This window comes from Bombina bombina, chromosome 7 (assembly GCF_027579735.1).
Source record: "Bombina bombina isolate aBomBom1 chromosome 7, aBomBom1.pri, whole genome shotgun sequence".
NCBI classification, from domain to species: domain Eukaryota; kingdom Metazoa; phylum Chordata; class Amphibia; order Anura; family Bombinatoridae; genus Bombina; species Bombina bombina.
This window is the reverse complement of record NC_069505.1, coordinates 28715433-28859611: the sequence shown is the minus strand read 5'-3', so window position 1 is coordinate 28859611 and position 144179 is coordinate 28715433.

Sequence of the window (144179 nt, the reverse complement as noted above, 5' to 3'; positions counted from 1 at the left end):
CTATGTTATTCTATGTAACTGATTCACTAAAGCTCCCTCCAGCCTCTCCAGCTTCACCAGTTCCTATGTTATTCTATGTAATTGATTCACTAAAGCTCCCTCCAGCCTCTCCAGCTTCACCAGTTCCTAAGTTATTCTATGTAACTGATTCACTAAAGCTCCATCCAGCCTCTCCAGCTTCATCAGTTCCTATGTTATTCTATGTAACTGATTCACTAAAGCTCCTTCCAGCCTCTCCAGCTTCACCAGTCCCAATGTTTTTCTATGCAACTGATTCACTAAAGCTCCTTCCAGACTCTCCAGCTTCACCAGTTCCTATGTTATTCTATGTAACTGATTCACTAAAGCTCCCTCCAGCCTCTCCAGCTTCACCAGTCCCAATATTGTTTTATGCAACTGATTCACTAAAGCTCTCTCCAGTCTCTCCAGCTTCACCATTTCCTATGTTATTCTATGTAACTGATTCACTAAAGTTCTCTACTGCTTCACCAGCTTCACCAGTTCCTATGTTATTCTATGTAACTGATTCACTAAAGCTCCCTCCAGCCTCTCCAGCTTTACCAGTTGCTATGTTTTTCTATGTAACTGATTCACTAAAGCTCACTCCAGCCTCTCCAGCTTCACCAGTTCCTATGTTATTCTATGTAACTGATTCACTAAAGCTCACTCCAGCCTCTCCAGCTTCACCAATTCCTATGTTATTCTATGTTACTGATTCACTAAAGCTCCCTCCAGCCTCTCCAGCTTCACCAGTCCCAATATTTTTTTATGCAACTGATTCACTAAAGCTTCCTCCAGTCTCTCCAGCTTCACCATTTCCTATGTTATTCTATGTAACTGATTCACTAAAATTCTCAACTGCCTCACCAGCTTCACCAGTTTCTATGTTATTCTATGTAACTGATTCACTAAACCTCCCTCCAGCCTCTCCAGCTTCACCAGTTCCTATGTTATTCTATGTAACTGATTCCCTAAAGCTCCCTCCAGCCTCTCCAGCTTCACTAGTTCCTATGTAATTCTATGTAACTGATTCACTAAAGCTCCCTCCAGCCTCTCCAGCTTCACCAGTTCCTATGTTATTCTATGTAACTGATTCACTAAAGCTCCCTCCAGCCTCTCCAGCTTCACCAGTTCCTATGTTATTTTATGTAACTGATTCACTAAAGCTCTCTCCAGCCTCTTCAGCTTCACCAGTTCCTATGTTTCTCTATGCAACTGATTCACTAAAGCTCCCTCCAGCCTCTCCAAGCCTAACCAGTTCCTATGTTTCTCTATGCAACTGATTCACTAAAGCTCCCTCCAGTCTCTCCAGCTTCACCAGTTCCTATGTTATTCTATGTAACTGATTCACTAAAGCTCCCTACAGCCTCTTCAGCTTCACCAGTTCCTATGTTATTTTATGTAACTGATTAACTAAAGCTCCCTACAGCCTCTTCAGCTTCACCTGTTCCTATGTTATTCTTTGTAACTGATTCACTAAAGCTCCCTCCAGCCTCTCCAGCTTCACCAGTTCCTATGTTATTCTATGTAACTGATTCCCTAAATCTCCCTCCAGCCTCTCCAGCTTCACCAGTTCCTATGTTATTCTCTGTAACTGATTCACTAAAGCTCCCTCCAGCCACTCCAGCTTCACCAGTCCCAATATTTTTCTATGCAACTGATTCACTAAAGCTCCCTCCAGTCTTTCCAGCTTCACCAGTTCCTATGTTATTCTATGTAACTGATTCACTAAAGCTCTCTACTGCCTCACCAGCTTCACCAGTTCCTATGTTATTCTATGTAACTGATTCACTAAAGCTCCCTCCAGCCTCTCCAGCTTCACCAGTTGCTATGTTATTCTATGTACCTGATTCCCTAAAGCTCACTCCAGCCTCTCCAGCTTCACCAGTTCCTATGTTATTCTATGTAATTGATTCACTAAAGCTCACTCTAGCCTCTCCAGCTTCACCAGTTCCCATGTTATTCTATGTAACTGATTCACTAAAGCTCCCTCCAGCCTCTCCAGCTTCACCAGTTCCTATGTTATTCTATGTAACTGATTCACTAAAGCTCCCTCCAGTCTCTCCAGCTTTACCAGTTCCTATGTTATTCTATGTAACTGATTCACTAAAGCTCCCTCCAGCCTCTCCAGCTTCACCAGTCCTAATGTTTTTTTTATGCAACTGATTCACTAAAGCTCCCTCCAGTCTCTCCAGCTTCACCAGTTCCTATGTTATTCTATGTAACTGATTCACTAAAGCTTTCTCCAGCCTCTCCAGCTTTACCAGTTCCTATGTTATTCTATGTAACTGATTCACTAAACCTCCCTCCAGCCTGTCCAGCTTCACCAGTTCCTATGTTATTCTATGTAACTGATTCACTAAAGCTCACTCCAGCCTCTCCAGCTTCACCAGTTCCTATGTTATTCTATGTTACTGATTCACTAAAGCTCCCTCCAGCCTCTCCAGCTTCACCAGTTCCTATGTTATTCTATGCAACTGATTCACTAAAGCTCCCTACAGCCTCTCCAGCTTCACCAGTTCCTATGTTATTCTATGTAACTGATTCACTAAAGCTCCCTCCAGCCTCTCCAGCTTCACCAGTCCCAATATTTTTTTATGCAACTGATTCACTAAAGCTTCCTCCAGTCTCTCCAGCTTCACCATTTCCTATGTTATTCTATGTAACTGATTCCCTAAAGCTCCCTCCAGCCTCTCCAGCTTCACCAGTTCCTATGTTTTCTATGCAACTGATTCACTAAAGCTCCCTCCAGCCTCTCCAGCTTAACCAGTTCCTATGTTTCTCTATGCAACTGATTCACTAAAGCTCCCTCCAGTCTCTCCAGCTTCACCAGTTCCTATGTTATTCTATGTAACTGATTCACTAAAGCTCCCTACAGCCTCTTCAGCTTCACCAGTTCCTATTTTATTCTATGTAACTGATTCCCTAAATCTCCCTCCAGCCTCTCCAGCTTCACCAGTTCCTATGTTATTCTCTGTAACTGATTCACTAAACCTCCCTCCAACCTCTCCAGCTTCACCAGTTGCTATGTTATTCTATGTAACTGATTCACTAAAGCTCCCTCCAACCTCTCCAGTCTCACCAGTTCCTATGTTATTCTATGTAACTGATTCACTAAAGCTCCCTCCATTCTTTCCAGCTTCACCAGTTCCTATGTTATTCTATGTAACTGATTCACTAAAGCTCCCTCCAGCCTCACCAGCTTCACCAGTTCCTATGTTATTCTATGTAACTGATTCACTAAAGCTCCCTCCATTCTCTCCAGCTTCACCAGTTGCTATGTTATTCTATGTACCTGATTCCCTAAAGCTCCCTCCAGCCTCTCCAGTTTCACCAGTTCCTATGTTATTCTATGTAACTGATTCACTAAAGCTCACTCTAGCCTCTCCAGCTTCACCAGTTCCCATGTTATTCTATGTAACTGATTCACTAAAGCTCCCTCCAGCCTCTCCAGCTTCACCAGTCCTAATGTTTTTTTTTATGCAACTGATTCACTAAAGCTCCCTCCAGTCTCTCCAGCTTCACCAGTTCCTATGTTATTCTATGTAACTGATTCACTAACGTTCTCTACTGCTTCACCAGCTTCACCAGTTCCTATGTTATTCTATGTAACTTATTCACTAAAGCTCCATCCAGCCTCTCCAGCTTCACCATTTGCTATGTTATTCTATGTAACTGATTCACTAAAGCTCACTCCAGCCTCTCCAGCTTCATCAGTCCCTATGTTAATCTATGTAACTAATTCACTAAAGCTCCCTCCAGCCTCTCCAGCTTCACCAGTTCCTATGTTATTCTATGTAACTGATTCACTAAAGTTCTCTACAGCCTCACCAGCTTCACCAGTTCCTATGTTATTCTATGTAACTGATTCACTAAAGTTCTCTACAGCCTCTCCAGCTTCACCAGTTCCTATGTTATTCTATCTAACTGATTCACTAAAGCTCCCTCCAGCCTCTCCAGCTTCACTGACCTTACCAATATTGTATATCCTATCATGCATGCAAGATTATCATTAAAAAAACTAATTACAGATAAAGAATAAATGCATTATATTAATGAATGTACAGTTGATTCTTTTTTGCCAAATAAAGCCAGGAGTCAACAAACCTATAAGTCAGAATGCGTTTTTTGGATGGATATATATATATATATATATATATATATATATATATATATATATATAGTATTCCAGTCTTCAGACCAACCCACCAAATGCCAGATGCCTGGGTGCAAAAATGTAATAGGCTAAAAAAACAAACAATTGCACTAACAGGACTTTCACAACTTATCAAAGAAATTTATTGGAATGTTTCCCCTTCATCAGCATAACACAACAAGTTTGTCACCAAAATGGTTACCGTGATAGTAAACTTTAACTAATGGGATGGGTACCACAAACCGGGAGTGCTATTTCTTAAACCATAAACTTCTAACCAATAGGCATGATACATGGGCCATGTGGGGTTTAGGTACCCTCTTGGCAGTAGTGTGGGCTCCACACGCACCCATTGTTTGGAGGTGGCTAACAAGAAGGGTCACTCTGATTTGTACCCAGGATATTCCTAATATTGGTTGGACTTAAGTCTCTATCAGCATCATATATTTAGCAGTACACATGTATCTTTAGACAAGTAACTATCTATGTATGTCTAGAATTGCCTGTAGGGCTATGCTATAAGACACAATGCCAGGATAATATGATACATGTAATTAGCTTTGCTGGTTGTTATACTATAGACAAAATGTCATTATAAGTCAAATTTTTGGGGTCACACATAAATCTTACTTGGGTCCCTCACATACATCTGTACCTCTATTAAGTGATACTCTTATTAGGTTCAGGGAAACAAACACATAGATATTGGTATGCCAAAATTGGCAAATGGATGACAAAAGGCAATAGGGTCTTTGTGTACATTTTTTTGTTAAGTGTTGTTGTTTTTAAGCTTTTTTTGTGTGCAAGCAACATTGTACCGAGATTTTAGACTTACTGTATATACTGTAGTCATACTTTGGAATGTGTGTGCTATGTTAGGATGCAGTTTTACCACTGGAATATGATGTCACACTGTGTCATCTGATGGAATAAGATTTAGCACAACAATTTAAGATACTTGGCACTGGCACATACAATAGAGAAGGGATCGGAATAATGACTTACACTTGGCATAGCACCAACATTTCCTCCAAGTTATGTTTGTCAATGTGTAATCCAGATCGTCCGGATATGGTGTCTGGTATTAGATTTCTGGTGTATGCCATTCTGAAAGTCACTATACATAGTGTTTGTGCACATTGATATAAGGGGCGGACACAATTTTTCCTATCTCTGTAAATTAGTGATACATATTTAACCCTTTGGTGCACAGCTTAGGAACAGGTGAAATCTCCAATTGTGGGCAGTAACCATGGTTACGCTATAATCAGAAGGGGGCACGCATAGCGAGTTGCACTTCAGTTAATCACCCAGAGCTGGACACAGAATGGGTAAATGTTACACTGATAGGATCCTCCAGATTAAGGTATTATTCAGAAACTGATAAACACGCATAGGGGTATAATTTGTAAAACATTGCAATTAAGATGTATTACACATAGATTTGTGGTACACTGCCGGAAGTGACAGATTCACACTTCCGGTAACACAAGACAGCGCAAAGCAGGCTTGCGTTCCCACACATTAGTTTGTTGCAACTAAGAGGGAGATATGAATTTTGCTTTTTTTAAATCACTATAAAGGTGTGCTTTTCACTTGTTGTGTTATGCTGATGAAGGGGAGTATATCCTTGAAAACGTTCCAATAAATTTCTTTGATGAGTTGTGAAAGTCCTGTGAGTGTACTCATTTGTTTTTGTACATATATATATATATATATATATATATATATATATATATATATATATATATATATATATTTATATAATGACTTTAAGGTACCTTTTTATGGATATGGAAGCACTAAACATATCAATACATTGATTACAAATCTTAAGGGCTAGATTACAAGTGGTGTGTTATCGGTAGTTTGCGCAATGATGAAATATCGCACCAGTGTTATCTACTGCTGATATAACAAATTGAAAGTCAATGCAAAAGCGTGAGCACAATTGCATTTTTTGCTCGTCGGGTTACATGCGACTGAAGACCTCACATAAAGGATAAGGAGTTAAAATAAGTTTCATTAAACACAACGTAAACACAATAATTTACATGAATATTATTAAAAAAATTTTTTATAAAAGTTCAAAGGTATATGGCACTATATATGACAAGGTGTTTGACTGGAAAGGGCTATTTACATACATATACGTGTCTACATATGTATGCATATATATATGTTTAAAGCAAGATGTGAAACCAGCGCTCAATTGGATCCCTATTTGGGTAAATAACTGGACTCAAAATATATGTATATGTTACAAAAACTTAATAGGTCTGTATATATATATATTCCTGAGTTAAGTGGAAGTATTGTGCAGCATGAACCAATGATTCAGTGTACCCTTAAAACTGTAGGTAATGTTGAAAGCAAGAGAATTATTCAAAGTATATTCAGCGCAACTAAATACAATATGCAGATACAAATAAATAAATGATCAAGTCTTTAAATTGTTCTATTTTCAAGTCCTTAATGCAAACAAGGACAGTAATAGTGATGAGGTAAATGAGTAGATGTCTCCTTACCAGAAATTACCTCAATCTTATGAGGTAATGTATGATCACACACGTTGTCCGTTCCCCTCTTTAGTCTGTGGTTTATTCACATCAGGACTATGTTCTTGAGATTGGGAATTTCTGTCTTTCAATGCGATCTTGTGTATGGCACTTGTCTTTTTAAAACTTCCAGGATCTTTATACTGGTGCCTTGGTGTCTCCCTGGAGTATGGTACTTCTGCCGTATATACTCTGGTCTCTAATTTCTCAGGAAAGTACGGTGAAAGAAAAAAGAGAGTACTTAGCTTAATACTGTTAATACTAATAAAGAAATGCACTCACATGTAATACCCTCAATCCTTGATGAGGTAAGCATTAACACATAAATATATTTGAACACTTTGATGGTAAGTAACACCGGTGAATTCAGTCAGACTGTAGGTTAAGTAGGAGTTGTTGACTTCAAACGGGTATAAACAAACTTCAAAGTGCGTTTCGAAGTTTAATCGTACTTTTTCGTCAGAGGCAGAGGAATCAATGGGAGTCTGACAGCAGCGAAAGCTCATGTGCGCTGCTGCCCGATATCGCATTGATTTCTATGGGAGATGTCTGCACCTAACACCCTAACATGTACCCCGAGCCTAAACACCCCTAATCTGCCCCCCCTACACCGCTGCCACCAATATTAAAGTTATTAACCCCTATCCTGCGGATCCCGGACCCCGCCGCAACTAAATTAAATGTTTAACCCCTAAACCGCCGTTCCCGGACCCCACCGCAACTAAATTAAATGTTTAACCCCTAAACCGCCGCTTTAGTTGTGGCGGGGTCCGGGAGCTGCGGTTTAGGGGTTAAACATTTAATTTAGTTGCAGCAGGGTCTGGGAGCAGTGGTTTAGGGGTTAAAACAATTTATTTAGTTGTGGCGGGGTACGGGATCCGCACTTTAACTTTAATATAGGTGGTGGCGGTATATGGGGCGGCAGATTAGGGGTTAATAGGTATAAAGTAGGTGGCTCTTTATCCGCAAGTGAATTTCAAGAGCTGGAGAAAAAGATTGAGGAGAAAGTGGCAAGTGAACAAAAGGCCATCAAAGAAACCAAAAGGATCAAATTCCAGCGTGATGAAGAGGACTATCGCCTTGGAAATGTTTACAAATGGCGACAAGGTAACCAGGGTAACCAAACACCAGGGAGATTCACAACACGGAGAAGAGCCAATCAGAGGCGAAATTGGAGACCACGTGATACAACCGTCATTTTGCATAAGCAATACTATATTAAGGAAATAAAGGAACAATTATATCACCCTTTTACATATAGAAAAATTGCTAATAATCCAGTATTGAAAATCCAAAAAGAAATCAAACACATTTTAACACTGTCTGTTGAACATGAGATTATAGACAAGAAATTAGCTGAATATCTGTATATAGAGAATCCGAGAAATCCAATCTTTTACACTGTACCATAAATTCATAAAGACCCCACTAGACCACCAGGAAGGCCTATTGTTTCTTGCATAGAATCGATCTACACTAACATCTCTAAGTATTTGGATAAATTGTTACAGCCTGAAGTAGTAAATATGGCCAGTTATTTGAAAGACACAGGCCATTGTTTGACTAAAGTTAGAGAATTGTAACTTCCATCTAATAGATACCTGCTGTTCACCATGGACGTTAAGAGTCTGTATACATCTATTAAACATGACTCTGGCATAGCCATAATAAATAAAACGTTCATGGTGAGCGGCAGGTATACTATAGCACAATGTCAATTGTTTGAAAAACTACTGAGCTTAATCCTGTATTGGAATTTCTTCCTTTTTCAAGAAGAATGGTTTATGCAAATCAAGGGTACAGCAATGGTTCCAACGTCGCCCCATCATACACCAACTTGTATATGAATGAGTTTGAAGAAAAATTTGTCTATGAAAATGAATTATTTAAAACCTATGGCGTTGTATGTGGTGGGGTAACGTTGGAACCCTAAACAAATTTGTTAATGAGCTAAATTCCATGGTAAGAGGCTTACAATTTACTGCGACACACAGTGCAGAGGCAGTCACATTCCTAGATACTAGGGTCTCTAAAGGTCCTAATGGACTGAATATAGACCTTTATACAAAAGAAACTGACAAAAATACACTCCTTCAATTTGTTAGCTTTCACCAAAAAAAATTAATAGAATCATTACCAAAAAGCCAATTTATTAGAGTACAAAGGATAGTGAATAATGAAACCCAAAGAGAAATAAGACTAAATAAAATGGCTAATAAATTCATGAACAGAGGCTATCCAGAAGCATTGGTTAAAAAGAAGGTACAAGAGGTAAAGAACCCTAAGTTGGGGGGAAATAAAAAGGACAGTGGTAATAAATTAGTATTTGTGTCACAATACAGTTCATATAGTAACATCATCAGTAAGGCCATAAGGAGAAACTGGCATGTACTTAAACATTGCAACCATAGATCAATTTAAGGAGCCACCTTTGATGGCCTATAGGAGAGTGAGGAATCTAAGGGACCATCTAGATAGATCAGACATAGGCCCATGCAGTGGGGATAAACAGACATACATAGGTACAAAAAGGGAAGGTAATTACCCATGTTTAAATTGTGCTAGTTGCAATTCAATTATTAGAGGTTCAACATTTTACCATCCACATAGCGGGAAGCGCTATAGCATTAGGGGTTACCATACATGTAATAGTACCCATGTAGTATACTTAATAAAGTGTCCATGCTCCCTGATATATCTAGGTGAAACAACTCAAAAAGTCAGAGAAAGACTCAGCCAGCATAGGTCCAATATTAGAAAGAAAAATCTAGAGGCCCCATTATCCAAACATTTCTTAGAAAGTGGCCATGCTATAATCCAGTTAAGATGACAGATAATAGAACAAGTTCAAATGCCCAGGAATGGAATGAATAGGGAACACCTACTAAATCAACGAGAAATGTAGTGGATAAATACGTTTGACACGCTCACACCAAAGGTTCTCAATAGAGATTTTGATTTATCATGCTTTTTATAGTTTATCTATAATGATGTACATAGCAAGGTAATTAACTTCAATAAAATAGGAGATACAATAGAAGACATAGAAACATTGTATTAGATTAAATTAATATGAACAGTATTGTCAGGAATAGGATGTATAAGACTGTGGCAAAAAGACATGTAACAATGTAGCAAAATGATATGTTAAATAAAGTGGTGTTTCCTAATGTTTTTAATTGATTTCTGTACACTTATGAAAGTACTAAAGATGACCAGTAGGTGGCGACATAGGACCGTGAGAGGTCAGTTTGGCGCCAAGTATAGAGTATAAATAAGCACAGAGTGTATATATCAATAGCATGATTAAGGGGTTAAAACCCCGAAACGTTGCTGTTTTTTAGATTCCTAAATAAAGATATTGAACAGTGCTGGAGACTTCACATTTGTTGCTATAATGTTGGTGGCGGCGAGGTCCGGGAGCGGCGGTTTAGGGGTTCATATATTTATTATAGTTGCGGCGGGGTCCAGGAGCGGCAGTTTAGGGGGTAATAACTTTATTTAGGTGCTGGGGGCTCCAGGAGCGGCGGTTTAGGGGTTAATACATATAATGTAGGTGGCGGCGGGGTCCAGGAGCAACGGATTAGGGGGTAATAACTTTATTTAGGTGCATGGGGCTCCGGGAGTGGCGGTTTAGGGGGTAACACAGTATAGTTTAGTGTGGGTGCTTAGTGACAGGCTAGCAAGAAAGCTGCGAAGAAGCCGATGAGCAGCGAGTTCGATGACTGTCAGTTAACAACAGTCCGCTGCTCATCGCTCCGTACTTGGTGCGCAGCTTCTTGACAGCTTTCTTGATAACTTTGCCGAACGTATTCAGGTCCGCGGCGGCGATGGTAGGCAAGCTTAGGCGAGCGTATTGGGCCGGCGAATGCAGGTAAGTAGATGGCTTGATACATAGAGGCCTATATATATTATTTTGTTATATGTTTTATAACCTGTTTAATTGATGGATTGATTTATGTTCTAAATAATAAATTGTGTATTCCTGACTGTTTTTCTGATGCACCTTATTGTTAAAGCAAACTGGATAAGCAGAAGTTAATTGTTTGATGTACATATGTTTAGTCACATGATCAGCGGCTACCCAATAGAATGACAGCAACAGGTATATATTTTAAATAGTTTTTAACCAATGGAGTGTCTATGATTAAGGCCATACGGCTGAAACATGTCAGACAGATTTTTCTGTTTCATGCTGTCTGTAGCTTTTTAACTTTGTTATGAAATAAAGGTTTTCTATTTTTTAAGAAGATTGTGCTGGCTGAATTTAACTTCACCTTTTGGATATATATATATATGTGTGTGTGTATATATACATGTGTATGTATGTATTTATATGTAAATACATAAATATATACACATATAAACACATATACACGTTTATATAAACATGTATACATATATACACACTTTGCATCCCTTTCAACTCAAATACCTGAAGAAAATGAAAAGCATTTTATTTGTTATTAATATCTAATAATCAGGTAGATTACGAGTTATGTGTTCGCGTTTTAACGCTGAAAAAAATGGCCATTTCAGGGTTAAAACAGCAACGCAGCTATTACGAGTCTTGTTGTTATAGCTGTACCGCAAGTCTTTTAGGCCCCTAGTTATCAAGCAGTCAACCTCAAATACGCGTGAATTCTGCAGCGTATTTGTGGCGAGGCTGATTCGCCTTAGTTATCAAGCCCTGCTGCCCGGCAAAAGTAGAATATAGTGAGGTAAGCTTCGATCCGCCGGACACAGTCCGACACAGATCGATTGTTACGTCACTCCAGATGTTCCGAATGCAAGTTCGGCACAATCTGACTACTTTTGCTAGTTATCAAATGACTAGCAGGTACGCTCGGCACTTTTCCGGCCCAGAGTACCTGGTTTTCAATCCGCCGTCCTGGAGGCGGCGGATCCCATAGGAATCAGTGGGAGTCTGACCATAGCGAAAGTTCATGTTCGCTGCTGCCCGATATCCCATTGATTCCTATGGGAGATGTCTGCACCTAACACCCTAACATGTACCCCGAGTCTAAACACCCCTAATCTGTCCCCCCTACCCCGCCGCAACTAAATAAATGTATTACCCCCTAAACCGCCGCTCTCGGAGTCCACCGCCACTCTAATAAACTGATTAACCCCTAAACCGCCACTCCCGGACCCCGCCACCACTATAATAAATATGTTAACCCCTAAACCGCCGCTCCTGGACCCCGCCACAACTATAATAAATATGTTAACCCCTAAACCGCCACTCCCGGACCCCGCCGCAACTATAATAAAATTATTAACCCCTAAACCTAAGTCTAACCCTAACCCTAACACACACCTAACTTAAATATTAATTAAATACATCTAAATAAATATTATTCTTATTAACTAAATTAATCCTATTTAAAACTAAATACTTACCTATAAAATAAACCCTAATATAGCTACAATATAACTAATAATTATATTGTAGCTATTTTAGGATTTATTTTTATTTTACAGGCAAATTTCAATTTATTTTAGCTAGGTACAATAGCTATTAAATAGTTATTAACTATTTAATAGCTACCTAGTTAAAATAAAGACAAATTTACCTGTAAAATAAAAACTAACCTAAGTTTCAAAAACTAACCTAAGTTTCAATTCTATTGGCTGATCGGAACAGCCAATAGAATGCGAGCTCAATCTGATTGGCTGATTGGATCAGCCAATAGGATTGAGCTTCAATCTGATTGGCTGATTCAATCAGCCAATCAGATTTTTCCTACCTTAATTCCGATTGGCTGATAGAATCCTATCAGCCAATCGGAATTTGAGGGACGCCATCTTGGATGACGTCACTTAAAGGAACCGTCATTCGTCGGGAAGTCGTCGGTGGAAGAAGATGGCTCCGTGTCGGCTTGTCTGAAGATGGCTCCGCTCCGGATGGATGAAGATTGAAGACGTCGCCTGGATGAAGACTTCAATCGGATGGAAGACTTCTTCAGCGCCCCTTGGATGATGACTTCAATCGGATGGAAGACTTCTTCAGCGCCCCTTGGATGATGACTTCGGCCGCTGCGGATGTCCTCTTCTGTTCCATCGGTGGTCGGCTGGCTCAAGACGGCTAAAGGTAGGATGATCTTCAGGGGGGAAGTGTTAGGTTTATTTAAGGGGGGTTTGGGTTAGAGTAGGGGTATGTGGGTGGTGGGTTTTAATGTTGGGGGGGGTTGTATTTTTTTTTTACAGGCAAAAGAGCTGAATACTTTGGGGCATGCCCCGCAAAAGGCCCTTTTAAGGGCTGGTAAGGTAATAGAGCTGTTAACATTCGTAATTTAGAATAGGGTAGGGCATTTTTTTATTTGGGGGGGCTTTGTTATTTTATTAGGGGGCTTAGATTAGGTGTAAGTAGCTTAAAATTGTTGTAATATTTTTTAAATGTTTGTAACTTTTTTTTTTTTGTAACTTATTTATTTTTTATTTTTTGTACTTTAGTTAGTTTATTTAATTGTATTTAATTGTAGTTATTTGTAGCTAATTTATTTAATTAATTTAATGATAGTGTAGTGTTAGGTTTAATTGTAACTTAGGTTAGGATTTATTTTACAGGTCATTTTGTATTTCTTTTAGCTAGGTAGTTATTAAATAGTTAATTACTATTTAATAACTATTCTAACTAGCTAAAATAAATACAAAGTTACCTGTAAAATAAATATAAATCCTAAAATAGCTACAATGTAATTATTAATTACATTGTAGCTATCTTAGGGTTTATTTTACAGGTAAGTATTTAGTTTTAAATTGGAATAATTTATTTAATGATAGTGTAGTGTTAGGTGTAATTGTAACTTAGGTAAGGATTTATTTTACAGGTAAATTTGTTTTTATTTTAACTAGGTAGCTATTAAATAGTTAATAACTATTTAAGGGGGGTTTGGGTTAGAGTAGGGGTATGTGGGTGGTGGGTTTTAATGTTGGGGGGGGTTGTATTTTTTTAGTTAATAACTAGTTAATAACTATTTAATAGCTATTGTACCTAGTTAAAATAAATTGAAATTTGCCTGTAAAATAAAAATAAATCCTAAAATAGCTACAATATAATTATTAGTTATATTGTAGCTATAATAGGGTTTATTTTAAAGGTAATTATTTAGTTTTAAATAGGATTAATTTAGTTAATAAGAGTTATAATATTTAGATGTATTTAATTAATATTTATGTTAGGGGGGTGTTAGGGTTAGACTTAGGTTTACTGGTTAATCATTTTATTATAGGTGGCGATGGTGTAGGGGGGGCCGATTAGGGGTTAATAAGTTTAATATAGGTGGCGGCGGGGTCCAGGAGCGGCGGTTTAGGGGTTAAACAATTTATTTAGTTGCGGCGGGGTCCGGGTTCGGCAGGATAGGGGTCAATAAATTTATTATAGGTGGCGGTGGTATGGGGGGCAGGATAGGGGTTACTAGGTATATTGTAGGTGGCAGCGGGGTCTGGGAGCGGTGGTTTAGGGGTTAATCAGTTTATGAGTGGCGGTGGCCTCCGGGAGCAGCGGTTTAGGGGTTAATAACTTTATTTAGTTGCGGGGGGCTCAGGGGGTGCCGGTATAGGGGGTAGAACAGTGTAGTTTAGTGTGGGTGCCTAGTGACATGGGTATCAATAAAGCTGGGAAAAAGCCGAAGAGCAGCGAGATCGGATGAGTGATAACTATCACAGTCCGCTGCTCATCGCCCCGTACTTGGTGCGCAGCTTTTTAACAGCTTTATTGATAACTTTGATGAGCGTATTCAGGTCCGCGGCGGCAATGTGAGGCGAGTTTAGGTGGGCGTATTGGGGCTGGCGATGGCAGGTAAGTAGACACGTTGATAATTAGAGGCCTGTGTCTGTAACGCAACGTCAGTCCCGCACTCGAGAAAAATAATGTTTTTTCATGGGACTTTCATAGCACTGCCATTACGAGTTTTGCAGTGAGGATAAAAAGCTTGCGTTACAGCCTATAACGACAAGATCCGTACCGCAATCTGAGAGCAGTAGTTATGAGTTTTACGCAACAAAACTGTTACATAAAACTCATAACTAAACTGTTACAAAGTACACTAACACACATAAACTACCTAATAACCTCTAAACTGAGGACCTCCCTCATCGTAAACACTATTTTAAAGTTATTAACCCCTAATCTGCTGCTCCCAACATCACCGCCACTAATAACATTTATTAACCTCTATTCCGCCGCTCCCCAACATTGTTGCAACTAAATAAAGTTATTAACCCCCTTAACCTCTGGCCTCTCACATCACTGCCACTAAATAAACCTATTAACCCCTAAACCGCCAGCCCCCCACATCGCTAAAAACTAAATTAAACTATTAACCCCTAAACCTAACCCCTCCACTAACTTTATATTAAAATTACAAGATCCCTATCTTAAAATAAATAAAAACCTACCTGTGAAATTAAAAAAAAACTAAATTTAAACTATAAATTAATCTAACATAACTATTAGACTAAAATTAAACTAACTACAAATTAAATAAACTAAATCACAAATTAAATAAACTAAATTACAAATTGAAAAAACCTAACCCTACTTAAAACTTAAATCTACAATTACAAAAAATACAAAATACAAAATTACAAAAAATAAAAAAAATTCTAAAGTACAAAATAAACAAACACTAAATTGAGAGCTACTGAAATACTATTGGCTGATTTGAATAGCCAATAGAATTTCAGTAGCTCTCATCCTATTGGCTGATTTGAACAGCCAATAGGATTTTAGCAGCTCTAATTCCTATTGGCTGATCAAAAATTTAAGCCAATGGAATGCAATGGTACCCCCAGTATAAAAGGGGTACCTTGCATTTGAATCCTCAATGTGCGGCAAACGATTGCATGAAGAGGACCTCCACATCAGATCGATGGACCTCCATCTGGACCTCCGCCTTGGACCTCCGCCTCCACAGGGATCAAGAAGATGCCGGTCCCGCGATGGATGAAGATGGAGCCGCCGGGATGAAGATCATTCAAGCGGGACTTCAGCAACTGTGAGTACTTAAAGGGGGGGTTAGTGTTAGGTTTTTTGAAAGGTTTTTTTGGAGTGGGTTTCTTTTTTAGATTAGGGTTTGGGCATTTCATAAAAGAGCTGAATGCTCTTTTAAGGGCAGTAAAAAGAACTGAATGCCCTTTTAATGACAATGCCCATACAAATGCCCTTTTCAGGGCAATGGGTAGATTAGGTTTTTTTGGTTAGTTTTTTTTTATTTTGTGGATTTGGGGGGGTTAATGTTAGGGGGTTGTGACGGATAACCCGGCTACCCCGACTGTGTAGCTCCGCCAAATGGGTCCTGCTTCCTCCCTGCCGACTGCAGCTATGTAGCTGGCAAGTGACCACAACCTGTAGCCTGACAGCACCAGTACTCAGGGTCCCACCCTGTGGCAGACTCCAGCTACCCAGACTAGGTAGCTCTGCCAGAGTGTCCTTCCTCTGCCTGGAACAGGCTGCTATGCAGCCCAGGAAAGTGATTTCTATGTAGCCCAGGAAAGTGATTCTAGCAGGAGCCCACCTAAATGACTAGACAGACTAGCATTCAGGTGAAATAAGAACTGATTTTATTGAAAACACAGACTCTTTTTATACAGACAGCTCATCTTTATAAGAACAGAAGACAATGCCACAGTTTTCCCACCATTCCCGCCCCTCCAGACAGCCCGGCACCTCCATAGCAGCCACAGTCATCTCACATAATCCCAATACCTAGGGGTGGCGGTTTCGGGGTGATCCCGGTGGAGCGGCAGCACGGTTCATTGCTGGGGACCGTAAAGGTCCGTTGAAGTTATGGGGTTAGGGGTGTCCAAAACCCCCAGTTCCCAAAGGAGCTCCCCTCTGATGATTGCCACAGCTCTTGTCCTCCCTAGGGGCTACCAATCCCCAAAAGAGCAGAGCTCTGGGGCAAAGGGCTGCTGGAGCGACCAGGGGTAAAGTTAGTGGGTGTCCTGCTGTCCTGTGGCTGACCGGGAGTACCAGGTGCCCGGCCAGCCTGAGAGGAGTTAAACGGGTGTCATTTTGTCATTTATTATAGATTAGGATTCTTTTATTTTGGGGGGGGGGTTAAACGGGGTATTAGAATAGGAATATTTTTTATTATTTTGGATAATTCGCTTGTTATTTTGTGTAATGTTTTTTTTTTGGTTTTTTTTTAGAATAGCCTTTTTTTTTTAATAGGCAGCAAAAGAGCTGAATGCCCTTTTAAGGGCAATGCCCATACAAATGCCCTTTTCAGGGCAATAGGTAGATTAGGTTTTACATTATTTTTATTTCGTGGGTTTGGGGGGTGAGGGTTTGTATACTGTTAAGGGGTGTTTGTTTTTCTTTTGTAGAAAAAGAGCTGATTTCTTTAGTGCAATGCCCTACAAAAGGTCCTTGGTAGTTTATTATAGATTTAGGTTTTATATTTTGCGGTGTTTTTTTTTTTAAAAACATGGCATTAGAATAGGAATATTTTTTATTGTTTTGGATAATTTTCGGCTAGATTACGAGTTTTGCGTTATGAGCTGTGCGGTGCTAACTTGCAGTTTTTTCTCACTGCTCACTTACCTGCAGCGCTGGTATTACAGGTTTTTACAAACCCAGCGTTAAAAGGCAAGAAGTGAGCGTAGAACAAAATTGAGCTCCATAGCGCACTCCAATACCAGCGCTGCTTAAGTCAGCGGTGAGCTGGTGTAACGTGCTCATGCACATTTTCCCCATAGACATCAATGGGGAGAGCCGGCTGAGAAAAAGTCTAACACCTGCCAAAAAGCAGCGTTAAGCTCCGTAACGCAGCCCCATTGATTCCTATGGGGAAACTAAAGTTATGTTTACACCTAACACCCTAACATAAACCCTGAGTCTAAACACCCCTAATCTTACACTTATTAACCCCTAATCTGCCGTCCCCGACACCGCCAACACCTGCATTAAACTTATTAACCCCTAATCTGCCGCCCTTAATGTCGCCGCAACCTACCTACACTTATTAACCCCTAATCTGCCACCCCCAACGTCCCCGCCACTATTCTAAATTTATTAACCCCTAAACCTAAGTCTAACCCTAACACCCCCTAATTTAAATATAATTTAAATAAATCTAAATAAAATTCCTATCATTACCTAAATAATTCCTATTTAAATCTAAATACTTACCAATAAAATAAACCCTAAACTAGCTACAATATAACTAATAATTACATTGTATCTAGCTTAGGGTTTATTTTTATTTTACAGGCAAGTTTGTATTTATTTTAACTAGGTACAATCATTAGTAAATAGTTATTAACTATCTAATAGCTACCTAGCTAAAATAAATTCTGCCAGTCTGGAGGACCACTTCTGCCGTCTGGAGTACACTTCTGCCGCTTCGTTGAGGACATCTTGCAGCTTGGATTAAGACTTCTCCCAGTAAGTGAATCTTCGGGGGTTAGTGTTAGGATTTTTTAAGGGTGTATTGGGTGGGTTTTATTTTTATGTGAGGGCTTTGGGCAGCAATAGAGCTAAATGCCCTCTTCAGGGCAATGGGGAGCTTAGGTTTTTTTAGTTAGGGTTTTATTTGGGGGGGTTGGTTGTGTGGGTGGTGGGTTTTACTGTTGGGGGGGTTGTTTATATTTTTTTTACAGGTAAAAGCTGATTTCTTTGGGGCAATGCCCTGCAAAAGGCCCTGTTAAGGGATATTGATTGTTTAGTTTAGGCTAGGTTTTTTTATTTGGGGGAAGGGGGGCTTTTTTATTTTGATAGGGCTATAAGATTAGGTGTAATTAGTTTAAAGATCTTGTAATTTGTTTTTTATTTTCTGTAATTCAGTGTTTGTTTGTTTTTGTGATTTAGCTAATTTAATTTATTTAATTATATTTAATTTAGTTAATTTATTTAATTGTAGTGTAGTGTTAGGTGGAATTGTAACTTAGGTTAGGATTTATTTTACAGGTCAATTTGTATTTATTTTAGCTAGGTAGTTATTAAATAGTTAATAACTATTTAATAACTATTCTACCTAGTTAAAATAAATACAAACTTCCCTGTAAAATAAAAATACACCCTAAGCTAGCTACAATGTAGCTTTTAGTTATATTGTAGCTAGCTTAGGGTTTATTTTACAGGTAAGTATTTAGTTTTAAATAGGAATTATTTAGGTAATAATTGTAGGTTTTATTTATATTTATTTTAATTATATTTAAGTTAGGGGGAGTTAGGGTTAGACTTAGGTTTAGGGGTTAATAAATTTAGTATAGTGGCTGCGACGTTGGGGACGGCAGATTAAGGGTTAATAACTGTAGGTAGGTGGCGGCGATGTTAGGGGCGGCAGATTAGGGGTTAATAATATTTAACTAGTGTTTGCGAGGCGGGAGTGCGGTGGTTTAGGGGTTAATATGTTTATTATAGTGGCGGCGATGGCATTAAAAAGCAGTGTTAGGACCTGTTAACGCTGCTTTTCAAGCTTACCGGAAAACTCATAATCTAGCCGTATTTTTGTTATTATTTGTAATGGTAGTTTTTTTATTTTTTGTAATTTTAGTCGGCTAGATTACGAGTTTTGCGTTAAGCTGAAAAAGCAGCGTTAACAGGTCCTAACACTGCTTTTGCACTACCGCTGCTATTACGAGTCTTGCAGGTTTAGGGGCACCGCACACTTTTTTGGCCTTACCGCAAAACGATTTACATAAACTTCGTAAACCCTTTTTTTCTATGGGACTTCCATAGCGCCGGTATTACGAGTCTGTCCTAGGAGGCCAAAAAGTGAGCAGTACAGCCTCTACCAACAAGATCCGTAACGCATTCTAAAGTCAGTAGTTATGAGTTTTTCACTACAATGCTGTAGCATAAAACTCATAACTAAAGCTCTAAAAAGTACATTAACCCCCATAAACTACCTATTAACCCCTAAACCGAGGCCCTCCCGCATCGCAAACACTATAATAAAAATTGTAACCCCTAATCTGCTGCTCCGGACATTGACCGCCACTAGAATAAACATATTAACCCCTAAACCGCTGCCCTCCCACTTCGCAAACACTGGTTAAATATTATTAACCCCTAATCTACCTCCCTTGACATCGCCGCCACCTACATTATACTTATTAACCCCTAATCTGCCGTCCCCAACGTTGCAGCCACCACTATATTAAATGTTTTAACCCCTAAATCTAACCCTAACCCTAATACCCACTAACTTAAATATAATTTAAATAAATCAAAAGAAAATTACTATAATTAACTAAATTATTCCTATTTAAAACTAAATGTTTACCTATAAAATAAACCCTAAACTAGATACAATATAACTAATAGTTACATTGTAGCTAGCTTAGGGTTTATCTTTATTTTACAGGCAAGTTTGTATTTATTTTAACTAGGTACAATAGTTATTAAATAGTTATTAACTATTTAATAACTACCTAGCTAAAATAAATACAAATTGACCTGTAAAATAAAACCTTACCTAAGTTACAATAACACTTAACACTACACTACAGTTAAATAAATTAACTAAATTAAATACAATTAAATAAATTAAATTAGCTAAATCACAAAAACAAACAAACACAAAATTACAGAAAATTAAAAACAAATTACAGATATTTAAACTAATTACACCTTGTTACGGTACCAACAGGATACCAAGGTTAATACCAGATGAACAATGTCCTGCATAGGGAATCAGCAATTCACAACCAAGCCAGTTTTCAGGTTTAAAACAGAATGACATTTATTAAAGGCTAGATGCCTAGTATTTATACAGGTTTGACACCCCCCCCCCCCAGATGGGGGTTGAAAGACTGTTGTACATTACATGGAGGGAACAAGCCCTTTGACATGATACAATAGAATTATATTACTTAAACACTTGAACTACAAGACACTCTTGGCCCTTCTTATCACTTAGGCGTTTTCTCTCTGGAGGTGATCAAACAATAGAATGCTTAGCACTAATTAGATTATAGCTGGAGCCAGCAACTCTGTCTTTAGAAATTAGTTTCTTAGCTAAACACAATTAACTCCTTCAGTCCTGACAGAAGGGTCTGTCACATATCTCCCCCGTTGTGGAACACTCCGGCAGACCCGGCTTGACCCTTTGGCGGGTCAACCTGGGGATGACCGGACTAGGAGGTGGTAGGCATGTCAGTTTGCCAGGACAATCCATCTGTATTCCCGTTATGAGAGAGAATTCCTGTCCATACAAAGAAGGGTTCAACTTCCTCAGTGCCCAGACTAGGGCTAAACAGTCCTTCAAAATCCCATCAGCTTCTTTACGAGTTTTCTGTACCTGCTCTTTATAGGTATCCACAATCCCTTCATAATGACATAGGGTGCCCTTGAGTTGCTGCACCTCACTATGAGCCAGCGTCAGCTTCTCCTCAAGTGTCGCTAAGTTTGTCTTTAAGGTTTCATGTCCCACTCTCAAGCTGGTGTTTTCTGCAGTTTGTCGGTGCAGCTTGTCTAGCAGAGATTCCTGTTCTAAACGTGCTTTTTCCTCTGCGCTCCTCTTCTCCTTCATCAGCGCATTGTAACGGGACCTCCACATATCAATAGCGGATAGAGATTTACTGAGCTCAGCGTCCTGGGGCTTAGCAGCAGGTGGGTCAGTCTCTGCTGCACGGATCTGGGCACGGGTAGTCACAGAGTTAACATCAGCGGGACCCATAGGAGCGTAGGCAGAAACAAGGGGGGCCAAGTCATTTCCAAGAAGAACATCAGCAGGTAAGTCCTTCTTGACCCCCACATTCACAGGTCTAGCGCCCACTCCCCAATCCAAATGTACCCTGGCAACAGGTAGGCTGAACACATCGCCCCCTGCTACCCTCACAGCCACAGTGTCTCCAGTGTACTGTTTCTCAGACACCAAGTTCTTTTTAAGCAAGGTCATGGTAGCACCAGTATCCCGTAGACCACTGACCTTCTTCCCATTCACTTTCACCAGTTGCCGGTTATTCCGGTGGGCAGCTTGCACAAGGTCTGCCTCATGTAGGATGCTCCAGCATTCTTGCGCCTCTACGTAGCGGGCCGCAGGCTGAGGATTACGTGGGATTCCGCCGGCGGGTCTTCTCCAGGACTGTGCTTGGTTCGCTGCGTTTAGGGGACACTCTGGTCTTTTGTGCCCTAGTTGCTTACATCTAAAGCACCGAATAGGTTGTGTGTAGCCCCGCGAATTGAACAGGGCTCTCTGAGGGTAGTTCGTGGCCGGAGGCCGTGTGGTATAGCGGTGCGCCGGGGTTTGGTAACTGGCAGCTGCTGGGGTGACTGGGGGTCTGTACTCCACTCTAGCAGGGGGCTTAGTGGTAGCAATGTCCAGTTTGCGGGCATCCGTATACTCATCTGCCAAGCGAGCCGCTTCCTGCAGGGTGGAGGGTTTACGGTCCCGAACCCACTCTCGAACTCCTGCGGGTAATTTGTCGAAGCAATGTTCCAACAGGAATAGCTGCAGCACCTCTTCCCCAGATATGGCTTGGCACCCCGCTATCCAGTGAGCTGCTGTGCGGTGCACCTTACATGCCCACTCAAGGTAGGAATCTCCAGCTAATTTAACAGTGTCTCTGAACCGTCTCCGGTATGCCTCCGGTGTAACCGCATACCTGGAGAGCAGAGCCTCTTTTACAGTATTATAATCCCTGACTTCCTCATCTGGAATGGCCCGAAAAGCCTCTCTGGCCCGGCCGGATAATTTTCCAGATAATATCGTGACCCAGTCCTCTGCGGGTACCTTGTGTAGTGCACATTGCCTCTCAAAATCCGCAAGGTACCCATCAATCTCTCCTTCTGTTTCCAGGAAGTTTTTAAAAGCTGCAAAATTTACTTTTCTCTTTTCCATCTTAGTCAGTATTGTAATAATCCCCCTCTTCCTGAGGTTACTGGCTTGTGTAGTTGCTCTTCTGGGCGATAAGGTTCATTCCGTCGCTGCCACCAATGTTACGGTACCAACAGTGTACCAAGGGTTAATACCAGGGAACAACGTCCTGCATAGGGAATCAGCAATTCACAACCAAGCCAGTTTTCAGGTTTAAAACAGAATGACATTTATTAAAGGCTAGATGCCTAGTATTTGTTCATCTGGTATTAACCTTGGTATCCTGTTGGTACCGTAACACACCTAATCTAATAGCCCTATCAAAATAAAAAAGCCCCCCGAAATAAAAAAAACCTAGCCTAAACTAAACTATCAATAGCCCTTAAAAGGGCCTTTTGCGGGGCATTGCCCCAAAGTAATCAGCTCTTTTACCTGTAAAAAAAAAAATACAAACAACCCCCAACAGTAAAACCCACCACCCACACAACCAACTCCCCAAATAAAATACTAACTAAAAAAACCTAAACTCCCCATTGCCCTCAAAAGGGCATTTGGATGGGCATTGCCCTTAAAAGGGCATTTAGCTCTTTTGCAGGCCCAAAGCCCTAACCTAAAAAATAAACTGACCCAATACACTCTTAAAAAAATCCTAACACTAACCCCCGAAGATTCACTTACTGGGAGAAGTCTTCATCCAAGCGGCAAGATATCCTCAATGAAGCCGGCAGAAGTGGTCCTCCAGATGGGCAGAAGTGGTCCTCCAGACAGGCAGAAGTCTTCATCCAGACGGCATCTTCTATCTTCATCCTTCCGGCGAGGAGCGGGTCCATCTTCAAAACATCTGACGCGGAGCATCCTCTTCAAACGAATAGAATAGAATTCGATCAGCCAATCGAAATTAAGGTAGAAAAAATCTTATTGGCTGATTGGATCAGCCAATAGGATTGAACTTCAATCCTATTGGCTTATCCAATCAGCTAATAGGATTGAGCTTGCATTCTATTGGCTGATTGGAATAGCCAATAGAATGCCAGCTCAATCCTATTGGCTGATTGCATCAGCCAATAGGATTTTCTCTACCATAATTCCAATTGGCTGATAGAATTCTATCAGCCAATTGGAATCTAAGGGACGCCATCTTGGATGACGTCACTTAAAGAGATATTCATTACAAAGAAGCCGTCGTTTGAAGAGGATGCTCCGCGTCAGATGTCTTGAAGATGTATCCGCTCCGCGCCGGAAGGATGAAGATAGAAGATGCCGTCTGGATGAAGACTTCTGCCTGTCTGGAGGACCACTTCTGTCCGTCTGGAGGACTACTTCTGCCGGCTTCGTTGAGGACATCTTGCCGCTTGGATGAAGACTTCTCCCTGTAAGTGAATCTTCGGGGGTTAGTGTTAGAATTTTTTAAGAGTTTGTTTTGGGTGGGTTTATTTTTTAGTTAGGGCTTTGGGCCTGTAAAAGAGCTAAATGCCATTTTAAGGGCAATGCCCATCTAAATTACCTTTTTCAGGGCAATGGGGAGCTTAGGTTTTTTTAGTTAGTATTTTATTTGGGGGTTGGTTGTGTGGGTGGTGGGTTTTACTGTTGGGGGGTTGTTTGTATTTTTTTTACAGGTAAAAGAGCTGATTACTTTGGGGCAATGACCCGCAAAAGGCCCTTTTAAGGGCTATTGATAGTTTAGTTTAGGCTAGGGTTTTTTTTTAATTTTGGGGGGGCTTTTTTATTTTGATAGGGCTATTAATTTAGGTGTAATTAGTTTAAAGGTCTGTAATTTGTTTTTTTTTCTGTAATTTAGTGTTTTTTTGTGTGATTTATCTAATTTAATTTATTTAATTGTATTTAATTTAGTTAATTTATTTAATTGTAGTGTAGTGTTAGGTGTTATTGTAACTTAGGTTAGGTTTTATTTTACAGGTCAATTTGTATTTATTTTAGCTAGGTACTTATTAAATAGTTAATAACTATTTAATAATTATTCTGCCGAGTTAAAATAAATACAAACTTGTCTGTAAAGTAAAAATAAACCAAAAGCTAGCTACAATGTAACTATTAGTTATATTGTAGCTATCTTAGGGTTTATTTTATAGGTAAGTATTTAGTTTTAAATAGGAATAATGTAGTTAATGATAGAAATTTTATTTAGATTTATTTTAATTATATTTCAATTAGGGGTTTTTAGGGTAAGGGTTAGACTTAGGTTTAGGGGTTAATACATTTAATATAGTGGCTTCGGCGTTGGGGGCGGCAGGTTGGGGTTAATAAGTGTAGGTAGGTTGCGGCGACATTGGGGGCGGCAGATTAGGGGTTAATACATATAATGTAGGTGTCGGCGATGTTGGGGCAGCAGATTATGGGTTAATAAGTATAATGTAGGTGGCGACGGTGTCCGGAGCAGCAGATTAGGGGTTAATAAGAATAATGTAGGTGTTGGCGATGTCGGGGGCGGCAGATTAGGGGTTAATAAGTGTAAAATTAGGGGTTAATAAGTATAATGCAGGTGTCGGCGATGTCGGGGGCAGCAGATTAGGGGTTAATAAGTGTAAAATTAGGGGTGTTTAGACTCAGGGTTCATGTTAGGGTGTTAGGTGTAAACATAAAATGTGTTTCCCCATAGGAATCAATGGGTCTGCGTTACTGAGTTTTAAGATGCTTTTTGGCAGGTGTTAGACTTTTTCTCAGCCGGCTCTACCTACGACTCATCGCTGACTTAAGCAGCACTGGTATTGGAGTGCGATATGGAGCACAATTTTGCTCTATGCTCACTTCTTGTCTTTTAACGCCGGGTTTATAAAAACCTGTAATACCAGCACTGCAGGTAAGTGAGCGGTGAGAAAAAAAGACCAGCACTGCAGGTAAGTGAGCAGTGAGAAAAAACTGCTCGTTAGCACCGCATAACTCCTAACACAAAACTTGTAATCTCGCCAAGTGTTTTTTATTTTTTGTAATGTTAGTTGTTTTTTTGTAATGTTAGGTTTTAGTGTAAGGCAGCTTAGGTTTAATTTTTATTTCACAGGTAAGTTTGTATTTATTTTAACTAGGTAGTTAGTAAATAGTTAATAACTATTTACTAACTAGTCTACCTAGTTAAAGTAAATACAAACTTACCTGTGAAATAAAAATCTAAGCTAGCTACAATATAACTATTAGTTATATTGTAGCTAGCATAGGTTTTATTTTTATTTCACAGGTAAGTATGTATTTAGTTTTAAATAGGTATTATTTAGTTAATATTTGTAATTTTAATTTAGCAGTCTATTTTAATTATGTTAAAGTTAGGGGGTGTTAGGGTTAGGCTTAGAGTTAGGTTTAGGGTTACGGTTATGGTTAAGTTTAGGGGTTAATAGGTTTATTTGTGGCGGTGATGTGGGAGGCCAGATGTTTAGGGGTTAATAACTTTATTTAGTGGCGCGATGTAGAGGAGCAGTGGAATAGGGGTTAATAGATTTAATCTAGTGTGGGAGATGTTGGGGTGCAGGGGATTAGGGGTTAATAACTTAAGTATAGTGTTCGGGTTTTTTGTAACATTTTCTCCCCATTGATGTCTATTGAGAAAGCATGCACAAGCACGTCAAAACAAGTGCTTGTATTTTGAGTGGTATGGAGCTCAACTTAACCATATCGCACGCACAAGACGGCTTTTCAAAACTTGTAATGGCAGCTCTATGAAGGGTGAAATGACGCAACTTTTGTTGCGTTCGTTAACTATTCTCTATAGCGCACAACTCGTATTCTACCTGAATGTTTTTTGGTGTGTATGTACTGTAAACATTTTATATTTCAATGTTTTTTCACATAGGGGTATATGTTCGAAGTATTTTTAAATAGATATTCCTATGTATATCTGTAAATGTCTTTACCTGTACAGGGAGTGCAGAATTATTAGGCAAATGAGTATTTTGACCACATCATCCTCTTTATGCATGTTGTCTTACTCCAAGCTGTATAGGCTCGAAAGCCTACTACCAATTAAGCATATTAGGTGATGTGCATCTCTGTAATGAGAAGGGGTGTGGTCTAATGACATCAACACCCTATATCAGGTGTGCATAATTATTAGGCAACTTCCTTTCCTTTGGCAAAATGGGTCAAAAGAAGGACTTGACAGGCTCAGAAAAGTCAAAAATAGTGAGATATCTTGCAGAGGGATGCAGCACTCTTAAAATTGCAAAGCTTCTGAAGCGTGATCATCGAACAATCAAGCGTTTCATTCAAAATAGTCAACAGGGTCGCAAGAAGCGTGTGGAAAAACCAAGGTGCAAAATAACTGCCCATGAACTGAGAAAAGTCAAGCGTGCAGCTGCCAAGATGCCACTTGCCACCAGTTTGGCCATATTTCAGAGCTGCAACATCACTGGAGTGCCCAAAAGCACAAGGTGTGCAATACTCAGAGACATGGCCAAGGTAAGAAAGGCTGAAAGACGACCACCACTGAACAAGACACACAAGCTGAAACGTCAAGACTAGGCCAAGAAATATCTCAAGACTGATTTTTCTAAGGTTTTATGGACTGATGAAATGAGAGTGAGTCTTGATGGGCCAGATGGATGGGCCCGTGGCTGGATTGGTAAAGGGCAGAGAGCTCCAGTCCGACTCAGACTCCAGCAAGGTGGAGGTGGAGTACTGGTTTGGGCTGGTATCATCAAAGATGAGCTTGTGGGGCCTTTTCGGGTTGAGGATGGAGTCAAGCTCAACTCCCAGTCCTACTGCCAGTTTCTGGAAGACACCTTCTTCAAGCAGTGGTACAGGAAGAAGTCTGCATCCTTCAAGAAAAACATGATTTTCATGCAGGACAATGCTCCATCACACGCGTCCAAGTACTCCACAGCGTGGCTGGTAAGAAAGGGTATAAAAGAAGAAAATCTAATGACATGGCCTCCTTGTTCACCTTATCTGAACCCCATTGAGAACCTGTGGTCCATCATCAAATGTGAGATTTACAAGGAGGGAAAACAGTACACCTCTCTTAACAGTGTCTGGGAGGCTGTGGTTGCTGCTGCACGCAATGTTGATGGTGAACAGATCAAAACACTGACAGAATCCATGGATGGCAGGCTTTTGAGTGTCCTTGCAAAGAAAGGTGGCTATATTGGTCACTGATTTGTTTTTGTTTTGTTTTTGAATGTCAGAAATGTATATTTGTGAATGTTGAGATGTTATATTGGTTTCACTGGTAAAAATAAATAATTGAAATGTGTATATATTTGTTTTTTGTTAAGTTGCCTAATAATTATGCACAGTAATAGTCACCTGCACACACAGATATCCCCCTAAAATAGCTATAACTAAAAACAAACTAAAAACTACTTCCAAAACTATTCAGCTTTGATATTAATGAGTTTTTTGGGTTCATTGAGAACATGGTTGTTCAATAATAAAATTAATCCTCAAAAATACAACTTGCCTAATAATTCTGCACTCCCTGTATATACATGTATGTGGTATAGATATATATTTTACAAAAAATGCATCAGACATATAGAAATATCTATTTAAAAATAAAAAGAAGTTCTTGTATGTGAAGGACATTGCAATGTAAAATATTCATAACTCATGTTGGATACAATGCACTTGGTTAACCACGGTCGGGTTAGCGTGCAATCTATATGGGTTTTTTAACTTCACAGATCTGTTAGAGTCTATGGGGAGAAGAATTTAGTGCAGTTGCAATATCTGAAGTCCTGAAGTTAGCACTTGCCCAGCTAAATAGCACAACACTTGTAATCTAGCTGCAATTTAGCAGTTTATTGTAACTGGATCCTGTCTGTACTACTGGCAGGACGGAGTTAAGTCATTATTAACTCTTTCGTGCCAGTAGTACACACATTTCTTACTCTCTTTCTGGCACAACTGTCATTATTAACTCCTTCCTGCCAGTAGTACACACATTTCTTACTCTTCTTCTGGCACAACTGAGCCATTATTAACTCCTTCCTGCCAGTAGTACACACATTTTTTACTCTCCTTCTGCCACAACTGAGACATTATTAACTCCTTCCTGCCAGTAATGCACACATTTCTTACTCTCCTTATACCACAACTGAGTCACTATTAACTCTTTCCTGCCAGTAATGCACACATTTCTTACTCTCCTTCTGCCACAACTGAGTCACTATTAACTCTTTCCTGCCAGTAGAACACACATTTCTTATTCTCCTTCTGCCACAACTGTCATTATTAACTCTTTCCTGCCAGTAGAACACACATTTCTTATTTTCCTTCTGCCACAACTGAGTCATTATTAACTCCTTCCTGCCAGTAGTACACACATTTCTTATTTTCCTTCTGCCACAACTGAGTCACTATTAACTCTTTCCTGCCAGTAGTACACACATTTCTTACTCTCCTTCTGCCACAACTGTCATTATTAACTCTTTCCTGCCAGTAGTACACACATTTCTTACTCTCCTTCTGCCACAACTGAGTCATTATTAACTCCTTCCTGCCAGTAGTACACACATTTCTTACTTTCCTTCTGCCACAACTGAGTCATTATTAACTCCTTCCTGCCATTATTACACACATTTCTTACTCTCCTTCTGCCACAACTGTCATTATTAACTCCTTCCTGCCAGTAGTACACACATTTCTTACTCTCCTCCCACAACTGAGTCATTATTAACTCCTTCCTGCCAGTAGTACACACATTTCTTACTCTCCTTCTGCCACAACTGAGTCATTATTAACTCCTTCCTGCCAGTAATGCACACATTTCTTACTCTCCTTCTTCCACAACTGAGACATTATTAACTCCTTCCTGCCAGTAGAACACACATTTCTTATTCTCCTTCTGCCACAACTGAGTCACTATTAACTCTTTCCTGCCAGTAGAACACACATTTCTTATTTTCCTTCTGCCACAACTGAGTCATTATTAACTCCTTCCTGCCAGTAGTACACACATTTCTTATTTTCCTTCTGCCACAACTGAGTCATTATTAACTCCTTCCTGCCAGTAGTACACACATTTCTTATTTTCCTTCTGCCACAACTGAGTCACTATTAACTCTTTCCTGCCAGTAGAACACACATTTCTTATTTTCCTTCTGCCACAACCGAGTCACTATTAACTCCTTCTGGCCAGTAGTACACACATTTCTTACTCTCCTTCTGCCACAACTGAGTCACTTAGAAACAAAAGTTGTTCCAGCTGGTGCAAAAAAAGACTTTTATTGTGCAAATTTTGCACAATAAAAGTCTTTTTTTGCACCAGCTGGAACAACTTTTGTTTCTATGTATCAATACTGGGTCTGGTGAACCTGTTCCTGGCTGTGCAGTGAGTGCTGTGTTTCATGATACATTGTTACAACTGAGTCATTATTAACTCCTTCTGGCCAGTAGTACACACATTTCTTATTCTCCTTCTGCCACAACTGAGTCATTATTAACTCCTTCCTGCCAGTAGTACACACATTTCTTACTCTCCTTCTGCCATAGCTGAGTCATTATTAACATCTCCCCCTACCCACATACCTCATCACTATCTTAGGTACCGGCAGAGAGTTTGCCAGTATGTACTTTAGGGCTTTTTTTAAAATTATTTTATTACTTTAATATAGTAAATAATAAAAAATACTATATAGTAATATGTTTATTTTTTACATATATTTATATTATAATTTCTTTTAAAAAAAACGTTTCAATGTCTAAAAAAGAGAAATAAATTTATATTGAATTTATTTTTTCCTTGCTAGGAATAAAGCTCAAAAAACATCTTCCATGTGTATATTTTTAGCTTGTACTTTAGCTTACATGTTTGTAGGCAGATGATGAGTCACAGTCCCCAGACCATTAGCTGAACCCTTTATATATAAGATATATCATACAAGATGTGGCTTGTGTGCTGGTATATATTGTATTATGGAACATATATCTGCTAATGTGAAGGCCTTGTATTATCACTCTGAGATCCTTTGAAATTATATTAAACACAAAATGAATATAAAGATTAATTATACATTTTGAAAAATATTTGCAATTTCGTTATTTATTTTAACTGCGTTTCCTTTTATTTAAATCTGAAAATTGCTATTTATTGACGTTAAGGTCTGACTGCGCAACATGCTACTGAGATCTAATTGAACAGAATGGCTTTGAATCTTAATGAAAGGAGCATGAACTGTGGATTAGTGTCTGATTAAATTACAGTAGTTCAGGGGTAGGTAATCATCATCCATGATATTCAGATGGTCATAGACGTGTCGCTAGAGAGAGAGATCAAAACACGATAGATTTGGCCCCATGAGAGATCTGCAAAGCTGAGTTATAATGAAAGCAAACTGTTATATGTTTATATCTTTCAAAATAGTTAACTAAATACTACAGATGTGCAGGAACGAACATTTCATTTCTGATTAAATTTTCTTTCTGAATATTCGAGGAAATTAGATTCCCCAAATTTTCGTTCCCTGAGCAATTCGTTTTTCGTTTAGTTTAAAATAAAACAAAAATCAAATTTTAGTTAAACATTTATGTGCGTTTTTGTTATAAAACTAATGTAAATGTTTCAAAGCTACAAGTGAAAAGTTTACCTGTAGCTACAATACTTACCCTAATGTGCTCTGCAGATAGCGCTAACCTGATCTTCTTCTTGCCAGAGCCCCAGCCGCTCTATAACGGAGGATAAGCGTGTTGAGCTCCCTGGACCTGTACTAAAGTCTCCAGAGTGTGTTAAGGAAATTATTAATGAAGTATTTGTAAGTGTTTTTTCATTTTCGTTACATTTCATTGGTGAATGCACATTCGTATGGAAAAATCAGATTACTACTAAATAGTCAAAGTTGTGCTCTTGTGCGACTTCTGAGGGTACAACTGGTAAGCCAATCAGATGCAGATATTCATGTGTATGCTCTAGTCACGGTTTGTATTCTCATATGGATCAGAATGGCTGGGGGGTTCCAGGAGTTGGCAAGATTCAGCGAGACTCATTAGTCTACAAAACAGCCTTGTCAAAAAAAACAAGATTTTCTTTGAAACTATTTGAGACGCGTTTCACGTATATTTTCTAGCCGATTTCCAGTGGCCAATCCTAAGGTTAATATCTATATTGTGCTAAATGGAACAATATATAATATCTGGCACTAAAAACATGAATCACAAGCAACACATTTTGGAACCACGTTTAATTTTCTTAACCTATGGTGGACTGTTTTATACAGAGGGTTGTTTTTATTATTTTGTTTTTGTATTGTTTGTTTTTTAATGACTTTAAAACATTTTCTTGATATCTGTATCTTTGACAGCGAAACACATTCTATGTGGCGGGAAGTTAACGTATGCTCTGAAACGTGATGGGGACATGTATATATCATTAGGAATTTCAAAAATATTTAGCAGAAAAATGTAGGTACTTTGTTTTAAGGTAGATGTTAAAGGAACAGTCTACACCAGAATTTTTGTTGTTTAAAAAAATAGATAATCCCTGTATTACCCATTCCCCGTTTTTCATAACCAACACAGTTATAATAATACACTTTTTACTTCTGTGATTACCTTGTATCTAAACCTCTGCAGACTGCCCCCTTATTTCATTTTTTTTTACATATTTGCATTTTAGCCAATCAGTGCTGACTCCTAGGTAACTTCATGTGCATGAGCTCAATATTATCTTTATGACAAACATGAACTGATGCCCTCTAGTGGTGAAAAACTGTCAAAATGCATTCACATTAGAAGCGGACTTCAAGGTCTAAGAAATTAGCATATGAGCCTCCTAGATTAGCTTTCAATTAAGAATACCAAGAAAACAAAGCAAATATTTGTAATAAAAAAAGAGTTTTTATCGAGTCTGCATCAATGTTTTTAGTCCTTCCTGGAGGAGCTAAAGGGATAGTAAAGTCTAAATTAAACAGACAGAGAATGTACTTTTAAGACACTTTTAAATTCATTTCTATTTTCAAATGTGCTTTGTTTTCTTGGTATTCTTTGTTGAAAAAGAATACACACATATCCTACACTAGTAAGAGCTGCTGCTGATTGGTGCCTGCAGACATTTGTCTCATGTAATTGGCTAACTAGATGTGTTCATCTTGCTGCCAGTAGTGCAGATGTTCTGTCTAAATTACAAAAGAACATTTTTCAGTTTCATATCCCCTTAAACACACAGAGAAAATAACATTCTCCCAGTCTTTACTTTTTACACAAGACTGACCATTTAAAGTAGGGGACAAAAATATAATAATTCTCAGTTGGAGATTTTGAGGCCCATTTATCAAGCTCCGAACGGAGAGCTGCTGGTGCAATGCTGAATACGGACAGCGTATTGCTCTCCGCATTCAGCGGTTTGTTGGACCTGATCCGCAATGTTGGATCAGGTCCGACAGACATTTGATAAATAGACCTCTTTGTACTAACGGAAGGAAAATTGCCTGTTAAACACCTTATTTTTTACATTTATTTCTTGTAAAAACTGTATTTTATTTTAAATGCATGATGGGGAAAGTGACATTTATTTTCCTTTTACAGTGACGGTTGTCCTTTTATACTGAGATAAGCTTTTAGAAATTGGCTCACTATCTGTTATCCTTTAAAAAAAAGATTTTGAAACATTTTCTTCCTAAAATACAACATTGTATAAATTCTCTACTTAAAAAGTCAGCTCAATAAACATACAAGCGGCTTGTTACATATATTTTCAGCTTTTATGCTTTTGCTAATTTAGCAGTGAATAAATATTTTGATTATTCATGTCATTTGCAATGCTGGTTTAATTAGATAATCTAGTACAGTCTGAAATAATGTTTCATTAGGGCTTAGTAAGAAAACAAGTACTGATGGCAAAGGGGCAGAGACACAGAATTTACCTACAGCGGTGCAACTCAACACACATTATGGACTAGATTACAAGTGGAGCACTAAATTATCATGTGCCCGTAAATGGGCAATTAATCAGCCATTACAGGGCTTATAAAATTAACCAGAGATCAGATCTTTGGTTAATTGTATAAAGCTGCCCCAAATTCCCCCTAAATACTGTGTAGTGTATTTTATTAAGAAATAAAGATGGCAGCGTCTTTATTTTTTAATAAAATTACTGCACTAGGCAGTATTTTGGGGCTAAAGTTGGTGGGAGTGGGGTGCTAGAAAATAAAAACGGCACTGAAAATAAGATATTTGGTGCCATCGCTGCACTACTTACCCCCTTCGCTGTGCTGAAGTTCTGGAGCCTATGAAAGTGCACTCTCGTGAGCACAATGTTTCCCAGCAATGTGAAATTGAGGTCATGTTTGCATTGCTGACAACTTGTAATACCAGCGCACATTAGCGTGCACTGGTGTTACAAAGTGAAGCGCAAATATCATTTTTATGAAAGCAATATTTGGCTCTCCACTTATAATCTGGCCCTATATTGGCTCAATTCATTAAGTTAGGAGAGATTTTGCGGTAATAGATTGGATTCCTTACATCTTTGTTGCCTTCATTTGAATTCATTAAAACCAAATGGTCCTTAGAAAGAGCCTGAAAGATTAGTTGATTTAAGTAGAACTTCTTTTTTCCCACCAGTGGCAAATCTAAGGGGTCTTTGCAGTTTACAAATATGTGTTAACATGTGAGATATGATTGCTAATTTCCTAGATCGAAAGGAAAGTATGATGACCATCTAGTTGGTCTATTAAGACATAGGCCTCTAGTTATGAAGCTGTCTACTTACCTGCATTCGCCGTCCCAATACCCTCGCCTAAGCTCGCCTACCATCGCCGCCGCGGACCTGAATACGTCCGCCAAAGTTATCAAAAAAGCTGTCAAGAAGCCGCGCACCAAGTATGGTGCGATGAGCAGCGGACTGTTGTTAACTAACAGTCATCGATCTCGCTGCTCATCGGCTTCTTCGCAGCTTTCTTGATAGCCTGTCACTAAGCACCCACACTAAACTACACTGTTTTACCCCCTAAACCACCGCTCCTGGAGCCCCACGCACCTAAATAAAGTTATTACCCCCAAACCGCCGCTCCCGGACCCCGCCGCCACCTACATTATACCTATTAACCCCTATCCTGCCCCACACTACACCGTTAATAACTATTTAATAACTACCTAGCTAAAATACTTACAAAATTACCCGTAAAATAAATCCTAACCTAAGTTACAATTAAACCTAACACTACACTATCATTAAATTAATTAAATAAATTAACTACAATTACCTACAATTAAATTAAATTAAATAAACTAAACTATAGTACAAAAAAACAAACACTAAATTACAGAAAATAAAAAAGAATTACAAGAAGTTTAAACTAATTACACCTAATCTAAGCCCCCTAATAAAATAATAAAGCCCCCCAAAATAAAAAAAAATGCCCTACCCTATTCTAAATTACAAAGTAACCAGCTCTTTTACCAGCCCTTAAAAGGGCTTTTTGCGGGGCATTGCCCCAAAGTAATCAGCTCTTTTACCTGTAAAAAAAAATACAACTCCCCCCAACATTAAAACCCACCACCCACATACCCCTACTCTAACCCACCCAAACCCCCCTTAAAAAAAACTAACACTAACCCCCTGAAGATCTCTCTGAGTAGTCTTCACCCAGCCGAGCCAAATTCTTCATCCAAGTGGTGCAGAAGAGGTCCTCCATCCAGCAGAAGTCTTCATCCAGGTGGCGTCTTCAATCTTCATCCTTCCGGAGCGGAGCCATCTTCCAAGGAGCCGACGCGGAGCCATCCTCTTCAACCGACGACTGAACGACGAATGAAGGTTCCTTTAAGGGAAGTCATCCAAGATGGCATCCCTCGAATTAAGGTAGGAAAAATCTGATTGGCTGATTCAATCAGCCAATCAGATGGAAGTTCAATCCGATTGGCTGATCCAATCAGCCAATCGGATTGGGCTCGCGTTCTATTGGCTGTTCCAATCAGGTAAAAGAGCTGATTACTTTGGGGCAATGCCCCGCAAAAAGCCATTTTAAGGGCTGGTAAAAGAGCTGGTTACTTGGTAATGTAGAATAGGGTAGGGCATTTTTTTATTTTGGGGGGCTTTATTATTTTATTAGGGGGCTTAGATTAGGTGTAATTAGTTTAAACGTCTTGTAATTCTTTTTTATTTTCTGTAATTTAGTGGGGGTTTTTTGTACTATAGTTTATTTTATTTTATTTTATTTAATTTTAGGTAATTGTAGGTAATTTATTTAATTTATTTAATGATAGTGTAGTGTTAGGTTTAATTGTAACTTAGGTTAGGATTTATTTTGCAATTATTTTAACTAGGTAGCTATTAAATAGTTATTAACTATTTAATAGCTATTGTACCTAGTTAAAATAAATAAAAAGTTGCCTGTAAAATAAAAATAAATCCTAAAATAGATACAATATAATTATTAGTTATATTGTAGCTATCTTAGGGTTTATTTTACAGGTAAGTATTTAGTTTTAAATAGGATTAATTTAGTTAATACGAGTAATATTATTTAGATTTTTTTAAATAATATTTAAGTTAGGGGGGGTTAGGGTTAGTGTTAGACTTTGGTTTAGGGGTTAATAATTTTAATATAGGTGGCGGCAGTATAGGGGGGCAGGATAGGGGTTAATAACTTTAATATAGGTGGTGGCGGGGTCCGGGAGCGGCGGTTTAGGGGTTAAACAATTTATTTAGTTGTGGCGGGGTCCAGGATCTGCAGGATAGGGGTTAATAAGTTTATGTAGGTGGCGGCGGTATAGGGGGCGGCAGATTAGGGATTAATATGTATAATGTAGGTGGCGGTGGTTTAGGAGTTAACATGTGTATTATAGTTGCGGCGGGGTCCGGGAGTGGCGGTTTAGGGGGTAATAAATGTATTTAGTTGTGGCGGTGTAGGGGGGGACATATTAGGGGTGTTTAGACTCGGGGTACATGTTAGGGTGTTAGGTGCAGACATCTCCCATAGGAATCAATGGGATATCGGGCAGCAGCGAACATGAGCTTTCGCTATGGTCAGACTCCCATTGATTCCTATGGAATCCGCCGCCTCCAGGGCGGTGGATTGAAATCCAGGTACGCTGGCCCGGAATAGTGGCGAGCATACCTGGTAGTAGTTTGATAACTACCAAAAGTAGTCAAATTGTGCCGAACTTGCATTTGGAACATCTGTAGTGACGTAACCATCGATTTGTGTCGGACTGAGTCCAGCAGATTGTAGGTTACGTCACTATATTCTACTTGTGCCGGGCAGTAGGGCTTGATAACTAAGGTGAATCAGCCTCACCCCAAATACGCTGCAGAATTCCAGCGTATTTGCGGTTGACGGCTTGATAACTAGAGGCCCTGGTGCTATCTTTTATCAAGATGTTCCAATTAACGTGTGAACATAGTGTGAGGGAAGATTCAAAACCAGGCCCACCCTTTGAGTGGGGCAAATGGGGCACCAGCTCAGAGCCTCACGCTTTGAGGGCCCTATATAGAGATGCTGTGTGCTTACAGTCTGTACTACATATGCTGATCTAGAACTACATAAATGGCTGCATGATAGCTTTTTATAAACTGCCCTATTTGTTTTCTGAGACTATCTATCGGATTCCGATCTCTTTCTCTATGGTCGTCTATCTGGAAATCTTTGGAGGGTTCTAGAATGGTGCAATCATGTCATGGGCTTTATTCAAGTGCAACCTCGTCTACCAACATTAACAGCCCTGGTGGTGTGACAGTCTTTAAGTATGAGCATAGGTTTAATAGTTGTTGTTTGCAAGGGTCTGTGGGTCCCTCGATGTGAGGAAGTGAAGTTTCAGCCTCTGGAGGTAAATATTGACAGTTGTAATACTAGTAGAATTGAGTTTCCATAATAGACCTTACACCCTTTGACACCTTTTGGTCATTTGTGCCACACAGGCTCATGACACCACTGGCAACCGCCACCACATACAGGAAAAACAATGTTCAGTAATTAAATAAGCGTGTGATGCTCATCTTTACACTGATTTTTCATTTTCTGAGAATACAAAAATAATCTTCCTACTGGTTTTAGCCTTTTGGTAGAGTTTACTGCAGGGCTATCTCCTATGATCTAAGAGAAAACACACTTGTTGTATTGTAGTGTGCACTACCTATGGATATTTATGAGTTTATTAAAACTCAATCTATGATTGTAAACAGTTTTTAAGATTCCACAGGTACAGCGCAGGTTTAGGATACAATGTCACCTTTTCATTCTCTCAGCATTTAGTATTTTGGCTGCTTTTTTGTGTGTTCTACTTTAAGGGGAAGAATTTTGGGATGGGCCATACAGCGAGTGAGTGATACAGGGGCAGGGCTAATTGGGGTGGGGAATAAGGGGGTGGGGTTGGGGGCCCGAGAAAATTTGTCTTGCCTTGGGCCCTGCAAATGCTAAGAGTAACCCTTTTCAAAATATTTCCAGTAAGGCAGCATTTTTTTTAATGAATAGGTTTGAATCTACAAGCAAGCACAGGGAACTGAGGTGCAATACAGGAGACCTAGTTTAGGGATATATATAAATATAACTGAGTGCCATCATATAACATCTAGGTGGTGATATAAGTTTCTTTAGAGAGAGGGTACAAGATATTACAGCTGTGGGCCCAAGAGTAAACCTTGAGCTTTGCATAAAGAAAAATCTGTAGAGCATCTTATCTTGTCTCATGGTCATGTCTGGCCTTTGCCCTTGTGGAGTATCCTTTCTCATGGTCATGTCTGGCTATTGCCCTTGTGAAGAATGTTGTTTCCCATTTGTGTCTAGCTATTGCCCATGAGAAGTATCTTGTCTCACGGTCATGTGTGGCTATTGCCCTTGTGAAGTATATTTTCTCATGGTTGTATCTAGCTATTGCCCTTGTGAAGTATCTTGTCTCAAGGCCATGTCTGGCTATTGCCCATTTGAAGTATTTTGTTTCACGGTCGTGTCTGGCTATTGCCTGTGTAAAGTATCTTGTCTCACAGTAATGTCTAGCTATTACCCTTGTGAAGTATCTTGTCTCACGGTCATATCTGACTATTGCACTTGTGAAGTATCTTGTCTCACGGTCATGTCTAGCTATTGCCCTTGTGAAGTATCTTGTCTCACAGTCATGTCTAGCTATTGCCAGTGTAAAGTATCGTGTTTCACAGTCATGTCTAGCTATTGCCCTTGTGAAGTATCTTGTCTCATGGTCATGTCTAGCTATTGCCCTTGTGAAGTATCTTGTCTCATGGTCATGTCTAGCTATTGCCCTTGTGAAGTATCTTGTCTCATGGTCATGTCTAGCTATTGCCTGTGTAAAGTATCTTGTCTCATGGTCATGTCTAGCTATTGCCCTTGTGAAGTATCTTGTCTCACGGTCATGTCTAGCTATTTCCCTTGTAAAGTATCTTGTCTCACAGTCATGTCTAGCTATTGCCCTTGTTAAGTATCTTGTCTCACGGACATGTCTAGCTATTGCCCTTGTGAAGTATCTTGTCTCACAGTCATGTCTAGCTATTGCCCGTGTAAAGTATCGTGTTTCACAGTCATGTCTAGCTATTGCCCTTGTGAAGTATCTTGTCTCACGGTCATGTCTAGCTATTGCCCTTGTGAAGTATCTTGTCTCACGGTCATGTATAGCTATTGCCCTTGTGAAGTATCTTTTCTCATGGTTGTATCTAGCTATTGCCCTTGTGAAGTATCTTGTCTCACAGTCATGTCTAGCTATTGCCCGTGTAAAGTATCGTGTTTCACAGTCATGTCTAGCTATTGCCCTTGTGAAGTATCTTGTCTCACGGTCATGTCTAGCTATTGCCCTTGTGAAGTATCTTGTCTCACGGTCATATCTAGCTATTGCCCTTGTGAAGTATCTTGTCTCACGGTCATGTGTGGCTATTGCCCTTGTGAAGTATCTTTTCTCATGGTTGTATCTAGCTATTGCCCTTGTGAAGTATCTTGTCTCACAGTCATGTCTAGCTATTGCCCGTGTAAAGTATCGTGTTTCACAGTCATGTCTAGCTATTGCCCTTGTGAAGTATCTTCTCTCACGGTCATGTCTAACTATTGCCCTTGTGAAGTATCTTGTCTCACGGTCATGTCTAACTATTGCCCTTGTGAAGTATCTTGTCTCACGGTCATGTCTAGCTATTGCCATTGTGAAGTATCTTGTCTCACGGCCGTGTCTAGCTATTGCCTGTGTAAAGTATCGTGTCTCACGGTCATGTCTGACTATTGCCCTTGTGAAGTATCTTGTCTCACGGTCATGTCTAGCTATTGCCCTTGTGAAGTATCTTGTCTCACAGTCATGTCTAGCTATTGCCCGTGTAAAGTATCGTGTTTCACAGTCATGTCTAGCTATTGCCCTTGTGAAGTATCTTGTCTCATGGTCATGTCTAGCTATTGCCCTTGTGAAGTATCTTGTCTCACGGCCGTGTCCAGCTATTGCCTGTGTAAAGTATCGTGTCTCACGGTCATGTCTGACTATTGCCCTTGTGAAGTATCTTGTCTCACGGTCATGTCTAGCTATTGCCCTTGTGAAGTATCTTGTCTCACGGTCATGTCTAGCTATTTCCCTTGTAAAGTATCTTGTCTCACAGTCATGTCTAGCTATTGCCCTTGTTAAGTATCTTGTCTCACGGACATGTCTAGCTATTGCCCTTGTGAAGTATCTTGTCTCACAGTCATGTCTAGCTATTACCCGTGTAAAGTATCGTGTTTCACAGTCATGTCTGACTTTTGCCCTTGTGAAGTATCTTGTCTCACGGTCATGTCTAGCTATTGCCCTTGTGAAGTATCTTGTCTCACAGTCATGTCTAGCTATTGCCCGTGTAAAGTATCGTGTTTCACAGTCATGTCTAGCTATTGCCCTTGTGAAGTATCTTGTCTCACGGTCATGTCTAGCTATTGCCCTTGTGAAGTATCTTGTCTCACAGTCATGTCTAGCTATTGCCCGTGTAAAGTATCGTGTTTCACAGTCATGTCTAGCTATTGCCCTTGTGAAGTATCTTGTCTCATGGTCATGTCTAGCTATTGCCCTTGTGAAGTATCTTGTCTCACGGCCGTGTCTAGCTATTGCCTGTGTAAAGTATCGTGTCTCACGGTCATGTCTGACTATTGCCCTTGTGAAGTATCTTGTCTCACGGTCATGTCTAGCTATTGCCCTTGTGAAGTATCTTGTCTCACGGTCATGTCTAGCTATTTCCCTTGTAAAGTATCTTGTCTCACAGTCATGTCTAGCTATTGCCCTTGTTAAGTATCTTGTCTCACGGACATGTCTAGCTATTGCCCTTGTGAAGTATCTTGTCTCACGGTCATGTCTAGCTATTGCCCTTGTGAAGTATCTTGTCTCACGGTCATGTCTAGCTATTGCCCTTGTGAAGTATCTTTTCTCATGGTTGTATCTAGCTATTGCCCTTGTGAAGTATCTTGTCTCACAGTCATGTCTAGCTATTGCCTGTGTAAAGTATCGTGTTTCACAGTCATGTCTAGCTATTGCCCTTGTGAAGTATCTTGTCTCACGGTCATGTCTAGCTATTGCCCTTGTGAAGTATCTTGTCTCACGGTCATATCTAGCTATTGCCATTGTGAAGTATCTTGTCTCACGGTCATGTGTGGCTATTGCCCTTGTGAAGTATCTTTTCTCATGGTTGTATCTAGCTATTGCCCTTGTGAAGTATCTTCTCTCACGGTCATGTCTGACTATTGCCCTTGTGAAGTATCTTGTCTCACGGTCATGTCTAGCTATTGCCCTTGTGAAGTATCTTGTCTCACGGTCATGTCTAGCTATTGCCATTGTGAAGTATCTTGTCTCACGGCCGTGTCTAGCTATTGCCTGTGTAAAGTATCGTGTCTCACGGTCATGTCTGACTATTGCCCTTGTGAAGTATCCTGTCTCACGGTCATGTCTAGCTATTGCCCTTGTGAAGTATCTTGTCTCACGGTCATGTCTAGCTATTGCCCTTGTGAAGTATCTTGTCTCACGGCCGTGTCTAGCTATTGCCCGTGTAAAGTATTGTGTCTCACGGTCATGTCTGACTATTGCCCTTGTGAAGTATCTTGTCTCACGGTCATGTCTAGCTATTACCGTTGTGAAGTATCTTGTCTCACGGCCATGTCTAGCTATTGCCCTTGTGAAGTATCTTGTCTCACGGTCATGTCTAGCTATTGTCCTTGTGAAGTATCTTGTCTCACTGTCATGTCTAGCTATTGCCCTTGTGAAGTATCTTGTCTCACGGTCATGTCTAGCTATTGCCCTTGTGAAGTATCTTGTCTCACGGTCACGTCTAGCTATTGCCCTTGTGTCTCACGGTCATGTCTAGCTATTGCCCTTGTAAAGTACCTTGTCTCGCGGTCATGTCTAGCTATTGCCCTTGTAAAGTACCTTGTCTCACGGTCATGTCTAGCTATTGCCCTTGTAAAGTACCTTGTCTCACACTCATGTCTAGCTATTGCCCTTGTGAAGTATCTTGTCTCACGGTCATGTCTAGCTATTGCCCTTGTGAAGTATCTTGTCTCACGGTCATGTCTAGCTATTGCCCTTGTGAAGTATCTTGTCTCACTGTCATGTCTAGCTATTGCCCTTGTGAAGTATCTTGTCTCACGGTCATGTCTAGCTATTGCCCTTGTGAAGTATCTTGTCTCACTGTCATGTCTAGCTATTGCCCTTGTGAAGTATCTTGTCTCACGGTCATGTCTAGCTATTGCCCTTGTGAAGTATCTTGTCTCACTGTCATGTCTAGCTTTAGCCCTTGTGAAGTATCTTGTCTCACGGTCATGTCTAGCTATTGCCCTTGTGAAGTATCTTGTCTCACTGTCATGTCTAGCTATTGCCCTTGTAAAGTACCTTGTCTCACACTCATGTCTAGCTATTGCCCTTGTGAAGTATCTTGTCTCACGGTCATGTCTAGCTATTGCCCTTGTGAAGTATCTTGTCTCACGGTCATGTCTATCTATTGCCCTTGTGAAGTATCTTGTCTCATGGTCATGTCTAGCTATTGCCCTTGTGAAGTATCTTGTCTCACGGTCATGTGTGGCTATTGCCCTTGTGAAGTATCTTTTCTCATGGTTGTATCTAGCTAATGCCCTTGTGAAGTATCTTGTCTCACGGTCTCTCACAGTCTTGTCTGGCTATTGCCGTGTAAAGTATCTTCTCTCACAGTCTTGTCTGGCTATTGCTGTGTAAAGTATCTTCTCTCACAGTCTTGTCTGGCTATTGCTGTGTAAAGTATCTTGTCTCACGGTCTTGTCTGGCTATTGCTGTGTAAAGTATTTTGTCTCATGGTCGTGTCTGGATATTTCAAGTTTTTCTTCTTCATATTTCTAGCTATTGCCCTTGTGAAATATCTTGTCTCACGGTCATGTCTAGCTATTGCCCTTGTGAAGTATCTTGTCTCACAGTCATGTCTAGCTATTGCCCTTGTGAAGTATCTTGTCTCACGGTCATGTCTAGCTATTGCCCTTGTGAAGTATCTTGTCTCACGGTCATGTCTAGCTATTGCCCTTGTGAAGTATCTTTTCTCATGGTTGTATCTAGCTATTGCCCTTGTGAAGTATCTTGTCTCATAGTCATGTCTAGCTATTGCCCGTGTAAAGTATCGTGTTTCACAGTCATGTCTAGCTATTGCCCTTGTGAAGTATCTTGTCTCACGGTCATGTCTAGCTATTGCCCTTGTGAAGTATCTTGTCTCATTGTCATGTCTAGCTATTGCCCTTGTGAAGTATCTTGTCTCACGGTCATGTGTGGCTATTGCCCTTGTGAAGTATCTTTTCTCATGGTTGTATCTAGCTAATGCCCTTGTAAAGTATCTTGTCTCACGGTCATGTACTATTGCCCTTGTGAAGTATCTTGTCTCACGGTCATGTCTAGCTATTGCCCTTGTGAAGTATCTTGTCTCACGGTCATGTCTAGCTATGTCCCTTGTGAAGTAACTTTTCTCACGGCCGTGTCTAGCTATTGCCTGTGTAAAGTATCGTGTCTCACGGTCATGTCTGACTATTGCCCTTGTGAAGTATCTTGTCTCACGGTCATGTCTAGCTATTGCCCTTGTGAAGTATCTTGTCTCACGGTCATGTCTAGCTATTGCCCTTGTGAAGTATCTTGTCTCACAGCCGTGTCTAGCTATTGCCCGTGTAAAGTATTGTGTCTCACGGTCATGTCTGACTATTGCCCTTGTGAAGTATCTTGTCTCACGGTCATGTCTAGCTATTACCCTTGTGAAGTATCTTGTCTCACGGCCATGTCTAGCTATTGCCCTTGTGAAGTATCTTGTCTTACGGTCATGTCTAGCTATTGCCCTTGTGAAGTATCTTGTCTCACTGTCATGTCTAGCTATTGCCCTTGTGAAGTATCTTGTCTCACGGTCATGTCTAGCTATTGCCCTTGTGAAGTATCTTGTCTCACTGTCATGTCTAGCTATTGCCCTTGTGAAGTATCTTGTCTCACGGTCATGTCTAGCTATTGCCCTTGTGAAGTATCTTGTCTCACTGTCATGTCTAGCTATTGCCCTTGTAAAGTACCTTGTCTCACGGTCATGTCTAGCTATTGCCCTTGTAAAGTATCTTGTCTCACGGTCATGTCTAGCTATTGCCCTTGTGAAGTATCTTGTCTCACTGTCATGTCTAGCTATTGACCTTGTAAAGTATCTTGTCTCACGGTCATGTCTAGCTATTGCCCCTGTGAAGTATCTTGTCTCACTGTCATGTCTAGCTATTGCCCTTGTGAAGTATCTTCTCTCACGGTCATGTCTACCTATTGCCCTTGTGAAGTACCTTGTCTCACGGTCATGGCTAGGTATTGCCCTTGTGAAGTATCTTGTCTCATGGTCTTGTCTGGCTATTGCCGTGTAAAGTATCTTCTCTCACAGTCTTGGCTAGCTATTGCCGTGTAAAGTATCTTCTCTCACAGTCTTGTCTGGCTATTGCTGTGTAAAGTATCTTCTCTCACAGTCTTGTCTGGCTATTGCTGTGTAAAGTATCTTGTCTCACGGTCTTGTCTGGCTATTGCTGTGTAAAGTATTTTGTCTCACGGTCGTGTCTGGATATTTCAAGTTTTTCTTCTTCATATTTCTAGCTATTGCCCTTGTGAACTATCTTGTCTCACTGTCATGTCTAGCTATTGCCCATGTGAAGTATCTTGTCTCACGGTCATGTCTAGATATTGCCCTTGTGAAATATCTTGTCTCACGGTCATGTCTAGCTATTGCCCTTGTGAAGTATCTTGTCTCACAGTCATGTCTAGCTATTGCCCTTGTGAAGTATCTTGTCTCACGGTCATGTCTAGCTATTGCCCTTGTGAAGTATCTTGTCTCACAGTCATGTCTAGCTATTGCCCGTGTAAAGTATCGTGTTTCACAGTCATGTCTATCTATTGCCCTTGTGAAGTATCTTGTCTCACGGTCATGTCTAGCTATTGCCCTTGTGAAGTATCTTGTCTCACGGTCATGTCTAGCTATTGCCCTTGTGAAGTATCTTGTCTCACGGTCATGTGTGGCTATTGCCCTTGTGAAGTATCTTTTCTCATGGTTGTATCTAGCTATTGCCCTTGTGAAGTATCTTGTCTCACGGTCATGTACTATTGCCCTTGTGAAGTATCTTGTCTCACGGTCATGTCTAGCTATTGCCCTTGTGAAGTATCTTGTCTCACGGTCATGTCTAGCTATGTCCCTTGTGAAGTAACTTGTCTCACGGCCATGTCTAGCTATTGCCTGTGTAAAGTATCGTGTCTCACGGTCATGTCTGACTATTGCCCTTGTGAAGTATCTTGTCTCACGGTCATGTCAAGCTATTGCCCTTGTGAAGTATCTTGTCTCACGGTCATGTCTAGCTATTGACCTTGTAAAGAATCTTGTCTCACGGTCATGTCTAGCTATTGCCCTTGTAAAGTATCTTGTCTCATGGTCATGTCTAGCTATTGTCCTTGTGAAGTATCTTGTCTCACTGTCATGTCTAGCTATTGCCCTTGTGAAGTATCTTGTCTCACGGTGATGTCTAGCTATTGTCCTTGTGAAGTATCTTGTCTCACTGTCATGTCTAGCTATTGCCCTTGTGAAGTATCTTGTCTCACGGTCATGTCTAGCTATTGCCCTTGTGAAGTATCTTGTCTCACGGTCATGTCTAGCTATTGCCCTTGTGTCTCACTGTCACGTCTAGCTATTGCCCTTGTAAAGTACCTTGTCTCGCGGTCATGTCTAGCTATTGCCCTTGTAAAGTACCTTGTCTTACAGTCATGTCTAGCTAGTGCCCTTGTAAAGTACCTTGTCTCACGATCATGTCTAGCTATTGCCCTTGTGAAGTATCTTGTCTCACGGTCATGTCTAGCTATTGCCCTTGTGAAGTATCTTGTCTGACTGTCATGTCTAGCTATTGCCCTTGTGAAGTATCTTGTCTCACGGTCATGTCTAGCTATTGCCCTTGTGAAGTATCTTGTCTCACTGTCATGTCTAGCTATTGCCCTTGTGAAGTATCTTGTCTCACGGTCATGTCTAGCTATTGCCCTTGTGAAGTATCTTGTCTCACTGTCATGTCTAGCTATTGCCCTTGTAAAGTACCTTGTCTCACGGTCATGTCTAGCTATTGACCTTGTAAAGTATCTTGTCTCACGGTCATGTCTAGCTATTGCCCTTGTGAAGTATCTTGTCTCACTGTCATGTCCAGCTATTGACCTTGTAAAGTATCTTGTCTCACGGTCATGTCTAGCTATTGCCCCTGTGAAGTATCTTGTCTCACTGTCATGTCTAGCTATTGCCCTTGTGAAGTATCTTGTCTCACTGTCATGTCTAGCTATTGCCCTTGTGAAGTATCTTCTCTCACGGTCATGTCTACCTATTGCCCTTGTGAAGTACCTTGTCTCACGGTCATGTCTAGCTATTGCCCTTGTGAAGTATCTTGTCTCATGGTCTTGTCTGGCTATTGCCTTGTCAAGTATCTTCTCTCACAGTCTTGTCTGGCTATTGCCGAGTAAAGTATCTTCTCTCACAGTCTTGTCTGGCTATTGCTGTGTAAAGTATCTTGTATCACGGTCTTGTCTGGCTATTGCTGTGTAAAGTATTTTGTCTCATGGTCGTGTCTGGATATTTCAAGTTTTTCTTCTTCATATTTCTAGCTATTGCCCTTGTGAAGTATCTTGTCTCACTGTCATGTCTAGCTATTGCCCTTGTGAAGTATCTTGTCTCACGATCATGTCTAGCTATTGGCCTTGTGAAGTTTCTTGTCTCACGGTCATGTCTAGCTATTGCCCTTGTGAAGTATCTTGTCTCACAGTCATGTCTAGCTATTGCCCTTGTGAAGTATCTTGTGTCACGGTCATGTCTAGCTATTGCCCTTGTGAATTATCTTGTCTCACGGTCATGTCTAGCTATTGCCCTTGTGAAGTATCTTTTCTCATGGTTGTATCTAGCTATTGCCCTTGTGAAGTATCTTGTGTCACAGTCATGTCTAGCTATTGCCCGTGTAAAGTATCATGTTTCACAGTCATGTCTAGCTATTGCCCTTGTGAAGTATCTTGTCTCACGGTCATGTCTAGCTATTGCCCTTGTGAAGAATCTTGTCTCACGGTCATGTCTAGCTATTGCCCTTGTGAAGTATCTTGTCTCACGGTCATGTGTGGCTATTGCCCTTGTGAAGTATCTTTTCTCATGGTTGTATCTAGCTATTGCCCTTGTGAAGTTTCTTGTCTCACGGTCATGTACTATTGTCCTTGTGAAGTATATTGTCACACGGTCATGTCTAGCTATTGCCCTTGTGAAGTATCTTGTCTCACGGTCATGTCTAGCTATGTCCCTTGTGAAGTAACTTGTCTCACGGCCGTGTCTAGCTATTGTCTGTGTAAAGTATCGTGTCTCACGGTCATGTCTGACTATTGCCCTTGTAAAGTATCTTGTCTCACGGTCATGTCTAGCTATTGCCCTTGTGAAGTATCTTGTCTCACGGTCATGTCTAGCTATTGCCCTTGTGAAGTATCTTGTCTCACGGCCGTGTCTAGCTATTGCCCGTGTAAAGTATTGTGTAACACTTATCACTAACAACTTGTCTATCTTGTAATACACGCTAATAAATGTGAAAAAAATGCTCTAAAAATTGGAGCTAGGATTGGTCACAAATTGACCAATCACTACTCACCTACACCTTTAAAAATGACCGCGAACACTCTCAGAGGCATCTTGATAAAGGCACCCGCCGAAACGCGTAGATTTGCCCTCCTGAGTGTGCACCCTCTTTTGATGCTATATGCCCACACTGTGGGATGCTGAACTTATAAGCGGATTCACCATAACTAACGTTTAAACGCTGACAAGCGCAAAAAAGAAGCAGTTCACTACAAGGAACCTCTACGGACAGATAAAACTGTCCCGGTCCTCAGAACCTTCAAAGTAAATTTACCTGTATCTGAAACTGATATCAGTATCCAAGATAATATCATCCAGAAATACCACAAGCCTCTTAGAGACTCCAGCAAACCCTGAACATCAAATTCACCATATTAATAGGGTAAACAGTCTCAGAGACCAACGATCACGATTGTGACCAAAGACCCAAATACCAACAAACACTACAAGCCTCCTAGAGACTCCTGCAAACCCTATACATCAAATCTACCACAAACAGGGTAAAAAGTCTCGGAGACCAACGAGTACTTCCTTTTATCAAATATCAAACATCACATCTACAAGTGAAATTGGCATAGAAACCTTAAGCACATCGATTTCTCCAGATATACCCAATATAGAAACACCAATTGTCTCTCCTCTTAAAAGACATGCAAAAATTTGAAACAACGTTACAACTTTTCTTTTCATAAGTTGCAATTTTTGACCTTTTAAGATAAAGAGCGTCTTAAACATAAGACTGTCATCTATTTCCTTTTGTCTCCTCAACGGCCTATCCTGGACATATACTAAGGCCATTTTAAAAGTTTTTTATTCAAGACAAAAACGTGAGTAAAAGTAAAACATTCATATAAAAAACTTTCTAAACAAAAAACAAAAAACGAAATCAATCAAATTAATTGATCAGACTATATGAACAAATTGAAAACAAATCAAAAAGACTGTTCATAATTCTCCAATGTTGTCCTTATATTAATTGTATATTGTTTTTAATGTTTTAAAGTATTAGAGCTCTATACTTACAATTCAACTTGTTTTAAGTGTTTTAAATAAATACTATCTATATATAAGCTTAATTACTTTTATTTTCATTTCTACTGTGATAATACACATAGTGAAAAACACTCTGACACAACTCTCTTAACCCTCACCGTAAGCTCCCCTCACCTTGGTTAATTTTCCGTGTAAAGTATTGTGTCTCACGGTCATGTCTGACTATTGCCCTTGTGAAGTATCTTGTCTCATGGTCATGTCTAGCTATTACCCTTGTGAAGTATCTTGTCTCACGGCCATGTCTAGCTATTGCCCTTGTGAAGTATCTTGTCTCATGGTCTTGTCTAGCTATTGCCCTTGTGAAGTATCTTGTCTCACACTCATGTCTAGCTATTGCCCTTGTGAAGTATCTTGTCTCACGGTCACGTCTAGCTATTGCCCTTGTGAAGTATCTTGTCTCACGGTCACGTCTAGCTATTGCCCTTGTGAAGTATCTTGTCTCACGGTCATGTCTAGCTATTGCCCTTGTGAAGTCTCTTGTCTCACGGTCATGTCTAGCTATTGCCCTTGTAAAGTATCTTGTCTCATGGTCATGTCTAGCTATTGCCCTTGTGAAGTATCTTGTCTCACGGTCATGTCTAGCTATTGCCCTTGTGAAGTATCTTGTCTCACGGTCATGTCTAGCTATTGTCCTTGTGAAGTATCTTGTCTCACTGTCATGTCTAGCTATTGCCCTTGTGAAGTATCTTGTCTCACGGTCATGTCTAGCTATTGCCCTTGTGAAGTATCTTGTCTCACGGTCATGTCTAGCTATTGCCCTTGTGTCTCACTGTCACGTCTAGCTATTGCCCTTGTAAAGTACCTTGTCTCGCGGTCATGTCTAGCTATTGCCCTTGTAAAGTACCTTGTCTCACGGTCATGTCTAGCTATTGCCCTTGTAAAGTACCTTGTCTCACACTCATGTCTAGCTATTGCCCTTGTGAATTATCTTGTCTCACGGTCATTTCTAGCTATTGCCCTTGTGAAGTATCTTGTCTCACGGTCTTGTCTAGCTATTGCCCTTGTGAAATATCTTGTCTCACTGTCATGTCTAGCTATTGCCCTTGTGAAGTATCTTGTCTCACGGTTATGTCTAGCTATTGCCCTTGTGAAGTATCTTGTCTCACGGTCATGTCTAGCTATTGCCCTTGTGAAGTATCTTGTCTCACGGTCATGTCTAGCTATTGGCCTTGTGAAGTATCTTGTCTCACTGTCATGTCTAGCTATTGCCCTTGTGAAGTATCTTGTCTCATGGTCATGTCTAGCTATTGCCCTTGTGAAGTATCTTGTCTCACGGTCATGTCTAGCTATTGCCCTTGTGTCTCACTGTCACGTCTAGCTATTGCCCTTGTAAAGTACCTTGTCTCGCGGTCATGTCTAGCTATTGCCCTTGTAAAGTACCTTGTCTCACGGTCATGTCTAGCTATTGCCCTTGTAAAGTACCTTGTCTCACGGTCATGTCTAGCTATTGCCCTTGTAAAGTATCTTGTCTCACCGTCATGTCTAGCTATTGCCCTTGTGAAGTATCTTGTCTCACGGTCATGTCTAGCTATTGACCTTGTAAAGTATCTTGTCTCACGGTCATGTCTAGCTATTGCCCTTGTGAAGTATCTTGTCTCACGGTCATGTCTAGCTATTGCCCCTGTGAAGTATCTTGTCTCCCTGTCATGTCTAGCTATTGCCCTTGTGAAGTATCTTGTCTCACGGTCATGTCTAGCTATTACCCTTGTGAAGTATCTTGTCTCACGGTCATGTCTAGCTATTGCCCCTGTGAAGTATCTTGTCTCACTGTCATGTCTAGCTATTGCCCTTGTGAAGTATCTTGTCTCACTGTCATGTCTAGCTATTGCCCCTGTGAAGTATCTTGTCTCACTGTCATGTCTAGCTATTGCCCTTGTGAAGTATCTTGTCTCACTGTCATGTCTAGCTATTGCCCTTGTGAAGTATCTTGTCTCACGGTCATGTCTAGCTATTGCCCTTGTGAAATATCTTGTCTCACTGTCATGTCTAGGTATTGCCCTTGTGAAGTATCTTGTCTCACTGTCATGTCTAGCTATTGCCCTTGTGAAGTATCTTGTCTCACGGTCATGTCTAGCTATTGCCCTTGTGAAGTATCTTGTCTCATGGTCATGTCTAGCTATTGCCCCTGTGAAGTATCTTGTCTCACGGTCATGTCTAGCTATTGCCCTTGTGAAGTATCTTGTCTCACTGTCATGTCTAGCTATTGCCCCTGTGAAGTATCTTGTCTCATGGTCATGTCTAGCTATTGCCCCTGTGAAGTATCTTGTCTCACGGTCATGTCTAGCTATTGCCCTTGTGAAGTATCTTGTCTCACGGTCATGTCTAGCTATTGCCCCTGTGAAGTATCTTGTCTCACGGTCATGTCTAACTATTGCCCCTGTGAAGTATCTTGTCTCACTGTCATGTCTAGCTATTGCCCTTGTGAAGTATCTTGTCTCACGGTCATGTCTAGCTATTGCCCTTGTGAAGTATCTTGTCTCACGGTCATGTCTAGCTATTGCCCTTGTGAAGTATCTTGTCTCACTGTCATGTCCAGCTATTGACCTTGTAAAGTATCTTGTCTCACTGTCATGTCCAGCTATTGACCTTGTAAAGTATCTTGTCTCACTGTCATGTCTAGCTATTGCCCCTGTGAAGTATCTTGTCTCACTGTCATGTCTAGCTATTGCCCTTGTGAAGTATCTTGTCTCACTGTCATGTCTAGCTATTGCCCTTGTGAAGTATCTTCTCTCACGGTCATGTCTACCTATTGCCCTTGTGAAGTACCTTGTCTCACGGTCATGTCTAGCTATTGCCCTTGTGAAGTATCTTGTCTCATGGTCTTGTCTGGCTATTGCCTTGTCAAGTATCTTCTCTCACAGTCTTGTCTGGCTATTGCCGTGTAAAGTATCTTCTCTCACAGTCTTGTCTGGCTATTGCTGTGTAAAGTATCTTGTATCACGGTCTTGTCTGGCTATTGCTGTGTAAAGTATTTTGTCTCATGGTCGTGTCTGGATATTTCAAGTTTTTCTTCTTCATATTTCTAGCTATTGCCCTTGTGAAGTATCTTGTCTCACTGTCATGTCTAGCTATTGCCCTTGTGAAGTATCTTGTCTCACGGTCATGTCTAGCTATTGGCCTTGTGAAGTTTCTTGTCTCACGGTCATGTCTAGCTATTGCCCTTGTGAAGTATCTTGTCTCACAGTCATGTCTAGCTATTGCCCTTGTGAAGTATCTTGTCTCATGGTCATGTCTAGCTATTGCCCTTGTGAATTATCTTGTCTCACGGTCATGTCTAGCTATTGCCCTTGTGAAGTATCTTTTCTCATGGTTGTATCTAGCTATTGCCCTTGTGAAGTATCTTGTCTCACAGTCATGTCTAGCTATTGCCCGTGTAAAGTATCATGTTTCACAGTCATGTCTAGCTATTGCCCTTGTGAAGTATCTTGTCTCACGGTCATGTCTAGCTATTGCCCTTGTGAAGAATCTTGTCTCACGGTCATGTCTAGCTATTGCCCTTGTGAAGTATCTTGTCTCACGGTCATGTGTGGCTATTGCCCTTGTGAAGTATCTTTTCTCATGGTTGTATCTAGCTATTGCCCTTGTGAAGTTTCTTGTCTCACGGTCATGTACTATTGCCCTTGTGAAGTATATTGTCACACGGTCATGTCTAGCTATTGCCCTTGTGAAGTATCTTGTCTCACGGTCATGTCTAGCTATGTCCCTTGTGAAGTAACTTGTCTCACGGCCGTGTCTAGCTATTGTCTGTGTAAAGTATCGTGTCTCACGGTCATGTCTGAGTATTGCCCTTGTAAAGTATTTTGTCTCATGGTCGTGTCTGGATATTTCAAGTTTTTCTTCTTCATATTTCTAGCTATTGCCCTTGTGAAGTATCTTGTCTCACTGTCATGTCTAGCTATTGCCCTTGTGAAGTATCTTGTCTCACGGTCATGTCTAGCTATTGGCCTTGTGAAGTTTCTTGTCTCACGGTCATGTCTAGCTATTGCCCTTGTGAAGTATCTTGTCTCACAGTCATGTCTAGCTATTGCCCTTGTGAAGTATCTTGTCTCACGGTCATGTCTAGCTATTGCCCTTGTGAATTATCTTGTCTCACGGTCATGTCTAGCTATTGCCCTTGTGAAGTATCTTTTCTCATGGTTGTATCTAGCTATTGCCCTTGTGAAGTATCTTGTCTCACAGTCATGTCTAGCTATTGCCCGTGTAAAGTATCATGTTTCACAGTCATGTCTAGCTATTGCCCTTGTGAAGTATCTTGTCTCACGGTCATGTCTAGCTATTGCCCTTGTGAAGTATCTTGTCTCACGGTCATGTCTAGCTATTGCCCTTGTGAAGTATCTTGTCTCACGGTCATGTGTGGCTATTGCCCTTGTGAAGTATCTTTTCTCATGGTTGTATCTAGCTATTGCCCTTGTGAAGTTTCTTGTCTCACGGTCATGTACTATTGCCCTTGTGAAGTATATTGTCACACGGTCATGTCTAGCTATTGCCCTTGTGAAGTATCTTGTCTCACGGTCATGTCTGACTATTGCCCTTGTAAAGTATCTTGTCTCACGGTCATGTCTAGCTATTGCCCTTGTGAAGTATCTTGTCTCACGGTCATGTCTAGCTATTGCCCTTGTGAAGTATCTTGTCTCACGGCCGTGTCTAGCTATTGCCCGTGTAAAGTATTGTGTCTCACGGTCATGTCTGACTATTGCCCTTGTGAAGTATCTTGTCTCATGGTCATGTCTAGCTATTACCCTTGTGAAGTATCTTGTCTCACGGCCATGTCTAGCTATTGCCCTTGTGAAGTATCTTGTCTCATGGTCTTGTCTAGCTATTGCCCTTGTGAAGTATCTTGTCTCACACTCATGTCTAGCTATTGCCCTTGTGAAGTATCTTGTCTCACGGTCATGTCTAGCTATTGCCCTTGTGAAGTATCTTGTCTCACGGTCACGTCTAGCTATTGCCCTTGTGAAGTATCTTGTCTCACGGTCATGTCTAGCTATTGCCCTTGTGAAGTATCTTGTCTCACGGTCATGTCTAGCTATTGCCCTTGTGAAGTATCTTGTCTCATGGTCATGTCTAGCTATTGCCCTTGTAAAGTATCTTGTCTCATGGTCATGTCTAGCTATTGCCCTTGTGAAGTATCTTGTCTCACGGTCATGTCTAGCTATTGCCCTTGTGAAGTATCTTGTCTCACGGTCATGTCTAGCTATTGTCCTTGTGAAGTATCTTGTCTCACTGTCATGTCTAGCTATTGCCCTTGTGAAGTATCTTGTCTCACGGTCATGTCTAGCTATTGCCCTTGTGAAGTATCTTGTCTCACGGTCATGTCTAGCTATTGCCCTTGTGTCTCACTGTCACGTCTAGCTATTGCCCTTGTAAAGTACCTTGTCTCGCGGTCATGTCTAGCTATTGCCCTTGTAAAGTACCTTGTCTCACGGTCATGTCTAGCTATTGCCCTTGTAAAGTACCTTGTCTCACACTCATGTCTAGCTATTGCCCTTGTGAATTATCTTGTCTCACGGTCATGTCTAGCTATTGCCCTTGTGAAGTATCTTGTCTCACGGTCTTGTCTAGCTATTGCCCTTGTGAAATATCTTGTCTCACTGTCATGTCTAGCTATTGCCCTTGTGAAGTATCTTGTCTCACGGTTATGTCTAGCTATTGCCCTTGTGAAGTATCTTGTCTCACGGTCATGTCTAGCTATTGCCCTTGTGAAGTATCTTGTCTCACGGTCATGTCTAGCTATTGGCCTTGTGAAGTATCTTGTCTCACTGTCATGTCTAGCTATTGCCCTTGTGAAGTATCTTGTCTCATGGTCATGTCTAGCTATTGCCCTTGTGAAGTATCTTGTCTCACGGTCATGTCTAGCTATTGCCCTTGTGTCTCACTGTCACGTCTAGCTATTGCCCTTGTAAAGTACCTTGTCTCGCGGTCATGTCTAGCTATTGCCCTTGTAAAGTACCTTGTCTCACGGTCATGTCTAGCTATTGCCCTTGTAAAGTACCTTGTCTCACGGTCATGTCTAGCTATTGCCCTTGTAAAGTACCTTTTCTCACGGTCATGTCTAGCTATTGCCCTTGTAAAGTATCTTGTCTCACCGTCATGTCTAGCTATTGCCCTTGTGAAGTATCTTGTCTCAGGGTCATGTCTAGCTATTGACCTTGTAAAATATCTTGTCTCACGGTCATGTCTAGCTATTGCACTTGTGAAGTATCTTGTCTCACGGTCATGTCTAGCTATTGCCCCTGTGAAGTATCTTGTCTCCCTGTCATGTCTAGCTATTGCCCTTGTGAAGTATCTTGTCTCACGGTCATGTCTAGCTATTGCCCTTGTGAAGTATCTTGTCTCACGGTCATGTCTAGCTATTGCCCCTGTGAAGTATCTTGTCTCACTGTCATGTCTAGCTATTGCCCTTGTGAAGTATCTTGTCTCACTGTCATGTCTAGCTATTGCCCCTGTGAAGTATCTTGTCTCACTGTCATGTCTAGCTATTGCCCTTGTGAAGTATCTTGTCTCACTGTCATGTCTAGCTATTGCCCTTGTGAAGTATCTTGTGTCACGGTCATGTCTAGCTATTGCCCTTGTGAAATATCTTGTCTCACTGTCATGTCTAGGTATTGCCCTTGTGAAGTATCTTGTCTCACTGTCATGTCTAGCTATTGCCCTTGTGAAGTATCTTGTCTCACGGTCATGTCTAGCTATTGGCCTTGTGAAGTTTCTTGTCTCACGGTCATGTCTAGCTATTGCCCTTGTGAAGTATCTTGTCTCACAGTCATGTCTAGCTATTGCCCTTGTGAAGTATCTTGTCTCACGGTCATGTCTAGCTATTGCCCTTGTGAATTATCTTGTCTCACGGTCATGTCTAGCTATTGCCCTTGTGAAGTATCTTTTCTCATGGTTGTATCTAGCTATTGCCCTTGTGAAGTATCTTGTCTCACAGTCATGTCTAGCTATTGCCCGTGTAAAGTATCATGTTTCACAGTCATGTCTAGCTATTGCCCTTGTGAAGTATCTTGTCTCACGGTCATGTCTAGCTATTGCCCTTGTGAAGAATCTTGTCTCACGGTCATGTCTAGCTATTGCCCTTGTGAAGTATCTTGTCTCACGGTCATGTGTGGCTATTGCCCTTGTGAAGTATCTTTTCTCATGGTTGTATCTAGCTATTGCCCTTGTGAAGTTTCTTGTCTCACGGTCATGTACTATTGCCCTTGTGAAGTATATTGTCACACGGTCATGTCTAGCTATTGCCCTTGTGAAGTATCTTGTCTCACGGTCATGTCTGACTATTGCCCTTGTAAAGTATCTTGTCTCACGGTCATGTCTAGCTATTGCCCTTGTGAAGTATCTTGTCTCACGGTCATGTCTAGCTATTGCCCTTGTGAAGTATCTTGTCTCACGGCCGTGTCTAGCTATTGCCCGTGTAAAGTATTGTGTCTCACGGTCATGTCTGACTATTGCCCTTGTGAAGTATCTTGTCTCATGGTCATGTCTAGCTATTACCCTTGTGAAGTATCTTGTCTCACGGCCATGTCTAGCTATTGCCCTTGTGAAGTATCTTGTCTCATGGTCTTGTCTAGCTATTGCCCTTGTGAAGTATCTTGTCTCACACTCATGTCTAGCTATTGCCCTTGTGAAGTATCTTGTCTCACGGTCACGTCTAGCTATTGCCCTTGTGAAGTATCTTGTCTCACGGTCACGTCTAGCTATTGCCCTTGTGAAGTATCTTGTCTCACGGTCATGTCTAGCTATTGCCCTTGTGAAGTCTCTTGTCTCACGGTCATGTCTAGCTATTGCCCTTGTGAAGTATCTTGTCTCATGGTCATGTCTAGCTATTGCCCTTGTAAAGTATCTTGTCTCATGGTCATGTCTAGCTATTGCCCTTGTGAAGTATCTTGTCTCACGGTCATGTCTAGCTATTGCCCTTGTGAAGTATCTTGTCTCACGGTCATGTCTAGCTATTGCCCTTGTGAAGTATCTTGTCTCACGGTCATGTCTAGCTATTGCCCTTGTGAAGTATCTTGTCTCACGGTCATGTCTAGCTATTGCCCTTGTGAAGTATCTTGTCTCACGGTCATGTCTAGCTATTGCCCTTGTGTCTCACTGTCACGTCTAGCTATTGCCCTTGTAAAGTACCTTGTCTCGCGGTCATGTCTAGCTATTGCCCTTGTAAAGTACCTTGTCTCACGGTCATGTCTAGCTATTGCCCTTGTAAAGTACCTTGTCTCACACTCATGTCTAGCTATTGCCCTTGTGAATTATCTTGTCTCACGGTCATGTCTAGCTATTGCCCTTGTGAAGTATCTTGTCTCACGGTCTTGTCTAGCTATTGCCCTTGTGAAATATCTTGTCTCACTGTCATGTCTAGCTATTGCCCTTGTGAAGTATCTTGTCTCACGGTTATGTCTAGCTATTGCCCTTGTGAAGTATCTTGTCTCACGGTCATGTCTAGCTATTGCCCTTGTGAAGTATCTTGTCTCACGGTCATGTCTAGCTATTGCCCTTGTGAAGTATCTTGTCTCACTGTCATGTCTAGCTATTGCCCTTGTGAAGTATCTTGTCTCATGGTCATGTCTAGCTATTGCCCTTGTGAAGTATCTTGTCTCACGGTCATGTCTAGCTATTGCCCTTGTGTCTCACTGTCACGTCTAGCTATTGCCCTTGTAAAGTACCTTGTCTCGCGGTCATGTCTAGCTATTGCCCTTGTAAAGTACCTTGTCTCACGGTCATGTCTAGCTATTGCCCTTGTAAAGTACCTTGTCTCACGGTCATGTCTAGCTATTGCCCTTGTAAAGTACCTTTTCTCACGGTCATGTCTAGCTATTGCCCTTGTAAAGTATCTTGTCTCACCGTCATGTCTAGCTATTGCCCTTGTGAAGTATCTTGTCTCAGGGTCATGTCTAGCTATTGACCTTGTAAAATATCTTGTCTCACGGTCATGTCTAGCTATTGCACTTGTGAAGTATCTTGTCTCACGGTCATGTCTAGCTATTGCCCCTGTGAAGTATCTTGTCTCCCTGTCATGTCTAGCTATTGCCCTTGTGAAGTATTTTGTCTCACGGTCATGTCTAGCTATTGCCCTTGTGAAGTATCTTGTCTCACGGTCATGTCTAGCTATTGCCCCTGTGAAGTATCTTGTCTCACTGTCATGTCTAGCTATTGCCCTTGTGAAGTATCTTGTCTCACTGTCATGTCTAGCTATTGCCCCTGTGAAGTATCTTGTCTCACTGTCATGTCTAGCTATTGCCCTTGTGAAGTATCTTGTCTCACTGTCATGTCTAGCTATTGCCCTTGTGAAGTATCTTGTGTCACGGTCATGTCTAGCTATTGCCCTTGTGAAATATCTTGTCTCACTGTCATGTCTAGGTATTGCCCTTGTGAAGTATCTTGTCTCACTGTCATGTCTAGCTATTGCCCTTGTGAAGTATCTTGTCTCACGGTCATGTCTAGCTATTGCCCTTGTGAAGTATCTTGTCTCATGGTCATGTCTAGCTATTGCCCCTGTGAAGTATCTTGTCTCACGGTCATGTCTAGCTATTGCCCTTGTGAAGTATCTTGTCTCACGGTCATGTCTAGCTATTGCCCCTGTGAAGTATCTTGTCTCACGGTCATGTCTAACTATTGCCCCTGTGAAGTATCTTGTCTCACTGTCATGTCTAGCTATTGCCCTTGTGAAGTATCTTGTCTCACGGTCATGTCTAGCTATTGCCCTTGTGAAGTATCTTGTCTCACTGTCATGTCTAGCTATTGCCCTTGTGAAGTACCTTGTCTCACGGTCATGGCTAGCTATTGCCCTTGTGAAGTATCTTGTCTCATGGTCTTGTCTGGCTATTGCCGTGTAAAGTATCTTCTCTCACAGTCTTGTCTGGCTATTGCCGTGTAAAGTATCTTCTCTCACAGTCTTGTCTGGCTATTGCTGTGTAATGTATTTTGTCTCACGGTCGTGTCTGGATATTTCAAGTTTTTCTTCTTCATATTTCCATAACATTCATATTTCTAAACTTTAGAGCAGGCTGTATAATACAGGCTATATTTTTTTCCGTCTTTAATTTATTTATCTTGTTAAGATTTGTTGGCATTTTTCAGGGCAGTTATAAATCTCTTTGAATTGCTGTCTATGGTTAATGTTGTAATATTATTTTTAAAGTGTTTGTATTAATATTTCTCACAGCATTGAATTCTGGTTTTCATCCTTGGTTTTCCTTAATCCTTGATTTTTGAGCATGGCGGAGTACAGTGGTATTATCATACAGAGCTTCAAATGTAGCTTGACGCAACCTTTAATGGTTTTCACCTGCACATCTTTTAAACACTGTAGGAATTCTATATCTCACGTTAAAACTCTATTATTTGTACCAGAACCAAGAACTGGTTAAAATGTTTCTATTTTTGTCTATTATGTTCTGTTTTGGAATTCAGTATTGAAGCTATAAATTCTGATGATATCGGACTAGCAGTCTTGTAGCCGTTTTCTCTAGTCTAATAGCTGGTATGTAATCCCTTTTGTTAAGGTTGGATTGCTGGGTTATTGGCTTATGATGTATACAATACACTCTCGTCTTACTCTTCATATGTGTGGTTTGCAGCATTTACAATGCTTTATGCCATAGAAATTCGTCTCTTGAGCTTTCGATATGATAGCACACAGTAAAGAAAAACTGCTTTCATATTTTCTGCAAATATCTTAACATTTTTATGAGTTCTTCTTCAGAAATCCCATAGCGCAAATTACTCAATGACTTGTGGTTCATGAAAATCATCTGATTTCTCAGTAGCTGAATGTCAGTTTTGCAAAACAGAGATTTGCAAATATTCTTTTAATACGGCTGAGAAGAAACTGATGGATTGTTGGGTTGTTGTATTGACTATAAACCTATACTGTGCAGTTGTGCTTTTTTTAACAACTTGAGAAAAGGTCTTGACCAATTCACTGCTCTGCCAATGGTCATTGCTCAGAATCAATAATACTACAATCTCGCTGCAAATATTTATCTACAACATTGTAATGAGAAATAGGTGGCGTTTGTAAGTATTTTACAGACATGAATTACTCATTCAGCTCAATTATAATGAATGCATCTATTTTGAAACTGTTAGCTTCTCGCAGGGTAAAACAAGTTACAGTTAGACGGACATCAGCTTCACAAAAACACCTTCTATCCATTACTAAGCAAACTAAGGGGGGAAAATGCTGGTAAATAGTTCATTCAAACATATGAACGTTAGAAATCTTGTAAACTTTTAATGAAAATTAAATAAAAATAGGATAATTTGCCAAATTTGAAAAAGCGAGGCAACCGTGAGATGAGATATGGCCCTAGAGTATGGTTGTTAAAGAAAAGAAATCAAGTGTTGCACTATGTCACTCAGTGCCATTCCTTAGCAACTAACCACCAAGTTGCCAGGATAAATACAAAGTGTAAAAAAAAAAACGTGAGGTGGAGGGCGCTTACGAGATTTATAGATGATATTCTGATAGTATGGCAAGGAAGTGAACTAGAACTGATAGAAATGTTTAACAACATGAATAGAAATAATAAGGGATTATCATTTACATATCAATTTAGTAAAGAGACCATTACGTTCCTAGACCTGAAAATCATATTAGAAGAGGGTAAATTTGAAACAAAAAAGTTTTCCAAACCGGTTGACTCAAACAATTATATCCATGGGAAGAGTTGCCATCTGAAAAGATGGATTGATAACATCCCATATGGACAATTCTTAAAGGGATACTAAACCCAATTTGTTTCTTTCATGATTCAGATAAAGCATGAGATTTTAAGCACCTTTCTAATTTACTCCTATTAACAATTTTTCTTTGTTCACATACTATCTTGATTTGAAAAAGCAGTACTGTAAGCTTTAGAGCCGGACCATTTTTGTTCAGCACCTAGGTAGCACTTGCTGATTTGTAGCTAAATGTAGCAAACCAATCAGCAAGCTCTACCAAGGTGCTGAACTAAAAATGGGCCGGCTCCTAACCTTTTATTACTGCTTTTTCAAATCAAGATAACATGAGAACAAAGAAAAATTGATAATAGGAGTAAATTAGAAAGTTGCTTAAAATTGCATGCTCTATCTGAATCTTGAAAGAAAAAAAAATATGGGGTTAGTATCCCTTTAAGAGTTAGAAAAAACTGCACTAAATATATTGACTATGAAACTCAAGTTTCCATCTTAGAAAAAGGATTTCAAGAAAGAGGATATGAACAGAATAACATTATAAAAGCAAAAGAAAGAGCCAATAATGCAAATAGTGAGACCCTAATTAGTCAAAAGAAAATCAGAAATAATATTGAGAGTGATACAATAAAAGTTCCATTCATAACTCAATATAGCAGTGACCATCAGGTGATCAGTAAAATAATCAACAAACATTGGCATCTTGTAAAATCTGACCCAGTGATTGGTGATAACATTACACCTACACCAACAATTATTTATAGAAGATCAAAGAATTTAAAGTCAGATCTAGCCCCAAGCGAATTCAAAAAGAAAAGAAATATAATGAAAGATGTTGATCTCACAGGCAATTCTTTAAAAGGCTTTTTTCCATGTTTTACGTGTAGAGCATGGAGATATAGCTCTAAACTCAAACAATTTGTAATTCCCAATACTGGTAAAGATTTTATAATCAGAGAAACAATCAGGTGTACACAGAAGGGAGTCATTTACATGTTAAAGTGCAGCTGCAATTTGATATATATAGGAGAAATGACCAGAAGTCTCCGAGATCGTATCCGTGAACACCTTTGGTGCATTGAAAAAGGGACACACACCTATACAACCATTTTAGAGAAGTCCATGGAAATAATATAAAAGACCTACAATATTGGGGTATATGTATGGTCAGACAAGATTGGAGAGGGGGAGACTATGAGCTAAAATTGCTCAGAAAAGAGGAAGGGCTTATATATTATATGGACACACTGTTCCCGAAGGGACGCAACTCAGAATTGGATATTTCTCCTTTTCTTCCAGTTTAGGATACATTCGAGGAGCAGTGTGTGGTCCCATTAGATATGTGAGATAGACTCAGTTTTAGACCCCCACTTAATTGTAATCCCTCACTTACTAATATAAATATTAATACATCATGAACAAATATATTCCCTGCTAATAATGATGTAAACTTTAAGTAAGAATTTGGAACAGGAGGACCCTATGTATATCCTAATTCATTCTATGTTTTAAAAAATTATTGTCTTCTTGAATTGATATAATGCAATAACAAACCCCTCTATATTTTATGATAACATCCAAACTGTCTTATCCTTAACTTTATCTTTAGCCATAAATAAATATCCCTAAACATCTTCAGTATATATATATATATATATATATATATATATATATATATATATGCCTGATATTGTATCTCATTATTATGATAGGCATTAAAGATGCAGTCTAATGACTAAAGTTTGTATGCAAATATATGCATGTAAGGATGGCAATCTAATATGTCTTTATTAATTATAAACTTTGTAGAATTTAATATGTGTAGAGTGAATAGGGTATACCACTTTATAATATACCACCGTTTAAAGTAAAGAAGAGTATATATGTATTTGTTTCATATATGCCTATATTCTATATGCCTATTTTTTAGGAATTTTTCATATATATATATATATATATATATATATATATATATATATATATATATATATATATATATATATATACACTATATACATTGTATATATACTTTCTTCATCACCAAAAATATCAAGAAGATTACCTGCAATAAACTTGTTTGAATATATTACATCTTGTAGTTGTGAAAACAACATGAGAATAATGAAATACCGTCTTAAGAATCTATATCAAAATACTACCTTAAGAAACTGTTACCAATAGAATTACACAGAACTTGACCAATAGGAAATAACACACTGGTATGTAAAGGTGAGCTATCACAGATGACAAATACTCTTGAAAAGCCCCATTAAAGGGTGAAACGCGTTGAAGCACTGTCAGCATTTACCTGTGACCCATTTTGGAGACATTTACATCATCTTGGAGGAGAGTTTGATCAAACTCGTGAAAATGTTTTTCCACAAATCGGTACACATTCAAATTGCATTAGGAACACAGCAAAAAGTAATTCCAATCAGGTATTTGTTTGAAGACTGCCTGCATTGCGCACTAAGTGCAAAGTTCAACAAACCTGAGAAGAAGACACCACATGAAGCCTTCTCAAAAATCTCTAAAAGCGAGATCAGTAAAGAGAAAAAGGCCTTTGGGGTTCACAATTAAGGATAAGAATTTCTACAAGGACAATTAAGCTAAATGTAACCCGTATCATCTATTATTTATGGAAGGGTGAGTACCGTACATTTTAAAGAAACAAAGTTACTAATAAATATCACACCATAGAACTGTGAGTTGAAGCAATTAACAGCATACAGATATGCACTGTGAATAACAGCACAAAAGAATGCATTGATACATTTGCCACAGTAAACTGAAATATCCAATACGGCAACCTATATAGACATTTCAAGACCGCAACTTTGAGCTCTAATATTGAACTTTATATATATATTATATTTTTATATTTTTCAAAAGAGTCAACATTTTTTTACTTTTGAATTTTAAAAGGTGGTATATGCAATTTTTGGGAGATGTCCCGTATAATCTCTTTTATATAATTTTTATTCAGGAATAAATTGTATTCTAATGCAGGTAGAACATTGTACCCTAACCCTTACACTTAATGCTAGTTGGTATTAGTCCATTTCTATGTTTGGAACCCTATGCCTGCTACGTATAGCATGCTGGTTTAAATTCAAAAGTGAGAACTTTAAATTCCGGTATCATCTGGAATCACCTGTTTGTATCAGTTTTTAATATTTTGTACCAACTCTGTCTATTAAAACATTTTGTACTCTAAATCATTTGGGAGTCTGAAAGTAGTTAATACACAATCACACATCGTCAGAAATTACCACTGTGAACGTTTCTTGTGAGACTTAAGAATCTCATCTTTTCACACCTATAGATTTTTTCATTTTTTAATATATATATTTTTTAATCTAACTTATATAAATATTTTATTATATTTTTGTATCTCCCATCTAGAGTATGGTTGACCAAGGATATTGTTAAAAACTCAGGACACCCCCCTAAAAGGCCAGTCCATTTGTTCATATCTGCAAGGTTTCTGAGACAACTTAATTCTATCCAGCGATACAACTTTACCTGATGAAATAGAAATGCAAATAGTTTACACATACAAGCATTTGCATAACCTAATTTCTAAGCATGTCCCCTTAGTGTCTGGACTGTAAATTTTGCTGTTCTGTGTTGCAAGAATTTGTTGTTCATTGTGTGTGATATCAAATATCTGGGGTACTTAATATACATATATATGTTATGGATAGTTAATCCCTCTAACAAAATTCTGGAAAGATAGGTGAAACGCGTGTTGGATATTATTGTTTATTGGGTTTCCTAGTTACATTTCAATCTGAGTCATTTCCTGATGCTTTTCATGGCAGGTGGTCTTCTTTGCATCATTGCTTATGTCTTTCCCTCCATTAGGGTTATTTATTGACGTGGTCCTTGGGCAACTCTATGATTGTTAGACATTATTTCTTCGGTGTGCAGCTCATGTTGTTCTTTGTTCTCAGAACTTTGACTTCTGATTAGCTTCCTGATGTCTCTTATGCCTGCTGATTGTGTCCTGCTAAGTAGCAGATGATGACCTTGTTTTATGATTCAATACCTGCTTCGCCCCTTGTACTTGCTTGTAAGCTCTTGTTACTGAACTTGCTAGTCTGACTGTTTACGGTCTCCAGTGCGCATAGAATGTAGCTACTATTTCACTATCTAGCCCCGGGTCATAACATTGACATTGACGATTGCTTCAGCCTGAAAGTGAGAATTAATTAATTTCAAACATCTCATCTGATAAATAAGACTTCTCAAATCCTGAATGTGCGTCCATGAATCTAGTCCAATATTTGCAGCTGATTTTGCACAATTTGTAGACACAATACATGTTTATATATGAGCAGTATATATCAGTTATTAAGGGTTACATTACATAAGGTCTACACACACAATAAATGTTTATATATGCACAGTATATATCAGTAATTAAGTGCAGCATTACAAAAGGTCTGCACACACAATAAATGTTTATATATGCACAGTATATATCAGTAATTAAGCGCTGCATTACACAAGGTCTGTACACACAATAAATTTTTATATATGCACAGTATATATCAGTAATTAAGTGGTGAATTACATAAGATCTGCACACACAATAAATGTTTATATATGCACAGTATATATCAGTAAAACAATAAATGTTTATATATGCACAGTGTATATAAGTAATTAAGTGCTGCATTACAAATGGTCTGCACACACAATAAATGTTTATATATGCACAGTATATATCAGTAATTAATCGCCACAATACATAAGGTCTGCACAAACAATAAATGTCTTTATATGCGCAGTATATATCAGTAATTAAGTGCTGCGTTACAGAAGGTCTGCACAAAAATAACGGCTAGATTACGAGTTTTGCGTTATGAGGGGTGTGGTGCTAACTTGCAAGTTATTGTCACCACTCACCTCCCTCTAGCGCTTCTATTTCAGGTTTACAAAAACCCAATATTGCAGCATAAAGCAAAATTGAGCTCCCTACCACACTACAATACCAGCGCTGCTTTGAGCTGGTTTTACGTGCTTGTGCACGATTTCCCCATAGACATCAATGGGGAGAGCCGGCTGAAAAAAAAGCCTAACAACTGCAATACAGGAGCGTAAAGCTCCGTAACGTATCCCTATCCTATGGGGAAAGAAAATTTATGTTTACACCTAACACCCTAACATAAACCCTGAGTCTAAACACCCCTAATCTGCTACCCCCGACATCACTGACACCTACATTACACTTATTAACCCCTTATCTGCCGCCCCCGACATCGCCGTCACCTACCTACACTTATTGACCCCTAATCTGCCGCCCCCAATGTTACAGTTAATAACCCCTAATCTGCCGCCCCCGACACCGCCGACACCTACATTACAGTTATTAACCCTTAATATGCCATACGCAATGTGGTCGCCGCCACCTACCTACACATATTAACCCCTAATCTGCCGTCCCCGACATCGCTGCCACCTACCTACACTTATTAACCTCTAATCTGCCGCCCCAATGTCGCCACCACTATACTAAAGTTATTAACCTCTAAACCTAACCCTAAGTCTAACCCTAACACCCACTAACTTGAACAGAATTAAAATAAATCTAAATAAAACTTACTTTCATTAACTAAATAATTCCTATTTAAAACTAAATACTTACCTGTAAAATAAACCCTAAGCTAGCTACAATATAACTAATAGTTACATTGTATGTATCTAAGGTTTTATTTTTATTTCACAGGCAAGTTTGTATTTATTTAAACTAGGTTGACTAGTTAGTAAAAAGTTATTAACTATTTACTAACTACCCAGTTAAAATAAATACAACTGTACCTGTAAAATAAAACCTAACCTGAGTTACACTAAAACCTAACCTTACACTACAATTAAATAAATTACATTAATTAAATACAATTAACTAAATTACAAAAAGCAAACAAACACTAAATTACACAAAATAAAAAAGAAATGATCAAATATTTAAGCTAATTACACCTAATCTAATAGCCCTATCAAAATAAAAAAGCCCCCCAAATTAAAAAACCCTAGCCTAAACTAAACTGCCAATAACCCTTAAAAGGGCCTTTTGCGGGGCATTGCCTCAAAGAAATCAGCTCTTTTACCTGTAAAAAAAAAATACAAACAACCCCCCAACAGTAAAATCCACCGCCCACACAACCAACCCCCCCAAAAAAACTACCTAAAAAACATAAGCTCCCCATTGCCCTGAAAAGGGCATTTGGATAGGCATTGCCCTTAAAAGGGCATTTAGCTCTTTTTCCGCACAAACCCCTAATCTAAAAATAAAACCCACCCAATAAACCCTTAATAAAACCTAACACTAACCCCCGTAGATCCACTTACAGTTTTTGAAGACCCGACATCCATCCTCAACGAAGCGGCAGAAGTCTTCATCCAAGTGGCAAGAAGTCCTCAACGAAGCCGGGAGAAGTCTTCATCCAAGCGGGCCGAAGTCTTCATCCAAGCCGGCAGAAGTGTTCATCCAGATGGCATTTTCTATCTTCATCCATCCGGCGTGGAGCGGCTCCATCTTCAAGACAACCGGCGCGGAGCATCCTTTTCTTTCCACGGCGATTGAAGAATGAAGGTTCCTTTAAGGGACGTCATCCAAGATGGTGTCCCTTGAATTCCGATTGGCTGATAGAATTCTACCCGCCAATCAGAATTAAAGGTGAAAAAATCCTATTGGCTGATGCAATTTTAATAATATCAATTTCTAGGAAGTAATATTCCCTAAAAACTAGTGGCTTTTTAAACAATATCTATTTCAAGGTAATGGTATTCCCCAGAAAACAATTAATATACATTAATTAGATTTGTTTATCATTGATTGCTATATTTATGAAATGCCCATATTTTATAGATTTTATAATACAACTTTTTAAATACCATTTTTTAATATTATCTACCTTAAATCCCCCATATGTATGAATTGTGCCTGAGTTAGAATAAAGTGTTTCAAAATTAGATACAGAGTAATTACTGTCTCAAATGTACTGAAAGTTAAGTTACCTAACTGCTCTATATATATCCATCATCCTATAGCTGTAAGCACCCTCTTTTTTCTCTTTTGTCCAATATAACCTATACTTAATATCTTGGAAGGAGATATTCATTTTTAGAGTGGCTATATAGGTTAATTTGCGCTTTTAACGTTTAGCAATTCCCCAATAGGATTGAGCTCGAATTCTATTGGCTGTTCCAATCGGCCAATAGAATGCAAGCTCAATCCTATTGGCTGATTGCATCAGCCAATAGGATTCTTTCACCTTTAATTCCGATTGGCTGATAGAATTCTATCAGTCGCCGTGGAAAGAAGAAGATGCTCTGTGCCGGATGTCTTGATGATGAAGCCGCTCCACTCCGGATGGATGAAGATAGAAGATGCAGACTTCGGCCCGCTTGGATGAAGACTTCTGCCGCTTCGTTGAGGATGGGTGTCGGGTCTTTAAAAACTGTAAGTGGATCTTCGGGGGTTAGTGTTAGGTTTTTTTTAAGGGTTTATTGGATGGGTTTTATTTTTAGATTAGGGTTTGTGCGGAAAAATAGCTAAATGCCCTTTTAAGGGCAATGCCCATCCAAATGCCCTTTTCAGGGCAATGGGGGGCTTAGGTTATTTTAGATAGGTTTTTATTTGGAGGGTTGGTTGTGTGGGTGGTGGGTTTTACTGTTGGGGGGGTGTTTGTATTTTTTTTTTACAGGTAAAAGAGCTGATTTCTTTGGGGCAATGCTCAGCAAAAGGCCCTTTTAAGGGCTATTGACAGTTTAGTTTAGGCTAGGGTTTTTTTTTATTTTGGGGGGGCTTTTTATTTTGATAGGGCTATTAGATTAGGTGTAATTAGTTTAAATATTTTATAATTTTTTTTTTATTTTGGGTAATTTAGTGTTTGTTTGTTTTTTGTAATTTAGTTAATTGTATTTACTTAAAGTAATTGATTTAATTGTAGTGTAAGGTTAGGTGTTAGTGAAACTCAGGTTAGGTTTTATTTTACAGGTAAATTTGTATTTATTTTAACTTGGTAGTTAGTAAATAGCTAATAACTTTTTACTAACTAGTCTACCTAGTTAAAATAAATAAAAACTTAGCTGTGAAATACAAATAAACCCTAAGCTAGATACAATGTAACTATTAGTTATATTGTAGCTAGCTTAGGGTTTACTTTATAGGTAAGTATTTAGTTTTAAATAAGAATTATTTATTTAATGATAGTAATTTTTATTTAGATTTATTTTAATTATGTTAAAAGTTAGTGGGTGTTAGGGTTAGATTTAGGGTTAGGTTTAGGCCCCTAGTTATCAAGCCGTCAACCTCAAATACGCTTGAATTCTGCAGCGTATTTGTGGCGAGGCTGATTCGCCTTAGTTATCAATCCCTGCTGCCCGGCAAAAGTAGAATATAGTGACGTAAGCTTCGATCCGCCGGACACAGTCCGACACAGATCGATTCTTACGTCACTCCAGATGTTCCGAACGCAAGTTCGGCACAATCTGACAACTTTTGCTAGTTATCAAATGAGTAGCAGGTACACTCAGCACTTTTCCGGCCCAGCGTACCTGGTTTTCAGTCCGCCGCCCCGGAGGCGGCGGATCCCATAGGAATCAATGGGAGTCTGACCATAGCGAAAGTTCATGTTCGCTGCTGCCGATATCCCATTGATTCCTATGGGAGATGTCTGCACCTAACACCCTAACATGTACCCCGAGTCTAAACACCCCTAATCTGTCCCCCGCCTACACCACCGCAACTAAATAAATGTATTACCCCCTAAACCGCCACTCCCGGAGCCCACCGCCACTCTAATAAACTGATTAACCCCTAAACCGCCGCTCCCGGACCCCGCCGCAACTATAATAAATATGTTAACCCCTAAACCGCCGCTCCCGGACCCCGCCGCAACTATAATAAAATTATTAACCCCTAAACCTAAGTCTAACCCTAACACCCACCTAACTTAAATATTAATTAAATACACTTAAATAAATATTATTCTTATTAACTAAATTAATCCTATTTAAAACTAAATACTTACCTATAAAATAAACCCTACTATAGCTACAATATAACTAATAATTATATTGTAGCTATTTTAGGATTTATTTTTATTTTACAGGCAAATTTCAATTTATTTTAACTAGGTACATTAGCTATTAAATAGTTATTAACTATTTAATAGCTACCTAGTTAAAATAAAGACAAATTTACCTGTAAAATAAAAACCAACCTAAGTTACAATTACACCTAACACTACACTATCATTAAATAAATTATTCCTATTTAAAACTAAATACTTACCTGTAAAATAAACCCTAAGATAGCTACAATGTAATTAATAATTACATTGTAGCTATTTTAGGATTTATATTTATTTTACAGATAACTTTGTATTTATTTTAGCTAGTTAGAATAGTTATTAAATAGTTATTAACTATTTAATAACTACCTAGCTAAAAGAAATACAAAATTACCTATAAAATAAATCCTAACCTAAGTTACAATTAAACCTAACACTACACTATCATTAAATCAATTAAATAAATTGGCTACAAATAACTACAATTAAATAAACTAACTAAAGTACAAAAAATAAAAAGTTACAAACATTTAAAAAATATTACAACAATTTTAAGCTACTTACACCTAATCTAAGACCCCTAATAAAATAACAAAGCCCCCTAAAATAAAAAAATGCCCTACCCTATTCTAAATTACGAAAGTTAACAGCTCTATTACCTTACCAGCCCTTAAAAGGGCCTTTTGCGGGGCATGCCCCAAAGTATTCAGCTCTTTTGCCTGTACAACATTAAAACCCACCACCCACATACCCCTACTCTAACCCAAACCCCCCTTAAATAAACCTTACACTACCCCACTGAAGATTTAGCCGTCTTCAGCCAGCCGACCACCGATGGAACAGAAGAGGACATCCGCAGCAGCCGAAGTCATCATCCAAGGGGCGCTGAAGAAGTCTTCCATCCGATTGAAGTCTTCATCCAGGAGGCGCCTTCAATCTTCATCCATCCAGAGCGAAGCGGAGCCATCTTCAGACGAGCCGACGCGGAGCCATCTTCTTCCACCAATGACTTCCCGACGAATGACGGTTCCTTTAAGTGATGTCATCCAAGATGGCATCCCTCGAATTCCGATTGGCTGATAGGATTCTATCAGCCAATCGGAATTAAGGTAGGAAAAATCTGATTGGCTGATTGAATCAGCCAATCAGATTGAAGTTCAATCCGATTGGTTGATCCAATCAGCCAATCAGATTGAGCTCGCATTTTATTGGCTGTTCCGATCAGCCAATAGAATGCAAGCTTAATCTGATTGGCTGATTACATCAGCCAATCAGATTTTTTCTACCTTAATTCCGATTGGCTGATAGAATCCTATCAGCCAATTGGAATTCGAGGGACGCCATCATGGAAGACGTCACTTAAAGGAAACATCATTCATCGGGAAGTCGTTGGTGGAAGAAGATGGCTCCGCGTCGGCTCGTGTGAAGATGGCTCCGCTCCGGATGGATGAAGATTGAAGACGCCGCCTGGATGAAGACTTCAATCGGATGGAAGACCTCTTCAGCGCCCCTTGGATGATGACTTCAATCGCATGGAAGACTTCTTCAGCGCCCCTTGGATGATGACTTCGGCCGCTGCGGATGTCCTCTTCTGTTCCATCGGTGGCCGGCTGGCTGAAGACGGCTAAAGGTAGGATGATCTTCAGGGGGGTAGTGTTAGGTTTATTTAAGGGGGGTTTGGGTTAGAGTAGGGGTGTGTGGGTGGTGGGTTTTAATGTTGGGGGGGTTGTATTTTTTTTTTTACAGGCAAAAGAGCTGAATACTTTGGGGCATGCCCCGCAAAAGGCCCTTTTAAGGGCTGGTAAGGTAATAGAGCTGTTAACTTTCATAATTTAGAATAGGGTGGGGCATTTTTTTTATTTTGGGGGGCTTTGTTATTTTATTAGGGGGCTTTGATTAGGTGTAAGTAGCTTAAAATTGTTGTAATATTGTTTAAATGTTTGTAACTTTTTATTTTTTATTTTTTGTAACTTATTTATTTTTTATTTTTTGTACTTTAGTTAGTTTATTTAATTGTATTTAATTGTAGTTATTTGTAGCTAATTTATTTAATTAATTTAATGATAGTGTAGTGTTAGGTTTAATTGTAACTTAGGTTAGGATTTATTTTACAGGTAATTTTGTATTTCTTTTAGCTAGGTAGTTATTAAATAGTTAATAACTATTTAATAACTATTCTAACTAGCTAAAATAAATACAAAGTTACCTGTAAAATAAATATAAATCCTAAAATACAATGTAATTATTAATGACATTGTAGCTATCTTAGGGTTTATTTTACAGGTAAGTATTTAGTTTTAAATAGGAATAATTTAGTTAATGATAGTGTAGTGTTAGGTGTAATTGTAACTTAGGTTAGTTTTTATTTTACAGGTAAATGTGTCTTTATTTTAACTAGGTAGCTATTAAATAGTTAATAACTATTTAATAGCTATTGTACCTAGTTAAAATAAATTGACATTTGCCTGTAAAATAAAAATAAATCCTAAGATAGCTACAATATAATTATTATTTATATTGTAGCTATATTAGGGTTTATTTTAAAGGTAAGTATTTAGTTTTAGATAGGATTAATTTAGTTAATAAGAGTTATTCTCTTTAGATGTATTTAATTAATATTTAAGTTAGGGGGGTGTTAGGGTTAGGGTTAGACTTAGGTTTAGGGGTTAATAATTTTATCATAGTAGCGGCGGTGTAGGGGGGCAGTATAGGGGTTAATAAATTTATTATTGGTGGCGACGGTGTAGGGGGGGCAGGATAGGGGTTAATAAATTTATTATAGGTGGCAACGGTGTAGGGGGGGCAGATTAGGGGTTAATAAGTTTAATATAGGTGGCGGCGGGGTCCGGGAGTGGCGGTTTAGGGGTTAAACAATTTATTTAGTTGCGGCGGGGTCCGGGATCGGCAGGATAGGGGTTAATAAATTTATTATAGCTGGCGGCAGTATAGGGGGGGCAGGATAGGGGTTACAAGGTATAATGTAGGTGGCGGTGGGCTCCGGGAGCGGCGGTTTAGGGGTTAATACATTTATTATAGTTGCGGCGGGGTCTAGGAGCGGCGGTTTAGGGGTTAATAACTTTATTTAGTTGCGGGGGGCTCTGGGGGCACCAGTATAGGGGGTAGAACAGTGTAGTTTAGTGTGGGTGCTTAGTGACATGCTAGCAATAAAGCTGGGAAAAAGCCGAAGAGCAGCGAGATCGGATGAGTGATAACTATCACAGTCCGCTGCTCATCGCCCCGTACTTGGTGCGCGGATTTTTGACAGCTTTATTGATAACTTTGGCGAGCGTATTCAGGTCCGTGGCGAGCTTAGGCGGGCGTATTGGGGCCGGCGATGGCAGGTAAGTAGACACGTTGATAACTAGAAGCCTTAGGGGTTAATAACTTTAGTATAGTGGCATCGATTTTGGGGGCAGCATATTAGGGGTTTATAACAGTAATGTAGGTTGTGACGATGTTAGGGACAGCAGATTAGGGGTTAATAATATTTAACTAGTGTTTGCAAAGCTGAAGTGCGGCAGTTTAGGGGTTAATATGTTTATTATAGTTGTGGCAATGTCCGGTGCGGCAGATTAGGGGTTAATCGTTTAATTTTATGTTATCTTACTATTTGTGATGCGGGAGGGCCTCGGTTTAGGGGTTAATAGGTAGTTTATGGGTGTTAGTGTACTTTGTAGCACTTTAGTTATGAGTTTTATGCTACAGCTTTTTAGTGTAAAACTCATAACTACTGACTTTCAGGTGGTGGCACGGATCTTGTAGTTATCAGCTGACCGCTCACTTTTTGGCCGGAAAGGCAAACCAGTAATACCGGCGCTATGGAAGTCCCATTGAAAAATGACTTTTTGAAAGCTGCGGTAGTTACGTTGCGTTGCGGCCAAAAAAGTGTGCGGTACAGAAATACCTGCAAGTCTCGTAATACCAGCGGTAGTGAAAAAGAGCCTTATCAGTGCTTTTTCACCCATAACGCAAAACTCTTAATTTAGCCGTTTATGTTTGTATATCAGTAATTAAGTGCCACATTACATAAGGTCTGCACACACAATAAATGTTTATATATGCACAGTATATATCAGTAATTAAGTACTGCATTACAAAAGGTCTGCAAACACAATAAATGTTTATATATGCACAGTATATATCAGTAATTAAGTGCCACATTACATAAGTTCTGCACACACAATAAATGTTTATATATGCACAGTTTATATCAGTAATTAAGTGCTACATTACATAAGGTCTGCACACACAATAAATGTTTATATATGCACAGTATATATCAGTAATTAAATGCAGCATTACATAAGGTCTGCACACACAATAAATGTTTATAAATGCACAGTATATATCAGTAATTAAGTGCTACATTACAAAAGGTCTGCACACACAATAAATGTTTATATATGCACAGTGTATATCAGTAATTAAGTGCCACATTACAAAAGGTCTGCACACACAATAAATGTTTATATATGCACAGTATAAATCAGTAATTAAGTGCTACATTACAAAAGGTCTGCACACACAATAAATGTTTATATATGCACAGTATATATCAGTAATTAAGTGCTGCATTACATAAGGTCTGCACACACAATAAATGTTTATATATGCACAGTATATATCAGTAATTAAGTGCTACATTACATAATGTCTGCACACACAACAAATGTTTATATATGCACAGTATATATCAGTAATTAAGTGCTGCATTACATAAGGTCTGCACACACAATAAATGTTTATATATGCACAATATATATCAGTAATTAAGTGCTGCATTACATAAGGTCTGCACACACAATAAATGTTTATGTATGCACAGTATAAATCAGTAATTAAGTGCTGCATTACAAAAGGTCTGCACACACAATAACTGTTTATATATGCACAGTATATATCAGTAATTAAGTGCCACATTACAAAAGGTCTTCACACACAATACATGTTTATAAATGCACAGTGAATATCAGTAATTAAGTGCTGCATTACAAAAGGTCTGCACACACAATAAATGTTTATGCATGCACAGTATAAATCAGTAATTAAGTGCTGCATTACAAAAGGTCTGCACACACAATAACTGTTTATATATGCACAGTATATATCAGTAATTAAGTGCCACATTACAAAAGGTCTGCACACACAATAAATGTTTATGTATGCACAGTATAAATCAGTAATTAAGTGCTGCATTACAAAAGGTCTGCACACACAATAACTGTTTATATATGCACAGTATATATCAGTAATTAAGTGCCACATTACAAAAGGTCTTCACACACAATACATGTTTATAAATGCACAGTGAATATCAGTAATTAAGTGCTGCATTACAAAAGGTCTGCACACACAATAAATGTTTATGTATGCACAGTATAAATCAGTAATTAAGTGCTGCATTACAAAAGGTCTGCACACACAATAACTGTTTGTATATGCACAGTATATATCAGTAATTTAGTGCCACATTACAAAAGGTCTGCACACACAATACATGTTTATAAATGCACAGTATATATCAGTAATTAAGTGCTGCATTACAAAAGGTCTGCATACACAATAAATGTTTATATATGCACAGTACATATCAGTAATTAAGTGCTGCATTACAAATGGTCTACACACACAATAAATGTTTATATATGCAAAATATATATCAGTATTTAAGTGCTACATTACAAAAGGTCTGCATACACAATAAATGTTTATATATGCACAGTATTTATCAGTAATTAAGTTCTGCATTGCAAAAGATGTGCACACACAATAAATGTTTATATATGCACAGTATATATTAGTAATTAAGTGCTGCATTACAAAAGGTCTGCACACACAATAAATGTTTATAAATGCACAGTATATATCAGTAATTATGTGCTGCATTACAAAAGGTCTGTACACACAATAAATGTTTATAAATGCACAGTATATATCAGTAATTAAGTGCTGCATTACAAAAGGTATGCACACACAATAAATGTTTATATATGCACAGTATATATCAGTAATTAAGTGCTGCATTACAAAAGGTCTACACACAATAAATGTTTATATATGCACAGTATATATCAGTAATTAAGTGCTGCATTACAAAAGGTCTACACACAATATATGTTTATATATGCACAGTATATATCAGTAATTAAGTGCTGCATCACAAAAGGTCTACACACACAATAAATATTTATATATGCACAGTATATATTAGTAATTAAGTGCTACATTACAAAAGGTTTGCACACACAATAAATGTTTATATATGCACAGTATATATCAGTAATTAAGTTCTGCATTACAAAAGGTCTGCACACACAATAAATGTTTATAAATGCACAGTATAAATCAGTAATTAAGTGCTGCATTACAAAAGGTCTGCACACACAATAAATGTTTATACATGCACATTATATATCAGTAATTAAGTGCTGCATTACAATAGGTCTGCACACACAATAAATGTTTATATATGCACAGTATATATCAGTAATTAAGTGCTGTATTACAAAAGGTATGCACACATCATAAATGTTTATAAATGCACAGTATATATCAGTAATTAAGTGCTGCATTACAATAGGTATGCAGACACAATAAATGTTTATAAATGCACAGTATAAATCAGTAATTAAGTGCTGTATTACAAAAGGTATGCACACACCATAAATGTTTATAAATGCACAGTATATATCAGTAATTAAGTGCTGCATTACAATAGGTATGCACACACCATAAATGTTTATAAATGCACAGTATATATCAGTAATTAAGTGCTGCATTGCACAAGGTCTGCACACACAATAAATGTTTATAAATGCACAGTATATATCAGTAATTAAGTGATGCATTACAAAAGGTATGCACACACAATAAATGTTTATATATGCACAGTATATATCAGTAATTATGTGATACATTACATAAGGTCTGCACACACAATAAATGTTTATATATGCACAGTATAAATCAGTAATTAAGTGCTGCATTACATAAAGTCTGCACACACAATAAATGTTTATATATGCACAGTATATATCGGTAATTAAGTGCTGCATTACTTAAGGTCTGCACACACAATAAATGTTTATATATGCACAGTATATATCAGTAATTAAGTGCTGCATTACATAAGGTCTGCACACACAATAAATGTTTATATATGTACAGTATATATCAGTAATTAAGTGCTACATTACATAAGGTCTGCACACACAATACATATTTATATATGCACAGTATATATCAGTTATTAAGTGCTACATTACATAAGGTCTGCACACACAATACATGTTTATATATGCACAGTATATATCAGTAATTAAGTGCTGCATTACATAAGGTCTGCACATACAAGAAATGTTTATATATGCACAGTACATATCAGTAATTAAGTGCTGCATTACATAAGGTCCGCACACACAATAAATGTTTATATATGCACAGTATATATCAGTAATTAAGTGCTGTATTACATAAGGTCTGCACACACAATAAATGTTTATATGTGCACAGTATATATCAGTAATTAAGTGCTGCATTACAAAAGGTCTGCACACACAATAAATGTTTATAAATGCACAGTATATATCAGTAATTAAGTGCTGCATTACAAAAGGTATGCACACACCATAAATCTTTATATATGCACAGTATATATCACTAATTAAGCGATCTGCATGCATTTAAATAAATAAGATAGAGTTGCATACAAACAGTGTGTAAAGAGATCTGCGCATATCAGCTGAGATACGCATACAGTATAAGGAGAAGTATTAATAGTCTGTGTGTAATCTGCGCAGAAATATCATATTTCATTACATTAATTCCAACATTCAAATATTTATAATTCTCCATTAAGAATCAGTTTATCTTTTCCCAACACATCCAAATGTAAGTTTATTTACCAAAGTAATTTAACTAATTATGACTGTGAGCTCAGTCTGCAACGTCCCTTGTGAAATTAGTTAAAAGTTTCACTAGAAGAAATTTCTGTAGCTCACTAACAGCAATTCTTACATATCTGGATGACAAGCCAAGAAAAATGTTACTGAACATATTTTGTATGTTTCATACACTTTGGGTTGAATTACGAGTGTAGTGCTATTTAGAACTTGCATGTTAACTTTGCTAGACAGAGTATTTTTTCGCTTGTCGGGTTTCTGAGTTGAAAGTAAAAAGTTTTTGCACAAGCTACAACCAGACGTGCACAAAAAGTTCAAAAAAACTAACAACAATATTCGCGCTGTCAACTGTGTTTATCCAAGAGTGTTTAACCCATAATTAAATATTTATATTTCAAATTCCAATGTTCTTCACATAGATGAATATGTTCTTTTTATTCTTAAACAAATATTTCTATATATCTGATGTTTTTTTTGTAATATATATATATATATATATATATATATATATATATATATATATATATAATACTAAGAAATCCCAGCACCTGAGTCTTAGAATACTTTTATTCAACTCGTCACTTTCAAGAGTAGCCTTAAACAGCAAAACCATCAAATGTGGAGGTAAACATGTTCACATACTCCTCTTCACACAAACCCCATTCACCACACATAAACCGCTGCTTAAACTCACTTGCCAAAAACACACCAGCAAGCAGAATGAAAAATAATAATTGTTGAAGGGGTGTGTCCAAGCCGCAGCCATATTCAGATGTGTCTCTTTGCTGCGCCGGTACTATTCTGAACAATTTGATCATTATCCTCAACTTCTATAACCCCAATATTTTTGCTATGCATCTACTGGAGAAGAGGTTTGATCTTCAATGATGCTATTTTTTTATCTCTACACTCCAGAGGATCCTAAATGGCTGAGATTACCAGCTGCGGCCCAAGTCACTATTTTAACATCTCTCCCCCCCCCCCCCCCCGGTCTCATGCTTAGCTGGGTAGAGTGGTTTCATTTGGAAACTAATGTAAACACAGAGGAACTTTCATGTGGAGGAGGGGTGAGCAACATTACCTACTAACCTAGAAAGCAAGCAAGAGTATACTACCCTACAATGGAGGCTGAAATAAAAGCCTTACTACAATTACTTGCACACAAGATGGAAAGCCATCACACCTCCCTCATGGCAGCACTGAGATCTGAGAGAGATGAAGATTGAGAAGAAGCTATGACTCTCAGCCCAGAGTCCAGCCCAACTACTACACAGAAAAAGATAGTGGCAGTATACAACAGCGATTACCTCTATAGCCCAGGCATAGCTGGTCGCATAGCTAGTCCATCTAGAGACACTGAGAAGACTACATCTGGCTCTGCACAGTCAGGCACCATGCTTTGTTCGAGCCTATACTACGGCATTTCACCCGGCGATTCTGAGCCGATGCTGGACCCACTGGAGATGAGGCCGGTCGAGAGAGGGTTCCGGTTAGGCCTTAGCCAGAAACATACTGTCATTTGCTTGCCATGTACTGCTGTGGACCTGCCAGCAAGCGGATCACCAAAGCTCCAAGATGACTCACCGTTAGTTGCAGTACTCTATCACTGGAAATTTCTGCACCTTGAAAGTGAGTCTATGTGGATTAGATGCCCATGCTCCTGCCTTCACAAAGTGATTGGCATAGGATAAAACGGCACACTGTAACTTATGGTGGCCTGGACCCATACTCTCAGTCATACAGGGTTTAATCTGCACCAAAACTCTTGTTATAAATGTTAATCTGCCTCACTACTGTATAACAGATGTTGATGATAATCTTGTGGTTTGATATGTTGCTCTGTGACATTCATCTTGTTTTGCAGCATGTGGAGGCCTGGTGAGATCTCTACCCATTTAATGTTGTATAAATCAAGGAATCATCTTCATTGTAATCACTTATCTTAAGCCATTTGCATGTAACTATAACTCTATTTAATATTCAGACAGGCTAAGCTCCTATTAGTAACTCAACTTACATATGAGTACCAACTGGGATATCTAAATTACCTAATATTAGAATGTCTTTGTTTCATCAACATAACACTCTGAACTGTATATAAAACTTGGTCCACATGCTGAATGTTATGTAAATATAATATATACTTACTGCTTATAGCACAGACTGTCCAATTTTTAGGAGCATGGGTACATGTATGTTAGAACAAACGGATTGTATAAACCTTGAGATATGTTCACGGCAGAATACTGTCTTACCTTTTTATATTAGACAATTATTCTCTGCCCTTAAATCGTGCTACAACCTTAGTTCTTAGTATTCTCTATCCCTTTATTATTATTATGTACCTATCTGATGGTTTACCTTAACTTATGAACTCTGAAATGTTTACACTTTCCTTGAGTAACCCTAGAGTATTAACTAGAACAAAGGGTGGGTAAGGACAGCGCTAAAAAAGCTGAAAGATAACTACAACCACTGTATGGGTAAAAATATAAGTTTAATAATAAATATGTTGAGGTAAACAACAACTACAAGATGCCATATACTAGTGGCTAAATTTAAAATATATATAAGTGACCGGTCACTCAATACTAAATTAGTGTAGTCCTAAATATACAAGTAATGACAACAGTAGTAATTTTTTAGGGAACAGTCACAACCAACTAAGCAAAATGAGAAGCAGAAAAAGAAGCTTAGAGGAAAGAGGGGGGGAAGAAGGACAAAACCAAAAAACATTGAAATAACAACAAATGATAAAGATAAAGGAATTTTTAACATCAGTAAAACAATTTTATCAGAGGAAGAGAAGAGAATATTAAATCTAGGCCTATCATTCGCCCCCACTACCAAACTGAATAAATTTGAAACACATATACATGTGACAAAGTTTATACAGAAATTAACTTTAAAAAGGTATTTCCTAAAAAACCCAATAGAAAAGACATTGAATAATGATACACAAAGTATAAAGAAAACAACAAATCTAAAAGAAAATTCAACATTTTACCCAACATATGACAAAGGTAACAATCTTAATGTATTTGAAAGATATGTCCTGGCAGATCTATCTAAAATAAATTCAAATAAGAACATTAAATATAATTTGACTAAAAAGGAAAGGGATACATTTACAAATTTAAAGAAAAATAACAAAATAATCATTAAACCCGCAGATAAAGGAGTGGTAATGGATAAAGACTTCTACTTACAGGAAGCCAATCGCTTATTAGGAGACACAACTACATATAAAAGAATTATTAATAACCCAATAGAGAATAACAGAAAGTCCCTAATTAACACGCTAGAAGAAGCACAAAGAAAATAAATATTAACTAAGAAAGAATTTGGATACCTGAATCAGAAATTCCCAAAAAATGGCAAAATTTTATTTTTTGCCGAAAATTCACAAAAATAAGGAAAAGCCACCTGGAAGACCCATTATATCGGGGATCAATTCACTCACTGCAAATTTATCAGAGTACGTGGATTTACATTTACAAAAATATGTGAAGTCTTTACCATCTTATATAAAAGATACTACACACATTATCAATACGTTAGATAAATTTCCTTGGGACAATGAATTAATTATAGCCACCAGCGATATAACAGCATTGTACACAAATATAGACCATGCATTTGGGTTGGAGGCAATTAAACAATTCCTGATAGGGAATAAAACAGGATTAGATGAAATTGACATATTCATATTAGAGATTGTTAAATTTATTCTGATTCATAACACTTTCTCATTTAACAACAAAATATTTTTACAAATAAGAGTAACAGCAATGGGTACAAGGTTTTGCGCCCAGTTATGCCAATTTATTTATGGGTAAGTGGGAACAAGATTTTATACAAACCCACCCCTTGGGCGCAAACCTCGTACTCTTTAAAATATATATTTGGAGAGGTAGTGAGGAGAGTCTTAAAAGTTTTTTTGATTACATGAATGAGAATACAGTTGGAATACAGTTTACTTTTAATTATAGTAAGGAAAAAATAACCTTCTTATAAAAAATAACCTTCTTGGATTTAGATATAATTATAGAAGATAATACATTAATTACTAAAAACCATTTCAAAGAGGTAGACGCAAATAACTACATACACGCTAAAAGCTTGTCATCTAAAAAGATGTATTGATAACACCCCAAGAGGTCAGTTTATACAAATAAAAAGAAATTGTACTAAAGTGACTGACTATGAGACACAAATTCAAATATTAGAAGATAGATTCAGAGAGAGGGAATATGATGAAACAATATAAGACAGAGCCAAATCCAAGGTAAATAGTAAATATAGAAGAAATACAATACTAAAGAAAGAAATGACCAAACAAAACAATAAAATAAATATCAAGGTACCATTCATAACTACATACAATCAGCAACACAAATTAATGGAAAGGATAAGATGGAAACACTGGCACTTGGTAAAAACAGACCCAATACTTGGGAAAGAAATCACTGAAAAACCAATGTTCATAAATAAAAAAGCAACTAATCTAAGAAACATTCTTGCCCCTATCAAATATAAAGGAAAGAAAAATACTTTAAGAGAAGTGAACCTTAAAGGAAAGAAAATCTGTGGCTTCTTCTCTTGTTATAGCTGCAAGGCGTGTGAATTTAGTAAAAGAGTAAGGAAATTTACATCTACAAGTACAGGCAAGGAATACGAAATAAAAGACAGTATCAGATGCAGAGACAAGGGAATTTTATATATATTACAATGCTCGTGCAAACTCCAATACTTGGGAGAAACGACGAGGCCATATAGAGATAGAATAAGAGAACATCTGAATAACATAGAAAAAGGAAAAATTAGAATCTCGCTTATATGACCATTTTAAACATACAGGGAGTGCAGAATTATTAGGCAAGTTGTATTTTTGAGGATTAATTTTATTATTGAACAACAACCATGTTCTCAATGAACCCAAAAAACTCATTAATATCAAAGCTGAATATTTTTGGAAGTAGTTTTTAGTTTGTTTTTAGTTTTAGCTATTTTAGGGGGATATCTGTGTGTGCAGGTGACTATTACTGTGCATAATTATTAGGCAACTTAACAAAAAACAAATATATACCCATTTCAATTATTTATTTTTACCAGTGAAACCAATATAACATCTCAACATTCACAAATATACATTTCTGACATTCAAAAACAAAACAAAAACAAATCAGTGACCAATATAGCCACCTTTCTTTGCAAGGACACTCAAAAGCCTGCCATCCATGGATTCTGTCAGTGTTTTGATCTGTTCACCATCAACATTGCGTGCAGCAGCAACCAAAGCCTCCCAGACACTGTTCAGAGAGGTGTACTGTTTTCCCTCCTTGTAAATCTCACATTTGATGATGGACCACAGGTTCTCAATGGGGTTCAGATCAGGTGAACAAGGAGGCCATGTCATTAGATTTTCTTCTTTTATACCCTTTCTTGCCAGCCACGCTGTGGAGTACTTGGACGCGTGTGATGGAGCATTGTCCTGCATGAAAATCATGTTTTTCTTGAAGGATGCAGACTTCTTCCTGTACCACTGCTTGAAGAAGGTGTCTTCCAGAAACTGGCAGTAGGACTGGGAGTTGAGCTTGACTCCATCCTCAACCCGAAAAGGCCCCACAAGCTCATCTTTGATGATACCAGCCCAAACCAGTACTCCACCTCCACTTTGCTGGCGTCTGAGTCGGACTGGAGCTCTCTGCCCTTTACCAATCCAGCCACGGCCCATCCATCTGTCCCATCAAGACTCACTCTCATTTTATCAGTCCATAAAACCTTAGAAAAATCTTGAGTCTTGAGATATTTCTTGGCCCAGTCTTGACGTTTCAGCTTGTGTGTCTTGTTCAGTGGTGGTCGTCTTTCAGCCTTTCTTACCTTGGCCATGTCTCTGAGTATTGCACACCTTGTGCTTTTGGGCACTCCAGTGATGTTGCAGCTCTGAAATATGGCCAAACTGGTGGCAAGTGGCATTTTGGAAGCTGCACGCTTGACTTTTCTCAGTTCATGGGCAGTTATTTTGCGCCTTGGTTTTTCCACACGCGTCTTGCGACCCTGTTGACTATTTTGAATGAATGCTTGATTGTTCGATGATCACGCTTCAGAAGCTTTGCAATTTTAAGAGTGCTGCATCCCTCTGCAATATATCTCACTATTTTTTACTTTTCTGAGCATGTCAAGTCCTTCCTTTGACCCATTTTGCCAAAAGAAAGGAAGTTGCCTAATAATTATGCACACCTGATATAGGGTGTTGATGTCATTAGACCACACCCCTTCTCATTACAGAGATGCACATCACCTAATATGCTTAATTGGTAGTAAGCTTTCGAGCCTATACAGCTTGGAGTAAGACAACATGCATAAAGAGGATGATGTGGTCAAAATACTCATTTGCCTAATAATTCTGCACTCCCTGTATACATAATAACAGTACTAAAAATATTACATGCTGGGCAGTAAAAAAGGTCCAATAAAATTGTAGGGGGGGGGGGGGTGATTACCAAAAATTAATTCTTAGAAAAGAAGCTGAACTTATTTATGAATTGGGGACCATGTACCCAACAGGGCTCAATTCAGAATTTGACTTGACCCCTTTTTTATTAGACTAGAATGAGATAATGAGTCTATAATATATTCTATATAAACTAATCCCTTGCCTAGATGTTGTTTTAAATTCTTGCTTATTAAGATAGGATTTTTGATGCATATTTTGTCAAGATAGACGAACCCTAATTTAACCTCAACTATAATTGGAACAGTAGCATTTATCACTTTTCTTGCCGTTATTATAAAAAAGCCCCCTCTAATGAATAAAAATTCTATTGTTTAAGACAACCAATATGCCATATACTTGTTCTATATGTAGATGGATTAGTAAATATATATATTATGATTATGTTTCGTATACCTATTTTGTATGTAAGGAATATATTATCACATGAGCAGAGAAACAGAGGAATCAGCTCTTGCAGATTATACAATTGGCAAGAAAGGTACTATAATAAGAAGTAACATCAATTTGTCCACCTTAAACAAGATAAGAAAATCCCCCTTAAAAGAAATCTGGGTTGGACCAATCAAAACTGAGGGGAGGCTATTTAAAGGCTTAACTGACATTTGCTCTTTATCTTGAAAAAGCCTTGTAAAAGGTGAAACATGGTGATCTAATGGCACTATCTGTTCAGCAGCGGATTAAGAAAGTAAAAGCCTATACTCTACGCAGAGTTAAAATAACCTCAGAACCTCAGGGTCGTCATTTACGGAAAACCGATTTTCTGAAGCCCCTATTGGCTGGAGTGCTGCACGTGGTTAAGACAACGCACGTGATAAGAGACGGATGCATATCTGAGGATTCAAGTAAGTGTTTTAACACTACAAGACTGAGGTAGCCATATATTGGAAAGGTACTTCATTACCTCTTGCTACACCACTTTAGTTTTCCCTTATACCCGCAAAGGGGGGGCCTGACTGTCAAGTTATATCGTCATACCCGTTGTGAGGGAATCACTAAACCGTTTCTAAGGCTGACCTCTGAAGTTTCAATACAGTTTCAAAAGACACTGTAATTGTATATTACGGACCACCAAAGTGCCTCAAGTTCTATAACTTTGTTATGGTTCTTTTTACACATTATTGCTATCATACAATCTAACTTGATATCCGCTCTTGTTAATGTTCATATGGATTTTTATTTTTTATGCTATTTTTAGCCTGTTTCAGGATTTTCATAGTCTGTAGCTATTTTAGAATATTTGCATTTAGCTATTTGCAGCAATTTTAGAAGACTGTATATTTAGGACTACACTAATTTAGTATTGAGTGACCGGTCACTTATATATAGCTTATACATTTTAAATTTAGCCACTAGTATATGGCATCTTGTAGTTGTTGTTTACCTCAACATATTTATGTATTAAACTTATATTTTTACCCATACAGTGGTTGTAGTTATCTTTCAGCATTTTTAGCACTGTCTTTACCCACCCTTTTTTCTATTGATATATTTGACAGCCTTTGAGGAAAGCTGTTTATTGGTACGGCTTAGATAATTACTGGGGTAGCGCTGTGGGACTTTTGTAAACTAGAGTATTAACTAGTTCTGTTAAGCATTTCGTAGTTTGGTAATCATAATAGCCTCTACTATAGTTTACACTCACAAAGTTACATAGAACTTTAGATCTCCAATCATTATGACATTTTCCCAGTTTTCTATTGCTATGTATATCCACAAAGATAGAGATGATACTATACTATACTATGCTTGGCCATTTTTATTTATTTAGTTATCTCGCATCTTTAACATTTCTGATTCCGTTTATTATACTCACTGTGAGGAAAATAACTTACTCCCCGATTGCAATATAACGTTAGACACAAAAGTACCCTCTTAAGGGAGCAGATTAGGCCTTACAATATAAATTTGATCATAAGGTCTTATTCTAGAGAAAGTCCCTTCTGTAATGCCCAAATAGGTAAGAATGTTTTGTGCTACCCTTGTTTAACCCTTTGTCTCTTTGTTTTCTCTTTTATCTCTTGTCTCACAGGGGTGGATTTCCCCCTATACACGTATCCCATTACCATCTATTTCTCTTTATTTTTGACTATATTGGCTAACTAAGATCGGGATCTCCCCAGATTTTACATGCCATATAGTATCAATTTTTGCTCTTTAATGGTTCCCTCTCTCTTATATCTCTTTGCTCACCTACCTCCACATGGATCATTCCTTTCAGATTCTGAGTCTAACCCTCCATAAACTTTCATTTACAACCCCTACTCTTAACTATATAATATAAATAGACCGGAATCTCCCCTTTCACTAACCGCCCCCCCCCCCCCCCTCTTAGAACGGCTTTTGATTAAGTTGGTTTGTACTTTAAGTGGTTGAATCTCTGGGGCACTCCTCAGAGAGAGTTACACTTATACCTTTTATAGGATTTCATGGATGCTAAGCTCACAGTATAGATAAGAGTAATATAATTTCGCCTATGGCCCAAAACCCTTGTTTTACAATGTTAGCCATAGATCAGTACACAAGGTGGTACTTAGACAATATAGACACCTATCCCTCCTTACGATTAACAGATCACTCTCGGTTTTAGTATGAGCTCCGCACTTTCACTCTCATATTTACTGAAATACGACCATATGTCCTAGCTCCCTTTTCCGCTGCATTAACCTAATATGGCTTACTACCGGGCAAATATGGTCTCTTTTAAGCTCCATATATTGAACCACTACTTTGAGACAATTACCCAGCAGAAGATAGACAGTATATCTAACAATTGTGCAGATCTGATACCCTTTCATATTCTTTTTAGGGGCTTCTAGTTAACCACCCTACTTATATATTACAGTCACCAGTTAAATAACTTACACCACTAGTCACTTATTGAGATATAGCCCAGTACAGCCACATCCTACACTTGGAAGCTACCCACTAACACATCAACCTAGAATTCAACCCCCAACCTTTTGTTAATATTACATACTATACCCCCCAGCACCTTTAAAATACATGTATTCTATTGCATGCACTCTCTATAACAACACAGGTCACATGGGGCTGTAAGAGTATTCATTAAAAACTATGTTTATCTACTGGATCATACCGGTTACCTTTTATCTCCTCAAAGTATGCTTATTCTCTCCTTGGCATGCTGGGAGAGAGCAGGAATCCTTCATTATTAACTAGGGAGATTGAAATGGTGTCTCAGCTGTACTGAGTGAGCTCAACTAGATAACCGATTATTTTGGACCTTATGTAATAGCAATATCCATATGGAAAGTCCAATGGTCATGTCATACTTACTTGAAGTTGCCTCTCATACTGTTTGATAGGGGTTTTAGGCGGTTATAATGCAACTATGTATATTACACAGTGCTTTATGTGCTGATATTCATATGCCACTCTACTGAGACACATTGAAGAGACTACAACATCACTTTCTCCATATATCTAAATTAATATACCCATATCTCTATATATAATGCATCCATTATACTCTCACTACTAAAGTATAAACTCCTAGCTCATGCTCACCTTTACCTTATGTACCCTATTAGATCCTAATACACCTGTTTCATATTGAGCCATATCATTTTATAATTTTACCATTTATATCATTAAATTCCCCTGACATATCTCCCCCCTCCCAATTTTAAAGCAGCTCTTGCCTGCTGATTTACCCTTACTCTTTTTCAAATGGTCCAAGCGTGACCTCCACATAGCTAACAACCGCTATAAAATTACATAACTTTCTAGCCCCTGAAACATATGTTTTGTAGCTACATCAATCTCACAGTTATTAAGAAAAATGAGGTCCATACGAGTGTATGTTAGTGTATTGTTAATTTAGCCTGTTTGCTGTCATTTAATATGTTACAACTTAGAAACTTGATTGACAAATTATGACTATTTCCTTGCTATCTTTGTAACAAGGCATTTTTTTGTTAATGGATGATCAATGCACTGCTTTGACTTGTCAACCCCTTGTATTCTCATTTTCTTTGTCAATGCATAAAAACCTCAATAAAAATATTGTTTTTAAAAAAAAAAAAAAAATAATTGTTAATTAACAACCCCAAAGGCATCCCAAGGGGGGATGACCAGCACCACCTGCCAAAGAAATTCTCAAAAAAGTTCATAGCCTCAGTTGTTTGTAGATATTCCATAATAAAGAGTTGATACCCTCATGTAAGTCTCTTATATAATGCAGTTCCAATGTTTTAACACCAATGAAAATGAGTGGCCTTAAATAGCGAATGTCTCTTATAGTAGGTTCACTTCACCACTATATCATGCGTTATACAATGATATACGGTCCCAATTTCTTTAAGGAGGAACATCTATGTTTCAATAGTCTCAGCTTATAGAGCACAATGAAATCCAATGGTTTAACACAACCTGATGGTTCTTACTTGACTGCCCGCTTACTGGCTGGAAATATCATGATAAACTGTCCCAATATCCTTGTAGATAACAGTTATACCCATTCATAAACTGCATATGTTTTAAATTTTTCAATGGCAATCGCATTGCTCGGGTAGAGTGGGTGAAGATTGAAGCTCGGGTAGAGTGGGTGAAGATTGAAGCTCGGGTAGAATGAGTGAAAATTAAAGCTCGGGTAGAATGAGTGAAGATTGAAGCTCGGGTAGAATGAGTGAAGATTAAAGCTCGGGTAGAGTGAGTGAAGATTGAAGCTCGGGTAGAGTGAGTGAAGATTGAAGCTCGGGTAGAGTGAGTGAAGATTGAAACTGTGTGAAGTGGGGATAACGATTGTATACCTCTGTCACAATTATTGATGCACAATAAGGTTAATATGTGTTAGCGGTTGTCAGACACAGGTGCCATAGGGGCCCATTTATCAAGCTCCATACGGAGCTTGTGGGCCCGTGTTTCTGGTGAGTCTGAAGACTCACCAGAAACAGCAGTTATGAAGCAGCGGTCTAAAGACCGCTGCTCCATAACCCTGTCCGCCTGCTCAGAGCAGGTGGACAGGAATCACCAGAAATTAACCTGATCGAGTATGATCGGGTTGATTGACACCAAGTCTGCAGGGGGCAGCATTGCACCCTCAGCTCTTGTGAGCTGCTGGTGCAATGCTGAATATGGAGAGCGTATTGCTCTCCGCATTCAGCGAGGTCTTGCAGACCTGATCTGCACTGTCGGATCAGGTCCGCAAGACTTTTCTTAAATAGGGGCCAATGGCCTATATTTATCAAAGTCTGGCGGACCTGATTCGCCAGTGCGGATCAGGTCCGCCAGACCTCACTGAATACGGAGAGCAATAGATAGGCCCCAAAGTCTCCAGATGAAAATTTGCCCCTATGCAATGTGATTTCCATTGAAAAATTTAAAACATATGCAGTTTATGAATGGGTATAACTGTTACCTACAAGGATATTGGGACAGTTTATCATGATATTTCCAGCCAGTAAGCGGGCAGTCAAGTAAGAACCATCAGGTTGTGTTAAACCATTGGATTTCATTGTGCTCTATAAGCTGAGACTATTGAAACATAGATGTTCCTCCTTAAAGAAATTGGGACCGTATATCATTGTTTAACGGATGATAAAGTGGTGAAGTGAACCTTCTATAAGAGACATTCACTGTTTAAGGCCACTCATTTTCATCGGTGTTGATACACTGGAACTGCATTATATAATACATGAGGGTATCATCTCTTTATTACAGAAATATCTGCAAACAACTGAGGTTATAAACTTTTTTTGAGAATTTCCATGGCAGGTGTTGCTGGTCATTCCCCCTTGGGACGCCTTGGGGGTTGTTCATCAACAATTATAATTTTTGATATTTTTTCTTTTGATTCTGCTTGCTGGTGTGTTTTTGGCAAGTGAGTTTGAGCAGCAGTTTATGTTTGGTGGATGGGGTTTGTGTGAAGAGGAGTTTGTGAACATGGGTACCCCCACATTTGATGGTTTTACTGTTTAAATCTACTCTTGAAAGTGACGAGTTGAATAAAAGTATTCTAAACAGTGCAGGGATTTTTTTGCATTATTTATCAACAGGGTAATTAGACTAGACCCTATCCCGGGCACGAGCATTTAGTGATTTACTTAATTTGATTGTATTAGTGGTGCTGTCACTTAGTGTATTATATATATATATATATATATATATATATATATATATATATATTTATATATATATATATATATATATATATATATATATATATACATATATATATATATATATATATATATATATATAGATATGAACAGATATATAGGAATATCTGTTTAAAGATTTATGTGAAAAACATTGGAATGTGAAATATTTTCAGTACAAACACAGTTAAACACTTTATTAAATATAAATATTGGATAAATATAATACTTTTCATGTTTTCAGCTACTTGACTGCAAAGGGCTCCAATGCACTTATATTTACAGTATATATACATACACATATGTATTTATGTGTTTATCTGTGTATATATGTCTGTAAAAACATACAAACATATATACACATATAAATATATAAAAATATATGTATACATATATAGACACACACACATATATATATATAAATATATATACACATACATACATACATACATACATATATATACATAATTAGACATGAATATGTATGTTATATTAAAGCCCTTCACAGCCTTTTTTTCTCTAACACTTGAGACCTCATATCTTTGAGCTCTTATAGCTTTTCTATGCATTTTTTTCAAATAATTCTTATCATGTAGTGTTATGTGTGTAACTTTACTGTAAAATTTAACTGAACTGATATAAAGGGAAGAGCTAAAAAAGCTATTCCTCAGGGACTAGAAAAAAAAGTGTGTATAACATCAAAACCCCAAATACTAATACATAACCCAGGGAAAAGGAAATGAGTAACTAAGGGCTTGTCTCTGAAAACAACAGTGAATAATAAAATAGTATAAATCAGATCAATAAAAATAACAAAATGTAATATTGCTAGCGAAAGGTACTATTTGCACTGCTAAATTTAACCCCAGCATGAGAGATTGAAAGAAAGGGGTGTATGATCTCACATTGGCCTTGTGAAAGAGGTCAGGGATAGGACAGGCTGGCGGAGTGGAAACACTAGGTATCAATTATTCAGGGGAGGGGTTGCTGCATTCTGGATCTGAACTGTGGGGAGAAGCTAGGTAGCTTCACCTCGCAGTACACAGCCCATTGCAGGTGTAGGCCTTACCTTAGGATGGAAGAATATTCCGTTGCCTGCAGGGCAGAGGAGGGTTAGCAGCAGGCTCATTTTCAAGGACAGTACAGAAGTTGCTGTCCTTAAGGGACTATATTTTCAGTTCAATAACAGACAATGTAGGTTTGGCAGGGCCTGCAAATATAAGCATGAATGCTTGGGGCGGGGGGCACATGCTGTCTCTTGGTGCCTTAAGAAAGGAAAAGTTGGGGTTAACCAGGCGAGGGTCCTGCTTCAAGCTCAGACACCAGCGAGAGCAGAAAGGATGGCCCCAAGGCGTTATGCTAGGAGGCATGGTCATGTTTGTTGGGCAACTTTAAGATAGCTATGGAGTTTCAAGGTGTTGTTTGAGTTAAGTTGGCATAAGTGCATGAACTGTGGAAGATGGTCGGGTCCTTTTCTGGAGCCCCCAATCCCAAACTTGAGTATTTCCCCACTTGGGGTTGTTCCAAAGAAGACGGCCGGTCAATTTAGGATGATCCATCAATTATCATGCCCGAAGGAATCTTCAGTGAATGATGGGATCGATCCTTCAATGATAATGGCCAGGTATACGTCTTTTGACAGAGCTTTGGATTTGGTGAGGTAGGCAGGCCAGTGGCTCTCCTGGGAAAAGGGGATATCAAATCTGCTTTCCGGCTTTTGCCAGTTCGCTCGACCTGCCATCAACTATTGGGGTGTCATTTTGATGGGGCATTTTTTGTTGACCTTTGACTGCCTATGAGCTGCTCTATCTCCTGATCGTATTTTTAAATGTTTAGTTGTTTCATTGAGTGGGTGGTTCGGGTCCGGTCTAGAGCTGCATCGATGGTTTGCTACCTCGATGATTTCCTGTTCTTGGGTTTGGAGGACTCAGGTATGTGCCAGCATCTCATGGACATGTTTGGGCAGGTGGCATGGGATTTTGGCATTCCAATGGCTGAAAAAAGACTCAAGGTCCGGTTACAGAGTTGAATTGTTTTGGGAATTCAAATCGAGATGGTTATGATGGAATGCCATTTTCCTGATGACAAACTCACTGACTTGAGGGTGTGTGTTAAAAAGGCATTGTGGTCTGAAAAAATAGCCTTGAACACTCTGCAATCAATACTTGTCAAGCTGAATTTTGCTTGCTTTTTAATTTCCGGCTTTCGAAAGAGCTCAAGGAGGGGTGCTTGAATTTAGGGCTTACATTGGTTGAAGATGGTGCATGGGGGCCTAGCCGTGTAAATGGGAGGAAGCTAGGCTAAAAGGGAATTTGGTTTTCCTGGAACTCTTCTCACTGGTTGTGGCGGTTCGGGTATGGGCTGCAAGATAGGAGGGTGGTTTTTCACTCTGATATGGGAGTGGCATCTGCAATTAATCAACTGTCAGGCAATTGCCTTCCAGTGGTGTGACTGTTGAGAGTTTTTGTGTTGGAATGCCTGCATGGGAGCTTTGTTTTTTGTGCTGTGCATGTTCAAGGTAATTTGAATGATGTGGCTGAATCACCTTACCATTTCCAGTGGGAGCAGTTTTGGCTGGTGACCACAGAGGCAGAGTATGTCGGTGCTGCCTGTCCGGAGGAGCTGTTGGACCTAGGTTTGTGGAAGTTTTAGATTTGGTTTGGGGGGCTGTTGCTCTGTCTACCTGGTCGGCTTACGCTGGTGTATGGGGCAGTGGATTAGGAGATGTGACTCTATTCATGGTGGGAGAAGGGCTGGCACGGCTCTGCAAGTTGAATAAGTGCTGTTGGATTAGTCTCAGAAGGTGTCCAGGTCTGTGGTTGAAAAATGGATAGCAGTATTAGCGTTCTTTTTCAAATTGTTGGGTGGAGAGGATGGAAGTTTGCTAAGGACAGCAGACGGCCAGTGGTTTTCTCACTGTTGAGGGCTGTAATTGAGGAACTCCCTTCTGTGTCTTCCTCGGATTTTGAGAGTCAGATCTTTTGCACAGCCTTTACTCTAGCATTTTTGTGGCGTTTCGAATTTCAGAACTGGTGGGGAGGAAGAGAGTGGATGTTGGGGGGCTGCACAAGTCTGATGTTTCGGTGGAGGAAGATTCTCTCTTTTTGTGGAAGGTCAAAAATGGATCAGGGGAGATGGGGAAGATGATTCCCTATTGGGGGTGATTGTCCCTGTTGGTTCAGTGGGTGAATGTTTAAGGGTCTGTCCCTCTGTTGGGGGTCCTGTGCTTATTCATAGGGATGGGTCATCCTTATCCAAATTTCAATTTGTGACTGTCTTTTGGTAGGTCTTACACAAATTGGGTTTGAGGGCTGATGAGTATGGTTTTTATTCATTTCGTATAGGAGCAGCAATATAGGAGGCTAATTTGGGTTTGGGGAAGTCTATTGTTAAAAGGATTAGGAAGTGGCAATCAAATGTTTTAAGATTGCATGTAAGGCCCTCTTTGATAGCTTAGTTTTTTATTTAATGTTTTATTGAAAACATATGTATCAATTATTCAGGGGAGGGGTCGCTGCATTCTGGATCTGAACCATGGGGAGAAGCTAGCTAGCTTCACCTCACAGTACAGCCCATTGCAGGTGTAGGCCTTACCTTAGGATGGAAGATTATTCTGTTGCATGCAGGGCAGAGGAGAGTTAGCAGCAGGCTCCTCTTCAAGGGCGGTACAGAAGTCTCTGTCCTTAAGGGACTATCTTTTCAGTTCAATGACAGACAATGTCGGTTGGCAGGGTCTGCAAATATAAGCATGAATGCTTGGGGGCGGGGGCACATGCTGTCGCTTGGTGCCTTAAGAAAGGAAAAGTTGGGGTAAACCGGGAGAGGGTCCTGCTTCAAGCTCAGACACCAGAGAGAGCAGAACGGACGGCCCCAAGGCGTTATACTAGGAGGCATGGACATAGTGTAGTTGCAGAAATTATTTTGTCAGGGTTCAGTTGTGGGTTTAAAATGTTGTATATTGAACAGGGGTGGGGGCATTTTGTTGGACAACCTAGGGAGTTTCTAGGTGTGGTTTGAAGTAAGTTGGCAAAAGTGCATGAACTGTGGAAGAAGGTCGGGTCCTTTTCTGGAGACCTCCTTCCCGAACTTGAGGGTTTCCTCACTTGGCATTGTTCCAAAGAAGATGGCCGGTCAATTTAGGATGATCCATCAATTATCATGCCCGAAGGGATCCTCTGTGAATGATGGGATCGATCCTTCAATGACAATGATCAGGTATATGTCTTCTGACAGAGCTTTGGATTTGGTGAGGTAGGCAGGACAGGAGCTCTGCTGGGAAAAGTGGATATCAAGTCTGCTTTCCAGTTTTTGCCAGTTCACCCAACCTGCCATCACCCTAGTCATTCATGCAGGGGAATTACTTGGGCTATATGTCTCAGAAGCATTTGATTGACAAAATTTGACTTGATGTGGAAAGGTTGGTTGAGCTGTTTCCTTGAGTGGTTGTGGTGTGGTCAGAAAATGAGCAAAGAATGGTTTAGAGGTCTGCATGGGATGTTCAGAGGTTGGATGGATCTAGTAAAAAGATAAACAGAGTGGTTAGCAGTTTTGTGACCAAACTGGGGGATTTGGGAGTCCGCCATGTTGAGTTTGAGGGTGAATTGGGTTGCTGCTGAATGAAGTTGGCTTACAGCTATTTCATTTTAACATTAAGGAATGGGATAAAAGGGTTGTATGTTTGTTTGGCAGGGCTCAATGGTAGTGTCGAGCTGTGGCGGGGGGCTTGCACTTGGTGGAGGATAGCTGGGATGATTTCTGTGCACCTTCTGTTGGGATTTAACAGGAGAGGATATTTAATGGGGGCATGCCTCCTCTATGTGTGGAAAGTGCATGTTGGGATTTGAGGCCAAACTCTTTTGGTGTTATTAATTTCTATATTGTTTTATGTTTACAAGTTATTTACTGTTGAAGTTATGTTATTTTAATAAAACAACCTCTGACCTGTATTCCCCATTCTGTTGTGTGGTTTAATCTTGTAAACAAATGTATTTTTGATGTGTTCTGTGTAACTTTTTTTTCTCACATAACAGTTAACCAGAGCTCTGAAGTCACGCTAACTTGATACAAGTTAAACTAGACTACGCTCAAGCGAAAGTGTTTACTTTTAACTCATAATACTATGGCCCATATTTATCAAGCTCCGTAAAATGCTTGAAGGGCCGTGTTTCTGGCGAGTCTTCAGACTCGCCAGAAACACAAGTTATGAAGCAGCGGTCTAAAGACCGCTGCTCCATAACCCTGTCTGCCTGCTCTGAGCAGGCGGACAGGAATCGCCGGAAATCAACCCGATTGATTGACACCTCCCTGCTGGCGGCCGATTGGCCGCGAGTCAGCAGGGGGTGGCGTTGCACCAGGTGCAATGTTAAATGCAGAGAGCGTATTGCTCTCCGCATTTAGCGAGGTCTTGCGGACCTGATCCGCACTGTCAGATCAGGTCCGCAAGACCTTTGATAAATAGAGGCCTATGGCCTCTAGTTATCAACGTGTCTACTTCAAATACGCTGGAATTCTGCTGCGTATTTGAGGCGAAGCTGATTCGCCTTAGTTATCAAGCCCTAGATACCGGCAAAAGTAGAATTTTGTGATGTAAGCTTCGATCCGCCGGACACAGTCCGACACAGATCGATTCTTACGTCACTCCAGATGTTCCGCACACAAGCGCGGCACTATCTGACTACTTTTGCTAGTTATCAAAAAACTAGCAGGTATGCTCGCCACTTTTCCGGCCCAGCGTACCTGGTTTTCAAACCGCCGCCCTAGAGGTGGCGGATCCCATAGGAATCAATGGGAGTCTGACCATAGCGAAAGCTCATGTTCGCTGCTGCCAGACATCCCATTGATTCCTATGGGAGATGTCTGCACCTAACACCCTAACATGTACCCCGAGTCTAAACACCCCTAATCTGCCCCCCCTACACAGCCACAACTAAATAAAGTGTTTACCCCCTAAACCGCCGCTCCCGGAACCCACCGCAAGCTATACTAAATATGTTAACCCCTAAACCGCTGCTCCCGGTCCCCGCCGCAACTATAATGTATGTATTAACCCCTAAACCGCCGCTCTCAGACCCCGCCGCCACCTATATTATACCTATTAACCCCTATCCGGCCCCCCCTATACCGTCGCTACCTATAATAAAGTTATTAACCCCTATCCTGCCAATCCCGGACCTCGCCGCAACTAAATAAATCGTTTAACCTATATTAAACTTATTAACCCCTAATCTGCCCCCCCTACACCGTCGCCACCTATAATAAGTTTATTAACCCCTATCCTGCCCCCCCTACACCGTCGCCACCTATAATAAGTTTATTAACCCCTATCCTGCCCCCCCTACACTGCCGCCACTGTAATAAAATTATTAACCCCTAAAGTCTAACACTAACCCTAACACCCCCCTAACTTAAATATTAATTAAATAAATCTAAATAATATTTCTCTTATTAACTAAATTAATCCTATTTAAAACTAAATACTTACCTTTAAAATAAACACTAATGTAGCTACAATATAAATAATAATTATATTGTAGCTATCTTAGGATTTATTTTTATTTTATTTTACAGGCAAATTTCAACTTATTTTAACTAGGCACAATAGCTATTAAATAGTTATTAACTATTTAATAGCTTCCTAGCTAAAATAAAGAGAAATTAACCTGTAAAATAAAAACTAACCTAAGTTACAATTACACCTAACACTACACTATACTTAAATAAATTAATCCTATTTAAAACTAAATACTTACCTGTAAAATAAACCCTAAGATAGCTACAATATAATTAATAATTACATTGTAGCTATTTTAGGGTTTATATTTATTTTACAGGTAACTTTGTATTTATTTTAGCTAGTTAGAATAGTTATTAAATAGTTATTAACTATTTAATAACTACCTAGCTAAAAGAAATACAAAATTACCTGTAAAGTAAATCCTAACCTAAGTTACAATTAAACCTAACACTACACTATCATTAAATTAATTAAATAAATTACCTACAAATAACTACAATTAAATACAATTAAATAAACTAACTAAAGTTCAAAAAATAAAAAAACCAAAGTTACAAAAAATAAAATAAGTTACAAACATTTAAAAAATATTACAAGAATTTTAAGCTACTTACACCTAATCTAAGCCCCCTAATAAAATAACAAAGCCCCAAAATAAAAAAATGCCCTACCCTATTCTAAATTAAAACAGTTCAAAGCTCTTTTACCTTACCAGCCCTTAAAAGGGCCTTTTGCGGGGCATGCCCCAAAGAATTCTGCTCTTTTGCCTGTAAAAGAAAAATACAACCATCCACAACATTACAACCCACCACCCATACACCCCTAATCTAACCCAAACCCCCCTTAAATAAACCTAACACTAACCCCAACCTAACACTAACCCCCTGAAGATCATCCTACCTTGAGTCGTCTTCAGCCAGCCGGCCACCGATGGAACCGAAGAGGAGATCCGGAGCAGCAGAAGTCATCATCCAGACGGGGCTGAAGAAGTCTTCCATCCGATGAAGTCATCATCCAGGCGGCGCTGAAGAAGTCTTCCATCCATCTTCATCCAGGCCAATCAGATTGAGCTTGCATTCTATTGGCTGTTCCGATCAGCCAATAGAATGCGAGCTCAATCTGATTGGCTGATTGGATCAGCCAATCGGATTGAACTTGAATCTGATTGGCTGATTCCATCAGCCAATCAGAATTTTCCTACCTTAATTCCGATTGGCTGATAGAATCCTATCAGCCAATCGGAATTCGAGGGATGCCATCTTGGATGACGTCATTTAAAGGAACCGTCATTCGTCAGGAAGTCATCGGCCAGGATGGATGTTCCGCGTCGGCAGGATGAAGATGGATCCGGAAGAAAGAAGATTGAAGATGCCGCTTGATAGAAGACTTCAGCCGGATGATGGATCTCTTCAGCCCGATGATGGACCTCTTCAGCCGGATGATGGATCTCTTCAGCCTGATGATGGACCTCTTCAGCCGGATGATGGATCTTTTCAGCTGGATGATGGATCTCTTCAGCCCGATGATGGACCTCTTCAGCCCCCGCTTGGGCTTGGATGAAGACTTCGGAGCCTCCTCTGGATGGATCGGTGATACCCGGCGTGGTGAAGATAAGGTAGGGAGATCTTCAGGGGCTTAGTGTTAGGTTTATTTAAGGGGGGTTTGGGTTAGATTAGGGGTATGTGGGTGGTGGGTTGTAATGTTGGGGGGGTATTGTATGTTTTTTTTTACAGGCAAAAGAGCAGAATTCTTTGGGGCATGCCCCGCAAAAAAGGCCCTTTTAAGGGCTGGTAAGGTAAAAGAGCTTTTCTATTTGTATTTTAGAATAGGGTAGGGCATTTTTTTTTATTTTGGGGGGCTTTGTTATTTTATTAGGGGGCTAAGAGTAGGTGTAATTAGCTTAAATTTGTTTTAATATTTTTCTAATGTTTGAAAATTATTTTTTTATTTTTTGTAACTTAGTTCTTTTTTATTTTTTGTACTTTAGTTAGTTTATTTAATTGTATTTATTTGTAGGTATTTGTATGTAATTAATTTATTGATAGTGTAGTGTTAGGTTTAATTGTATTTATTTGTAGGTATTTTATTTTATTTATTTATTGATAGTGTAGTGTTAGGTCTAATTGTAACTTAGGTTAGGATTTATTTTACAGGTAATTTTTAATTATTTTAACTAGGTAGCTATTAAATAGTTATTAACTATTTAATAGCTATTGTACCTGGTTAAAATAAATACAAAGTTACCTGTAAAATAAATATTAATCCTAAAATAGCTGCAATATAATTATAATTTATATTGTAGCTATATTAGGGTTTATTTTACAGGTAAGTATTTAGCTTTAAATAGGAATAATTTATTTAATAAGAGTTAATTTATTTCGTTAGATAAAAATTATATTTAAGTTACGGGGGTGTTAGGGTTAGACTTAGCTTTAGGGGTTAATACTTGAAGTTAGGTGTCGGTGATGTTAGGGAGGGCAGATTAGGGGTTAATACTTTTTATTATAGGGTTATTGAGGCGGGAGTGAAGCGGATTAGGGCTTAATAACTTTATTAGAGTAGCGTGAGGTCCGGTCGGCAGATTAGGGGTTAATAATTGTAGGTAGGTGGCGGCGACGTTGGGGGCGGCAGATAAGGGGTTAATAAATATAATATAGGGGTCGGTGGTGTTAGGGGCAGCAGATTAGGGGTACATAGGGATAACGTAGGTTGCGGCGGTGTGCGGTCGGCAGATTAGGGGTTAAAAATTTTTATTACAGTGGCGGCGATGTGGGGGGGCCTCCGTTTAGGGGTGCATAGGTAGTTTATGGGTGTTAGTGTACTTTAGAGCACAGTAGTTAAGAGCTTCATGAACCGGCGTTAGCCCAGAAAGCTCTTAACTCCTGTCTTTTTTCTGCGGCTGGAGTTTTGTCGTTAGATTTCTAACGCTCACTTCAGCCAAGACTCTAAATACCAGCGTTAGAAAGATCCCATTGAAAAGATAGGATACGCAATTGACGTAAGGGGATCTGCGGTATGGAAAAGTCGTGGCTGGAAAGTGAGCGTTAGACCCTTTCCTGACTGACTCTAAATACCAGCGGGCGGCCAAAACCAGCTTTAGGAGCCCCTAACACTGGTTTTGACGGCTAACGCAGAACTCTAAATCTAGGCGTTAGTTAATAAGAGAAATATTATTTAGATTTATTTAATTAATATTTAAGTTAGGGGGGTGTTAGGGTTAGTGTTAGACTTAGGTTTAGGGGTTAATAATTTTATTACAGTGGCGGCGGTGTAGGGAGGGGCAGGATAGGGGTTAATAAATTTATTATAGGTGGCGACGGTGTGGGGGGGGGCAGATTAGGGGTTAATAAGTTTAATATAGGTTGTGGCAGGGTCCGGGAGCGGCAGTTTAGGGGTTAAACTATTTAGTTGCGGCGAGGTCCGGGATCCGCAGGATAGGGGTTAATAATTTTATTATAGGTGGCGACGGTATAGGGGGGGCAAGATAGGGGTTACTAGGTATAATGTAGGTGGCGGCGGTGTCCGGGAGCGGCGGATTAGGGGTTAATACATTTATAAGAGTTGCGGCGGGGTCTAGGAGTGGCGGTTTAGGGGTTAATAACTTTATTGAGTTGCGGGGGGCTCCAGGGGCGCCGGTATAGGGGGTAGAACAGTATAGTTAGTGTGGGTGCTTAGTGACAGGGGTATTAATAAAGCTGTCAAAAAGCCGAAGAGCAGCGAGATCAGATGAGTGATAACTCTCACAGTCCGCTGCTCATCACCCCGTACTTGGTGCGCGGCTTTTTGACAGCTTTTTTGATAACTTAGGCAAGCGTATTCAGGTCCGCGGCGGGGATGGTAGGCAAGCTTAGGCGGGCGTATTGGACCGGCGAAGGCAGGTAAAGTAGACGGCTTGATAACTACCCCTCTATGTGTTATTTTCATCACGCGCAAAGAGACCCAAAATACCCCATATCCATTGTGTGCTACAGTTAGCGCGCCACTCGTAAACTATCCCTTTTTGTCTCATCTATTCAGCATAGCAGTGTATGTAGGAATACAGAAATAATATGTACAATTTAAATTCCGTTTTCCTTGATATATGAAATGGGTCTCACACTGACAGCAACTGTGCTGAACAAGCCATTTCTATTTGAAATTTTCTTACATGTCTGAGAAACATGGAAAATATTGCTCTATGGATTTGTGAGAAACTGATATTGCAGTCTAGCTATTAAATACGGTGAAGTAGGCTTGTATAGATATTTATAAGGATATTAATCATCAACAAGATATATTCATTTTAATATTTTAAGTCCTCCTGGGCCTCTCAGCTACATTAAAGTCATTTTTACATATGTATGGTATATATCTGCAACTAAGCTTGGCATTATACAAAGGTATATGTACATAAGGGCAAGATTACGAGTGGAGCACTAACAGTTACGTGCGAGCGAAAAGGGGTTTATCGTGGGTGTTGAGCTAAATACATATACATGTCTAAATATGTATGTATATATATATATATATATATATTATATATACAGTATATATATATATATATATATATATATATATATATATATATATATATATATATATATATTTATATATAAATATATATGCATATATATGTGTACAGATGTATGTATATATTTATTTGTGTATATATGTACACATTTATATAAGAGCTAGGAAAGGGAGGGCACTCTCAGGATTTATATACATCAAAGTTAGTTTATTGTTTAGAACGTTAGAAAGTCATAAGGATAGGTCGACGTTTCGGCTTACATAGAAGCCTTCATCAAGACAGATGAACAACTGTTAAACGAAGAAGAAAAAAATAACAGATTTAAAAACACAAAACACAGCATCAATACGTAATCCCACCACCAAATTGTTTGCAGGCAGAAAAATAAACCCACAAATAATGAAAATAAACCTAGAAAAAATAAAAATAAAAATAAGGCAAACCCATACACATAGCGCTAGGAGATACAACAATACAGTCCCTCCAATACTCTGAATCGGCTCTGGATATACACTGGTGGGGTATCTATTATAATCTTAGCAAGCAAACAAAGCGTATGTAACCCAATTGTAGGTGAAACACCATACGGCTGCACAGTTTTATGGCTTCCATTCTTTATCTACTATGTTATATACATCTGTGGCACTTGCCAATTCTAAGCATCCATAGTGTCTGCTGTTGTGGTAGCAGCTGAACATGGTTATAATTGAGTTAATTAGAGTATCCAGCACTGTCTGCACTTCTCTGTAGTTGATACAGCTGCTACAGGTGTGTTTTTGACACACCCCTATTGCCAACCAATGAGAGCCTGGTGATCAGGGCTTAAATAGTTTCCGGTTTCTGTTAATGGCATTCTGTTTTGCCGGTGGTGTTGTGTGCGGCTGCTAGTCGCCGTTGTGAGGTAATATAATTTGTCTGCTTCTTAATTTTGTGGCCCAAAACATGGGGGTTGTTTATGTTTTTGCTAGGGCTGTGGGCACCACATGTAGTTAACGGTGGGTGTGTAACGCATAAGACATGCAGCTGACATGGGACAATAATCATGCTATAGTGCGGTCTGCTTACATATTGCCCGAGTTTAATCTATATTTGTGGACTGGAAAGTTAGACTACCTATTGAGCTTATACCATGTGGGGCACGTATTAACGGCAGTGTGGATTTGCAAGGTTGTAACTTCTGTCAAATGTTGGTAAGGTACATGCGTATATACTTAGGGGGTACTAGTGCAATACTAAGGTTTGCACATGACTGTAGACCTAGTTGAGTCTTTTGAAAGTGTTACGAGTGCAATACTAAGATGTGCACATGCTTGTATATGTGGTTGTGGTTTTCTTTGAAGGTAGGGTCCAGCGTGACTACTGCACGCAATGTCAGGTTGTCAGATGCGAGATAAATGAGCATCAGGAAGTGATATAGTGCCTTTTTGTTGCTAAATGTATAATGTATGGTGCACCTATCTGCTTTGAAACATTAGAACAACTGTATATGGTCTCAGAGCCTGAGGCGGTTTCTAATGAGGTATGGGGACTTGCTAGTCTCTTTTCAAGGGTCTTTTATGTATATGGCAGGCCAGTGTATACCGGACTTTGCATAACACATAATCTGTGCAGCCGTATGGTGTTTCACCTACAATTGGGTTACATACGCTTTGTTTGCTTGCTAAGATTATAATAGATACCCCACCAGTGTATATCCAGAGCAGATTGAGAGTATTGGAGGGACTGTATTGTTGTATCTCCTAGCGCTATGTATATGGGTTTGCCTTATTTTTATTTTTTCTATGTTTATTTTCATTATTTGTGGGTTTATTTTTCTGCCTGCAAACAATTTGGTGGTGGGATTACGTATTGATGTTGTGTTTTGTGTTTTTAAATCTGTTATTTTTTCTTCTTCGTTTAACAGTTGTTCGTCTGTCTTGATGAAGGCTTCTATGTAAGATGAAACGTCGACCTATCCTTATGACTTTCTAACGTTGTTGTTCTAAACAATAAACTAACTTTGATGTATATAAATCCTAAGAGTGCCCTCCCTTTCCTAGCTCTTATCTACAATCCATTGAGGATTGCACCCAGGTGCTTCATTATTAGTTGAAGCTGGAGTGCTGGAACATGTGCTAATTACACATTTATATACATATATAGAAGTGCATTGCAGCCCTTTGCACTTAAAGGGACACTAAACCCTCATTTTTTTCTTTCATGATTCAGATAGAGCAGCAATTTTAAGCAACTTTCTAATTTATTCCTATTATCAATTTTTCTTTGTTCTCTTAGTATCTTTATTTGAAAAGCAGGGATATAAGTTTAAGAGCCCACCCATTTTTGGTTCAGCAACTGTGTAGTGCTTGCTGATTTTTTGTCTAAGTGAAACCACCAATCAGCAAGAGCCACCCAGGGTTCTGAACAAAAAATTGGACGGCTCTTAAGTTTATATGCCTGCTTTTTCAAATAAAGATGCCAAGAGAATGAAGAAAAATTGGTAATAGGAGTAAATTTTAAAGTTGCTTAAAATTTCTGCTCTATCTGAATCATGAAAGTTTAATTTTGACTATTCCTTTAAGTAGATGAAAACATGCAAAAACATATACGCAATATTATTTTTTAATAAAGTGTTATACTGTATATTCACTATAGATTTCACATTCCATAGTACTGCACATAATATGTTATTTGTATTTTTAAATAGATATTCATATATATATATAGAAGAGATGAAGCTTGCACTCACGGGGTTTTTGAAAAAGGTGCTTTATTTAGCACAAAAATGTGAAATGTGACGTTTCGGGGATCAATCACCCCTTCATCAGACCAAACAAATAGTGAACAAACAGTGTTTAAATAAGGTGTTAACCCCTCCCCCAGCTCAGAATAAGACAGCCCCATTAGGTCATGTGCAATTTGACCCATCTTAAATATACATAAAATGACATTTCAGCTTTACAAATAATATCATAACTTATATATACTTGTGTACCACAACATATTAGCAGTGAAACAAATAGTGTATATTATAATATAAGGGGCTGAACTAGTGCACATTTCAATATAGTGAGAAACTTATAATAATACCCACTACCTAATAGTGGCAGAGCGGACAGATAAACTGCAATATGATTACATCTGAAAACGTTAGACTATAAGAGGGGCAATAATGCAGGTAAAGATGAAAACTTACAAATGAAATACCAAACATTTGTATCGCCATTACAGTCAACCAGACCACCAAACGCCGACAAGATGGACGTGGCCAAAAACGGCATCAAGGGGAAATAGAATTATAACAGCCAATAGGATTGAGCTCACATTCTATAGGCTGATTGAAACAGCCAATAGAATGCGAGCTCAATCCTATTGGTTGATTGGATCCGCCAATAGGATTTTTTCTACCTTAATTCCAATTGGCTGATAGAATTCTATCAGCCAATCGGAATCTAAGGGACGCCATCTTGGATGACGTCTCTTAAAGGTACCTTCATTCGGTTTTAGTCGTTGCCAGAAGAGGATGCTCCGCGTCGGTTGTCTTGAAGATGGACCCCCTCCGCGCCGGATGGATGAAGATAGAAGATGCCATCTGGATGAAGACTTCTGCCCGTCTGGAGGACCACTTCTGCCCGGCTTGGATGAAGACTTCTGCCCGTCTGGAGGACCACTTGGCCCAGCTTGGATGAAGACGTCTCCCGGTAAGTTTTTTTAAGGGTGTATTGGGTGGGTTTTATTTTTAAGGGCAATGCCCATCCAAATGCCCTTTTTCAGGACAATGGGGAGCTTAGTTTTTTTTAGATAGGTTTTTATTTGGGGGTTGGTTGTGTGGGTGGTGGGTTTTACTGTTGGGGGGGGGTTGTTTGTATTTTTTTTTACAGGTAAAAGAGCTGATTTCTTTGGGGCAATGCCCCGCAAAAGGCCCTTTTAAGGGCTATTGGTAGTTTAGTTTAGGCTAGGGTTTTTTTTTTATTTTGGGGGCCTTTTTTATTTTAATAGGGCTATTAGATTAGGTGTAATTAGTTTAAATTTCTGTAATTTGTTTATTATTATTTTTATTTTTTTTTATTATTTATTTAAAGCTGCAGAAAAGGGCTTTCAAAGTTGTACAAAAAACTAAGGAACAGCACCACGCAGGGTGTAAACATGTACATGTCTTAGAAACAAACAAACAAAAAAAACAAATTTAGACAATATTGTGTACAAAGTAGAATAATAAGATAATATATATAAACACAACATTGCTATTCTATCCATTTTAACATGGCAATGTTATCCTGAAGATTATCCCATCTTTAGGCCCTGGCAGCTCATTTTATTGACAAAACAAAAAATCATCCAAACAAGACAAAAAAATAACGCAAAACAAAAACACAATGGAAAAAAACAAAAAAAAAAAAAAAAAACAGCTCTCGTGGTGCTCGCGCTCCCGCTCACCACCGTACTCCGCTAGCGATCCCCTCTGATCTAAACCTGTCTACCTTTGTCAGTTTCCTGCAGGACTTCTCCAATCCCTTCTATTATATCTACCTGTGACTCATGACCCAATCTGCCGGGAAATCACCTAATAATACTAGGTCGCAGAAACATTGAGAACTTAGGAATGGATATAATATTGTTTTTTGTACATCTTCCGCATATGTCTTAATAATGGGTAGCCATCCCAGTAGAAACTTTCTAATTTCTTTTTCATTTGCCTCCCTGAGATGGAAAGATTCAAAAATAATTGAAATATCATATTGATGTGGAAGATATTTTTTTCTTTGTTCGTTCCAAGCTAGGGGCAGTACCACAAGTAAGATCTTAAATACAATTATCTTACTTGTTAGACAAATAATACTGAAAAACTGGAAAGCTAAAAAAAATGCCCGGCTTTTCAGCTTTTATTAAAGAAATCCAGATGCAAATTATTTTTGAATGTTTATTATTTTCTGTAAATTTGTGTTTTTTTTTGTACTTTAGCTAATTTAATTTAGATAATTGTATGTAATTTATTTAATTGTATTTAATTTAGTTAATTTATTTAATTGTAGTGTAGTGTTAGGTGTAATTGTAACTTAGGTTAGGTTTTATTTTACAGGTACTTTTGTATTTATTTTAGCTAGGTAGTTATTAAATAGTTAATAACTATTTAGTAACTATTCTACCTAGTTAAAATAAATACAAACTTGCCTGTAAAATAAAAATAAATCCTAAGCTAGCTACAATGTAACTATTAGTTATATTGTAACAAGCTTAGAGTTTATTTTACAGGTAAGTATTTAGTTTTAAATTGGAATAATTTAGGTAATGATAGGAATTTTTATTTAGATTTATTTTAATTATATTAAAGTTAGGGGTGTTAGGGTTAAGGTTAGACTTAGGGTTAGGTTTAGGGGTTAATATATTTATTTAGTGTTAGTGATGTAGGAGGCCAGAGGTTTAGGGGTTAATAACTTTAGTATAGTGGCGGCGACGTTGGGGGCAGAATTTTTATTTAGATTTATTTTAATTATATTTAAGTTAGGGGGTGTTAGGGTTATGGTTAGACTTAGATTTAGGGGTTAATAACTTTAATATAGTGGCGGCGACATTGGGGGCGGCAGATTAGGGGTTAATAAATATAGGTAGGTGGCGACGATGTTAGGGAGGGCAGATTAGGGGTTAATAATATTTAACTAGTGTTTGCGAGGTGGGAGTGCGGTGGTTTAGGGTTTAATATATTTATTATAGTGGCGGCAATGTCCAGTTCAGCAGATTAGGGGTTAAAATTTTTCTTTTAGTGTTTGCGATGTGAGAGGGCCTCGGTTTAGGGGTTAATAGGTAGTTTATGGGTGTTAGTGTACTTTTTAGCACTTTAGTTAATAGTTTTATGCCACGGCGTTGTAGTGTAAAACTCTTAACTACTGATTTTAAAATGCGGTACCAGTCTTGACAGGAGAGGGTGTACCGCTCACTTTTTGGCAGACTCGTAATACCGGCGCTATGCAAGTCCCATTGAAAATAGAGGATACGCAATTTACGTAAGTGGATTTGCGGTATTTCCAAGTCTGGCCAAAAAAGTGAGTGGTACACCTGTACCTGCAAGAATCGTAAAAACCAGCTGGCGTTAAAAAGCAGCGTTAGGACCTCTTAACACTGATTTTTAAGCCTAACGCACAACTTGTAATCTAGCCGATTATTTCCAATGCAGCAAAGAATTATGGGTAAGATATACAAATGAGGTTCACAATGACACACTTTTTTACTTCAGTCTGCTTTTAGGCAGACTCCCTTTACGCCGTAGCATCGCTGTATACACAGCTTTAAGCTTAGCTAGGGCTAGTACAGTGATTCAGACCATCCCAGGACAGCTGTTTCGTTGTTTTTGCTACTCATCAGCTGGGAGTAGGTGAATCACTGCTGGGTGAAGTTGATTTCTGGGCAAAATACAATAATTATGGGGACGTGAAAAGTGAGTTTAAAATCCTCCACTAAGCACAAATTGTAGATAAAATAACTTGTGTAGTTCATTAAAAAATCTGGACAAGTCAGAAGGCTTGTTTTTCCCCACAGAAAACCTTTGGATATATAATTTTAAAAGTTGTTGTATTTTGCCGCTCAACTTGTAATATCAGGGCAATAAAAAAGGCTTTCGTAAAGACGATATCGCTTGTGCAAAACAGTTTGCGCCTTACTTGTAATCTAGCCCTTTGTTAGTAAATTAGATTTTTATGCAAAAATTCAGTCATAAAAAGGTATAAATAATCAAGCAAACACTGTGTAGCATGCTGCAGGATATGAATTTTGGATCCTTTAGAATCCACTACAGTTTGATGAGGTAGCGGTAAATAAATCATAGTTGAATGCAGCAAAAGTGGCAAAAGGCAAATAAGTATAAGCATCTTAAGTTTTGCATTTAAAATTCCTTTAAACGACGGTACATTTGAAGCCTATTAGTTTCTGTGTAACTGAGCTTACAGCTCATTGGTCTATAAATTCAATAAAGCAGTTTGTGAAAACTCACTCAGGTAGATTACGAGTTGTGCGCTATAGAGGGTAGTTAACAAACGCAAGAAAATGTGCATTATTATACCCTCCATAGCGCTGCCATTACGAGTTTTGTGTGCGATATGGAACACCTGCAATCGCAGAATGAAAAGCTCAGTAACGCAGCCCCATTGATGTCTGTGGGGGGAAAAAAAGTTACATTTAAACCTAACACCCTAACATAAACCCTGAGTCTAAACACCCCTAATCTGCTGCCCCTGACATCGCCGACACCTACATAATGTTATTTACCCCTAATCTGCTGCTCCCGACATCACCACCACCTACATAATGTTATTAACCCCTAATCTGCTGCTCCCGACATCGCCACCACCTACATAATGTTATTAACCCCTAATCTGCTGCCCCCGACATCGCCACCACCTACATAATGTTATTAACCCCTAATCTGCTGCTCCCAATATCACCGCCACCTAAATAAATGTATTTACCCCTAATCTATCGCTCTCAATTTCGCCACCACTATACTAAAGTTATTAACCCCTATTCCCCAACATAGCCCACACTATAATAAAGATATTTACCCCTATTCCGCCGCACTCCGGCATTAACCCCTAAACCTCTGGCTTCCCACATCAGTACCACTAAATAAACCTATTAACCTCTAAACCGCCAGCCCAACACATCGCAACAACCTAAATTAAACTATTAACCCCTAAACCTAACCCTAACTGTAACCTTAACCCTAACCCTAAACCTAACACCTCCTAACTTTAACATAATTAAAATTAAACTTACAATTATTAACTAAATAATACCTATTTAAAACTAAATACAAACTTACCTGTGAAATAAAACCTAAGCTAGCTACAATATAACTAATAGTTATATTGTAGCTAGCTTAGGTTTTATTTTTATTTCACAGGTAAATTTGTATTTATTTTAACTAGGTAGACTAGTTAGTAAATAGTTATTAACTATTTACTAACTACCTAGTTAAAATAAATACAAACTTACCTGTGAAATAAAACCTAAGCTGCCTTACACTAAAACCTAACATTACAAAAAATAAATAAACTACCATTACAAAAAATATTAAACAGTAAAATTACAAAAAATAAAAAACTACCATTACAAAAAATAACAAATGAAATTATCCAAAACAATAAAAAGTATTCCTATTCTAATACCCTGTTTAAAAAAAAATAAATAAAAAACCCTAATTTATAATAAACTACCAAGGGCCTTAAAGGGCCTTTTGTAGGGCATTGCCCTAAAGAAATTAGCTCTTTTTCTACAAAAGAAAAACAAACACCCCCTAACAGTATACAAACCCCCACCCCACAAAATAAAAATAAAGTAAAACCTAATCTACCCATTACCATCAAAGGGCATTTGTATGGGCATTGCCCATAAAAGGGCATTCAGCTCTTTTAAGAAATGCCCAAACCCTAATCTAAAAGAAAAACCCACCCCAAAAAACCTTAAAAAAAACCTAACACTAACCCCTCTTTAGGTACTCACAGTTGCGGAAGTCCCGCTTGAATGATCTTCATCCCGGCGCCTCCATCTTCATCCCGGCGGCTCCATCTTCATCCAGGCAGCTCCATCTTCATCCATCGCGGGACCGGCATCTTCTTCATCCCTGCGCAGGCGGAGCGGTCGATGTGCTGAGCTGGAGGTAAAGGCGGAGGTCCAGGTGAAGGTCCAAGGCGGAGATCCAAGGCAGAGGTCCATTGATCCGATGTAGAGGTCCTCTTCATGCAATTGTCTGCCGCACACTGAGGATTTAAATGCAAGGTACCTCTTTTATACTAGGGAAACCATTGCATTCCTATTGGCTGATTTAAATTAAATCAGCCAATAGGAATTAGAGCTGCTAAAATCCTATTGGCTGTTCAAATCAGCCAATAGAATGAGAGCTACTAAAATTCTATTGGCTGATTTGAATAGCCAATAGAATGTCAGTAGCTTAAAATCAGCCAATAGGACAAGAGCTACTGAAATTCTTAATAGGATGAGAGCTACTGAAATTCTATAGGCTGATTTGAATAGCCAATAGAATTTCAGTAGCTCTCATCCTATTGGCTGATTTGAACAGCCAATAGGATATTTGCAGTTCTAATTTCTATTGGCTTATTTAAATTTTAATGGGGTACCTTGCATTTGAATCCTCAGTGTGCGGTGGATGATCTCATGAAGAGGACCTCCATGTTGGATAGATGGACCTCTGCCTGGACCTTTGTCTTGGACTTCCGCCTTGGACCTTAGTCTGAACCATTGCCTTGGACCTTCGCATGGACCTCCGCCTCCACGCATCGACCGCTCCACCTCCACAGGGATGAAGAAGATGCCGGTCCCACGATGAATGAAGATGGAGCCGCCAGGATGAAGATCGTTCAAGCAGGACTTCAGCAACTGTGAGTACCTAAAGAGGGGTTAGTGTTAGGTTTTTTAAAGTTTTTTTGTGGTGGGTTTCTTTTTTAGATTAGGGTTTGGGCATTTTTTTTAAAAGAGCAGAATGCCCTTTTAAGGGCAGGAAAAAGAGTTGAAAGCCCTTTTAAGGGCAATGCCCATACAAATGCCCTTTTCAAGGCAATGGGTAGCTTAGGTTTTTTTTTTTTAGAGTTAGGTTTTCTATTTTGGGGGGTTGGTTGGGTGGTGGGTTTTACTGTTGGGGGGACTTTGTATTTTTTTTACAGGTAAAAGCTGTTTAACTTAGGGCAAAGCCCTACAAAAGGTAATTTTAAGGACTAATGATAGTTTATTGTAGGCTAGGGTTTATTTTTATTTTGGGGGGGCTTTTTATTTTTATAAGGCTATTAGATTAGGTGTAATTGTTTTTATTTTGGATAATTTTGTTTCTTATTTTTTGTAATTTAGTGTTATTTTTTGTAATTTAGTATTTTTTATTTTTTGAGATTGTAGATTTAATTTTTTTAGTAGGGTTAGGATTTTTAATTTGTAATTTAGTTTATTTAATTTGTAGTTTAATTTTAGTCTAATAGTTATGTTAGTTTAATTTATAGTTTAAATTTAGTTGTTTTTTTTATTTCACAGGTAGGTTTTTATTTATTTTAAGATAGGGATATTGTAATTTTAATATAAAGTTAGGGGGGTGTTAGGTTTAGGGGTTAATAGTTTAATTTAGTTTTTGGTGATGTGGGGGGGCTGTCAGTTTAGGGGTTAATAGGTTTATTTTGTGGCAGTGATGTGGGAGGCCAGAGGTTTAGGGGTTAATAACTTTATTTAGTGGCAGCGATGTCAGGGAGTGGCGGAATAGAGGTTAATATCTTTATTATAGTGTAGGCAATGTTGGGGTGCGGGGGAATAGGGGTTAGTAACTTTAGTATAGTGTGGGCGATGTCGGGCAGCGGCGGAATAGGGATTAATAAATCTTATTAGTGGCGGCGATGTTGGTAGCGGCAGATTAGGTGTTAATAAGTTTATTATAGTGTTTATGGGTGTTAGTGTACTTTGTAACACTTTAGTTAGGAGTTTTATGTAACAGTTTTGTTGTGTAAAACTCATAACTACTGGTCTCAGATGGTGGTACATATCTTGTCGGTATAGGGTATAACTCAAGCTTTTTAGCCTCACCGCAAAACTCGTAATGGCAGCGCTATGGGAATCCCATTAAAAATGCAATTTTTTCAAGTGCGTGACTGACGTTGCGTTACTGGCTAAAAGGCTTGTGGTACAGTTATACCGACAAAACTCGTAATGGCTGCGTTGCTGTTTTAACGCTAAAATGGCCATTTTTTCAGCGTTAAAACATGAATGCACCCCTCGTAATCTACCTGACTGTGATTTTGCAATTGGAAAACTGCAGAATTCATGAAGATTTGCAGCCGACACTCTGAGCAGTTGTTAGTTGTAAGACACTTTATTAAAAGCGATAGGGCAGCATCTATCTCTGTTTGCCCGCTCGTGCATATAATGACTTCTACTGAGAAACATCCTAATCTTAGTGACAAATACTCGTCACTAACATGTGCACAAAAGTTTAAAACAGTTAAATAGAAAAAAAGAAAAACAAGACAAGACATTGACTATAAATAGCAAGATACGACCGTAAGACGGTATAATACACAGGTGAAATAAAGTTTGTATATAGCCTGATCACTGCAAACAAACAATATTCCAGACTGGCTCCTTCCGAAGTTAAAAAATGGGTTTCTTTTTTGAAAAATATATTAAAACATAGAACCACACAGACCACTACAAGTAAGCAAACGACTGCTATCTTAAAATCAGGCAAAAAAACTACGACCTAGGGGCTGTATGACGTCACTGACGCGTTTCGGGTTTCTCCCTAATCACAGACACACAAACTGCGTCTCTCTCTGTGCTTTTAAACATTCTGAACAGGTGTAAGCCTCAATTTAGTCCCTACAACCATTTTCTTACAGAGAAAAGAAACTGCAATTAATAACTATATAACTAAGTAATACATCTTTATCTGTTTAAATCTTATATTCTCTTCCGCCTGCTAAATAGCGAAAAGATGTATGGAGCTTGATGCCCCATGTTTCTGGCGAGCCTTCAGACTCATCGGAAACACAAGCTATGAAGCAGCGGTCTAAATACGGCTGCTCCATAACCAGTCCACCTGCTCTGAGGAGGCAGACAGACATCGCGGGAAATCAATACGATCGGGTTGATTGACACCCCCTACTAGCGACTGATTGGCCACAAATCTGCAGGGGCGGCATTGCACCAGCAGTTCGCCAGAGCTGCTGGTGCAATGATAAATGCCGAGAGCGTATGCTGTATGCTGTCGGCATTTATCGGTGTGCAGCGGACATGATCCGCAATATCGGATTGTATCGGATTATGTCAACTCGCACAATGATAATTGTCCCTAGATCTTAAAAGTTTAAACTAATTGTCTACACATATATGTGGCCCATTTGGCAGTTTAATCACTTTACCTATTTCTTAAATCAGGCTAATTAACCCTAACCTGCATACACGCTCAATATTTGTATTTAACAATTATTTATATATCTAGACTTGAAGAAACAGAGAGAAACCCAAGGGGACATTATCATGACCCCACAAAAGAATATATGAAATAACTTATTCAATCACAATTATTTTGTATAAATCAAAAATGAAATTTATTTTGGTCATCTTCACTCCGGTGCAAATTACCCAACAGCTGGGTCCCCTAAATGAAACCTTATACGTATTAGATGCAAAATCATTTATTATGTGTAAATAATCTTATACACCTATGCAAAAACATTTATTATGTGCAAGTAATCATATACATCTTACATACCATATGTGTAGTGAGTATAAAGAAGCAGGCCAGCTCACAAAAGGTTAACTCGGTACAAAAATCTTCAAATGTAACACTGAATTGCAACACCCCTGCCAGAGGGTGGCCCTGTACTCCCACAGGAATCTGCTACCATGAGTAATGAGTGGGGATCCATGCAATGTGCATTTCACAATTAACTGGCAACACCACTCTCAGAGGATAACCCAATAAGTATTGGAAATCTGTTATCATGAGATAAACACCTGAGGATCTATGCCAAACAATTTTCAGCACTGTGTCATTGAAGCACTGTTGTATAAATAATATATACTTCACATTATTTGCGCACTATATAAAATGAACAACTCCTTAACCAGAGGGTAGCACCAATTACTCAAAAAAAGGTAGGAGCTACCTAGGAAACGTTTTAGGATCTATGTTCAAGTTAAAATAAATGCGTAATTAGAGCCACATGTATGGATATACTTTTAGCATTACAAAGTAACAAAGTAAACTGTTACAATTGTATTGCTTATGTAACGTTTTAATAACATGTCAGTTCCAATCCAGCACTGCTTAAGCTGTAGTGCATAGTGTTATTAACCACTTATTTCCGCAAAACAGTGCTTTGCATTTGTGAAGGCGCAAACTCGTAAGTCCGTTAATACATTACAGTAACTTGTTTGTGTTTAAGGAGTCCTCCACGTCCAAGGTCCTTAAAGTTGTTTTATCCAGAAACAAGACATGGTAATAATCCGTGGCTGTAAGTGAACTTTATTCGGCGTACATCGAGTAAACCAAGGAGCGTGTTTTCAGCTGAAAAGAGTGACGTCACACGCCAACGGCCGTTTCACCCCCCACGTGACCAAGCGTCATAGGGGCTTCCTCAGGGCGTCTACCTTAGAGCTACATGTGTGGTCCTTATAAGCACAGCCCATATTTCAGATTGGTGAAATATTATTAGTGTGATTATAACAACGATAGCCAAGAAGCTTGCTAAATCAAGGTGCATTCCATATAACATTTATTGCTTAACAACAATAGAACAAACTTTATTTGCACAAAATCACTATTATTAAGGGATAGGTAGTATCACGGAACACGTTGGTAACTATGTAGATAACTTGTTAAAAACTTTTGTATCATCATTGCCTACATTTGTTCAAGACAATACTGATCTATTACGACAATTAGACGGCATAGAGGTAGAAGAAGAAACTATTCTAGTATCACTGGATGTTGAGGCACTTTATTCCTCTATCCCGCATAAGTTCGGAATTCTAGCTGTACGACACTTCCTTGAATCACGGGGTAAAAAATTTGATAAGCATACTGAGGTTTTGGTGGAACTATTGAAGTTCATTTTAGAGAACAATGTGTTTAAATTTGATAATACATTTTACAAGAAAGTAACAGGCACAGCGATGGGGGCTACTTGTGCCCCTTCCTATGCCTGTTTGCATCTAGGCCTATGGGAGCTTCTTACTGTTTTTGAATAGTTTAACCAATGGATAGTCTCCTCAGTATTAATGTGGCGTCGATATGTGGATGACATATTTATTCTTTGGAAAGGGTCAGTGAACCTTTTAAAATAAGTTGTGGCCAGCCTAAATAAGAATAATTTAAACATTTTCTTACATATGATTATAGCACTACTGAATTGCCATTTTTGGAAATAAAAATTAAAAAAGAGGGTAAAAAGCTTACCACTGAGATTTACAGAAAAAGTACAGCCACTGTTAGAGGACTCCTCTAGGACCACGACCCTCTTGTTCTCCTCTGCTTCAGGACTCTGGTATCTGCACTGCAAAGTGTTACAAGCGCTTGGAGGGCCGTTCAGAAAACACACAAGGATATGTTTGCAGAACAACTCTAACTTTATTGGTCAGGATAGCGAGTTTATATACATTTCAGAATACATTGAAATCTGTAGTCATTAGCTCATTTCTAAGATATGGAAAACATCTGGCATCCTGTAAGTTGTACATCACATTTGTCAGATATCCTTGCAGACAAGAGTTACAGCATATAGGTTTAACAAGTGACATATTCATAATTACATCATTTCACATGGTATTTCTATAAGAACAAAGAAACTCATAGAAAATATAATTGGAATAAAAGGAGTGTTAGGGAGTCATTTCTACAGAAATACCTAACTACAGATAAACAGTAACTGGGCCTCCTAGCCCAGCACAAATCACAGCCGTTTGACATCTTGTAGAGATAACACTGCATCCAAGCACATCGTCAGGGTCATTCTCAGGGCTTATATATCTATGCAAGTCTCCCTAACATCAGCATATTTCTTACTACATAATAAACCACTATAATAAAAGTCTAATCATTACAAAATGGATGCTAATCATCACAAGATGGCTGCGGGGAACAAGATGGCTGCCGTCAGGTTCATATTACCCCTAACATACCATCCTTTTATTCTAACAGAATAACATAAAAATAGACTGGCATAGAAAAGTAGTAAAGCCTTATATTATGGTAACAGAACTCTGTGAGAATACTAAAGAGAAAAATATTCGCATGTCGTGATATACTTTTATAGGCTAATTGTCACTGCATATCGGTACAGTCCCTCCAATACCTTCCATCTATCTTCCAGCCTTCCCAAAACTACCGGTCCACCGGCACAGAGACCCAACCAGCCCCCCATCTACCCCCAAACAACGCTGCATCTTCTATCTCTCCACCTGCATTGCTAGCACCCCCCAATATGTCCAACAGTTCCTTTTAAAGCATGACATAGCAACAGCACAACTGTCTCTAGGTGGCCTCTGATCACTTTAAGAACAGTCTTTGTCCATTTGAGAGCGCTGCACCTTGACACTTTGCTATAATACAGTTCTCCAACAGTTCATTTGCAGTAGGGGTGCTTATCCACGGTTCTTCCGCAGGGAGATACTGGAAATCTGATGGTTTGTTCATGGGGTAGACAAGGCAACCAGTGGATACCCATGGCAAGCAAACACTCGAGTCACAGGGAGTCTAGGAAGCAAACAGAAACAGTACAGGATGAGTACACACCGCAATACAATCACAATTATGTCCAAATAAAACGTCACTTTCATCCTATGTCATTTAAAATCAAACAAAACATTGTTGATATACAATACAAACTAAATACATTGACATTTCTCAGAGAATAATTTACAACTTCTCTATACACTTTTAAATGATACTTCATGAATACTACGCATGTGAAAACCTGTTAGACTTCATCAAGGGCCTGAATGGTTATGCTAAAACTTATGCTAAGGCCTGCCCTGTAGCAAAAATGAAAAAAAAGAAAACAGTCAATAAAAATAAATGAATTTCTTTACACTGTCACTTTGAACTTCTAAAAATAAAAGAACCTTGTGTCGCTTTATTCTGGATGGCTGCTATCTATAATGTTTATAATTCTCCAACCTAAATTCTCTCACACTCCTGTATGAGGAAAGCATACAAACAGAACATCATTTAAAACTACAAGTTCTTTTAAAGGTAAACACATCTTTTTGGTAAGAATTACTCTCTTTGACAAACATCAGGAATGACCAAATTCACTTTGCAGATACCATACTAATTAATAAAAGGGAAAAATAAATTTGCTTTCATAAACTATAATTAGGCTATTCCCTGAAACAAACATTTCTCTGTATATTTACTATAAACTTCTAGCTTAGACGTGTCCTCCTTATGTTCTAAAGGGTGAAGGGTCTAAGATATTATGATATATTGCAGCATTTTCCTGAAACATATTTTTATACTCAGTGGGCCATTCAATAGGGTACAATACTGCACAGTTCACAGTTACATTTATCTAAAAATTACTATGTTAAGCACATAAACTACAATGTGCACTAATACCAATGAAGCATATGACCTCTTATACCTAATATGTTCAATAAAAATAAAACAACTACAAGAGAATACAAAACAAGCAGTATAAGGAATCAAGTTAAAACAATACTCCCCTAATTTAATTGGTTGACCCTGTAACAGCATAACAGGACCTCCATATCGAGCGATAAGGCACAGTCCAGAGAAGGATAGTCTTTATGTCCTGAAGACACACATCAGAGGAAACAGTCATGGATTACCCAGAGTCCAGTTCTGGGGCTGGTACCAGCATGCAAAGCAAAGAATGGATCCAAAGATAGTTCAGTAACTTTTTTTACTGCAGTATGGTGGTTAAAACAAGCTTGACAAAAGGTCTTTCATTTTCTTCTTTTCTTTCTTTAAAGGTTTACTTGCTTTCAATCTTTAATGTTTTGAAGAGTGCACTTATGGAATTTTATCTGTACAGATTTTACCTAAATATGGAAAAAACTCAAAAATCATTCCGTTAGTGTTTTTAATTTCTGGATACAGCTGCATGATCTCATCCTGCAAATACAAATATAGTGTTAAGAACCAAATATAGAAAAATATAGGGCACAGCTGGTGGTTAGGCAATAACATTGTAAGAGAAGATTCAAAACATTTTAGGTTCACCTTCTTACCTAAAAACAATCACCCCTATCACATAAAGATACTCATCAATACTCATCAATACTTCCCCCATGTTTGCGTGAAACATCCCATGTGGCACGCAAACACAACATAACAAAAAACAAAAATACAAATTATGCACTCCACTCATGCATGCAGAATACAATTCTCAATAGCAAGCAAAATCAAATACACCTCCACATGCAATATTCCATTCATACAGCACCTTACCACACGCATTCACGAAAAATAAAAACACAACATTCTCTTAGAAAACACTTAAACCAATTGTCCATTTTACAAAACAAAACATGAACAGCCGACACAAACTTTTAACAACCAAAATTAACCTGAAATTCAAAACCAATTCTGCCATTCCCTGAAACGCAGCACTCGCAAAACACTACAAAATAATTAAAATCCTAAAACAACCATCTATACCGTGGTTCTGCAAATTCTACCATGTACAATTCTATGATATCATACTAATGATGCAATCACTTCAGAAGATCAATAAACTCCAGTTGCATATTTACAAATAAAATCCCTAACCATAAATTTACAAAAGAACACACAAACACCTAAGTATCCAATTTTGGGAATAATTAGATAATAATGATACAGCCACTGTTCTATATAGCTCCTGCTCGCATGCACCATGCAAATCCACTGTTAAAGGGACATTTTAGTATAAATTAAACTTTCATTATTCAGATAGGACTTTTAATTTTAATCAACTTTCCAATTTACTTTTATCATCAAATTTTTTCTTGGTATTCTTAGTTTAAACTAAACATAGGTAGGCTCATATGCTAATTTCTAAGCCTTTGAGGGCTGCCTCTTATCACAGGCTTTTTAAATCTCTTTCCAACACAGAGAGACAAAATACACGTGGGCCATATAGATAACACTGTGTTCAGGCACAGGGGGTCATCCAAGATCCAGCACAAAACAATGCTAAATTCAAGACAACAGACCATAAACAGTCACAGTCATGTGACCAGGGAGCTGGAAGAAGGTTCCTAGACACAAGGCAACTACAGAGGCAAAAAGCATACCAATACAACTGTGTTGGCCATGCAACACTGGGGAATGGGTAATAAAGGGATTATCTATCTTTAAAACAATAACAATTATATGGTAGACTGTCCCTTTAAGTAAATCAGATGTGGCACAAATAATTTGTGAAAAGCTGCTAGAATCCAGTCTATACTTTTACATAACCAAAATTTTAATAACAACACAATTATTTGATTTAACTTTGTTTATAATTTGATATTCACCATTCTGCAGCTCTCTAGCCAAATGTAACAAATGTATATAACAAAAAAATAAAATAAGCTTTCTACAAAAAATAATAATAAAAATTTCCCCTTTAAATTATTCCCAATGAGTCATTGGCCTTACTTATAATAAAAATGTATACTGACATTCATTAAATAGCCTAAGCAAGCATAACCAGCATAAAAACACACAGTGGGATGCAGGCTAGTTAAAGGGACATTTTACTCAAATTAAAAATTATTTTTAATTGAAACTGCTGACAAAGTTAAATATACTAGTGTTAGGCTTACAGTAAACCTCATTGTCTTCTCTGTAAATATTTCCTTAAAATCTCAGATGTTATATCAGTTTGCCTGTATCCCTTTAAATATTTTCACTCCTCTGTTTTTTTCTCATTTTTTTTTATTTATTTATTTATTTATTTATTTATTTTGTCCGCTAGTCTCCCGGATCCCTACACTAAAATTGTAAACAACTTATCACTTAGTCATGGACAATACATTAATAGCAACACCTTGTTACAGTGGACTGTCCCTTTAAGGACTAACCATTCATTACGTAAATTACATATGTATATTCTAACCATAATTTAGGCTGCTTGTATGATTTACCACACAAATTTCACCTCTGTACTGTAGCATGCCCTGCAGATTAATTTACTTGCAACAAAAATGGACGCACTTTTAAATAAACTTTCAATTACAGCTCATAACTATATGTCATTGGGTGCACCAACTCTGTGCACAGACCTTACAAATACAACATACGTTAACCCATTAATCATACCAGAAACAGTTTCATATTTACCAGAGCATGACAAAAAAAAATCACACACACCATCGCACTTTCAAAACCACTTTCAAAGCCGTTACTTCACTTGCAGAAAGCAATATCATGGGCGCGATCCGATATCGATCGCAGTTTGCGGCGCAAGCGAGGGAACCGGCGTCGCCCGCAGTTTCAGCTCGCAACTCGAGCCATCCCATATAGGTCGCCGTCAGATGCTAACGTGCCGTAAGTCTCACAAACCAGCGATGTCCAGAAATCTGCGTAAGTACAAATTTCTGGCGTCGCCAGTGACTTGCGGCACGTTAGAAACTGCCGGCGCCTATAAAACCTGACTAAAGTTTAAAACACCCGCACTGTCTAACACGCCTCCCTAACATAGCCCGCACTGTCTAACACGCCTCCCTAACATAGCCCGCACTGTCTAACCCTCTATCCGCTATCCCCCCTCACTAGCCTAACAATAAAAAAGCTATTAACCCCTAAACCGCCGCTCCCGTACCCCGCCGCAACCTAATAAAGTTATTAACCCCTAAACCGCCGCTCCCGTACCCCGCCGCCAGCTATATTATATCTATAACCCCCTAAAGTGAGCCCCTAACACCGCCGCCATCTATATTAAAATTATTAACCCCTAATGTAAGCCCCTTACACCGCCGCCATCTCTATTAAAATGATTAACCCCTAATTTAATCTACCTACCCCGCCGCCAGCTATATTATCTATATTAACCCTAAGTATATTATAGTTAATATAGGTATTACATTATATATATTAACTATATTAACCCTAATTATATTAGGGTTAATATAGTTAATATAGTTACTATAGTATTTATATGAACTATATTAACTCTATCTAACCCTAACTAAATTTATATTAAATTAATCTAATTCATTTATAAACTAAAATATTCCTATTTAAATCTAAATACTTACCTATAAAATAAACCCTAAGATAGCTACAATATAATTAATAATTACATTGTAGCTATGTTAGGGTTAATATTTATTTTACAGGTAAATTGTTAATTATTTTAACTAGGTATAATAGATATTAAATAGTTATTAACTATTTAATATCTACCTAGTTAAAATAATTACCCAATTACCTGTAAAATAAATCCTAACCTAAGTTACAAATACACCTACACTATCAATAAATTTAATAAACTACTAACATCTATCTAAAAATACAATTAAATTAACTAAACTAAATTACAAAAAAAAACAAACACTAAATTACAAAAAATAAAAAAAAGATTACAAGATATTTAAGCTAATTACACCTATTCTAAGCCCCCTAATAAAATAATAAACCCCCAAAATAAAAAAAATTCCCTGCCCTATTCTAAATTCAACAAATTTCAAAGCTCTTTACCTTACCAGCCCTTAAAAGGGCCTTTTGTGGGGCATGCCCCAAAGAATTCAGCTCTTTTGCATACAACAAATACATTACCCCCCCCCCATTACAACCCACCACCCACATACCCCTATTCTAAACCCACCCAAACCCCCCTTAAAAAAGCCTAACACTACCCCCCTGAAGATCTCCCTACCTTGTCTTCACCACACCGGGCCGAACTCCTGATCCGATCCGGGCGATGTCTTCCTCCAAGCGGCAAAGAAGAATTCTTCCTCCGGCGATGTCTTCCTCCAAGCGGCAAAGAAGAATTCTTCCTCCGGCGACGTCTTCCTCCAAGCGGCAGCAAAGTCTTCATTCTTCCGGCGGCATCTTCAATCTTCTTTCTTCGCTCCGCCGCCGCGGAGCATCCATCCCGGCCGACTGCAGAACTTGGAATGATGTACCTTTAAATGACGTCATCCAAGATGGCGTCCGCCGAATTCCGATTGGCTGATAGGATTCTATCAGCCAATCGGAATTAAGTTAAAAAAATCTGATTGGCTGATCGGAACAGCCAATAGAATGCGAGCTCAATCTGATTGGCTGATTGGATCAGCCAATCGGATTGAACTTGAATCTGATTGGCTGATTCAATCAGCCAATCAGATTTTTTTAACTTAATTCCGATTGGCTGATAGAATCCTATCAGCCAATCGGAATTCGGCGGACGCCATCTTGGATGACGTCATTTAAAGGTACATCATTCCAAGTTTAGCAGTCGGCCGGGATGGATGCTCCGCGGCGGCAGAGCGAAGAAAGAAGATTGAAGATGCCGCCGGAAGAATGAAGACTTTGCTGCCGCTTGGAGGAAGACGTCACCGGAGGAAGAATTCTTCTTTGCCGCTTGGAGGAAGACATCGCCGGAGGAAGAATTCTTCTTTGCCGCTTGGAGGAAGACATCGCCCGGATCGGATCAGGAGTTCGGCCCGGTGTGGTGAAGACAAGGTAGGGAGATCTTCAGGGGGGTAGTGTTAGGCTTTTTTAAGGGGGGTTTGGGTGGGTTTAGAATAGGGGTATGTGGGTGGTGGGTTGTAATGGGGGGGGGGTAATGTATTTGTTGTATGCAAAAGAGCTGAATTCTTTGGGGCATGCCCCACAAAAGGCCCTTTTAAGGGCTGGTAAGGTAAAGAGCTTTGAAATTTGTTGAATTTAGAATAGGGCAGGGAATTTTTTTTATTTTGGGGGTTTATTATTTTATTAGGGGGCTTAGAATAGGTGTAATTAGCTTAAATATCTTGTAATCTTTTTTTTATTTTTTGTAATTTAGTGTTTGTTTTTTTTTGTAATTTAGTTTAGTTAATTTAATTGTATTTTTAGATAGATGTTAGTAGTTTATTAAATTTATTGATAGTGTAGGTGTATTTGTAACTTAGGTTAGGATTTATTTTACAGGTAATTGGGTAATTATTTTAACTAGGTAGATATTAAATAGTTAATAACTATTTAATATCTATTATACCTAGTTAAAATAATTAACAATTTACCTGTAAAATAAATATTAACCCTAACATAGCTACAATGTAATTATTAATTATATTGTAGCTATCTTAGGGTTTATTTTATAGGTAAGTATTTAGATTTAAATAGGAACATTTTAGTTTATAAATGAATAAGATTAATTTAATATAAATTTAGTTAGGGTTAGATAGAGTTAATATAGTTAATATAAATACTATAGTAACTATATTAACTATATTAACCCTAATATAATTAGGGTTAATATAGTTAATATATATAATGTAATACCTATATTAACTATAATATACTTAGGGTTAATATAGATAATATAGCTGGCGGCGGGGTAGGTAGATTAAATTAGGGGTTAATCATTTTAATAGAGATGGCGGCGGTGTAAGGGGCTTACATTAGGGGTTAATCATTTTTATATAGGTGGCGGCGGTGTAAGGGGTCAGATTAGGGGATAGATAAGGTAGATGGCGGCGGTTTTAGAGGCTCACAGTAGGGGGTTAGTTTATGTAGATGGCGGCGGGGTCCGGGAGCGGCGGTTTAGGGGGTAATAACTTTATTAGGGATTTCGGGGGGGGGGATCGCGGTTGACAGGTAGATAGACATTGCGCATGCGTTAGGTGTTAGGTTTATTTTAGCAGATCGCGGTTGACAGGGAGATAGACATTGCGCATGCGTTAGGTGTTAGGTTTATTTTCTAGTTAGTTTAGGGAGTTACGGGGCTCCAATAGTCAGCGTAAGGCTTCTTACGGCTGCTTTTTGTGGTGAGGTGAAAATGGAGTAAGTTTTCTCCATTTTCGCCACGTAAGTCCTTACGCTGCATATTGGATACCAAACTGCGCGGGTTTGGTATACCTGCCTATGGCCCAAAAAACTGCGGGCGACGGCAGAAATATACGGGCGTAACTTCTAGGTTACGCCGTATATGTGATACCAAATCCGCGCAAATATTGGCGTCGCCGGCTTTTGCGGGCGACGCTTTATATCGGATCGACCCCCATATCTTTACATGCCGCCACACAATTATCACTTAAAACTAAAACTGCACATGAATACCACATACTTAAAACATGCTGGTGACTTTGAAATACAGTTACATAAAATAACATTACCAAATATCTTCTAAAAACGTCTGATTTCCCAGCAGAGAAACAGAAGGAAACATTATTACGATACATACACACAAGTTCATTTCATCTCGCATACCAAAGATTCACTCCCTTTTTTCCTTTCTCAGAAAAACATCTAATTTATAGCGTACGACATACATATAAAATTTACCAGATTACCCTATCACCAAGTCCAAAATGTATTCTTTTTTTTTTTTCCGAAACCCCGCAAAATGGCCACTTTTGCAGGGCTTGAGACAATAATTTTCAAATAATACATTCTGTTCCTGGTCCAAAGTAAATCTGTTACACGCATACCACAGTGAGAACCGACAGACAAAATCTCCTAAATTTCCTTACTGCACACACACATACAACGGAGCTTCTGAAACAGTTTTTTTTTTTTTTAAATTTCTCTTCACTGACTCTACACAGCTGCTCACTGACAGATTTTTTTATGATCCCCCCTCCCTCTCTAGAGTGGGTGCCTTTCTGCCTGAAATAAACTTTTTCTTTAACAACACAAAAAGAGCAGCAGTAATAAAATGCACAGTCACTTAATATATATTTTAAGCACAAAACAGCACAGTAATTATATTGCAATAAAAAAAAGCAAACTTTAAAAGCAATTAGAAAATGCAAATGCAATACAGCAATTTGAAGTGTGCAAGCAGAAAAACAAATGCAATACAGCAAGTTCAGTTTATAGCAAGCATGAAAGAAACAGATTGCGCATAGACAAAGATAGCAAAACAATTTCCAGGCCGATACCAGAGTTTATGGATAATATGCAATACATTTTATGAATTATACCCCTTTTATATTACAACATATATACCGCATACAACACTATATACTTCAAATACCACATTAAATCCTTATATTCCAACAGAGACTCGAACTCCGTTTTAACCTTAAAATACTATATTTTAACCAATAAAAACATATGTCTCTAGAGGAATCTAACCTCATCATATGTCACTGGAGGCCTCTAACCTCCGACACTATTTAATATCAAAGAACCAATAAATATGTATCATTCAGAGGACTCTAACCTCAGATAATATTTAATATCAATAAACCATGTATCACTTGGAGGCCTCTAACCTCAGATACTACTTTATAACCAAAAAACAACTTTTACCAAAAATTTTCCATAAAAAAAAACACCATAAAAACACCTTAAATATACATATATACACAACATACACAGATATGCATAACATACATACACATTCCCCACTATATATATATTTTTTTTTTATAGATAACCTGAGTGTCTGGTCCTATAGGGTTCTAGTTTGACAATGGGTAAGCAAAAAACAGTGCAAAACAAGTGTTTTACTTACCCCTTGACAAGCTATCACTTCTGGACACCATTTGTTAGAGGACTCCTCTAGGACCACGACCCTCTTGTTCTCCTCTGCTTCAGGACTCTGGTATCTGCACTGCAAAGTGTTACAAGCGCTTGGAGGGCCGTTCAGAAAACACACAAGGATATGTTTGCAGAACAACTCTAACTTTATTGGTCAGGATAGCGAGTTTATATACATTTCAGAATACATTGAAATCTGTAGTCATTAGCTCATTTCTAAGATATGGAAAACATCTGGCATCCTGTAAGTTGTACATCACATTTGTCAGATATCCTTGCAGACAAGAGTTACAGCATATAGGTTTAACAAGTGACATATTCATAATTACATCATTTCACATGGTATTTCTATAAGAACAAAGAAACTCATAGAAAATATAATTGGAATAAAAGGAGTGTTAGGGAGTCATTTCTACAGAAATACCTAACTACAGATAAACAGTAACTGGGCCTCCTAGCCCAGCACAAATCACAGCCGTTTGACATCTTGTAGAGATAACACTGCATCCAAGCACATCGTCAGGGTCATTCTCAGGGCTATTATATCTATGCAAGTCTCCCTAACATCAGCATATTTCTTACTACATAATAAACCACTATAATAAAAGTCTAATCATTACAAAATGGATGCTAATCATCACAAGATGGCTGCGGGGAACAAGATGACTGCCGTCAGGTTCATATTACCCCTAACAGCCACTAACTCATTACTACTGGCTTCAAGTCATCATCCACCGTCCCTTATTACAGGGATCCCCATTGGACAATTTCTTAGGTTACGAAGAAATTGTTCCAGTAAAACTAAATTTAATATATATGCTGAAGAGATGTCTAATAGATTTAAAGTAAGGGGCTACTCAAAACGTAATGTAAAATATGCTATGAATCATGCTTTAAAGACTAATAGAGATTCTCTATTGTTTGACAAAAAGAGAAAAAAATGGATAACAGAGTGAGATTTGTTACTGAATATAATGGACATTGGAACCAGGTTCGCAATATATTAAAAAATAAATGGCAGTTCCTGCTTTTAGATGATAATGTAAAAAGTGTGGTGGGCGAATTTCCATCACTAGTTGCACGTAGGGCTCCCAATTTAAAAGATAAATTGGTTAAGAGCGACTTTACACGCAATCCTAGGGCACAAAATTGGCTAGAAAAACGCCAAAAGTTACAAGGTTGTTTTCAATGTGGCAACTGCGTTTTCTGTAAATTTATTGTAAAGACTAAGCAGTTTAGTACAGGTTATAAAACATATGAAATCAGACAATTTATCAATTGTAAATCTGACAATGTTATATACCTGTTGTACTGTCCATGCCCACTTTTTTATACAGGGAAAACAAAGAGAATTCTTCAAGACAGAATTACAGAACATCACAACGACATTGCTAATGCAAAAGAGGGAACCATAAATAGCAACATAGCTTTACATTTTAAAATGCGCCATAATTGTTCTACAGACAGTCTTAAGGTAATAGGGATTTAAAAATGCTCACTGTATGGTAGAGGTGGCGATATTGATAATCTATTACTTAGAAAGGAGGTAGCATGGATCTATAGGTTGAAAACCCTGGCCCCAAAAGGGCTCAATGAAAAATTAAATTTTGCCCCTTTCTTGTAATGAAGTGGCTGTATACACTATTGAGTTAATTAACAATATGCTAATCCTTACGCGTAATCTCTTATGACACTATATGTGTCTAGCATATGCTTCAATCTATGTATTCATTCCCACTGTTCGTTCTGTGCCCATTAGTTCATTGATTGATGCACCTAAAAAAGTGATTTTGTGCAAATAAATAAAGTTTGTTCTATTGTTGTTAAGCAATAGACCCTTTCCAAAGAATAAATATGTCGTCCACATATCGACGCCACATTAATACTGAGGAGACTATCCATTGGTTAAACTATTCAAAAACAGTAAGAAGCTACCATAGGCCTAGATGCAAACAGGCATAGGAAGGGGCACAAGTAGCCCCCATCGCTGTGCCTTTTACTTGCTTGTAAAATGTATTATCAAATTTAAACACATTTTTCTCTAAAATGAACATCAGTAGTTCCACCAAAAACTCAGTATGCTTATCAAATTGTTTACCCCGTGATTCAAGGAAGTGTCGTACAGCTAGAATTCCGAACTTATGCAGGATAGAGGAATAAAGTGCCTCAACATCCAGTGACACTAGAATAGTTTCTTCTTCTACCTCTATGCCGTCTAATTGTCGTAATAGATCAGTATTGTCTTGAACAAATGTAGGCAATGATAATACAAAAGTTTTTAAGAAGCTTTCTACATAGTTACCAACGTGTTCCGTGATACTACATATCCCCGAATAATAGTGATTTTGTGCAAATAAATAAAGTTTGTTCTATTGTTGTTAAGCAATAAATGTTATATGGAATGCACCTTGATTTAGCAAGCTTCTTGGCTATCGTTGTTATAATCACACTAATAATATTTCACCAATCCGAAATATGGGCTGTGCTTATAAGGACCACACATGTAGCTCTAGGGTAGACGCCCTGAGGAAGCCCCTATGACGCTTGGTCACGTGGGGGGTGAAACGGCCATTGGCGTGTGACGTCACTCTTTTCAGCTGATAACACGCTCCTTGGTTTACTCGATGTACGCCGAATAAAGTTCACTTACAGCCACGGATTATTACCATGTCTTGTTTCTGGATAAAACAACTTTAAGGACCTTGGACGTGGAGGACTCCTTAAACACAAACAAGTTACTGTAATGTATTAACGGACTTACGAGTTTGCGCCTTCACAAATGCAAAGCACTTTTTTGCGGAAATAAGTGGTTAATAACACTATGCACTACAGCTTAAGCAGTGCTGGATTGGAACTGATGTTATTAAAACATTACATAAGCAATACAATTGTAACGGTTTACTTTGTTACTTTGCAATGCTAAAAGTAAATCCATACATGTGGCTCTAATTACGCATTTATTATAACTTGAACATAGATCCTAAAACGTTTCCTAGGTAGCTTCTACCTTTTTTTGAGTAATTGGTGCTACCCTCTGGTTAAGGAGTTGTTCATTTTATATAGTGCGCAAATAATGTGAAGTATGTATTATTTATACAACAGTGCTTCAATGACACAGTGTTGAAATTGTTTGGCATAGATCCTCAGGTGTTTATCTCATGATAACAGATTTCCAATACTTATTGGGTTATCCTCTGAGAGAGGTGTTGCCAGTTAATTGTGAAATGCACATTGCATGGATCCCCACTCATTACCCATGGTAGCAGATTCCTGTGGGAGTACAGGGCCACCCTCTGGCAGAGGTGTTGCAATTTAGCGTTAAATTTGAAGATTTTTGTACCGAGTTAACCTTATGTGAGCTGGCCTGCTTCTTTATACTCACTACACATATGGTATGTAAGATGTATATGATTACTTGCACATAATAAATGTTTTTGCATAGGTGTATAAGATTATTTACACATAATAAATGATTTTGCATCTAATACGTATAAGGTTTCATTTAGGGGACCCAGCTGTTGGGTAATTTGCACCGGAGTGAAGATGACCAAAATAAATTTCATTTTTGATTTATCCAAAATAAGTGTGATTGAATAAGTTATTTCATATATTCTTTTGTGGGGTCATGATAATGTCCCCTTGTGTTTCTCTGTTTATTCAAGTCTAGATACATGCTTTACAGGGTCTGCACCTAATTAAGAATTTAACATAATTAAAATAATGATGATCCTCTCCCCATATAACTAGTGTGCTATATATATATTTATATATATATACAGAAGTCCTGAGCATACCTTAATAGATCATACCATCTGAATAATATGAAGAACAATCTGAATGCCTATTTAGAGTACACAACAGTTACTCCCAATGATTTATAAGGTCAAATACAGAATTAAACTCTTTTGGCAGACGTATATGTATTTAAAAATCTAGAAAGCTTCTCTACGATTTTAGTTTTATCTCCACCTCTTTTTGGGGTAAATACTTTCCTAATCGCCAGCCATTTAAATGAGTTTACATTTTTATCATGTTTGTGAATAAAATGAGTAGCCAGTGCTGAACATTCTTTACCATTATTTATGTTTGTTAAGTGTTCCCTAATTCTAGACCTCCCTAGTGGTGAGGCCTATGTACTGCATCTTACAGCAGACACAGGAAATCAAATATATACCACATAGGTCATTGATCAATTCACATATTGTAAGGTGGTATATTCATTACCTGTAGAGTAAGAAACAAATTTACTTGTAACCCGAATATAGTCACAAGATTTGCACCGTGACCTTCCACATCCAAAGGTAACATTGTGTGTTAACCAAGAATGAATGACCCCACCACTTCTTGAGGGCATCTGTGTGGGGGCGAAAGAATGTTACCAAAGGATACCCCTCGTCTATAGGAGAATCTACACCCTTACTTCCCAAATGTCTGGAGTTTGTCATCAGCCAGCAAGATTTGGAGCTGTTGCTTCACAATATCACACACCTTGTGGTACTGATATACCTATGGCTGGTGTCAAAAGTGGTGTTAGGCAAATCTTTATTCATTATCCTCTGTTTATCCTTCAAAAGTATGTTTCTCGGACACACATTAGCTTGCATCTTTGCCTTTTTTATTATTTTATTTGAATAGCCCCTGTCTCTTAGTTGTTGAGTAAGTTTCTCACTTTCTTGTTTGTAACATCTGTGTTGCTGCAATTTCTTTTAACCCTTAGGAATTGGCCCTATGCAATCGCAAACGGTACGTGAGAAGGGTGGTTACTAGTCGCATGTAGCAATGTGTTTTTTTTAAATTGATTTTCTATACAATTGGCTCTCAATCTTATTACTTTCATCTTTAAGAGTGACATCTAGATAGTTAATTGTTTTTCTCATCATATTCCATTGTGAACTTCAATCCTACAGAGTTATTGTTTAAATACTGCACAAATTAATTGCATCCTCCCTTGTACCTGTCCATATAAATATCAGGTCATCTATAAACCTTTTATAGATCTTGATAGATGACCTGTATGGATTTTATCTCCAAAGATGTGTACGGCCTCCCACCAACCTAAAAACAGGTTGGTGTAATATGGGGCGAACTTAGCACCCATTGCAGTTCCACATCTTTGGAGATAAAACTGTCCTTCAAAGAAGAAAAAATTATGTTCAAGCAAGTAGCATATTACATAAAATACAAATTCTCTGTGATTATCAGAAAAACCAGTGGCTGTACTTAGGAAGCTTTCAATGGCAGTTATGCCAAATTCATGAGGTATGGTAGAATATTCGACATGTGCATTTCGTTTCGTTCCAAATTTAAATTCGGACGAATTTTTCAAATTCGGAGATTCGAATCGATTTGAATTTCTGAATTACCGTAGCACCGAATCTAACCAATATTCGGATTCGGATGGCCATGGACTAATCACAATTACACTAGTATGTACTGTATATTAGGTTATATCACTCTGCTATGAGTTACACCTAATATTACAGTACATAATACTAGTCTAATACACAGCACATCCCACCTAACACATACCGAACTTCCGAATTTACGAATTGAATCCGAACCGAATACATCCGAATACATCTGAATTTATTTGAATCTGAATGAATCCGAATGAATCTGAAACGAATGCATTTGAATGTATCCGAATTCGAATCGATCCAAAAACTAAATTCGAAAACATCCGAATCGATCCGAAACAAATTTTTTCACCGCACACAAGTCTATAGAATATAGAGAGAACACATCCAATGTAAGCCATCCATAGTGTGGTTTCCATTTAATATCTTGTACCACCCTGAGCAGATGTTTGGTGTCTCTCAAGTAACTTCCTAAATGACCTACTAATGGTTGGATCACTGAATGCAACCACTCTGAGAGGGGTTTTAACAGTGAACCAAGGCCGGACACTATCGGTCTTCCCTTTATATTGTCCAAAGATTTATGAACTTTGGGTAAATGTTGGAAGAGGAGGATCTTGGGATGTTGGACATACAAATGCTCTGCCATCTTCACATCCATAAATCCTCTTTCAACCTCCTCATCCACCCTTGACCTCACCTGTTGTTGGTAAACATTAGTGGGATCACCTTTCAGTTTAATGTACGTATTTGTATCTTCCAGTTGGTTCAAATCTTCTGTGATGTAATCATCCCTCTTAAGCACTACTGTGCTTCCTCCTTTATCTGATTTTTAATCACTAGGTCTACTCTCTCTTTAAGGGATGTAGTATCAACTTTTAAATCTTTACATTATTTTTTTGGGGATAACAAACCATTGCTCAACTCTGTTAGTTATATTTCTACACTCTATTGAAATAATTCGAGAACAGTACATTTACTTTGTATGACGACTTGACCAAGAAAGTATGGGTAATTTTATTTTCCAAAACATCTTCATTAGTAGTATTTTCAATCCCATTTACATTCACCTCCAAGAGACCCTCCATATCCCTAAGGCAGCATATATCTTTAAAATCAAAATGAGAACCATCCCTTCTTTCAGGGCTTTTAGCAGATTCACTGTCGTGTATATTGACTAAGGGTATAGAAGTGTCCACTGGAGTGATATCTTCATCATTGTGTTGTTTCAAGGTTAGATTTCTCACAAACCTATTTAGATCTATTAAAGTATCAAACAGCTTGAAGTCATTTTGCGGTGCAAAACCCAAACCCAAATTACCATATATTCTTTTAAAGTTAATTCCTGTCCTGAGACATTGATCACATTGCCTACCAAATTTACTATTTTCCCTAAAAGGGTAACTATATATTCAGATGTAATATTTATTTTTGTGTCCTTAAAAGGTATCGGCTTCTCCCTATTGGCTCTCTCTGCTCTCTTCTTATAACCTACATTTGTTCTATGTTTTGTACTTTTAATCATAGCTGGATTCACATAGTCTTTCTTGCCTCTCCATTTTTTGGGTGCACTTAAGGAATTTTGCCCCTGGTATTCTGCTTTATTTCCACTAGTTGTTGCTGCCCCTATATTATTTTTTTTGCTGGGGCTCTACCTCTACCTCCCCATGATCTCAAAATTGAGCCCTACTTGGCTTCTCCTTTGGAGTAGGTAGAGTACTTCCACTTGCAAAGTTATCAGCACAGTCCTATGAGTCATAATTTGACCCAAAATCTTCTTCAAGGGACTCTGCCTCTGTGTCCGAAAGTCACTTTTTTGCTATTTGTGTTATTCCTTCCATCGCTTGACACTGACTGGGGTATGTTATACCAGTATACCAGATCTTCTCCTTCCTCATCCTCTATTTCTTCTTCCCCTGAACCTGTTGTCATTTCTAAACTGAAAGGCTTGCTCCTTCCTATTCCAGACAAAGACTTGACCTTTTTTATAGTCCTCGGAGTCCCTGATATATTTGCTGTGTTTCACTTTTAGAATCTCACTTTTTGCATCTTCCACAGTGGTTTTTAATATTACATCCATTTCAGCCTAGTATGGATCCTCTGTATGTGTGTCCAAGTTGATCTGTAGTTCCACAATTTTTTTTGCGTGTCCCTCCTAGTTCTTTGGCCTTATACTTTATGATGAGTCTAATAGAACGGTCTTGTAGTACCTCATTCCACTCATTTATGAAATCTTGATAACTCACTTTGAAGGTCGGGTATTTGTTCACTCTTAGGCCCTGTGAGATCATTTTTAAAGTGTGATACCGTTAAAGGGTCCACTTGTCTTGTTTGAGTCGTGTTTCTTTTAAGTTGCAGGAATTCCATCTCATAGAACAAATCACCTAGTGCTGAATTTGTTGTACTGAGTAAAAAAATACTCTCAAATTCTAGGCTATTTAGCCCTTTATCAAAAGCTCTGTCCAGAAAGTAAAACTGTGTATCCACTTGTTGTTCCATTGTAGGAAATAAGTGTTAGCATACAGCAGTATAACACTGTGTTTATACAAAAGTGGTAGTGATAGCAGTCACAAATGCCAAAAAGGAGGACTACTATTGTCCACACAAATCTGCTTACTTGTGGGTCTAATTTAAACCAATTGTGTTTTTATTGTTTAAGTGGTCTTAGGTAAGAAATAAGAAACATTTATTAGGCTTTATGCAAATATACTAGGCAATGCAATCCACTCATCAAAGCAAGTGGTGATACAAAGACAAAAAGAAAGAGTTCCGTCAGCCCTGTATATATATAGCAACCGCTATGCCAGTTAAACAAACAGCAATATATACCTCTGGGTGATCGACGTGCCTCTGTTCTGTACTCTAAATAGGCAATCAGATTGTTCTTCATATTATTTAGATGGTATGATCTATTAAGGTATGCTCAGGACTTCTGTATACATATATATATATCTATATATAAATAATTGTTAAATACAAATATTGAGCGTGTATGCAGGGTAAGGCTAATGAGCCTGATTTAAGAAATAGGTAAAGTGATTAAACTGAAAAATGGGCCACATATATATGTGTAGACAATTAGTTTAAGTTTTTTTTAATGGCCGTAGTGGATTCGGTCAATTAAGCCCCAAGTGTATAAATGTTTTCGCTATTTAGCAGGCTGAAGAGAATATAAGATTTAAATAGATAAAGATGTATTACTTGTGATCTTTTCAAAATTGTACACAATATATTTGCATTTTAGTTATATACAGCCAGATTACGAGTTCTGCATTATGGCTGCTCACTAATTACTTGTACGTTATTTTCACTGCTCACCTTTCATAGCGCTGGTATTACAGGTTTTAAAAAACCCGGCTTGTGCGGGAGATATGGTTGCGTTGGGCTTCATATCTCACCCAAATACAAGCGCAGCTTTGACATGCTCGTGCACAATTTCCCCATAGACATCAATGGGGAGAGACGGCAAAAAAAGGCTAACACATGCGATCTCGGAAACAAAAGCTCCGTAACGCAGCCCCATTGATGTCTATGGGGAAAGAAAAGGTTACTTTAAACCTAACTCCCTAACATAAACCCCATGTCTAAACACCCCTAATCTGCCGCCCCTAACATCGCCGCCACCTACATAAAACTATTAACCCCTAATCTGCTGCCCCTAACATCGCCACCACTTACATTACAGTTATTAACCCCTAAACCGCCGCCCTCCCGCATCGCAAACACTATTTAAATCTTATTAACCCCTAATCTGCCATCCGCCCACACCACCGCTATAATAAACCTATTAACCCCTAAACCTAACTCTAACCCTAACACCCCCTAACTTAAATATAATTTAGAAGAAGTCCTTCTCGAAGATGGTAGAAGTCTTCATCCAAGCGGGCATCTTCTATCTTCATCCATCCGGCGCGGAATGGGTCCATCTTCAAGACATCCGGCGAGGATTGAGCTTTCATCCTATTGGATGATCCAATCAGCCAATAGGATTTTTTACCCTTTAAATCCTATTGGTTGATAGAATTCTGTCAGCCAATCGGAATGTAAGGGACGCCATCTTGGATGACGTACCTTAAAGGGAAACTTCATTCTTCATTGACCATCGGAAGAAGAGGATGCTCCGCGCCGGATGTCTTGAAGATGGACCCGCTCTGCACCGGATGCATGAAGATAGAAAAGGAGGACTTCTGCCCGCTTGGATGAAGACTTCTGCCGCCTGGATGAGGATGGATGTCCGGTCTTTGAAAACTTTAAGTGGATCGTCGGGGGTTAGTGTTAGGTTTTTTAAGGGTTTATTGGGTGGGTTTTATTTTTAGCTTAGAGTTTGGGCAGCGAAAGAGCTAAATGCCCTTTGAAGGGCAATTCCCACCCAAATGCCCTTTTCAGAGCAATGGGGAGCTTAGGTTTATTTAGATAGGTTTTTATTTGGGGGGTTTGGTTGTGTGGATGGTGGCTTTTAATGTTGGTGGGTGTTTTATTTTTTTTTGGTAAAAGAGCTGATTTCTTTGGGGCAATGCCCTGCAAAAGGCCCTTTTAAGGGCCATTGGCAGTTTAGTGTAGGCTAAGGTTTTTTTATTTTGGGGGGGCTTTTTTATTTTGATAGGGCTATTAGATTAGGAGTATTTTTTTTTTAATTTTGATAATTTCATTTTTTATTTTGTGTAATTTAGTGGGGGGTTGTAATTTAGATAAATGTATTCATTTAATTTATTTTATTGTAATGTTAGGTTTCATTGTAAGGCAGGTTAGGTTTTATTTTACAGGTAAATTTGTATTTATTTTAGTTAATAACTATTTACTAACTAGTCTACCTAGTTAAAATAAATACACTTACCTGTGAAGTAAAAATAAAACCTAAGATAGCTATAATATAACTATTAGTTATTTTGTAGCTAGCTTAGGTTTTATTTTACAGGTTAGTTTGTATTTAGTTTAAAATAGGTATCATTTAGTTAATAATTGTAACTTTAATTTAGCTGTATTTTAATTATGTTAAAGTTAGGGGGTGTTAGGGTTAGGGTTAGGTTTAGGAGTTAATAGGTTTATTATAGCGGCGGTGTGGGTGTACGGCAGATTAGGGGTTAATAATATTTAAATAGTGTTTGCGATGCGGGAAGGCAGTGGTGTAGGGGTTAATAGGTTTATTATAGTGGCGACAATGTCGGGAAGCAATGGAATGGGGGTTAATACATTTTTAAAATGGCAGTGATGTCCAGAGCGGCAGATTAGGGGTTAATAAATGTATTATAGTATTTGCGATGCGGGAGGGCCTCTGTTTAGGGGGTTAATAGGTAGTTTATGGGCGTTAGTGTACTTTGTGACAGTTTAGTTATGATTATTATGTTACAGCTTTGAAGCAATGACTTTAAATGGCGGTACGGATCTTGTTATTTTAGGCTGTACCACTCAGTTTTTAGTCTCACAGCAAAACTCGTAATACCGGCGCTATGGAAGTCCCATTGAAAAAGGACTTTTTTTAAAGTACGGTACTGACGTTGCGTGACGGCCAAAAAAGTGTGCGGTACAGCTATTCTCATAACAACAAATTTGTAATCTAGCTGATAGTTATTAATTGCAGAATATGTACACAGTTTCTTTTCTCAGTAAGAAAATGGTAGTAGGGATTAAATTGAGCCTTACACCTGTTCAGAAGGTTTAAAAGCACAGAGGGAGACGCAGTATGAGTATCTATGATTACGGGGGAAACCTGAAACACGTCAGTGACATCATACGGCCCCTCGGTCGTAGTTTTTTTGCCTGATTTTAAGATAGCAGTCGTTTGCTTACTTGTAGTGGTCTGTGTGGTACTATTTTTTTATATATTTTTCAATAAATAAATCAATTTTTTAACTTCGGATGGAGCCGGTCTGGAATATTGTTTGTTTGCAGTTGTATCCAGTCACTGAAGTTTTCCATAGGGCTCTCCGTAGGCAACTGGTGGGAGTCATCACGGCAGAACGAATAGGTTGTTTGCCAAAAATAGTAATATGGACTCCACTGAAATGAGATCAACCGCTGTGAGAAGCAAGTAACCAGTGCTTCAGTGGTACCGTTAGTGATAAGTCCGAAAGGCTATTATGTTGTTTTTCCCTTGTGCAATTGGGACTAACTGTATTAGATTCACAATCACCCAGAGGTATATATTGCTGTTTAACTGGAATAGCGGTTACTTTATATACAGGGCTGAGAGAATTCTTTCTTTTTGTCTTTGTATCAAATCCTTATCACACCTCTTTAGGACCCTCTGTATATGTGCCACATCCTGATCACACTTCTATAGCTCCTTAAGTGTATGTAACACATCATGTTCACACCTCTATAGCCCTCTGTGTATGTGAAACATCCTGATCACACCTGTATAGTGCCCTCTGTGTATGTGACACATCCTGATCACACTTCTATAGCTCCTTAAGTGTATGTAACACCACACTTCTATAGCCCTCTGTGTATGTGAAACATCCTGATCACACCTGTATAGCGCCCTCTGTGTATGTGACACATCCTGATCAAACCTCTATAGCACCCTCTGTGTATGTGACACTTCCTGATCACGCTTCTATAGTCCTCTGTGTATGTGACACATCCTGATCACACCTCTATAGCGCCCTCTGTGTATGTGACACATCCTGATCACACCTCTATAGCACCCTCTGTGTATGTGACAAATCCTGATCACACCTCTATAGCACCCTCTGTGTATGTGACACATCCTGATTACACCTCTATAGCGCCTTCTGTGTATGTGACACATCCTGATCAAACCTCTATAGCACCCTTTGTGTATGTGACACATCCTTATCACACCTCTATAGTGCCCTCTGTGTATATGACACATCTGGATCACACCTTTATAGCGCCCTCTGTGTATGTGACACATCCTGATTACACCTCTATAGCGCCCTCTGTGTATGTGACATATCCTGATCACACTTCTATAGAACCCTCTGTGTATGTGACATATCCTGATCACACCTCTATAGCGCCCTCTGTGTATGTAACACATCCTGATCACACCTCTATAGCCCTCTCTGTGTATGTGACACATCCTGATCACACCTCTATAGCGCCCTCAGTGTATGCAACACATCCTGATCACATCTCTATAGCACCCTCTGTGTATGTAACACATCCTCATCACACCTCTATAGTGCCCTCTGTGTATGTGACACATCCTGATCACACCCTCTGTGTATGTGACACATCCTAATCACACCTCTATAGCGCCCTCTGTGTATGTGACACATCCTGATCCCACCTCTATAGTGCCCTCGGTGTATGTGACACATCCTGATCACACCGCTACAGCACCCTTTGTGTATGTCACACATCCTGATCACACCTCTATAGCACCCTTTGTGTATATGACACATCCTGATCACACCTCTATAGCTCCCTCAATGTATGTGACACATCCTGATCACACCTCTATAGCGCCCTCTGTGTATGTGACACATCCTGATCACACCTCTATTGCGCCCTCTGTGTATGTGACACATCCTGATCACACCTCTATAGCTCCCTCAATGTATGTGACACATCCTGATCACACCTCTATAGCGCCCTCTGTGTATGTGACACATCCTGATCACACCTCTATAGCACCCTCTGTGTATGTAACACATCCTGATCACACCTCTATAGCGCCCTCTGTGTATGACACATCCTGATCACACCTCTATAGCGCCCTGTGTATGTAACACATCCTGATCACACCTCTATAGCACCCTCTGTGTATGTGACACTTCCTGATCACACCTCTATAGCGCCCTCTATGTATGTGACACATCCTGATCACACCTCTATAGCTCCCTCAATGTATGTGACACATCCTGATCACACCTCTATAGCGCCCTCTGTGTATGTGACACATCCTGATCACACCTCTATTGCGCCCTCTGTGTATGTGACACATCCTGATCACACCTCTATAGCGCCCTCTGTGTATGTAACACATCCTGATCACACCTCTTTAGCACCCTCTGTGTATGTAACACATCCTGATCACACCTCTATAGTGCCCTCTGTGTATGTGACACATCCTGATCACACCTCTATAGCACCCTCTGTGTATGTGACACATCCTGATCACACCTCTATAGCGCCCTCTGTCACTGTGTATGACACATCCTGATCACACCTCTATAGCACCCTCTGTGTATGTGACACATCCTGATCACACCTCTATAGCGCCTTCTGTGTATGTGACACATCCTGATCACACCTCTATAGCGCCCTCTGTGTATGACACATCCTGATCACACCTCTATAGCGCCCTGTGTATGTAACACATCCTGATCACACCTCTATAGCACCCTCTGTGTATGTGACACTTCCTGATCACACCTCTATAGCACCCTCTGTGTATGTGACACATCCTGATCACACCTATATAGCGCTCTTAGTGTATGTGACACATCATGATCACACCTCTATAGCACCCTCTGTGTATGTGACACATCCTGATTACACCTATATAGTGCTCTCAGTGTATGTGACACATCCTGATCACACCTCTATAGCACCCTCTGTGTATGTGACACATCCTGATTACACCTATATAGCGCTCTTAGTGTATGTGACCCATCATGATCACACCTCTATAGCCCTCTGTGTATGTGACACATCATGATCACACCTCTATAGCGCCCTCAGTGTATGTGACACATTCTGATTACACCTCTATAGAGCCCTCTGTGTATGTGACACATTCTGATTACACCTATATAGTGCTGTCAGTGTATGTGACACATCCTGATTACACCTATATAGTGCTGTCAGTGTATGTGACACATCCTGATTACACCTATATAGCGCCCTTAGTGTATGTGACACATCCTGATTACACCTCTATAGTGCTCTCAGTGTATGTGACACATCCTGATTACACCTATATAGCGCCCTTAGTGTATGTGACACATCCTGATTACACCTCTATAGCGCCCTCAGTGTATGTGACACATCCTGATTACACCTATATAGCGCCCTCAGTGTATGTGACACATCCTGATTACACCTATATAGCGCCCTTAGTGTATGTGACACATCCTGATCACACCTCTATAGCACCCTCAGTGTATGTAACACATCCTGATCACACCTCTATAGCGCCCTCTGTGTATGTGACACATCCTGATCACACCTCTATAGCGTCCTCTGTGTATGTGACACATCCTGATCACACCTCTATAGCGCCCTCAGTGTATGTAACACATCCTGATCACACCTCTATAGCACCCTCAGTGTATGTAACACATCCTGATCACACCTCTATAGCGCCCTCAGTGTATGTGACACATTCTGATCACACCTCTATAGCACCCTCAGTGTATGTGACACATTCTGATTACACCTCTATAGCACCCTCTGTGTATATGACACATCCTGATCACACCTTTATAGCGCCCTTAGTGTATGTGACACATCATGATCACACCTCTATAGCCCTCTGTGTATGACACATCCTGATCACACCTCTATAGCACCCTCTGTGTATGTGACACATCCTGATTACACCTCTATAGCCCTCTGTGTATGTGACACATCCTAATTACACCTATATAGTGCTCTCAGTGTATGTGACACATCCTGATCACACCTCTATAGCACCCTCTGTGTATGTGACACATCCTAATTACACCTATATAGCGCCCTTAGTGTATGTGACACATCCTGATCACACTTCTATAGCCCTCTGTGTATGTGACACATCCTGATCACACCTCTATAGCACCCTCTGTGTATGTGACACATCCTGATCACACCTCTATAGCGTCCTCTGTGCATGTGACACATCCTGATCACACCTCTATAGCGTCCTCTGTGTATGTGACACATCCTGATTAGGGATGGGCGAATGTTTCTAAAAATTTGAAATTTGAAACAAATTTTGATACATTCGTTCATTCGAATCGAATTTCGAATGTTTATATAACATTCTAACATTCTATTTTCGAATTTTCATTTTCTAATTTTTCAATAAAATTCGAAAATATATGTTCGAATAATAGAATGTTTAGCTATGTATTCATTCAATTTCGAAATGTAAAATTCAAATTTGAATGTGTTATTCGAATTTGAAATAGTATTTCTAGTCTACAACTGTGTTTAATAAATGAAATATTCGAATTTGACTGCTACATTCGAATTCGAATGTCACATTCGAATTTGAAATAGTATTTCTAGTCTAATACTGTGTTTTATAATTGTAATATTTGAATTTGAATGTGACATTCAAAATAGTGTTTCTAGTCTACAATTGTGTTTTATAAATGTAATATTTGAATTCGAATGTGATATTTAAAAACTGTAAATAACATTCTATTATGTAAATCGAATTTCTACAATAACATTCGTTCTAACATTTGAATTCGGATATAAACACATTCGCCCATCCCTAATCCTGATCACACCTCTATAGCGCCCTCAGTGTATGTGACACATCCTGATCACACTTCTATAGCGCCCTCTGTGTATGTGACACATCCTGATCACACCTCTATAGCGCCCTCTGTGTATGTGACACATCCTGATCACACCTCTATAGCACCCTCTGTGTATGTGACACATCCTGATCACACCTCTATAGCGCCCTGAGTGTATGTGACACATCCTGATTACACCTATATAGTGCTCTCAGTGTATGTGACACATCCTGATCACACCTCTATAGCACCCTCAGTGTATGTGACACATCCTGATCACACCTCTATAGCACCCTCAGTGTATGTGACACATTCTGATTACACCTATATAGTGCTTTCAGTGTATGTGACACATCCTAATTACACCTCTATAGCGCCCTTAGTGTATGTGACACATCCTGATCACACCTCTATAGCACCCTCAGTGTATGTGACACATCCTGATCACACCTCTATAGCACCCTCAGTGTATGTGACACATCCTGATCACACCTCTATAGCACCCTCAGTGTATGTGACACATTCTGATTACATCTATATAGTGCTTTCAGTGTATGTGACACATCCTAATTACACCTCTATAGCGCCCTTAGTGTATGTGACACATCCTGATCACACCTCTATAGCACCCTCAGTGTATGTGACACATCCTGATTACACCTATATAGTGCTCTCAGTGTATGTGACAGATCCTGATTATACCTCTATAGCCCTCTGTGTATGTGACACATTCTGATCACACCTCTATAGCACCCTCTGTGTATGTGACATATCCTGATCACACTTCTATAGTCCTCTGTGTATGTGACACATCCTGATTACACCTCTATAGCGCCCTTAGTGTATGTGACACATCCTGATCACACCTCTATAGCGCCCTCTGTGTTTGTGACACATTCTGATCACACCTCTATAGCACCCTCTGTGTATGTGACATATCCTGATCACACTTCTATAGTCCTCTGTGTATGTGACACATCCTGATTACACCTATATAGCGCTCTTAGTGTATGTGACACATCATGATCACACCTCTATAGCACCCTCTGTGTATGTGACACATCCTGATTACACCTATATAGTGCTCTCAGTGTATGTGACACATCCTGATCACACCTCTATAGCACCCTCTGTGTATGTGACATATCATGATCAAACCTCTATAGCACCCTCTGTGTATGTGACACATCCTGATTACACCTATATAGCGCTCTTAGTGTATGTGACACATCATGATCACACCTCTATAGCCCTCTGTGTATGTGACACATCATGATCACACCTCTATAGCGCCCTCAGTGTATGTGACACATTCTGATTACACCTCTATAGCGCCCTCTGTGTATGTGACACATTCTGATTACACCTATATAGTGCTGTCAGTGTATGTGACACATCCTTATTACACCTATATAGTGCTGTCAGTGTATGTGACACATCCTGATTACACCTATATAGCGCCCTTAGTGTATGTGACACATCCTGATTACACCTCTATAGTGCTCTCAGTGTATGTGACACATCCTGATTACACCTATATAGCGCCCTTAGTGTATGTGACACATCCTGATTACACCTCTATAGCGACCTCAGTGTATGTGACACATCCTGATTACACCTATATAGCGCCCTCAGTGTATGTGACACATCCTGATTACACCTATATAGCGCCCTTAGTGTATGTGACACATCCTGATCACACCTCTATAGCACCCTCAGTGTATGTAACACATCCTGATCACACCTCTATAGCGCCCTCTGTGTATGTGACACATCCTGATCACACCTCTATAGCGTCCTCTGTGTATGTGACACATCCTGATCACACCTCTATAGCGCCCTCAGTGTATGTAACACATCCTGATCACACCTCTATAGCACCCTCAGTGTATGTAACACATCCTGATCACACCTCTATAGCGCCCTCAGTGTATGTGACTGACACATTCTGATCACACCTCTATAGCACCCTCAGTGTATGTGACACATTCTGATTACACCTCTATAGCACCCTCTGTGTATATGACACATCCTGATCACACCTTTATAGCGCCCTTGGTGTATGTGACACATCATGATCACACCTCTATAGCCCTCTGTGTATGACACATCCTGATCACACCTCTATAGCACCCTCTGTGTATGTGACACATCCTGATTACACCTCTATAGCCCTCTGTGTATGTGACACATCCTAATTACACCTATATAGTGCTCTCAGTGTATGTGACACATCCTGATCACACCTCTATAGCACCCTCTGTGTATGTGACACATCCTAATTACACCTATATAGCGCCCTTAGTGTATGTGACACATCCTGATCACACTTCTATAGCCCTCTGTGTATGTGACACATCCTGATCACACCTCTATAGCACCCTCTGTATATGTGACACATCCTGATCACACCTCTATAGCGTCCTCTGTGCATGTGACACATCCTGATCACACCTCTATAGCGTCCTCTGTGTATGTGACACATCCTGATTAGGGATGGGCGAATGTTTCTAAAAATTTGAAATTTGAAACAAATTTTGATACATTCGTTCATTCGAATCGAATTTCGAATGTTTATATAACATTCTAACATTCTATTTTCGAATTTTCATTTTCTAATTTTTCAATAAAATTCGAAAATATATGTTCGAATAATAGAATGTTTAGCTATGTATTCATTCAATTTCGAAATGTAAAATTCAAATTTGAATGTGTTATTCGAATTTGAAATAGTATTTCTAGTCTACAACTGTGTTTAATAAATGAAATATTCGAATTTGACTGCTACATTCGAATTTGAATGTCACATTCGAATATGAAATAGTATTTCTAGTCTAATACTGTGTTTTATAATTGTAATATTTGAATTTGAATGTGACATTCAAAATAGTGTTTCTAGTCTACAATTGTGTTTTATAAATGTAATATTTGAATTCGAATGTGATATTTAAAAACTGTAAATAACATTCTATTATGTAAATCGAATTTCTACAATAACATTCGTTCTAACATTTGAATTCGGATATAAACACATTCGCCCATCCCTAATCCTGATCACACTTCTATAGCGCCCTCAGTGTATGTGACACATCCTGATCACACTTCTATAGCGCCCTCTGTGTATGTGACACATCCTGATCACACCTCTATAGCGCCCTCTGTGTATGTGACACATCCTGATCACACCTCTATAGCACCCTCTGTGTATGTGACACATCCTGATCACACCTCTATAGCGCCCTGAGTGTATGTGACACATCCTGATTACACCTATATAGTGCTCTCAGTGTATGTGACACATCCTGATCACACCTCTATAGCACCCTCAGTGTATGTGACACATCCTGATCACACCTCTATAGCACCCTCAGTGTATGTGACACATTCTGATTACACCTATATAGTGCTTTCAGTGTATGTGACACATCCTAATTACACCTCTAT